Here is a 144,179-nt window from a genome sequence, read left to right as displayed (position 1 = left end):
AACAATGAACAATCCTCCCAACACTTGCACCCCCCCTTTCCTGGGAAATGTTGGATAAAAAGCCTCACCAATTTGCATAGGTGACCACAGACCCAAACCTTTGGATCTGAGAACAATGAAAAAGCATTCAGTTTTCTTACAAGAAGACTTTTAATAAAAATAGAAGTAAATAGAAATAAAGAAATCCCCCCTGTAAAATCAGGATGGTAGATATCTTACAGGGTAATTAGATTCAAAAACATAGAGAACCCCTCTAGGCAAAACCTTAAGTTACAAAAAAGATACACAGACAGAAATAGTTATTCTATTCAGCACAATTCTTTTCTCAGCCATTTAAAGAAATCATAATCTAACACATACCTAGCTAGATTACTTACTAAAAGTTCTAAGACTCCATTCCTGGTCTATCCCTGGCAAAGACCAGCATACAGACAGACACAGACCCTTTGTTTCTCTCCCTCCTCCCAGCTTTTGAAAGTATCTTGTCTCCTCATTGGTCATTTTGGTCAGGTGCCAGCGAGGTTACCTTTAGCTTCTTAACCCTTTACAGGTGAGAGGAGCTTTCCCCTGGCCAGGAGGGATTTCAAAGGGGTTTACCCTTCCCTTTATATTTATGACAGCATACATACAATTTTACTAATACAGAAACTACTCTTATAAATGGAATTTAAATGGATGAAACTAATAGGGTGCTATGGGTATTACTCTAATTACTTTTAGATTATAATAGAAAATTATGTGCTTCTCCATGGAACTTTTAAATCAAGCCTTGTAAGAGAACAGCATAGAGTCAGTCCACCCCAGAAGGAGCATAAAGGAAACTACTTCCCTGAAGCACAATCTCTGTCCTGGCACATGAGAGGTTTATGTTTTGCACCTGCCTCTGCTGTGTCCTTTCCTATCCACTTTCGTCTACATTGCTCCCAGCAGGAGAGCAGAAGCCAAATGTTTGTACGCTCTCCAGGGTGAAAAAATTCACTAGTGTGCAGAGAGCCAGCACCAGGCTTCTGTACCATGTCTTACATTAAAACTGATGAAGTCTAACAGTGTGAGATACCAGTACAACTCCCTGCTATTAAAGCTTTGCTGAGAAATGTGGGAAAGCTACTAGGTTTGCTTTGAGAATTATCAGATGTTTGGATTAGGAAAGTGAGAAATTAGGGCCTGATCCAATGTCCATTGAAGTCAATAGGTGTCTACCCATTGACTTCAATGGGCTTTCGAATAGACCCACAATCAGTTCCTACCGTAGTGTTAAATAAATCATAATTATGGTCATATGCAAATGTATTGACATGGGACCACACTCAGTTTTAGATATGCACATGCTGTTCCGATGAATGCCAATGGTTCTTGTGCACATAAATCCATCAAATGGCTCATATTCTCTAAGGTATTTAGGTGCCTAATTGACATTGATTTCAAACATGACTGGACTTGGGCACACAACTAATTACACTGGAAGTCCAATAGCATTTGCTATTGAAGATCTGTCCAGGCTTACCATGCATTCAATTCAGGTATTCAATAGTTTATTTGATACCAAGTACTACCTTTTGAAAATGTTAAAGTGCAGTCATGTACCCAATTGGACACATGATTGCTGATTCTATACATGCAACCCAAGTATATTGTCTTGACAGTTAGCCCTAGAGTTATTTCTGAGGACACGTTCTTGTTCATCACCCAAAGGTTAAAAATATCACACAAAAAATCCAATGAATTCCAAGTGGGTGAATTTTTTTTCATGCTACATATTTTTCAATATTTTTAAGTTTATAGGGGAAAACCTCTATGATTTAATAATGAAAGGTCATTTAACAAACGAACTCAAACTTAGATGTGTAAAGAACAAAAACAAACGTTTTACTCAGAAAAGTATGTTTTTCTTTTAAACACTTCATTTCTTCACGTATAATACTAACAAATTTAACTGATCTTTAAAGTTATTTTATTTTTTAAACAAAATGTTCTTTCCACTCCATCCCAGATGGCAAGATGTTGACTCAATAAAAGGAACTTGGGAAGTTATACAAACAAGAACCTAGTCTGACAATCCATTATAAGTTGGCTAATATCCCTCTGCTGCCAATAATCAAGGCTCTGCTAACATTTTAGTTTTTTCCTTTTTCTTTCTTCGTTTTTGCTGGGTATGTTTCATTCTGCTCAGCTAAATCAGCAGGTTTTCTTTTCTTTCTTTTATTTTTAATAGGGCCCTTTCTTCCCTGTCTTTTAAAGGAAAATGTTTCTTTTTCAAATAAAGAGCTTAGAGATTTTTTTTTTCTTGCAGGTGGATTTATAGACATGCTCATTATCAGGCTAGTTTCAATCACAATTTTCTCGCTCCTCCCCCAGTCCCAGTTTATAACTTCACCTCTCTTCTGAGTATGGTATATAACTATGGGCAGATAAATAATTAACACACATACAGATGTTTAAGCTTGTCCCCAGGTGACATTTGATCTAAAGTCCTAAACCCAGGTTTCATCTGAACAGAGATGCCAGAGTTCTGGAGTCTTCCACATTCAGAGTCCTTGACCCTAGTGGAAAACATCCAAATAAAACAGTTCTGCTAATTCAGACTTCCTTATCAACTTCTTTAGAGGGACCTGAAATTACACTATAAATATTAAAGGAGAAATTTTTTTGTAGAGGAGACCTCAGGCATCAATGTGTTGGCTCTGCCTCATCCGCCATCCTGAGGGGTCGGGTAGAATCCCAGAGGTCACTCTAAAAACCAAACCTCATGCAGGGCAGTGAAGAGGATTAACAGGTGAGCCATTGATGATGTTTAATTTGTGCCAGAGCTTGCCAGGGCTGAGCCCCAGGACCTCTAGGCTTGGCAGTTCATAGCCTCAGCATCTCTGGGCTTGCTACGTCATTTGTGTACGTAAAAAAATTGCTTGAGCTCCGGCACCTCTTTCATTACAAATTAAACACTGGCCATTGACTCGCTCAGTTATTTTAGTCTGCGAAGAAAACATCACTATATAATGCCATCTGTTTACTTACTGGTATGTCATTTGAAATAAATCTACTAAATTTAACTAATTACTGAGGTATTTCCATTACTGTCTGCTTCATCTCAGATCCAAAGGTAAATTACACATTAAGTTTATTCTCATCCTATGTGTTTATAACTTCTACTGAGATCTGTAGACAGGAGTTACATGTACATAGACGGTAGAATTCACTCATGTGCAGAAGGCCAGCATAGAGCCTGTGTAGCAATAATTCCCACTTCAACCCTCAACCTAGGCCTTAAGTGGGACTTGCGTACTGCATAGGCTTTCTGGGGGCCCTCTGCTGAGAGGTGGGTATCAGCCAGAGAGAGGAGAATTGGTAACCAGTGAAACCAGGCTCCCTGAACACCTTCAGAACAGACTTTTTAAATGTATTCCTGCTGTACAGAATCTCTGTCTAGCATTGTTAGGGAGTCGTCTGAATATTCCCCAAATATTTTTACTCCCTTCAGCATATTAGTGACTGTAGTTAATCATAGCTTACAGTAATTTGTACATTAGCATCAGACAGTTCGCACCTGTTCCTCTTCCTAACTGATTGTGAGAATTCCATGGTACACGTTTGCTTATATATACTTCAAATAGTGGTTCTTTAACACCACTGCCTGCACTTTTTGTGATCAATATGGTTGATGTATCATGAACCACATGCAGGGGGTCCTATTTCTGACAGCCAACACATTACCACAGCCAATCCAATAGTTGATTCCGACTGGTGCACATCAATGTAATGTGCTGCATACTGCCTATGGAATGTAGCGCATAGGAAGTTTTCACTTCCCTGCAGAGTGTAGCCACTGCACCAAGGAGTAAAATCAAAGTTATGCACAACACACGGAATTTGGCCCTTTGACATTGCCTCCTTGGAGCCAGTTTGCTTCATTAAAGTAGGACTGAATGAATAAACTTCCTCTATTCAGCAACCATGGCAATCAAAGAGTTTCAAAAGGTCTTGTAACATGAAGTTCTATAAAAGTGCTTACGTGACTTAGACGCCTAAGTCTCATTAAGTTTTAATGAGACTTAGGCTTCTAAATCACTTCGGGGTTAAATTTTCACCCACAATGAAAACAATGACATTTAACAGTGTTTAACCAACTGTTCAGTTAATCAATAATTTTTTTAAAATACAACAACAAAAAATTTATAACAGCTTTGAAACTTCCCATTTTTCAGCATTGTCTAACAGGAAAGGCAATCTTTCACTCTTACTTTACATTCAACTGTCAAGATTAATATATTTTAAAATAATACAACCATTCAGATTAGGTATTTTTAATTCCATAAGAATTCAATACTGTGAACAACTGAAGAATTATCCTTGAAATTAGATGAAAAGATAGTACTGAAAATGCAAACCTTTCATCTGGGTTCCAGAATCCAGGACAATGGAGGACAAAATTAGAGCTAGGATAATAAAATGGCTGGCTCAAATAGAACTAGATAAGTGGGGTAGCATGTGACAGGAAGATACCAGTAGAATTAAAAGGGAATGTCTTTAAAATGATGGCTCATCCAGTTTTAGTTTAGGGTGCTGAATGCTGGGCAACAAAAAAGAAGCAAAGGCAAAATGATCTGTTCCACAAAAATGTGACTGTTGAAATGCATGAGTGGTGTAAGCAAGAAAGACTGTGTGAGGAATGCAGACGCAGATGGTTTGGTCATGTAAAGTATTGTTCTGACAATTAAGTGGGTAAGAGTGCAACAGATCAAGATTGAAGGGAAAAGACTGATTGACCCAAGAAGTAGTGGTGGGATGTCCTAAAGGAAGTGGTGTGATAGAGGGCATGGCATTGACTACAGCACTTTGGAAGGAGAGGATCTGCAGAGCAGACCCTATTTATGGGATTAACATAAGGAAATAGAGATTAGGTATTTTTACCAGGCCAGACCATCCACTCTGTGCTATGGGGAAGGAGGGAGGACAGTTTATCAGGGGCTTCCCTCCTGGTCACTGTCCCTCTGGGGCAAAGAATGTCCAGAGGGGGTAAGGAGAAGGTGAGCATCTGGCCCCACCTCCCTCTGCACCACCTTGCGGAGCTGACCACCTACAGCAGGATGAGCAGGCTGCACTGTCCTATAAGGTGGTGCAGCCCAAGCTGCCCTTTGTGCAGTAAGTCTATCAGGGCATGTTTTTGCCTCCTTGTAATCCCCAGGGACAGGGAAGCTCCAAAAAAAACCCCAGCTTGGACCAGTGATATCACAATTTGACGCTGAGGCATTTTTTTGCATCCCTCACATCTCATATGCCACAGAGGCCCACTGCGGGTTCACAGCCACACCTTTCAGGCCTGACAGTCACACATTTCAGACCTGACAAACTCACTAAATCGGACACATTGCTGTCACAGTATTTAGCAAATAAAAGCTTATATCATATTGGTCATCATAAGGATTGTGAGATGTATATATCTGTGTCAGGCAAGAAGTTGAGTGTATGCACTAAAAATATGTTTAAACTATGCAACCAGACAGGGGTTGATAAACAAGTATTTCCCAGACAAAGGAATGTTGATTCTGCCTAGAGCTCTAAAGTAAAGTAAGCAGGACAAGTCAAACACAATGGGAGTTCATTTGCATCTGAAGTCAACAGGACAATCCAATTAACAAGAGGATGGTAAAACAATGTGGCACCAGCACTGCAGGGAACAAACAGCGGGAATGCATTTCAGAGACCTATCGGACTACAAGAAGGGGTGTCAAAAAGATATTTTTTATTATCCAGCAATGAGGGAGCAAAAAGGACAGCACTTTTTGTATCCAGGGAATCTGGATCCTGGCTCTGGAAGCTGGTGACGCTGAGAGGTTGCTGCAGGTGAGATGCTTATACTTTTGTTTTATTTGTATCCATATCTATTTCCACTATCCTTACTCAATATCACTTAAATCTCTACCTCTGTTAACAAACTTCTGTTTTATTATAAGTAGATCTCAGTGCTGTAATATTTAGTCAACTGTAAATTCTTAGTTGAATCAAATCACCAGTGTGTATGCTGTCTCATTGAAGATAGCAAAGTCTGTCATTTCTGTGAGTGTCCGGTGACAGTGGCTGAATACTCCAGGGGAACTCAAGTGCTCTTCTGGGGAGTACTAAGAATTATCTTCAAGGCAAATCCTGTGCCAGCAAATCTCTCTTACTCTGGCAGGAGTGTGACACAATGACCTATAGTTTGGGGGGCCCAAGAAAGTGTCACACCCTGCAACCCTGTACTAAAAATCCAATAGTGTGTCAATCAAAGTGCATTACAGAACTTTTAGTGGGTGCTGGCAGGGTCCACACAGCCAGGTGTTGCATGGCAGGCTAGAGTGACATAGATTTATACCCCAGCTTGCTGTACTAAATTGCCATGTAAACAAGTCCCCAATCAGACAGAGCAGGGACTTGAAACTGGGTCACCCACACATCCCAAACAAGTGTCCTAACCACCAGGCTCTAGAGTGTTTTTCTCACCAATTCTGATACGCCTCCTAGTGAAATGAAACAAAAATGTCCGTCAGTCCTAATTACAACCTTTTGAAAAACTATTTTTCCATATGCTATAATGTGCAGTGTAGCATGCTGCATGGAAAAAATATTTGTCCACCAAAGTCTGAATGTTTGTCTTTGCTTTCATGGTTTAAGAGTGACATTTCATTCATAACCCTCTATATAAGTCAGACATGTTGCCCAGGTTCTACAGCCATTGGGAGATCTTACATAAAGATCATGCATAATAAAATAGTACCAAGGCACAAGGGTGAGTAAAATATGGAGAGTTAGCCTTAAGTCTCGGTTTCTATTCTTTCATGCCTTAATGTTATTTGAACTATATAAACTTGAGATCTAATATGTAACAACATTTCTTCACCTGACCAAGACCTTCGTATTTATGCTTATAAATTATGCCTTATTATCTAATTAGTTTAGTTATTTTAGCTGAATTTATGTGCAGGTGATGTGGCCAATTTGTTACATAGTCATTAAACTATGCATGATTTTTATCGTTAGAGTTTTCCCAAGTATGCACTAATTCCATCCTTTTGAGACGTACTTTACCAAGTGAATGCTATGTTATTAAGCATTTGATTAGTATATTAAATGCTAGAGATGTGTGACTAGTGAATTACCTATTTGTGTGACCTATTTTAATATTTTTGCAGCATATGAGGTATTTGATTTTCAGTCTGGACATGGTTAAAGAAGTTAAATGAGTTCCTAAAGGTGCTCAGAGATCTGCCAAAAGTTTTTAGGCTGTTTAATTCTGACCAGGCTTTAAAATGTTGTGGCTAGCTACACTCAACAGTGCAAAGGCACAATACAGCATCTCAATGCACTAACACAGCTTCCACTTGGATGCACCACAACGATGTTCCAGCACTTTCACTGCATGGAGGATGCCATTTTGTTCTCCAGATGGAGTCCTTCACATAGCATGACCTCTCATGCACTGTGTGAAATTACAGTAGAATTGGTGTCCTCCCCACAGTGTGACTTTGCACACACCATGCGTGAGAGGTCTGGTCGTACCAGAAATGAAAGGGGTCCAGGACATTTAGTCAGATGCCAAAGGGGTCCTTGGAGAAAAAGAGTTTGTCTGAACTGTCTGAGGCATTTCAAATAAATCTGCTAATTAGTTTGCGAGTTCTAATTAATTAAAATGGGCCTTACATTTGTTTTGCATTCTGAGTCTCATGATTGTTTAGGCCCCTCTAACATCAAAAGTAGAAACTGTACAAAGACAAAAAGTGGACATAGTGAGAGTTTGGACCTCTAGGAAACAACGAGGAATCCAGTGGCACCTTAAAGACTAACAGATTTATTTGGGCATAAGCTTTCAGATGAAGTGGGTTTTTTACCCACGAAAGCTTATGCCCAAATAAATCTGTTAGTCTTTAAGGTGTCGCCGGACTCCTCGTTGTTTTTGTGGATACAGACTAACATGGCTACCCCTCTAATACTTGGACCTCTAGGATTATACAATTATTAATGAGAAAACATCTTAGCAATATTTGTAATAACTGAATCTTTATGTTCTGTAGTTAGCCAGCAAAGAGCATTATTTGTGCTGTCTACTTCCGTTCTTAGACACAATATGTGCAAACTTTTTTGAACAATTTGGAGAGGAATGCACACTGCTTTTTCATATGCCCCAGTAATGTTCCTTGCATCTGAAACTAAGGGCTTACATGGTGCATGGGGAATGGGTTTTGCTCATCTATTTGTGGTTTATGCAGGAAAAGGATCTTCAGTAAAAGAATGTAGACTTGTTGAAGACCAGGATCTTTGACACAGTAGCAGTTGTTCTGACACAGGATGGGATCTCCATAAAACTGTTCCACTTGCTCGGGAGTGGAAGTACTAAACTCACTGAACAATTACATAAAGAACAGGAGCTTCAGCAAAGTGCCCCATTACTTTGTCAAAAATAGTCATTAAACTATTTGGTGTAGCTGGGTCAAATAAGAACAAATTAAAAATGGGCCACCAAGTTCCCTCCTGGCCCAGGCTACCTGCATCCCTCCCCTCCCCCAAAGGCCACACAGGCAAACCAGAACCTGGATCAGTCACATGACAAACGACAGTGACAAACAAACACAAAGGCAATACTGAACTTGACAAAGCCCAAAAATGAAAATGAATCTTCTAATGCCAAACCAAGGAAATGAAAAGGACAGCCAAGAGGGCATACCTTCCACTCCTCCATCCAGACACACACACACCCTCTCCACAAGCATGCCCACACCATGCACCAAAGAGAACACACCATAACCCTAATTCTGCCCCAGTAGGGATGCCATCCTTCTAGCACCACTTTCCCCAAATTCCAATGCCCCCACCACCACAAACAGACCAGACTTCTCTCACCTCTTCTAGCCCTTGCACACAGTCCTGTGAAGCTACATGTGCTCACGTTAAGGAAGACTGGCATCGCTTCTGCCACATTCTCTCTGGTATATGGTGGGTTTGTGCTAGGTCTGTTATATTTAGGCCAACCTTAACGGACACTCAATGCAGTATAATTCTGAATTAATACCTAGAGTTATAGCCAGCGGCATTCTAGCATAGATAGCAAAGGTAGACTTCAACAACTAAAAATGACATATGCTGTGGTATACACAATTACAAACGACACAAAACCCTAATATAAATAAGGCCCTACTTGAATTGTGGAATGATTGACAGAAAATTGCAGCTGAGCTGCGGACAAGCATGGGAAATTGCAGAAAAGTAATAATGGACTGTATTATGTGCGGTAATAAAGTCGATTATTACTTTGCCGTGATTTTCCGCTGTTAGCCGCCTGGGGCTGACAGCAGGACCAAATGGGGCTGAGAGAGGGGGCTCATGCTGGCAGCCGCCTGGGGCTGAGAGCGGGGGCCCGAGGTTGACGGCAGCCACCCGGAGCTGACAGCAGCGGCTCCCACTCCCACTCCAAACCCTGTGCAGCCGCAGTGTCAGCCCCGCAGCCAAAGCCTAATATTGCAGACTCTGCACTTTCTTCAATATTGCAAGTTCAGTAGGGCCTTAATTATAAATGTCCCACATACATGGACATATTACTTGTGCACATTACATATTCCTCTGTGTGACAGCAGTTCAGCAATTGACCTTCAATGAGATCAAGAGCAAGTCCTTATTATACAGCTATATGCACTAAACCAAATAGGAGGCAGCACAGTCCAATGGCTAGGGTACTAGCCTAGGAGTCGAAAGACTTGAGACGTGGCTCTGCTACTGATCTGCTCTGCAACCTTGAACAAATCCCTTCACCGCTCTGTGCTTTAGTTTCCCCTTCAAGGATGGGGTCAACAATACCCATTTTCCTTTATAAACTGCTGTAAGTTCTATGGATCAATGTAAGAGCTAAGTATTAACATTATTAATGTTCAAATGCAAAATATTAATTATAATCATAACTCTAAATGGGATTTATATTGCAGATACATCTACATTAATAGTTATGCTTCTGTGAAATGGTTATCAAGGTTTAAGTGGGGAAGCAGTACAGCTTTATACTGTTTAACAAGAACCCCCAAAACAACCTGCTGCATAAGATATGGAAGGAGGATTTGATGGTGAACCAAGTGAACATTAATCCTTTACTTTTACTTCATGCAATTTATATCCTGCAACACTTGCCAATCTTTTCAGGGTGCTACCTTTCTCTAAGTGAAATCTAAACTGGAAGTGTTCTGATCAGGTGCAAATCTTTAGTAGGGTCTGTTTGTCTAAGAGAGTGAGTTATGACATCCTGCAATATATTCTGATTATTTATTTAACTCTACGTTAATGTTTTATGAATAAACAAAGATATTTCCATAGTATTTCAACATCAACTGACATGAATTATAACTGTACACTTTTCCCATCAGGCACAGTAATTCACAGATAAGTGTTTCTTCAGGCCAAGAGTAACGTAAGAAATCGCTCCTTTAGAAAGAGAGAAAAAACAGTGGGTAACCCATCCTTTCCTCTCCTTATAGAGGTTAATCCCTCCTTCTAGGTTAGGCCCCACAACCAGAACACTTCTTGGATGAAGTAAATTACAGGGTGAAGTGCAGAATACTTCTGGGAATTATTTAAGAGTGAAATAAAAGTGTATGTCTCTGATTTTCTATTGTTTTAGAATCTATTGTCTAAGTCAAATGTCTTAGAACCTGACACAAAACCCGCTGAAATCAATGGGAATCTTTCAATTTTTTCCAGTAGGTGTTGGATTCGATCCTTTGTGAGCTATCATATTGGTAACATGCACAGCACAAAATTCTGGATTCAGTGGATTAAATCCATATACCTAGCCATTTATGATAATGGACTAGAGATTGTACCAGACACTTTAAAAAGTTTTCTATGCTTTGTTTTACTGTGATTTAGTTATTCCTTCCTTTTTTGGAGAATGTGCAGAGGAAAGTGAAAAGCTGGTTCTCATGGTGAAGAGAACAATTCAAAATGAGCAGAGAATGAAGGGAGATGAGTTATTAAATGTAATGTATCTTCATAGCAGTGTATTTTCTGTCAATTGCATTGAATCTTCTGGTTCAACATATGCTCCTGTCATAACATTCTGATTCTTCAACAACCTAAAGACAGAATATCATCATTGCAGTAATTTTGGTTTATATTCCATAATTGTTTTCTGAATCTATGCTTCTGAAGATTTCGTGTATGACTCCATGTATGTTATTGAGTTATTACCTACCAATGACATTAATCACTGTGACAGACAAGCAGCAGCCCTGTTCACATGCTCTGAACTGGAACGTCAAATAGTCCCATTGCTAATGAGAATGATGACAGACAGAAATTAAATGTAAAAGCCTCTATTTATTCCCCTCTTTTTAAAATTCTTCTTCTTTGCCCTGTCTTTTCCTCGTCACCAAATGCGGTAGTTAAACATTAGGCAACTCCTCATGGAATTCTATTAAACAGTTTCTTGTTGACAGACATATTATAATGATGATAAATGATGGACACGAAAGCAGCCATTAAACTGTTATTACCCAACTGTAAGCCTTTAAAGTACGTGCAGGTTTTATCTAGGTTTAACTTATTTTCATAGGCCAGGAAAAAGCAGTGATACAGAACACAAAATGTAAATTATCGATGATGTAATACTGACCTGTGTGATGCCTTGGAAGTGCTAAGGGTGAATTAACTTTCTTCACAAAAAAAGCTTTGTTCTGACTTCACATCTGAAAGCCTGCTTACTTTCTCCATGTTTTTTCTGAATAAATTAACTCCCATATTACTTGATACCACAACACAACGTCCCTGTCTAAAAAGATGAACTCATATTTTCTTTAATTTGGCCAGGTAGCTTGATTTCATTAAAGGCCTAGTCCTACACTCTTGAAGTCAATGGTGGTTTTGACTCAATGGGAGGTAAGATCAAACCCTAAACACCCACTTTTAAATTACAGTTTTAAGCGCCACCTAGAATACTTAAACTGAATCCTATTTGGCTTGCTGGAAGAAGTGTTGGAATAAAAAGGAATTTCATACATGCATAACCCACACTTGCAGTCCATATACATAGATAGCTTTCATTTGTGGGAGAGGGGGAGTTCTGTGCACTTAGCAAGACCAGAAATGAAGACGTTCTTCTAAAATTCAAATTATACTGATAGGTGATTAGAGAATTTATTTTAAGAAATAGCAAACGGTGAACCTCTTAACAGAGGCAACCCTTTCCCTGTCCGATTCACTAGATTTATATGGTTTATAAGTAGAGCTGGTCTATTTTTAAAAGTTTGTGAAAAATATGAAATTTCAGGGTCTTTTCTGATTTGCAGGTTTTGAAATGAAACTATAGTTTTCTCCCTGCCCACACCCCATTACATGCTTTTTAATTAATATTTTTAATCAAAAACATCAGAACGTTTTGTTTACTAAAAATGTGGCATTTTATACTCATTTTGATAAGTTTTGATCACGTTTTCAATACAAATACAAAATATCATGAAAATTTTCACACAGTGCTGAAAGTCAAATTTTTCACAAACTTTTATTTAAAAAGGTCATTTTTCGCAATCAAAATGTTCTCTTAAAAAGTTCAAAGACATCACTGGTAATTTTTCAGGTTAATTCTTGTTTGAGGCAAGAGTTACTCTGGGTGATCTATGGAGAATTCATGGAGCTTCATCCACACAGAAATGGTTTGTTACAGTATAATATGGGACTTAATGGAAAATTTCATAGCAATGAAAGCGATTATAAAATAGAATATTCTTCTACCTGGACTCCTTGCTTAAAGTTTCATGGGAGGAATTCATAGCAGTGAAGACATCTGCACTGCCCTTTTTCCATTTTGAGACATTCCCTAAGGAAGCCACTAGGCTAGAGATATAGGGACTATCACCATGGATACTGTGTCATATTGTAACATGCAGGTTTCCCTCTCATCTGGTCATCTTATAACTCACATCCTGGCTCATTCCACAATAATCATTTCAACTGCATTTCAAAGACACTTCAGCGGCAGATATTTTATTTTAAATTTGTTATTTTTGCAAATGTTAACACTCAGATAAAACAAATTTAAAGACAGATAACAGAAGAAGAATTTCTCTACCTCAAATTAAGTCTGTATTCAACCACAGTAAATAGTGAGGGGGAAAAGTGTGTCTTATGGTAGCAAAAATATTTAAGTAATTATAGGTTTCAGAGTGGTAGCCGTGTTAGTCTGTATCAGCAAAAAGAACGAGGAGTACTTGTGGCACCTTAGAGACTAAGAAATTTATTTGAGCATAAGCTTTCATGGGCTAAAGCCCACTTCATCAGATGCATGCTGTGGAAAATACAGTAGGAATATAAATATATATATATTATACACACACACACAGAGAACATGAAAATATGGGGGTTGCCATACTAACTCTAACGAGACTAATTGATTAAGGTGGACTATTATCAGCAGAAGAAAAAAAATTTTGGAGTGATAATCAGGATGGCCCATTTCAAACAGTTGACAAGAAGGTGTGAGTAACAGTAGGGGGAAAATTAGCACGGGGAAATAGTTTTTAGTTTGTGTAATGACTCATCCACTCTCAGTCTTTATTCAAGCCTAATTTAATGGTGTCCAGTTTGCAAATTAATTCCAGTTCTGCAGTCTCTCATTGAAGTCTGTTTTTTTGTTGAATAATTGTGACTTTTAGGTCTGTAACTGAGTGTCCAGGGAGGTTGAAATGTTCTCCGACTGGTTTTTGAATGTTATAATTCTTGACGTCTGATTTGTGTCCATTTATTCTTTTGCGTAGACACTGTCCGGTTTGGCCAATGTACGTGGCAGAGGGGCATTGCTGGCCAATGATGGCATATATCACAATGGTAGATGTGCAGGTGAACGAGCCTCTGATAATGTGGCTGATGTGATTAGGTCCTATGATGGTGTCCCTTGAATAGATATGTGAACAGAATTGGCAATGGGCTTTGTTGCAAGGATAGGATCCTAGGTTAGTGTTTTTGTTGTGTGTTTGCTGGTGAGTATTTGCTTCAGGTTGGGGGGCTTCACTTCAGCAGGTGGGTATTGTAGTTGTAAGAACACTTGATAGAGATCACTACAAAAGTTTTTTTCTACTGCTGATAATAGCCCACCTTAATCGATTAGTCTCGTTGAAGTTGGTATGGCAACCCCCATTTTTTCATGTTCTCTCTCTCTCTCTCTCTCTCTCTCTATATATATATATCTTCCTACTGTATTTTCCACTGCATACATCTGATGAAGTGGGCTTTAGTCCATGAAAACTTATGCTCAAATACATTTGTTATCTTTAAGGTGCCACAAGTACTCCTCATTCTTTTTAAGTAATAATAGTAATTTTCACTCACATATCACTTTCCAAATGGCGGAGATAAAAGTGCTTTCCAGATATGGATTAGACGTATGCTATTTACCCCAAGCTAGGTAAGTGGGAGTCCCCTCTGCCAGGACACTAATAAGAAGACAGAGCAGTTTAAAAAGAACCTCAAGGAGAAAAAATGAACAGCTGTTGATGTCCCCCATACCCAGAAAACCTGCACTTGTATGGAAGATGAAAAAATAGAGAAAAACTAAGCTTAATTTTAATTTAAAAAATAAAGTCATCCAACTGTGTTGTGCGGTTATGGTGGACTGAAGTCTTTATGGTACCATATGTTCAGAATGTTAAAGTGTATGTGATGTTTTGACTGAATATTAACTATACAGAAACCCCTTGAAACAATGGGCAAAATAAGGAAATGTACTTAGGAGTTTGGCTAATCAATGTATTTACATTTAACTCTCCCTGCCAAGAGCCTAATTCAACACTTTAAGTCATTGAACATATTCCCATTGATTTTAATGGGCATTGGATCAGGCCCTAAATTTGGAAATAGAGAGGGGTTCGGATCTGAAGCCCATCTGCACTGTATACTTGTATGTGTGTGAATGCACGTGTGTGCACAAACATAGACTTTTTTGGTTAATTACCTCTTGTGTTGTATAATACTCTTCAGTTATTTAACAAAGAAGCTATGCAGTCATTTGTTTACAGGGAAAAGGAAGTGCATGACTCAGGAACATGCCAGCTCAAAAATATTTGGAAAAGTAAAAAAAAAAAACATTGTTTATAGGAACTGAGTAGCAAAGTGAAGTCTTAACTGGATAATCTCTTCCAAAAAATAACAATGTTATTTAACTAGAACAGAGCATTGTTGAGTCATTCAATCTTCTGCTCTGTTCGTCTGAAGAGCAATGCAGTGACTGCTAGGTAGATGTAGTTCAGAAGTTGTTCTTGAGCCCAGAGCAGTCCTGTTGAAACCAGAAACAAGCCCTTCATTTCACTCAAAATTCAGAAGTTTAATTATGGACAGCACAACGATGAGAATGAAAAGCAGAGGCACCCGCCAAACTGTTCATTGCATGAGATTTATAAACATGTCCTGCATTCAATTAACATTCTTGCCTTGAGCTTATGTGACAGGTCTGTTTGAATGTGAAGACAGACTGAAGTAATTCACAAGCATTACAGTGTGTGTGTGACTTATTCATTTTATTTTCTTGTTGAACTGAGGGAGTAATTAATTACATTATTGTACAACTTTTAACACATATTGGTGGTTTCTTTTTTTAAAAAAATGTTTTGTGTAAAAAAAAAAACCTCTCAAGTTTGAGATTACAGGGCCCTAAAGAAATATTTTTCCTGCTTCTAAGAAATCCTGTTCTCATTAAGTTGTTCATTTTTATGTCCAGCTACTAAGCTGGAAAGATTTTTTTCTTTAAGCAGAAGATTTGCCAAAAGTAATAGTTGTAATTTTTCTGAAAATGTTCAAAATCAAATCCATTGTAAGTCAATTCAATTGATTCATTATTGTAGCGCAGACTGTCCTCCATTCAGGTGATCAATGCTTATTTGATCATTTGCTAATGCTGAAGTGTTAAACTAAATACAAACAAAATGGCCATTGGTTTAAAAATATCCATGGGGCAAATCACCTATGATGATGCTAATGAGTTGCATTAGACTAGCACCCCACCTACTGGGTGCTGCCGACTGTATAGATGTGTCCCCCTTAGCTTCCATTCTCATATGTCTACACTACGAAATTAGGTCAAATTTATAGAAGTCGGTTTTGTAGAAAGCGTTTTTATACAGTTGATTGTGTGTCCCCCCACACAAGTGCTCTAAGTGCATGTAGTCAGCGGAGTGTGTCCACAGTACCGAGGCAACCGTCGACTTCCGGAGCGTTGCACTGTGTGTAGCTATCCCATAGTTTCCGCAGTCTCCGCCGCCCATTTGAATTCTGGGTAGAAATCCCAGTGCCTGATGGGACTAAAACATTATCGCGGGTGGTTCTGGGTGCATATTGTCAGGCCCCCGTTCCCTCCCTCTCTCCCTCCCTCCGTGAAAGCAAGGGCAGACAATCGTTTTGTGCCTTTTTTCTTGAGTTAACTGTGCAGATGCCATACCACGGCAAGCATGGAGCCCGCTCAGCTAACCTTCACCATATGTCTCCTGGGTGCTGGCAGACGAGGTACTGCATTGCTACACAACAGCAGTTTATTGCCTTTTGGCAGCAGACAGGGCAGTATGACTGGTAGCCGTCGTCGACGTAGTCCTGGGTGCTCTTTTATCTGGGCGCCTGGGCAAACACGGGAGTGACTCAGCCAGGTCATTTCCCTTTTAAGTTTCGTCTCATGGCAATTCAGTCCTACCGGCAGGGCACTGTCTTTTAATCTGCAGCTAGCAGAAGACGATGGCCAGCAGTCATGCTGCACCATCTTCTGCTGAGCACCCAGAAGATGACGATGGCTAGCGGTCGTACTGCATAGTCTGCTGCCAGCAAGATGTATAAAGATAGATGAAGTGGATCAAAACAAGAAATAGACCAGATTTGTTTTGTATTCATTTTCTCCTCCCTCCCTCCTTCCCTCTGTGAAATCAACGGCCTGCTAAACCCAGGTTTGAGTTCTATCCTTGAGGCTTTGAGTTCTATCCTTGAGGGGGCCATTCAGTTTCTCGCAAAGCCACCCCCTTTGTTGATTTTAATTCCCTGTAAGCCAACCCTGTAAGCCATGTCGTCAGTCGCCCCTCCCTCCATCAGGGCAAAGGCAGACAATCGTTTCGCGCCTTTTTTCTGTGCAGACGCCACACCACGGCAAGCATGGAGCCCACTCAGATCACTTTGGTAATTAGGAGCACATTAAACACCACGCGCATTATCCAGCACTATATGCAGCACCAGAACCTGGCAAAGAGAAACCGGGCGAGTAGGCGATGTCAGTGTGGTGACGTGAGTGATGAGGACATGGACACAGACTTCTCTCAAAGCACGGGCCCTGGCAATGTGGGCATCATGGTGCTAATGGGGCAGGCTCATGCGGTGGAACGCCGATTCTGGGCCCGGGAAACAAGCACAGACTGGTGGGACCGCATAGTGTTGCAGGTCTAGGACGATTCCCAGTGGCGTGAAACTTTTACATGTGTAAGGGCACTTTCATGGAATTTTTCGACTTGCTTTTCCCTGCCCTGAGGCACAAGAATACCAAGATGAGAGCAGCCCTCACAGTTGAGTAGTGAGTGGCAATAGCCCTGTGGAAGCTTGCAACACCAGACAGCTACTGGTCAGTCAGGAATCAATTTGGAGTGGGCAAATCTACTGTGGGGGCTGCTGTGATGCAAGTAGCCAATACAATCAAAGATCTGCTGATATCAAGGGTAGTGATCCTGGGAAATGTGCAGGTCATAGTGGATGGCTTTGCTGCAATGGGATTCCCTAACTGTGGTGGGGCCATAGACGGAACCCATATCCCTATCTTGCCACTAGAGCACCAAGCCAGCGAGTACATAAACCGCAAGGGGTACTTTTCAATAGTGCTGCAAGCACTGGTGGATCACAAGGGACGTTTCACCAACATCATTGTGGGATGACCGGGAAAAGTACATGACGCTCGCATCTTCAGGAACTCTGGTCTGTTTCAAAAGCTGCAGGAAGGAACTTTATTCCCAGCCCAGAAAATAACCGTTGGGGATGTTGAAATGCCTATAGTGATCCTTGGGGACCCAGCCTACCCCTTAATGCCATGGCTCATGAAGCCATACACAGGCACCCTGGACAGAAGTCAGGAGCTGTTCAAGTGCAGAATGGTGGTAGAATGTGCATTTGGACATTTAAAAGCACACTGGTGCAGTTTACTGACTCGGTTAGACCTCAGCGAAACCAATATTTCCACTGTTATTACTGCTTGCTGTGCGCTCCACAATCTCTGTGAGAGTAAGGGGGAGACGTTTATGGCGGGGTGGGAGGTTGAGGCAAATCGCCTGGTGGCTGGTTATGCACAGCCAGACACCAGGGTGGTTAGAAGATCACAGGAGGGCGCAGTGCGCATCAGAGAAGCTTTGAAAACCAGTTTCATGACTGGCCAGGCTACAGTGTGAAAGTTCTGTTTGTTTCTCCTTAATGAAACCCCGCGCCCCTTGGTTCACTCTACTTCCCTGTAAGCTAACCACCCTCCCCTCCTCCCTTCGATCACCACTTACAGAGGCAATAAAGTCATTGTTGCTTCACATTCATGCATTCTTTATTAATTCATCACACAAATAGGGGGATAACTACCAAGGTAGCCCAGGAGGGGTGGTGGAGGGGAGAAGCACCAGGAGGGGTGGTGGAGGAGGGAAGGACGAGGCCACACAGCACTTTAAAAGTTTAAAACTTTAAAACTTATTGAATGCCAGCCTTCTGTTGCTTGGGCAATCCTCTGGGGTGGAGTGGCTGGGTGGCCAGAGGCCCCCCCACCACATTCTTGGGCATCTGGGTGAGGAGGCTATGGAACTTGGGGAGGAGGGCGGTTCGTTACACAGGGGCTGTAGCGGCGGTCTGTGCTCCAGCTGCCTTTCCTGCAGCTCAACCATATGCTGGAGCATATTAGTTTGATCCTCCAGCAGCCTCAGTATTGAATCCTGCCTCCTCTCATCATGCTGCCGCCACCTTTCAGCTTCAGCCCTCTCTTCAGCCCGCCACTTACTCTCTTCAGCCCGCCACCTCTCCTCCCGGTCATTTTGTGCTTTCCTGCACTCTGACATTATTTGCCTCCACGCATTCGTCTGTGCTCTGTCAGTGTGGGAGGACAGCATGAGCTCAGAGAACATTTCATCGCGAGTGCGTTTTTTTCGCCTTCTAATCTTCGCTAGCCTCTGGGAAGGAGAAGATCCTGTGATCCTTGAAACACATGCAACTGGTGGAGAAAAAGAAAGGGACAGTGGTATTTAAAAAGACACATTTTATAGAACAATGGGTACACTCTCTCACAGTAAACCTTGCTGTTAACATTACATACATAGCACGTGTGCTTTCATTCCAAGGTCGCATTTTGCCTCCCCTCAGAGCGTGGCTAGCCCTTCCTCCCTCTCCCCTCCCCGTGGCTAACAGCGGGAAACATTTCTGTTCAGCCACAGGCAAACAGCCCAGCAGGAACAGGCACCTCTGAATGTCCCCTTAAGAAAAGCACCCTATTTCAACCAGGTGACCATGAATGATATCACTCTCCTGAGGATAATACAGAGATAAAGAATGGATGTTGTTTGAATGCCAGCAAACATACACTGCAATGCTTTGTTCTACAATGATTCCCAAGTACGTGCTACTGGCCTGCAGTGATAAAGTGTCCTACCATGGTGGATGGAATAAGGCTGCCCTCCCCAGAAACCTTTTGCAAAGACTTTGGGAGTATATCCAGGAGAGCCACAAATGCCAGCGCGAATTAATCATTAAACATGCTTGCTTTTAAACCATGTATAGTATTTTAAAAGGTACACTCACCAGAGGTCCCTTCTCTGCCTGGCGGGTCCGGGAGGCAGCCTTGGGTGGGTTCGGGGGGGACTGGTTCCAGGTACAGGGTGAGAAACAGTTCCTGGCTGTCAGGAAAACCGGTTTCTCTGCTTGCTTGCTGTGAGCTATCTTCCTCGTCCCCAAAACCTGCTTCCATGTTGCCTCCATCTCCATTGAAGGAGTCAAACAACACAGCTGGGGTAGTGGTGACTGAACCCCATAAAATGGCATGCAGCTCACCATAGAAGCAGCATGTTTTGGGCTCTGACCCAGAGCAGCCGTTCGCCTCTCTGGTTTTCTGGTAGGCTTGCCTCAGCTCCTTAAGTTTCACGTGGCACTGCTTCGGGTCCCTGTAATGGCCTCTCTCCTTCATGCTCTGGGAGATTTTGACAAATGTTTTGGCATTTCGAAAACTGGAATGGAGTTCTGATAACACGGATTCCTCTCCCCGTACAGTGATCAGATCACGAATCTCCCGTTTGGTCCATGCTGGAGCTCTTTTGCGATTCTGGGACTCCATCATACTCACCTCTGCTGATGAGCTCTGCATGGTCACCTGCAGCTTGCCATGCTGGCCAAACAGGAAATTGAAATTCAAAAGTTCGCAGGCCTTTTCCTGTCTACTTGGCCAGTGCATCTGAGTTGAGAGTGCTGTCCAGAGCGGTTACAATGGAGCACTCTGGGATAGCTCCCGGAGGCCAATACCGTCTAATTGTGTCCACAGTACCCCAAATTCGACCCAGCAAGGCCGATTTCAGCGCTAATACCCTTGTCGGGGGTGGAGTAAGGAAATCGATTTTAAGAGCCCTTTAAGTCAGAAAAAAGGGCTTTGTCATGTGGATGGGTGCAGGGTTAAATCGATTTAATGCTGCTAAATTCGACCTCAACTCCTAGTGTAGACCAGGGCTCAGAGATGACAACACATGCGAAAGGTGAGGGCAAAGGGAAACAACACACAAGCATAGTGTTCCATGTGTTTTTGGGGGGTTTTTTGTATTATATTACATGCATAAGAATACAACCACCACTAGCAGCTCATCTCCTCTTTGCTCTTTCAAAGTTCTGTCTAAATATTTGCTACTAATACCAAGATTTGCACATGCGCCTGCTCAACTTTTGCCCATGTCCGGGGCTTCACAGTCCATTGGACCAAGGTGCCCATCAAAGTGGATGGGCAGGACATGCTGTTCTAAGGAGTTGATTCAGCAAGGTACTTAAGCACATGAATAGTCCCACTGACTAATTACAGTAACTGATTACACTAATGGATTAGTTTTAAGAACAGTATTTTGTTTTATAGTAACAAGTGTTGTTATAGATCTAATGCAAATGACAAATAGTAATGATTAAACTTCGCAAGAACCCCAGGTCACCTCTTTACAGATGGATAAAACAAGTCAAAGAGAAATTAACTGCCTCACCCATAGAAAATTAGTAGCAGAGCCAGGAATACAACCTAAAGATTCTGATTCCTAGCACCTAATAGAACTATTTGACAACATGATTTTTTTTTAAAACATTTTACATCATTTGATTATTTTCAAGATGCAGGCAGCATAGATCACTTTTGCTTCAGGCAGGCATTTAAAGATAAATAGCTCATAAACCAAAACAGTCCAAAATTAGTAGGTAGGCACTTTTGTCCCAAATCTGAATCTTCATCATTAAAATGACCTAGTGGAATAATTTAAAGGTTTGAATTAATCAGATTGGCTGGTTCCACTCTTAAAGAGTGACTTGTATAGAAATTCACATATATACACACACACTATACAAGGCACTCAGAGTGTGAAACCAGGTAATCTGATTGATTAATTAATAAACAGAGTGAGAATTCTGTGTGGTGTTTTTGTTTATGCCTACATAATAATGTCAGTTAGCAAGAACATTTGAAAAAGTGGTTTAAATGTTAGAAAAAGAAAAAATATTTCTGAAACAGACACAAGTCATTTAAAAAATAGTTTTAGGATGATGAAAAAAATGTATAACAGAGTACACATTTCTTTAGACAATGGTTACCTTATTCTTTTATTATCTGTGCATGAAATATAAATGCATTTTTTGGGATCTGTTTAAAAATCTGTTTCTCATAAACATCTTGGCATTTAGCATTTACTAGCTACAACATTCACAGAGAAAATGCCATACTATCAAAAAGGATCATTATTACTTTAATTTTATTATATGTGGTGATTAAAGTTTAGATGATTAGAAGTTAACTTAAGAGGAACTAAAGGGAAAGTGGGCAGATAGTAAAGATAGTAAATTAGTGTGCATCAGTACTCAAAGCAGGAGCTCATGGGAGCGGAGTTCCAGAAGATTTTGTGACTATCTTAGAGCTTGGCTGTAGAGCAGTGGTTCTCAAAGCCGGTCCGCCACTTGTTCAGGGAAAGCCCCTGGTGCGCCGGACCAGTTTGTTTACCTGCCACATCCGCAAGTTCGGCCGATTGCAGCTCCCACTGGCCACGGTTCGCCACTCCAGGCCAATGGGGGCTGTGGGAAGCAGTGCGGTCCAAAGGAAGTCTTCATTGTTGCACCATGTAGATGAGATTGTATATACGTGATACCTCAGCTACTTGAAATGCCAGAAGAGAATCCATGCAGCACAGGGGAAGTGAGAAAATAAATAGCCCTGACCATGATATTGGGAGAGCAGTAGCTACATATTCAAAATTAGACAAAAAACTTTTCCCCACAAAATTGCCTGGTATGCATAGCACAATGCCAGTGCACTGAATGGCAAAAGTTTCCCATGTAGACCTGTCCTCTAGATGCATCTTCCTATGGTGTTAAAGAGGGTTTTCATATGCACAGACATTGATGTCCATGATTAATTGTGCATAATGGGATCAGTCCTAATCCCACTGAAGTCAATTGCAGAACTGCCATAGCCTTACATGGGAGCTTCCCAAATGTTACTAGAGTTAGTTTATTTAAGTGTCTTGTATTAACATTGAAATGTACAAGCTCAGGAAGTTATCTTCCTAGTCACCACCCAAAACTCTTTTCAGGTGATATTTTATTGTTGCCATCTTTCAGGTGGGACTTCAAGTTGTTTTGTGTGACAGACTTTAAGCAGTGCAGAAGCCAGTGACATTTTTTGGGAGGGGATAAAGCACTAAGAATATCAATCATGCCACTGAAAACAGAATACCTGACTATATTCAAGCATGTCTATTGTCTACCAGGGTCATTTGACTTTGCTGAATGCTTGACAAGCCTACAGAGAAAAAGAGATAGAGCAAGAGCTTCAAAGAAATGAACATGAATGTTAAACTATCTTAACTTTTGGCAGCTCCCTCATCTCTGTTTTCTTGCTTCCTGTTTAACAGGCCCTTTACAGAGATTTATTGCTGATGTGTGCAAGAAAATTACTTATATGCCTCATATCAGTGTAATAATATTTGCTCAGTAATGCTTTTTCATAAGGAATTTCTGGTTGCAATTATCCCTTGCAACTAATAAAATCAAAAGCTTAAGTAGAATTATACTATTGGTAGTGTCATTTTAAATTTAATTTAAGATGTCTGTTGTTGTCTGTTTCAGTTCTAAGAGCCATATACTGTATTTTGATAGCAATGGGAGTTCTGTGAACAGATCTAGGGCAATAAATAGTCCCCAAAATGAGATTGGCCCCAAAATCATGATTTTTTTTTTTTAAAAGGGGGTTGGGTCTGTCTTTTGATTTTTGAACTCCTTTCTACCCAGTGTGTGTGACAATTAGTATTGTCAAGTTGCTAATGGTAATTTTTCCTAGTAAGGATTTCAAAGATTTGTCCTTATATCATGCTTGCATGCTATACCAAGAGCTAATTACACCTATAGGAGAAGTGGAATAGGTCTGTGGTATGGATCTGAAGGTCATGGGTTCAATTGTAATGATAACACATCTGAGGGTGAAATGGCTATATATGTATAAGAGTTAGCATAAGGGCCTGGTATGATTGCATACGGCAAAACATTGTATTTAGCAGTAATTTGGGATTTGGGCTAATATTCTGTTGCAGTTTTATTCTTTGGTTAATGGGAGTTGTCCCTTTAAGACTAGGTGTGCCAGCCTGAGTGTGTTAGCTGAGAGCAAGTGTAGGAGGCTTTGACTGCGTATCCAGCAGGGAAAACCTGGCCTGTGTAAATACCAGACAGTTTAGAACCTGATTTAATAAATATTTCTTTCCAGAAAGCAGCCTCATTGTGAAAGATGTATCGTGAGCACTTATGGGTGACTGAATGCCTCTGGTCATTGATATAGAGTCTTCCACCTGTAGGTCACCAGTCTGAATTCTGCACAGATCTTCAACGATTAAAACTGTTCCCATATAAAGGAAGTTTGGTAGCCCTGAGATGAGAGAAGTTCAGAGAATCCCAACTCAGTCCCCACTCACTCATGCTTTGTGCTAGATTATGAGCTCTTTGGGGCATGGACTATCTCTTGGTATGTATTTGTACAGTGCCTAGCACAATGAGGCCTGATCTCAGCAGAGGACACTGCTGAGACACCCTGCAGCAAGGGCCAAAAATTGCCTTATTCATCATAGGTTTGAGAGACCTGGTGACACTTTGTCACACACATTAAGCATCGATAGGGGAAGTCAGATGAGACCAAAAAACATGATTTTTTAAAATCTCATTATTTTGGGAATCTGCCTCATGTTTTTTGAGTTTTTGGGGTTGGCAATATTGCACATGCAATTGACGTTGGCAGCAGTAGGAGTGGCTCACATTTGAGAACAGAATTTGACTCTCAGTTTCAAGAGATGAATACTGGGTAATAAAAATCTCACAGTGAAGTTTTCGGCTGAAGGCAGATTTTCATTTGCAAATTTTGGCCTAAATCCATTTGATCATTAGAAACATATATGTAAACATTACAGCAGAGGGGACAGTGGAAGGGAGAGAGAATATTTGATTTTGTATACTTACAATTCAAATGTTGCTCATTTTTAAAATATTTGTATTTTTAAAAATATATTTTATAGTCATGTCTTGCGAGAACCACACAGTCCAAGTGAAAGCTACCAGCAAACAAAACCAGAGCTTAAAGATTCAGGATCTGGTATTCAACCGTGGTGCACTTCCAATAGCTTCAGAGAAGACAAATCAAGGATGAATTTAGCTCCAGGTATTAAACTGATTTTCATAAGAAATCATTAGATGGTTAAGGCCTAATCCTTCAAGGTGCCACAACAGTGGGAATTGAGGATCCTCAGCATCAGTCAGGCAGTACTCAACATCTTCCATGATTGGTCTTTAGGCCCAGATCGTCAAAAGACATTTAGACACTTAACTCCTTGACAACAGAACAACCATCTCCTAAGCATCCCATCAGACACCCTGCTACAGTTTCCCTCTTCTTCAGCTCAAGACCCTCTAAATCAACCTGCCAGAACACTCATCTCTGGTTCAGCCACATCCTTCCTAAGGGCTAGATTTATTAAAACAACAAAATCAATCCCAAAATAAAGCTCTCAAATCTTCATAAGTTCTTACTCTCTCTCTTTCCCACTGGGGGTCTCCCAGACTCTCCCTCCCTGGGATCCTTTTCCCCTGAAAATTCAGGGTCTCCTCTTCATGGACTCTACTCACTGCCAGCAGTCTCCGTAGTTTTTCCCAATTCCCACCTGATATCTCAGGGTTTCCTGATGGAACTTTACCGCCGGAAGCCATTTCTCAGTTGGCCTCTGCTGGCTCTCATTCCATCCTCATTCTCGTGGCTTTCCCCTCTCTGTTGCTTCCTGCTGCTCTTTACAGGGGAATTAGTTCCTCCATACCCATCTGATTCTACTATCCCCTGCCCTATCCCAGGTATGGCAGACAGGGCTAATTGGACAAGGCTGGCCAGCTGCAGGCCACCCGCACTTAAAAGGACAGGTCACTCCATTGCACTCCCATTGAAATCAATGGGAGTTATGTGCCTAAATATCTTTGAGGATCTGGGCCTTAGTTCATAAAGTGGACTGATCATGTATTCCTGTCTCAGTTTCCATTAGACAGGGATCAACATTAATATAAAGTAATCCATCTATACTAAAACATAAAACAATTCGTTCCAAAATATCTATTTAAAACAGACACGTTTGTTTCATTAATATACTAGAGGGCTAGAATATTCTTCTCCAATGTTAGAAAAATATCCAGCCCAAATATAATTCAAACCTAAACCCAAATCAGAATAACCTCAAGATGAGGAGGAACTTGAATCCAGATCTTCCTGACTACCATTGAACCTTGTGGAAATTTCTGTTCAGATCCTGACACCAGTTTGCAAAATGGCTCTTGTCTTTAAAATTGGGTGGAGAAGCCCTCCAGATCTGAACACCTCAAACCGAGCGAAAATTCAAATCCAGACTGAAGTTGTGCAGCTGCTGCTACTCTTTAAATATAGGGAACCCTCGTCCAGTTAAGTCATTCTCTTTTTGGAAAGCACAACTTACTACAAATGGAGATTAAACCAGTGAAGTTGAAATCTGCACATTACAATGTATTGAAACAAATGGGTACTTTCATTTCGCTTCAGAAACAGCACCACCGCATCCATTGGCACCAGGTTCTCAGACACAGAAGAGCCATTCTAAATTATGTCTGAGAACTGTAATGACCGTCCATGGTTACTGCACCTTTCCAGTCTGAAATATTCTGAGTGGTAGAGTTCAAAAGACTTTTCAGATGGAAGGAAGCTGTTAGGAAGGAAGAGGACTGGCTGCAGTTTATAACTTGCAGTTTGTTTGTGAGATTTGTGCAAAAAATCCATGATCAGCTGTTTGCAGCCACACTGCTTCAAAGGGAAGCAATGGAGGCATTTTGCTTCAGGGAGGGGGCATGCTCTTGGAGTTTGCAGGTGTACAGAGGCTGTGTGCCTCTACCTACAGCCAGCTGTAGGATTCAACTGTTATCCCTTGGTTGGTCGGTACAAAGGTGGGTGGAGCCAGGACCTCACTTCCTCCTCTTTGATACATTGTGTGGCCTTAGGGGAGTAAGTCTCGCACAGCTCCTGTGCTGCTTGGAGCTCAGGGGCTGCAGTTCTGCTGGTCCTTTCCTACCCTACACACTCTGCATAATAGGGAAGGACCAGGCAAACTCTGACCCTTGATTGTTTTGTTGTTACTTCATTTTCTTGTCGTTGCTGTGATCCTATTGAAGTCGCTGTTGTCCAATCGAAAGACATGACTTGCAGATCTGATTTTGGGAGACATAATGGTTAGATCTGAAGATACATCTGAAGATCACCGATGGATTGTAGTTTCTTCAGGAAGTCAGTGGTGTCTCGAAGATAGCTGTGAGTGCTGGTAGCGTAGGGCCTGAGGAGGGAGTCTACATAGCCAGACAATCCTGCTGTCAGGGTGCCAATGCTTGAGATGATGGGGCGTCCAGGATTTCCAGGTTTATGGATCTTGGGTAGCAGATAGAATACCCCTGGTTGGGATTCTAGGGGTGTGTCTGTGCGGATTTGTTCTTGTGCTTTTTCAGGGAGTTTCTTGAGCAAATGCTGTAGTTTCTTTTGGTAACCCTCAGTGGGATCAGAGGGTAATGGCTTGTAGAAAGTGGTGTTGGAGAGCTGCCTAGCAGCCTCTTGTTCATATTCCGACCTATTCAAGTGTTCTTACAACTACAATACCCACCTGCTCAAGTGAAGAAACAGATGGACAGAGCCACAAGAATACCCAAAAGTTACCTACTACAGGACAGGCCCAACAAAGAAAATAACAGAATGCCACTAGCCATCACCTTCAGCCCCCAACTAAAACCTCTCCAGTGCATCATCAAGGATCTACAACCTATCCTGAAGGATGACCCATCACTCTCACAGATCTTGGGAGACAGGCCAGTCCTTGCTTGCAGACAGCTCCCCAACCTGAAGCAAATACTCACCAGCAACCACACACCACACAACAGAACCACTAACCCAGGAACCTATCCTTGCTACAAAGCCCATTGCCAACTGTGTCCACATATCTATTCAGAGGACACCATCATAGGGCCTAATCACATCAGCCACACTATCAGAGGCTCATTCACCTGCACATCCACCAATGTGATATATGCCATCATGTGCCAGCAATGCCGCTCTGCCATGTAGATTGGCCAAACTGGACAGTCTCTACGTAAAAGAATAAATGTACACAAATCAGACGTCAAGAATTATAACATTCAAAAACCAGTTGGAGAACACTTCAATCTCTTTGGTCACTCGATTACAGACCTAAAAGTGGCAATTCTTCCAAAAAAAACCTTCAAAAACAGATTCCAATGAGAGACTGCTGAATTGGGATTAATTTGCAAACTGGATACAGTTAACTTCGGCTTGAATAGAGACTGACAGTGGATGGGTCATTACACAAAGTAAAACTATTTCTCCATGTTTATTCTTCCCTCCCCCACCCTCCGCTGTTCCTCAGACGTTCTTGTCAACTGCTGGAAATGGCCCACCTTGATTATCACTACAAAAGGTTCCCCTCCCCCCCGCTCTCCTGCTGGTAATAGATCACCTTACCTGATCACTCTCGTTACCGTGTGTATGGTAACACCCATTGTTTCATGTTCTCTGTGTATATAAATCTCCCCACTGTATTTTCCACTGCATGCATCCGATGAAGTGAGCTGTAGCTCACGAAAGCTTATGCTCAAATAAATTGGTTAGTTTCTAAGGTGCCACAAGTCCTCCTTTTCTTTTTGCGGATACAGACTAACACAGCTGCTACTCTGAAACCTGTATGTCCAAGGTAATTCAATAAGAGAGAATACTCTTCCATCAGCTAACTATGGACTATAGTACTCATCATCAGCAGTAATGTCCATAAAAGCGGTCTTACATAAAATGTGCAAATAGAAGGTGTCTCCTAAATTTTAAGATATATTAATCCTGTGATTTGTTTTTTGGATGTGGTAAGCTTTAAATACTGCCTTTGGATGCAGCTGGCACAGCATCAGAAGTCTTCTCATCTGGGGCCCTCCTTTTCTTTCACCTAGCCTAGTCCTTACTGCATTGCCAATTTCCATAAAGCTGCCATGATCTTCCTTGATCGATGGAGAATCTTCCACTAAGTAGCCTGCATTTTTAACACTTGTTCTTCATTCAGTCCGTTTCCATATGGTACTTGTAGAGTCAGTCAGCTTATTTGATATCTTGCTTTCCAGACTGTCTTTGTCTGATGATGTATGTGAGTCAGTGATGGCTTCCCAGATCATTTCACTACTCAAGGACTCGCTGTTGTAAAGTGTCTAACATTAGCTCCGTATTTCCTAGACCTGCAGAAATGTACCCAACTCTACTCAATTTACCCTTCTCTGGAGTTCTATGCAATTTTATGCATTGTTTGGTGTGAAAATGTTTTCGTAAACCTGACAAGCTGTTCTTCATTTAAATAAGTGAGAGTGGACGCACTGTCTTGTTCTAGTAAGGAGAGCTCTCAGGAAGAGAAAGTGGAAGTGAGACACAATGTTAAGAAAGGGATGAAAGCCCCCAGGGAGAAAGGATGGAGTGAACCCTCTGGGAAAAAGGCTCAATAAGAAAAAAACGATATCAATCTCCATCAGAAGAAGAGAACAGAGAGCGGACAAGCCCACAAAGGGAGGGTTGAGTGGGAGATGGGGGCAACGAGCAAGAGATGGAGGCATATGTGAGGGTGGTGGAGGAAGAAAAAGCAGCTACCAGGAAAAGGGGGAAGTGAGCATTGCGGTGTCTAATCTGTACCTGTGGTTGAGGTGTGGGTACAATTTGAATTTTTGTGTCGGGGTTCAATAATCAGTTATACCCTTGTTTTTTTATTGTAAAGATTTATTAGGAGCTCATCACCATGGTACTTGGGTGTAATTTAGCCCATTAAAATGCCATGGAAAGCCCACTAATGTCACCCCTGCAGAAGAAATGGATTGGTATTGCTTGAACCTATCCCCCTCCACACAGAAACCCCGACAAACAAAAAGTAAAGCCCTCCCTCAGGGAAAGCCAAATAAAAGTGATGTTTCTTGCACTGCACCCAAGAGGTGGCCAGACACAGGCTCAGTGAGGCTCCCAGAAAATGTGAGTTCCATAGTCCAGGATTTTCCACTGAAAACACCCTGCTACCAACCTTCATAGATTCAGTCCTGAGGACTGACAGACCTTCCAAGCCCATTCTAACTGCTGTAACATTTGCAATAAGATCTCCCATTACAAGGACATATTTGACAGCTTTGCCAGGAGCACTTAACAATATGCCAAAGATGCATGGTATTGAAAAAGCAGACCTGCTCAGGAGTCTCACTTGAAATTCAATTCTTAGCAAACCTGAACTGGTAGGTTCCCAGTCCAACATAGATTTGGATTGTTCAGAGGAGAAGGTAAGATCTGCTCCTTTGTTGTTCTTGTCATCACTGCTTTCTAATAAGATCACATGGTTTTCCATCATTAAATCTGGACTCAGCAGTATCTGGGCATCTGCTGTCAGTAATGTTCAAGACAGCTGTGTTGTAAATGGTCATTTCTTTTGGTGCTTGGACCACTTTGAAGACAGTTTCTTCCCTGACTATTATATAAATGAGTATTCTATTTTTGTCTTGTCTCAATTAACAGCATGCCAGAAAGTCAGCTCACAACATGGGGCTTTTTCCAGGTCTTATCATTACTAAAATGAAGGGCCAAATTCTGCTTCTGTGGTGAGGTGCCCAAAAGAGAGGTGCAGTCTCTCTGGGCTCTGCAGCCATGGAATTTCACAGACCCCAAATAGAAACACACACCTTCCATCATCAGACAAATGCATAACTCCTTCCCAGGGGAGGAGAGATGTGGCATTTGGTCACTGTAGAATGACATCAAGGAAAGTATTCAGATTTCTCCCTAGCTAAACAACAGTCCCCAATGGAAACCATAAAGGGTCTGTATGAGTCCAAATCAGCAGTCGGCCAGGGATAGTAGAAGCACCAATAGTGTGAAAGAAGACAAGGACAAGGGGATAGCGGGAAAGAGGCCTCCCCTTGCAAAATAATCATGTGTTTTTAGGTATAAAGAAAGAGAGACATGCCCCAGTCCTTCCCTGGATGGTGGAGAGACCCTCCAGGAGAGTTAATGCAATTACAGAACTGGAGCAACTCACACAGCCACAAGAAGAAAGTACCTTCCAGAAAGAAGTCAGGACTGGATGCCTTTCAGGAAGATATATTTTAGTCAGACACAAGTTTCGGGCCTCAGTACAGGAGTAACTGAATGAAATTCTTTGGTCTGAGTTATACAGCATGACTAGATGATCTAATGGTTCCTTTTGGGCTTAAACTCTACGAATGGGAAGAGAAGGGACCAGGATTTGCATAAATGTATTTAGGGCTCAGAGAGCTCATCTATATGAGCTCTGCAACTTCTGCTCATAGGGAAGATTCTATTCCAGTCTGCATCTTCCTAACCGTCGGGCCAGCCACCCCCCGGACAGAGCAGTCCTGGGCACAGGCAGTTTACATGGCAATCACTGGGTATGGCACCCTACACAGCCACTTAATCTGGCCCCAGAATTTGGGGCTAACATACTGCATGTTCTTTTAACAGGACTCATTTCTACAATTAGATTTGTGCTTTTCATGGTGAGGAAACTTAGCATTGTGAAAGGACTGTTTTGTCCCTTAAAAGTTATACTTCATTTAATTGTTTTTCTTGTTGGTTTTACCTCCCAATTTTGGCTTAGCATTTACATAATCTGAGTTTGAGGCTCAGGTTCATGTTGTTGTTGGACAGTCAAAATATTTTGTTATGTAGGATCAGTTTTTTTTATGTTGCCATCATCCTGAGAATCTATTTTCAGTATTGTATCCTTTATCCAACTTACCTTTTTCTGGCTAAAAGAGCTTCTGATGAACATACTGAATTGATCTAATGAATCATCTAACTTCCAAGTCTATATCTTGCAAGATACTTTTGATTAATAGCTTGAAATAATCTTGCATTTGTATTGCCCACTCTTCTGAGCCAACTGAATAACTTGTGTCTGGCTAAAACTTCTCCCTTTGATATTGCACAGAGATCAGCATGCTGAAGAGCTATTCTTCCCTGACTTTTATATTCATATTCCTTTCTTGAAACACATTGTGTTTTTGTTTAATGCAGGGCTCCATGTCCAGAGCTTTGCAGATGGAATGCATAATTGAACTTTACATTCAACTCGTGAGAAACACACCATAAAATTAATATTTAAGCCATATTCCTATACAAATATACAAAGAAAGGGAGCAAAATAACACAAAGAACATTTTTTCCAAAGCAATTTCTGGCCTACCTATATAATACTCTCCAGCCATTACAGCAGAAAGATGGAAGACTTAATATTAGTAAAAAGTGACTTTTAATTCACAGACAATACTGTCCTGCACTGATCTGCCTGGGTCAGTCTTGTAGACTAGAGACCAGACAGAATGGGGGTAGAGGGAGAGACAGAAAGAGAAACAGTGTGCAGTAATACCAGAAATCCTGTAATGCCTCCTGCCCCAGGTATGCACCACTGGAATAATGGGTAATATTCCCTTTCTAAGCAGAACAAATGACTCTTAGATATGAAACCACATTGCAAGTGAGACCACAGTGGGGCCATAGGTTCCCCACATGGTAGTAGCCATACAGTCCCGCATACATGTGAAATGCCCAGGACTGAAGATTAAGGGTAACACCCGGAGCAGCGCTATCCTGCACTGAACTTGCAGATGCTAAAACAAAAGAATGGTTGCAAGTCGTATTCAAGAGAGACTCAATCAAAGGGAAAACAACAAGAAGTTTAGCAACTAACAATCAACAGCTTTGGTCAGGTATACACGGTCTTGCCCCTGTGTGAGGGGAGTGAACTAGAATGAACTCTCAAGGTCCCTTTTAGTCCTATATTTCTATGATCCCTTGGATTTTATAGCCATGATATTGAGAACTGAATTTGAATCTAAACCTTACTTGTCTTAAGAAGTTTGAGCCTTAAAGTTTGGAGCTGGACCAAATCCATATTTTCCCAAGTTTTTCAGTTGTTTAGATCTGGTGGTTTCCATTTGTACCCATATCTACTCATCTGTGCATGTTAGATCTTTAGAAACATTTCATCAAATGACATCTGGTGGCTCATCTTGACACCTAACACTGTCGAAAAATGTCTCAAACTGTATTGCACAAATCATGTCCTGTGGGCTGCATATGACCAGTTTCTGCAAAATTTAAGTTTTCAGTTTTTTTAAATTAGGCTTCTAGTATTTATGATTGCAAAGAAACAAACCCAAACCTGATATTCATCATTTGAACAGATGCAGTGCTGTCTTCCTGAGTCTACAGATGTACAGGCTGAAATGGCAGATTTGAGAAAAATTTCCATTGCCTCCATTCATCTAAATATGATGTTAGTGCTGACGTCCAACGATGGTGATTTAAATAACATGGTAAGTTATTTTACTGCTAATAATTTTAGCATAAATGTCCAACTAATGTGCAGAAACATCATCTCTAGGTATCATAGTGGTTAGCAATGGGAAAGACCTTGGCAACAGATAAATCTATGATTATTGCATCCAAAGCTCATATGCTTATTTTTCATGATTTGATATGTATAAAGAGCTCATGAAGGGCAGTGATTTAGCCCACGTGAGCCCAGGAAGTTTGTAGTAGTAAGAACAACAGCCACAACATTGCTGAGGCATAAATCTTTCCCACACATAGTATATTATTCAATGGTACTCACTTCGTTTTGCATTATCACCAGGTGGAGCAATCATTAAGACACCTTACCATTCTTAACTCTGACCACTGTAGAAGTGCCATCTGTTGTGATGCAGTAAGTTTACACAAACACAAATCCATAAAGCCACATGTGCCAATAGACCTTTTTTGTTTAACCTTGAATTGAAGACACACACCCAAGATGTACTACTCACTATCCTCCTATTTAAATCCCTTCTAAAGAACCTCAGTGCCAAAAATAAAAGAGTCTGCTATTTTATCACTATTTTGATGGTATTTGGTACTGAAAAAATACACCATGCACTCGTATCTTTAACTAAGAGCTGGTCTTCACTGAAGCTGTAAGTCGACCTAAGTTATGCTACTTCAGTCATGTAAGTTCGACTTACAGCGCTGTCTACACTGCGCTGTCTTGATCGGAGATGCTCTCCCATTGACTTACCTTATGCTTCGCAGGGAGCTGGAGTACAGAGCGCTCTCCCAGCGACTTAGCAGGTCTTCATCAGACCCACTAGATCGATACCGCTGCATCAATTGCTGCAGTGCCGATTTAGCCATAAGTATAGACAAAGCCTAAGTAAAAGCAAAAGCATATTGCTGTTACCCTTGTTTTATTTTTTATTGTTGTTCTCCTAGTCCCTGCTGGCTGCTGGTCACCATTACTTTTAAACTTGGGCCCTTAGCCTGTTATCGAATCCATGAGGTTGGATCCTTGCACTTATACAGAATCTCATTGAAGTCCCTGGAGCTTCTCCCCACAAACACAAGGGTCCACCTGTACAGATCCAGCTGGAGGATTAGGGATGCAGACTGTAATTTCTTTAGGCCAGAGCATGTGTCTTTTCTATGTCTCTGGTGAAGTTCCTGGCATGCATTTTGGCATTATAAAATAAACAATAAATAATTTTCTAACATAATTGAGGAGTGGGTAATTGTATGTGTGGAATTACCTACAACTATGTTTCAAAATCTGGCTTCACCACGAGCACATGAGTGAAAACAGTGAGCTAAGAAGTGATATATATTTGCCAAGGTTGAGAAAGGAAAAGAAGACTCAAACCAATGGTGACCTGATCCTGTCCCCACTGAGGTAATGGCAAAACTCCTACTGACTTCAGTGGAAGCGGAATTGGGACCCAAATGAGCTACCGAGGATTAATGAGAGGAAATCTTAGCTATTATTTCTAAAGGCCCAGGCTCTTACAGCTATGTAAAATTTATTTCAAGAAATGGAAGATAGGCAAAGGGAGGGGCACCAGATTTTATACCACCCATAATGATCACTGAACTGCCCTCAGATGCAGGGTTGCTTCACTCAAGCCTGTTGAGACTTTACTTAAGGAATTTCATTGCTTTTAGGGAAGAGGTATATAAAAATGGTACTTCACCCTGAAATCAGATTTTACTTCTGTATTGGCAGATATTGGTATCGGGAGCATATATGTGCAGTAGCCAGGCTCTACTTCAGCTTGTAAAGTCTTTGTGTGTGGGGTAGTGAATTGTCCAGTATTATTCATGTTGGAATAAATTAACTTAAGTATGCATGGAAGATAGGGGTACATATGACTCAAATGAAAAGTAAGGCTAAAAATAGCACTACACCAATTGCTTTGTTCATAGTCAGGAAAAGGAAACCTGGTTGGGGGGGGCTGGAAGGGACGAAATATATTTAACAGCTGTCTCAACATAATGTCAGATTTATGCAAGATTTCTAAAATAGTCTTTGACAAGACTTGACTTAGTGTGTAGGGCTGGAAATGGTATGAGAGTGAACTATTTCTCATGATTTATAAGAGACCACTGTGACTAGTTTGAAAAACCTGCATACGAGTGCAATAAATTAAAACAGAAGCCTACATAAGACATTTGCCTTGTAGACAAAAGGTTTACAGCATTCTTCTGTCTGAATCCCCAGTGTGGTTTGCAAAGGGAAATCAGATTCATGATATTTTGTTAGCAAAATACGAATGGCCTAATATTGTAGTAGCTGAGGTAAATTTTAAAGCGTTTAGCACATTTTTTTAAATTAAAAGCTACATACATGCAGCCATGTCATAATGTTTCCAATGGCATTTGATTTGGACTCTGTGTGTCAAAAGTTGTATTTTGTGTTTTCATTGATTCGTCAAAAATAGATGATTTCTTTATTTTATTTATTGAAAAACTTGGGCCCCTAAAGCAACGTCTAAGCCATTACAACTTTGAAAGCACAGAGCATGCACGTGCAGAAGAGTGGAAAATGAGATCATGTGTATTTGATCAAAGGTGGACAGGCTGGCCTTTCTTTTAGCTTTAGAAGATAATTACACAAATTTTCATGTAAAATTTTCACATTACCTAATTCATCAACAGACCAGAATTCGTCAGCCATAATGTACCACAAAGAAAACATTCCAGCCATCATCAGTGAAAGCAACTGGAAAGTGAAAACCCTGCAGCAAGAGATACATTTATTTTGCAGGGTATTACTTATATAGATAGCAGAGAAGTCAGATACTGATCTTCCTTCATCTATAATTTTCCATTTCCTTTCATAAGGATATTTTCTCACATTCCATGGTAGAATCCAACAAATGACTGAATCTAGATTAACTCACAATCCCTCAGAGAGTCACAAACTGGAGAGGAAGTTGCGGGACTCCAGCCCCTGAAACCACCTTCCGTGGATTTAAGACAAATTTGCAAAGACAATCCACACCAAGAAGACTGCTTCTAGGCCATTGAGTGAAAAAAGAATGTTTACATTATTGAATAATTTGATTATTCATAAAGTTATTATTGCTAGTGTATATTCTTCAGAGTACACACATTCTAAACTTCCTCTCCCAAACACACCCACAAAACACACCCACATTAAATCTTATGGAGAGGAAGATTCCTGTTCAGAACCTAAATTAATTCTGTCCTGCTGTTTTTAGTTTACATAATTAATTTTTTATTGTTTGGTAACAAATTATCCATTACTTCTATCCATAATAAATTATCCATAACAAAATATCAGACCAGTGTTGGAGAACACGTAATTCTTTAGGTATTGCACGTTTCCGAGAATTGTTATAGCAGCAGAATGGTGAAACTCAGATTTAGAGCAACTGAACAGATGGATTACAGAAGTCTGGGATGGCCTTGCAATGGAAAAGCTGATGAATTACAAGAGAAACACATGCCAGTTACTTAACCTACTGGTTGCCTTTCATTAATTACTAGAACAAGGAACAAAAAGTAAAAAGAAAAGAAAACCCAAACAAACAGAAATGTGGTCATCTTTTATATACCATACTAACTGTAGAACTTCCTTTAGCAATTTTGATGACATGTGCTTCATCAGTATTCAAAACGATATATCATTGTTTGTGATTATATTGTCAAAATGGCTTTTATGTTTTCTGTCCCAGACGTCCCCTGTCCTCTGGTCTTTCTGATCTTATATTTGTCTGTATGCCTTTGCATTCAGAATTAAAACAAATATAATTAAAAAATAAAACAGTCACACTGATATGAGATCTCCCTACTGTGATAAGCAGTGTATTTTTTCCTGTAGTTGTCTAAACCCAGGGCAAAAAATAAGGCCTTCATAAATTCCTATATTTAACCTTTCTTCTGTATACATCTGCCTGCACACACACACACGCACACTTTGCCGTGAATTTCAAGGAAAACTCCAGTGATTCATTGTAGCGACTCAGGCCCCAATTCATCAAAGCACGTAAGCGTATACTTATCTTTAAACCAATGGCAGCATATCTCCAAAGGACACCATGCTCTGAGAGAGGGGAGGGAGTGGGCTGGGGATCATGCATATGAATAGGCACGCCACATGGATGTCCCAAGATCTACAAGGTTGGGGACTGGATTCAGCACAGCTGGAAGGTTTCATCTCCTCTGAAGCCCCAATATACCTCATCCCTCGAGTGGGTGAAACTGCAGGATTTTCCTATGGTTTAAAAGCCATTTTTTTCATTAGAGGAATCAAATTTCTGAAAACAGTGGTATCCTCCCAATATTTTCAGGGTCAAATTCTGCTCTAACATATACTGGTATAAATCTAGAATAACGCTATTCATTTCATTTTATTTTTATTATTACCCTGTTCTCCTGTGTAATAACAGTAGATAAACATAATCAGAGGCATCTACAGTTTACAGTTCTAAGATGCACAATAGGTATAAAAGGTGAGTCTGATATTGGTTATCCTCCTGGAAATCATCCTTGCCTTTCCGCTATGTTTCCTTTGAAGTATTTGCAACTCAATTCATTCTGAAGAAAATATCTCATAATATTTATAGCACATTTTCTATTTTGAGGGTTCAGAATTCCTCCTTTGGGTTTATACATCACTTTTGTATCAAACCCTGACCTCTTTCTATTTGCAGAGGCTTTTTGATTATAGAATGGCAAAGTGACTCATAGAAAATTGGAATTCCAATGAAAAGACCATTTCATATTTCATCGTGTTATTGTTTTGAGACAGGCATTTAAGTGTGATTGTTTTATTGTTACCAGAGGATGCTCAGTGCTACATTTTGTGTGCCCTCTGAGTCAGACTCCATGTAATTCATTATATTCAAAAACCTCAAAAACCACAGTACATGATGTTACTCAAGAATGGTGACACTAGATATTTCTGATACCCAGTTTCTCCTGAGATACTGTTGGCTCTATCTGTGTCATGCACCCATCTTCCACAAAGATCTTTGTGGCCTTAGAAGCTTAACCCTAGAACACTTTTATTTACTTCATCCCTCTTTGTCATATTTCAGTTAACATTTCTGGGCTGACAGCTTTTGCCAATAAAATGAGAGAGAGGTATTCTAGGAAATACATTACACTCTACCCATATATGCATATACCCAAGCTTGATTCCTTTTGTCCACGTACTTTCATATTTGGAACTAGCAGCTTCAGGAGGATCAAATGATAGTTTAGCACCAGCAATTAAGAATGTATAATGCTGAAGCCATTCTCTAAAGAATCATATTTCAGGATGCCCAGACATACATTTTCAAGAGTGGCAACTGATTAAGGGTGCCCAACTTGAGATGCCTTGAGCTTGATTTTAAGAGATATCTGCAACTCCCATTGACTGCAGTGGAGCTGTGGGTTCTGAGCTGCTCTGAGAAATCAGGTCCATGTAGCTGGTCATCCAAAACACTGAAGCACCCAAAATCATTGGCCACTTTGGAAAATTTTGCTATTTGGGCTCCCTTGGAATCAGCCTTGTCTAGTCTTGCAGAAGGACTGCTCCAAACTAGTGCAGCTGCTAGTACTAGCTCTCCCAGATGGGAGAAGCAATTTAAATGATTTACTTTTTTAAACTAAAATACCACAAAAACAAAACATAACTGTGATTTTTCTAACTCCATCAGAAAGGTATCACCTTTGTGGTGAACTCAAGAGTGAGCAGAATGGTAATATTCAGAGGCTGCAAAGGAAACAATGGATACATTACTCTTCTCACTGACTACAGTACTAATGTTATCAGTGTTACCAATGGCTCCCAAGGGTCTCAACATGAAGTATATCAAATTCTCAGTCTGATGCAAACATACATCATTACTCCTAAAGTGTCAACTGCTGTGGGGCCGTTTGTTACGGCCTCAAGATCCATCCATTGCTTGTGAACTATCAAAAGAAAGGAAAGACAAAAGCACATTTAGAAGGAAAGAACCAGACATAATCAGGATTTAAAGTGCACTCCTGTATTGATGCCACCGGGTATTTAAATTGCATGCTCTGGGTTTTCCTGCTAGTTCCCTGAATATTGAGAGGGTTCCTTATGTTTCCTACTCACCCATCAGAAGCTCATGAAATCCACCTTCTATTTTGTAGCAAAAGGGGCAAACATAATCAGAAGAGGTGCCAAACATGCTCAGAAGTTCTATCCCTTCCTGCCTATATTCACATCACCAAAACAATCTGATCTGGCTCAGGCTGACAGCAGGATTTGAAATCCAGGCTTTCAGTACTAAAAGCAAAGGAGTACTTGTGGCACCTTAGAGACTAACCAATTTATTTGAGCATGAGCTTTCGTGAGCTACAGCTCACTTCATCAGATGCATACCGTGGAAACTGCAGCAGACTTGTCAGTACTAAAAGCATAAGTGTCACAGCTTGTGCTAAATAACTAAGGGGCTTGTTACATGGTGGGGTTATATGCACTACGGGATTGTGATTTCTTAAGAGCATGAACGAGTTGCACATTAATTGGTCCTTGCAGACACTGTTGGAGTTCATGAAATCATCCCTAATGCACTTCAGTGCAGTGCTCTTTGAAACTAGGGAACCTTTAGGGTAAGTCTCCACAGGGATAAAAGACTCATGGCACAGCCGTGGCTGTCCTGGAGCAGCTGACTTGGACTTGTGGGCCCAGGCTGCGGGGCTAAAAATTGTGCTGGAATCTGAGCTCTGGGACTCTCTACCCTCACAAGATCCCAGAACTAGGGCTCCAGCCCAAGCCGGAACGTCTACATGGCAAATTTTCAGTCTTGGAACCCAAGCCCCATGAGCCCAAGTCAACTGACTTGAGCCAGCTGTGGGGGGGTTTTATCCCTGTGTAGACATATCCTTAGTGAGCACTGGTAGGGTCTACATGGACAAATTAATGTGCAACACATTAGTCCCACATTCATAATGTGCATTACTCCACTGTGTAGACAAGTCCCAAGACCCTCAGCTGAAAACCTTAGCAAATTCATAAATCTTGTATGTGGATCAACTACTAAATGGACACAAAGATCAACCCTCTCCTAGTTTGATTTACATGAAAAAGACCGAAGATCTCACATGATCAACCACTTGGGGAGGAGCAACTGAATTCCCGGATTTTGCACAAAGCGGTTTATGGGCCAGATCCTCAACCAAAGGTGAACTGGCATCACTCCACTGACTCCAGTGGAGCTACACCAGATTTATACTAGTTGAGGATCCAGTCTCTGTATTCATAACAATGCATTACACATAGATAGTGTCCATCCAAACATCTCAAAGTGCTTGACAAATATTAGTGAATTTAGCCTAAGAACATCCCACGGAGATAAGCATGTAAGGGTATCTTTTAATAAATAAGGAAACTGGTATACAGAGAGCGAAAGAGATTTGTTCAGAGTCACACAAGAAGCCTATAGTAGAGATGGGAATAGAAGCCAGATTTCTTGACTCCCAGTCCTGTGTCTTAATCACAAAGCCATCCTTCCCCTTTCTCAGAACAAAGCAAGAGAAAGGAAATCTACACAAGCATTAAGCCACCAAGGAAAAATAACTGGCTTTCTATAGAATCAAGTCAGTGAGGTTTTTTTGCTTAAAGCACAGTAGGACCGTGCTAGAAAGGTAACTTCAGAAATTAGTCAACACAGTTCCTTCTTCTTGATCAGGTAGTCAAGGAGGATTGTCCTAATAACCATAGCATTAGTATGCATGTTCATATTGTAAGTTAAATATTATCTACCAATAGGTCAAAGGTTTCTTATCTGGTTTCACATCTCCTTAGAGGAGCAGAGAAAAAAAAATCTCATACAAGCACCCCACAATTAAACAAGAGGGATTTTGAAAATAGGGGTACAGTACTGCCATGTCAAATACTGCACAGTATCATGGAATTAAAACTGGTACCTGGTGCATACATTCTAAATGCACAGCCAGCATGTAATGATGCAGGCCATCTAGGAAGGATTAAGGATTAGTTATCATTTCAATCCAATGAAAGAATATCTATATTTTTCTTTTAGACATGTAATTCTCAGGAGAATAGTGCTTGCCAACATTCTGAAAAAATAATCTTTCAGAATTCCTGCAAGCCCATTGTGTTATGATTTCATCTCATGAAATACGACACCTTTACATTAAACCTCATAAAACTAAATCCTACTGGATCTCTTCCAGGTTCAGAGAATAAGCAGATATATTGGTGATCCTTAGAACAGTAAAACTTGGCCTGTTACGTGCTATCTTCCCATTTACAGGGGTCCACAGGTCTGCAAGCAGCTAATTCACTTTGTTATTACAAAATATTTACATATAATGAATTTCTCACATAATTGATCTCACAAATACTTCAAGAAATAAGAACACTTCCCAAGACTGTAGTGGAGATCTATTTCTATTGATATTCCACCCTCCCCCTAAATGAAATACGTGCAGACCTGACCTGCTTCTTAGTTTGCAGGAATGAATTTGGTTGTGCCTGGATTTCAGGTAATCAGGAGGGATGATACAAAAGGTTATTAAGCTAACCATTTAGAACTACTGCTAGCTACATTCAGTGAGACTGTACATTTTTTAAAAATCTGATTACTTCTGCTATACAGTCTGAAAAGTAAGACAGATTACATTCAGTCTTGTCATTTTTGTCCAGGGTGAATGATGAGGGTATCATGGTACCCACTATAAGCACAAGCACATTGTGCAACACAAACATGATGCAAAAGCCATCTTCAAGTCATCCAATGGGAAATTATTAGTAGTGCTCACTGCATGCGGCACATAGCCTAAGTGTAAATAATATTTTATTAGAAATACACACACACACACATACACACACATATATTTTTATATATATATATATATAACTGTATTGTAGCACTAGAATCTGGACCAGCTCTGGCACATCTTAGTGTGAGATACACAGTTATAGATACAGAAGTGCACACATTGCACGTTCCTGAATTCTTTCAGATCAGTTAGTAAGCTAATTCTATCTCAGACAAACCACAAGATAACAGAGACAACGTGGGTGAGAATATCTTTTAGTGGCCCAGCTTCTGTTGGTGAGAGAGACAAGCTTTCAAGCTTACGCTGAGCTCTTCTTCAGCTCCGTGTAAGCTCGAAAGCTTGTCTCTCTCACCAACAGAAGTTGGGCCATTAAAAATTGGGCCATTACCTCACCCACCTTGTCTCTCTAATATCCTGGGACCAATGTGGAGACAAAATTGTATACACAAGATAATCTTCAATTTTGAGGCACAATCTGTTCAAGCACATGAGACAACACTAATGTTAATAGATACGGCGCTTTATCATATTCAGAAGTCTCTTAAGATTCCTTTCCAATGTTTCTACTTTGATCAGAGCAGACCATGAAAAAAGGAAAAAGTCTTGAATTTTGCTTCTTATTACCTGGTGGGGGGCAATAGCTTTGTAAAATGTACATTGCTCTTGGCAGAACACACCCACAAAAATCCTAAAGAGCAGACATGTATGATACAAGAGGCAACAGTTAAGGCACACAGTGGGCAATCAATGCAAAAAGGGAAAGGGGGTTCTTCAGAGCCATGAATAAGGGCAACTTCATTGGAATAGACATAAAGAGAAAACTCCCTCGTAGTGAGATCAGTTAGATAATGGGACTGCAGGACCAAGAGAAACAAAACAGCCAAACAAACTGATCTTCAGCCCACCTTCTGAGCTCAGTCCTCAGACCCTTCTGAGCTACTGTTAAGTCCTTCCCTGCTCTGTCAGAGCATTGACTCCCAGGCTGCTTCCATAGAGTCCCTCACAGAGTCTACCTCTCGCTGAAGTCTCTTGCTCTGCACCCCTACTCCCAGGCTCTGCAGAGTTCTTTCTTTTAGGTAAGCACTGCCTCCCAGGGCTTTCTTCTTGGAGGCCCTTCTTCCTAGCAGGTTCCCACTGTCTCTGCTCGCTGGAGACTGTGGCAGCTTCTCCCAGGAACTTCTTTGCTTCTTGCAGACCCTATCTCATGGGCCTCACACAGGGGCCTAACCTGCTTCTTGAAGTTCTTCCCATAACTGGTAGTTAATTATGGCACACTGGGGATCCATTAACAGGACTGGCAGGTCCAAGACTCCTGGCTGCTAGAGGAGCAGGCTGCCCTGTTGTACTTATGTTTCAGTGTTGTCTATCTTTTCAACCTGCGCACCTTCATTTCATGTAAGTGTATAATTTATTAATCAGCAAAAACTACACGTGTGCGTAAACCAAGGTACCAATGTTTTCAATCTGTTTATGTCACAAAGCTAAACAATATAATTCCCCAATTCACTTGTTAAAGTAAATATTAATCCTAATCCAACAATAACACTAGTTGATACAACTTTACTCAGTGGGAAGACAGTGATTTACAATCCTATGTAAACCTCATGTGCCCTGAAACTGTGGTTTGCAAAGTGTTATGCATCTGAGGAGCGTGAGCAAAGTGGAGAATTACATAGTCACCATCTTTTACACATAAATACATTTCATTTTTCAGTGAGAGCCCATGAAGACTGCACCGTGCATTGACTGGGGATGTGGGTTATTGAACAGCAATGAACCACATTCCCTGCCCAGGAAAGCAAGTGTAATTTAGACGTTAAACATGATGGTATAAATCACTTTCATGTTTCACCCTGAAGCATTTTCATATGACAAACAACTGTATTTAAACTTCAGAATAAAGGATAACAACAAATTCTTAACTCTAGCAGTGTGCTGCCATTCCAGCATATTACAAGTTGATCTTGCAAGAAATAAACTAAAGTGGAGACAGGAGAAAAACATATGATGCTTGCACTTTTTATAGATTACATCTGGGAAATACATAGGTCATCAGAGTCTAAGTTAGGTCAGCTCCCCAGCTGTGAATGTCTGTGGATATGTACTCATGCTCCCAGAGCAAGGGCTCCCAAAGTAATCGTTCCACTCTCTGAAATTTGTACATGCTGGCTTGACATGTCAGACGTACAAGGGAAACATTTAAAATAAAATAGAGAAAAAGTCACATTGGAAAGTTCATGACAACTACCTTGGAAACTAAAGAGTTTCTGGAAGCACAAGTTTATCTTTTCACAGTACATCTGTCGGGATCACCTTCTCGAAACCTTGTCAAGGTTTATTGATCTTATTAGCTTTTGCAAGTCTTTCCCCCTTTCCTAGGCCCTGATACTACATGCATTTATGTATTTGAATAATTTAGACATATGAGCTAACACACCCTCCATTAGTAGAGAGCTCATTAGTGAAATCTTGGCCCTACTTAGGTCAATAGGAGTCTTTCTTATTGACTTCAGTGGGGCCAGGATTTCACCCAGTTTTTCTAGCAGGGCTGTAACATATAGGATGTTACAGCTGTGTCACTTTTATGAAGAGAAAAGCTGACACTGCTGCAGGATTAAGAATTGCACACATTCTATTATTTTGTTACACTATCTCATCCATCCCACACCCCAACCTGCTTGTTTGTTTTAACCATTGTGTCTTATCTTTCAGACTGTAAACTCTCCGGGACAAGGCTGTCATTTTCAGTGTCTGTAGAGTGCCTAGCACAACTGGGCCACAATCTGATTGGCCTTTAGGCACCACTACAATATAATTGTTAAATAATTTTTTATAGTAACTGTCCATCTTGAAAGACAATGGTTTAAGTACCAAAGTAGTTCAGTTACTGTGTGTCACCCTCAATTCTCAAGTGACAGTCCTTGCCACAAATGGGCATAAGGTGCAGGGCCAGAAGATTAAGCCTGGCTACACTAGTGTTTGATGCCGACTTGAATTTGGATTAACTATCAGACTAAAGAAGACATCACAAGCTAACACAAAGCTGTTGCAAAGCTCCTATGGGCACTGCACCACGGGCAAAAATAAGTTATCTGAGCAGGTGTTTGACTTTGCTTTTTGCTCTTAGACATGCATCTGATCTTGTATGGGATATGTACACCATTGGCGCTAGCTGAGAAAGCATGACGAAACAACAGAGAGAAGAATATACCAGAGTGCTGGTGCCAGAACATTTCCTTGTTTGACACTACTGTGGGTTTCAAAGTGGTCAGATTCATCACCATCACACTGGACTGTAACCTTCATGCCATCATGGAAGGATCAAATCAAACTGAGAAGGATTGATGGGCAACCATTCTCTCTTTTGCTACTGTAAAAGGCCCTTTCTGCTGACCAGGTCAAAAGCCTTTGTAAGCTTTATGGAAGTCATGTAGAGAGGTTTCCCTTTTCTTTTCTTGCAATTGCTTTAATGCGAAGACCATCTCAATAGTTTACCTACCAGCATGGAAGCCACATTGACTCGGGATATACATGTTCAGTAAGGACTTGCAGTCTGTTGAGAAAGACCCATGCAAATGTCTTGCCAGCAACACTAAGAAGAGAGATTCTTCTGTAGTTGTTGCAATCCCTTCCACCACCTTTACTTTTATACAACATTATGAAGATGGCATCCTTCATGTCTTGCGATGCCCCTCACTCCACCAGGCAAGCAAAACATTGTACAGATGTTTCTGTGCTCCTTGTTTCAGTACTTCAGCTGGAATTCCATCTTTTCCTGTGCCTTTCCTTGTTGTATGGAGGGGACTGCCTTTTCAAATTCATTTTTAGATGGTTCTATACATGAGGGAGGTTGTGGAATCTCCATCATCGGGGGGTTTTAAGATCAGGTTAGACCATTCCTGACAGGTGTTTCTCTATGTTGTCCTGCCTTGAGTACAGGGGACTGGACTAGATGACCTAGTGAAGTCCTTTGTATCAAGCTCTTTAGTATTCAGGAGCCTGGGAATCATATTTATGGCTGCTTCAGAAAGAGTGGTTTTGCATGAACAGAGTTTGTGTCAGTGTTCCACCCAGCATTGTATCTCTTTGCTTCTGTCAGTGATGATATCTCCATTAAGAGATTTGACTGGGGCAGTCTTTACTGAAGGGTCTATTGCCTTCTTGAGTCCATGATACATACCTCTTAGATCTCCATGTCCAAAGGACATTTATATCATCTTGCACAGATTGAGCTACTATAATTGAGTACATTGCCTTGCTGTTCGTTGCAACATGTTCTTGGCTACTCTGAGGCCCAGGAGAGGGGTTCATATTGTACTGGAGGTGTTGTCACTTTAGTAACTGGAAGCATTTCTTCAGAGTATGCTCTAAACCAGTCTTTACCTCATACAGTCTTTTACTAAAAGCAAAGGTTGATGCTATATGGATATTCATTCTGAGTGTTCCATGCTGCATCAGCATTCAAGGGAAGTTGCAATCGATGACATAGCCCTCCCCCACCCCGCCCAATATTTATAGTGAATTGGAGACATCTTCCTTGGTCTTTTGTGCTGTTGATGTCAATGTGTGAGTAAGAGCTTTGTTTGGTATGATGGCATTTATGTGGTAAAAGCTTTATTTTGCACCACACAAGCATGTAGTCTGTGTCACAGTCTGCGCTGTTGAAAACTTGAAGCATGGAGACTCTCTTATAGGTGCTTTTTATCCAGTTGGTGCCACTGTCCAGATATGGGATGTTTCCATGAGCACCTTACAAGTAGTTGTTGATAATCCACAGTCGTTGGTGGGTGCAGAGCTCTATTAGTCTTTGCCCACTGTCATTCATTTTTTTCTCACTTCATGGTGGCTAATGCTTAGCAGCCACATCTCGTGATCTCTAGCATTGGAGTCCCCCAGTAGATACAATAACTGTCCAAATGTTCACTTACAGATGAGACTGTCAGGTTGCTGATAGAACAAGTCCTTCTCTGAAGAGAGGAAAGTGTTGGGGTACATGTACTGATGATGTTGGCAAATCTACCTGTGACAGATATTCTTAGTAATATAGAATCATAGAAATGCAGGACTGTAATGGACCTCTGTTGCCTGCACTGTGGCAGGACTAAGTATTACCTAGCCCATCCCTGAAAGGTGTTCCTCTAACTTGTTCTTAAAAACCTCCAGTGATGGAGATTTCACAACCTCCCTAGGTAATTTGTTCCAGTGCTTGACTACCCTGACAGTTACAAAGTGTTTCCTGACGTCTAACCTAAATCTCCCTTGCCACCCATTACTTCTTGTCCTATCCTCAATGGATAAGGAGAACAATTTATCACACTCCTCTTTATAACAATCTTTTACATACTTGAATACCATTATGATGTCCTGCCTCATTCTTCTCTTCTCAAGACTAAACAAACCCAATTTTTTCAATCTTTCTTCATAGGTCATGTTTTATAGACCTTAAATTATTTTTGTTGCTCTCCTCTGGACTGTCTCAAATTTGTCCACATCTTTCCTGGTACGGTGCCCAGAACTGAACACAGTATTCCAGTTAAGGCCTTATCAGTGCTGAGTAGTGTAGAAGAATTACTTCTTGTGTCTTGATTACAACACTCTTGCTAATACATCCCAGAATTATGTTCACTTTTTTGCAAAAATATTACACTGTTGAATCATATTTTGTTTGTAATTTACTATAACCCCCAGATTCTTTCTGCAGTACTCCTTCCCAGGCAGTCATTTCCCATATTTTATTTGTGTAATTGATTATTCCTTTTTAAGTGGAGTACTTTACATTTGTCCCTCTTGAATATTATCCTATTTATTTCAGACCATTTCTCCAGTTTGTCAAGATCATTTTGAATTCTAATTCTGTCCTCCAAACTTGCGACCCTCCCAGCTTGGTATTGTCCACAAACTTTATCAGTGTACTTTCTATGCCATTATCCAAACCATTTATGAAGATATTGAATAGAAGTGGACCCAGGACAGATTCCTGCAGGACCCAGTTTGATGCGTCCTTCCAGCTTCACAGTGAGCCACTGATAACTACTGTTTTCCAACCAGTTGTGCACCCACCTTATATGTACACTCTGATGTTACAGTGGGACATTTGATCTTGGATGCTAATGAATTTTTGACTGCATAACCCACTCTGTGTTTATGGCAGTCTTGTTTTCTTCTTCCGTGTCAGAAAAACATATAATGCCTCTTGTATAGAGAGTCTGTGTCGTTAGTCTGTTTCAGAGGGAGCAGCTACATTGATTTCAGAGTTTTCCAGCTCTCTGTCAATGATGGCAGCTTTCTAGGATCACTGACTTTCTGTAGATCATTTGACACAGCAGTGCACATTGTCCTCACATTCCAACAAGCAGGTTTGAAAAGGGTGACCATTATACCCAAATCTTTGACATGTACACATAGGCAGAAAAAATAAGGAAGGACAGGCTTGCCTTAAGACCAAATTCCCCCTCTCGGTGGTACTGACTTGGACCAAAGGGTTGGAGATCAAGACATTTGGAAGCCAGCACAGTTGCAGGACATGCTGGAGGGCAGAACTGAGTTGCAATGCCAATTGCTTGACATTTTGTCTGCAGCAGATTTGGTTCAACCAAACCTTTGTTCAGCCAAGAACTAGCTGCCAGGCATCTGCGCCAGATGGAGTTACTCACTGTGGATATTGTTTTTTATTCCAGTGAATATCTGGCAGGTTGTACTGGGTTATGTGGTACCAGTAGCAAGCCTTTCATGCCTGACCTGACTTGAATGTTAAATAATAAAGACTGAATTTGCCAGAAATAGGCTTTAGGTTAGGTAATGTTGAGAGAAGTTCTCCATTTGGGGTGGGGAGAGGAAATTTTCTGTGTGACTGATGTACAGAAGCACTTTGAAGCTGCTTAGGATTTGAGAATGTTAAAATGAATCCCAGGAGTGAGAGATTAGCAGGCAAAGGTAAGTGAGGCAATCAAAAGTTTCATGATAAATAAATGTATCACATGACACTGAAATTAACCACATGGCTATGTCCTCCATATGTTGTGCGTGCGCGCGCACACACACACACACACACACACACGTACATGTTGTGAGAATAGCTTATATGGAAAAACATTATATTTCAAAGCAGTTTCATCTTGAGATGCTGTAAAGTAGCTCTTCTCTATCAAGATGAAGATTCTAGAATGTTATGTTCATGGCATAGACACAGAGAAGTTAGGTAAAAAATAGCTAATATTTTTGCTGGAAGGTTGCAACATAACACCACTGTTATTCTTAGAATCCATAACCACACACAATAATCAAAAACAGAGAGAGAGAGAGAGAGAGAGAATATGCAGGTTGCTCTCGTAGACCGAGAGACACAACTCACCCGAAGCTGTTCTAGGCTGGTTCTTTGCAGACTTACTGCTGCTACATCGCACACTTTACTACTGAGGCCACTAGCCTACAAACAGGCCCAGGAAATCTTCCAACTCTTAAAGTGATAGCATGAAATTCCAACACAGACCTCAATATACCACATAGAAGAGAAGCTTATAACTTAGTTCCGGAATAGGAAGGAATAAGGAAATGGAGATAATGAAACTGCTCAGACATTTGAACTTATTCTTCTTTCTGCTGATGAATAAATGTTGAGTGACCGGTTTTGTTGCCAGGCTTATTTTTTTTCAATCAGTGATTTTTAAAAGATTGTTTTATTGAACTTTCCATAGGCTGGTGATATGATGTCATCCTAAAACCTTTCACCCAGATAAGGCCATGCCAGCTTCCTCAAAAGAGGTTGCATTCTCTGGATTGTTTATATATATGGGGAGGTGTCACAGATTTACAGTCTCTGTGGTATGGAAAACACAAAATATTTTTAATTGCTGATTAAACCACTGTTTTTCCAAACTGATGCTTGCTAAAGGTGACCTAAATGAAACATGGCTGGACCAAGTTGCCTGTCTACAATGTAGGCCTTGCACCTGATTTGTCTGAAGACCTTGGAGGGAAGTGCAACAAAGTAGAGTAAGTGAAGTTCACAAACCATAAGAATCAAAGGTAAGGTTGAGAAGCCTCACCTTTTATCAGCAATCCACCTGAGGGAAGACTGATGTTCCAGAATCTCAAAGACCTTGCCACCTTGAGGACAGGAAGCCTTTGACCAGTCCCCCTGCACCAAATGAAGGTCTGCTAGTGAGAAGTGGTTTGCCAGCAGAACATCACCATCTGTCTCCTTGTCTGCGTTTCCAGCTCCTACTCTGTGAAAGAGCAGAGAATGAGAGAGCTAAAGAGTTTGTGAGCCCCTGTTATCTTAAGTATCTTATTTTTCCTTTTTTCCATTTTTATTAGTTGGAAGATGACCCAGTTCTTTTTATATTCTTTAATTTTAGTGTATGAAAGGTAAAGCATGGTTGCATGCAAGTATTGTGTATGGGCACCCATAAAGTCCACACAGGGAAGGCACCAGAAAGATAGGTCCCCGGGTTTCACAGCCCCAAATATTGTCTAATAAAACTATTCAGTAGAGTGTGTTCTGTGCTTTATATTTAAAAGTCTTGAGAGATTTGAGATGGTCATCTGAAGTTTCTGGTAAATAAGAGTTGTCAAACTTCTGCTTATCAAGACTGTTCTGTAGAAGTCTATATTTTAATATCTCTGTTTGAGAAAAGTAGAAGGAGGGGTCAGCCACCACAGAGAAATTGAAATCTAAGAAGGAAAGCTTTATAAGTGGCTCTAAGGCTCTGGTCCAGACATTAGATAATAGTTTGGTTTTATTATTAAGATCCTTAACAATTCAATTCAAGTTATAGATATGATTCACTTTAGTAAGATTCAAAGATTGGAATTTATATTTAAATGGACAGCCACCTTTTTAGACTTCTTGGAATTTATAAGGACTGATTCTTTTTGACATAAATTTGGTGATTTAATGCATTTGATTATTTAATTCTAATCCAATATTGAGACTGAGTTGTTTATTTGACCTTGATGTGATATTAATTTTATAGTTGCTTTATTTTGAGTTTAGTTTAGTAACTTAGCTTTGGTGGTATGTTTTCTTCATTTTATGTTTTGTTTGTTTACGTGTTTTAATGAAATTTATAAAAAGATACAGGGTTGCATTTCTTTCAACAAGCCACCTGGGTCCAGAACCATTAAGGACCTAAGAGGATAACAGCCAGTCAACCTGAAAGCCTGATCAGCTCCCTCTAATTAGTCTTTGGCTCTCACAATATATTTATAGATCTCACATACACATAGTGCATATACTAGACAATTCAAGGGCAGAGGAATTTTCTTTCTTTAGAATTCAGTGCTCTTGAAATGTGCAGACTGACACCTTTGGAAATCAGAGTTCTCTGTTTATCCACAGAACAGGCACAACCCTTGGCCACCTCTACAGATGAGAGAGAAGCATAATCATCCTGGCCACTTAATCTTTGCCCTCTCTGTAAGGCTGCTAACCATGCTGGTGCCAGCTAATGGAAATCATCTTGATATTTTTTGTGATGTGATGGCATCCATCCATTAATTTGGAACACCAGTTCATTTGAGACAGGACAGCAAAAGGAAGAAATAATAACATCTGTATGTAATTTCAATGGCTTCAGATTGAGAACTAATGAAATTCTCTTTTCTTGAAGATTTGGGATCAAGTCCTGGTCCCGCTGAAGTCAATGGAAGTATTGTCATTATTGACCTGAATGGGAGCAAGGTTGGGCCATAAAGCGAGGAATCATAGAATCATAGAACTGGAAGGGACCTCAAGAGGTCATCTAGTCCTGCAGTCGAGGCAGGATTAAGTATTCTATACCATCCCTGACAGGTGTTTGTCCAATCTGCTCTTAAAAATCCCTAATGATGGAGATTCCACAATATAGAAAACAATGTATATTAGCGCGCTGGATGCATAAAGCTTTTTGGCAATTTTAAAAAAAAATCTACAAACCTTGAGATTAACAATAAAGCCATAAAAATCAGAAAGTCAGATTAAAAAAACACAGAAGCAAATGGAAAGAAAGAAAACATGATCTACCAAGACAGCGGGATACTGCATCTAGCCTGGCCCAGGATAAGACTCCTCAGAAGAGGAGGCAAATCTTTGTCTGTATGATGCCCTCTGCTATAGAACAACTTGCCACAGGAGATTACAGTGAGCATGTTCAGGCTGAATGTAAAGTCAACCTTTTCTCTATACAGTCTTCCCCTATAGCAGGAGTGGCAGCAGGCCACAGGACCAACCCATAATCATGAACAAGTAAAAGGCGAGAAGAGAAGAAGGATGATCTTGTGGTGAGGGAACTAGACTGGGCCTCAGGAGATCTGGGATCTGTTTCCAGTTCTGCCATAGTCTTTTCATATGACTTTGGGCAAGACGTTTAATTTCTTGGAATCAAATTCCATCTGCAAGTTAAATCAATGGCAAAACTCCCCTGAAGTTCAATGGGCCAGGATTTCATCCTTTGTACCTCCATTCCCCATCCACAAAATGGGGACAACAATATTTCCTTTCTCCCACTCTTTGTCAATCTTCTCTACTTAGACTATAAAGTCTTCAGGACAGAGACTACCTCTTACTATGTGTTTGTACAGCACCCATTATAATGGGGCCCCAATCCAGGTTCTGGCCTCTAACTGCAACCATCATAAATATAAGAAATAATAAGGAAAAATAAACACTATATGAAGGAGGAAGAAAGGAAGGGTACATTAAATCATTAATAAAATAAAATATAGTAGGAACTGGGATGGGGAGGCGGGAATGTAAGATGATAGCCTTTTCAAGCATGCTCTGTGCTAACTTTAATTGTTTTCCAGCACTTAGATTAGACAGCGAAATGGGAGTACTAATCACAAACAGGAATACTGCATTAGGCAGAAATCCACACCATGCAGCCAAATATAGATAAACCGCAGATAAATGAAAAAGATCACAACTGACAAAAACACTGAAGTGAAAATAAATGTAGATTTTATAAAAAAAATCTATGTCCAGCTGTTTTCATGTATCATTAAATATAGAATGTGGAAAAATCATAAAGTGTAATGTGACATTAAATATAAATTACCTGAAATAAAACAATGATAATCCTGACAGTAATAAACAAAACTAGTACAATTTGTTTAAAGGTAACAAATAAAGAGAAATTGTTGAACCAATGTGAATGACCACATTGGAGACAATAAAAATCTTATTTTGTGCCATTTGAAAATGATCAAAGTTCTTCTCAGCCTATGCAGCACAAAATGTTCCTGAGCACAAAAATGCTTCTGTTATGTTGAAAACCAATCAAACTAGTCCTAAGGATTCAATCCCAAAAGCTTGTCTTCCTAGAGAAGATAAGGAATGCCAAAGTAATCTGAACAGCAGTAAACTACACTGAAAATCAATAGCTGATCTCACTGGCTATAGCAAAAAATTACATTATGTGCACAAGCGCCACCAAGAGGTTCTGCCTTTATATTTCATTTATCACTTTTTTCCATTTCCACAGCACATTGGTACTAACTGAGGGCACTGTTTAGCACTCCACACCCAAATATCACTACAGTATTCAATTAACAGCACTGTAAATATACAACAAAAATAGAAATTAGAATATTTTCATTTAAAGCAAAACATTATTTCAATGTGACTTTTAATTTTTCAAAACTGGACTGTAAAATATTGTCACACACACACACCCCTCATTGTCCAGCTTTAATCTTGATTAAATTCTCCTCTTATTAGCAACCAAAGCCCAGCCAGCAATAATCTTACAATTAGAAAACAAAATTCTGCCTTCAGTTAGAACCTGGGCAATCCCCTTTTCTTCAGTGGGCTAGAGATTTTTATCAGAAGCTATACTATAAACAAAGCATGAGTGTGAGTTTCACATTTTAATACATGCAACACTCTTCCATTGATATTCCTGTCAGTGCTGGATGTAATTTTTAATGGTAAAGCAGCATTTTCTGTCACCGGGAGAGGGCCATTTTTGAGGCCTATCAGCCTCAACATAGCCACATTATAGGTTGTATTCAATTAACTTGTTAAATGTGCTTAACATATGGAAAGTTACCACTTTTTTAACCTTGTGCAATGGCAGCTGACCAACCCGTATTTTTCTTTCTATTCAGGTAGCTGATCTGGAGACATAGGTGGTTCTTGAAAGGCCTACCTCACTTTTCCCAGGTTCTATCAGCCCAACCACCTTTACCAGAGGGTTAGGAACACTGGACCTAATTTTCATATCATTTATGCTAGTATAAATCTGGAATCATTCCACTGTAGTCAATGGAGTTAAAGTGTTTAAGGGATCTCAAAATCAGTCCCATTATGTTTATTTTTTGACGAGCACAACTTTCCATTTCTGCGGTCTTCTTATTGTTTGGTGAGATTCGCATTTATTAGGTATGGCTGTGTTTCCCTGGGTGCTATTGTTTATGCAGATTGATCTGTCTCCTGCAGTATTTTTCTCTTGATGGAAGGATACTTTTCCTCTTCAAGCGCTATGGCTCTCTCAAGCCTTAAGAAAAAACACATTGAATAAGCCAATAAAATAGTTTAAAAGATGTATGCCTGCCTTTGCATACGTTATATATTCCAGAGTTTTGCAGGATTAAAGAAAAATGTATGTGCATAATTTAAATACTTTTCTTTCAGAATTTAAAATGAAAAGGTATGGAATTCAAACTAAGGTAATGAATGTGAATCAAACTACGTTTCAGACCCCATAATTACATCTTAGTGAGATGATTCAATTCTGCAGATAAGTAGAGCAAAGTAGTATTTATTTTTCCCCATTGGAACATAACCTTAAAATCCAGCAAACTATCCAAAAGAGTCCAATGCCTTTATGGCCATTAAATCAAAAAGAGGACAATCAAGTAAGCATAATTTTCACTGAAGCAAAGCTTATTCCCCGAAGATTCATCAAGGCATTGCTGCTTACCTACACACAGTATCTCTTGTAGCCACTGGTATTGCAGTTTTGACTGTAGCTTTTGTTTAGATTTGAGACTATTATTAAATATTATTTATTTTCAAAGTGAACCATCACATTTAAATCTATTCGGTTTCAAAAATGAGTTAGATGCAGTTTGAAAAACTACACCTGCCAATAGGGGTTTCCTAATTTTACAAAGGGTTTTCTCTTGCCTGTTGCTGTGTGAAAGAGCCACACAAACAAAAAGGCAAACTGACTGATTGACTATATGAGGGAATAATGGAACAGACTACACTACAAGCACAGTCAAATGAATAAAGTAGGCTTGGCAAGATGGTTGATTGATTGGTCAAATAATCTCAATTGATCCTATTATTTGACCACATATTGACAAATATTCCAGCAAGAACGTCCTGACGTAAGTGATGGTCTGTCTTTCTGATTGCATTATGCAGGCCCAGATTAAAGAACTGTGGGACCCTGTGTGCTATGGAAATTGGGGTTCCCCACCTTCCTTAAAGTGCCTCCACCCCATATATACCCCACCCCAGAATGCCTCTCTCTCCCCAACCGACACACAAATACCGGAATGCCCCTCCCACCTACATATATCCCTACAACCCTCTACCAGCCCCACTTATCCTGGCAGCTCCCAGCTGCCCTGACATCCATCCTGCTCACCACAGCACCCAACACATCAACCCCCAGCAACCATAATTCACATGCAATTCCTCACCCTACAGCCCCCACAGCAACTCACCCTCAGTATCTTGCCCACTGCCCCAGCACTTTCCTGTGCACTTACTGGCACTCTCCCTGCCCCTGGTTCAGTGCTCCACTGCCATCCTGGGCTAGGGCAGTTCCTCCCAATCCTGGCCATCCAGATCTGGTCTCTCCCATTGACTGTCCCACACTCACCCAGCCCTGCACCGCTCAGATTTGGCCTGGCCACCCCTCTGTCAGGATGGGGAGGTGACCAGGACAAATTTGAGTAAGTAGTGTTGTGATCTGACAAACAGGGTCACGGTGGCACTCAGTTTTGGTTTTCTTTTGGTTTCCAAAGGTCAACCCTCCTACCCCCATGACAGGAGCCTTGTGCAAGTGCACCATTGTGTATTGGTTAATCTGGGAATGGCATTATTCTTTCAATATTTAGAAATTCATTTAATTGTTTCACATTTTTAAGTTAAAATAACTCAGTTAAGTAACTGCCTTTTTGTAATTAGGCATAAGTCTCTATCTAAAGCTGAGCCAAGTGGAGACCATAAAGCAGCGGTTCCCAAACTGTGGGTTGCAACCCTAAGTGGGGTCATGCCATCAGCAGATGGGGTCACAGCAATCCCTAGTGTGAAGAATGCCATTTTTGTTCTGCACAGCATAACCTAGTAACCTTGCTGTTCAAAACTGGCATCTTCCATGCTGTCTGGGTCCTGGGAGGAAATTATTAATTAAAATAGGGTCATGTGGGAAAAAAGTTTGGGAAATGCTGCCATGGAGTCTTACTGTTCTTTGTTACTGTAGTTACTATTCTAATAAACTATTGCTTTAAAATATTTGACCATATTTGACCAGTCAAATGCCTAATCCTGATACAAAGTTAAAAAAACCTGGCAATTATTTGTTTTTTCTTTACTCTCTTTTCGTTATTTTAATTTTCGGTGCTACTTGTAACAATAATAGGGACAGCATTCTCCGACAGAAGTGTGGGTTTTAATTTGACTGTGTTCCTTTAATGTATTTGAGACTGTCCTAATTGCTTAAACCACTCTTCCTTCTGATTTCAGTCTCTTCAGACAGACTTTTAATTTTCCCTCTTGTTACATGTTGATCAGTTCTTTTCCATTTCTTTGACCCCTGTGTTCGGGACTAGGTTACTGGATAGCTCCTTACGTCAAGACACTGAGACTCTATATTGAGGTACCACCCATAAATGTGAGTTTTATTGACCCTGGCTACACTATGCACATATCCTTAGCCCTCAATGCCCAGCCCAACTAGCTGGACCCGGCACTGGGCAAATGCACTGGGAAAAGAGACCAAGCATCTTGACCCCACTGGAAAAAGAGAACATGCATCCAGCTGCTTCAGAGACAATTTCAGTCAAAAGCAGATGCAAACCTGGGCTTCCAACATAGCTCAAATGAAAATCATTGAAAGACCTATTTTTATAATCAGAAATTAACAATTTTACAGTGATGGCCTAACGAAAAAATAGAGTTTGATGTATTGTGGCCATTTAAGGAATAATTTAGTGTTAAAAGGAGAAATAAATATTTTTCCCAGCAGCACTGACTAAAGAAAATCTCCCTAAAATACATAACAGTCATCTAGGCATTGAAAAAATGTAAGCAAAAGACAAGGCATATTTTGTTCTGGCATGATATGGCTGCTCAGATGAAAGACATTATAGCTCATTGTGATCTCTGTGATCACTTCTGAAAAGCATAAACAAACAGACCTAAGGCAGGATTATGAAATCCTAGAGAGACCATGGCAAAGACTAGGAGAGGATTTATTTAATTTCTCAAGCCCTGAGAATAGCTATGTAACAGATGTTACACACATACAGTGGCAAAATGCAATAAATAGCTAATTAATACCCAAATTCAGATGGTATTCGAATGCAAAATCTCAGCTCAGTTCAGGTCAGCGGTTGATCTGACAATAGCTCACAATGAATTATGAGTAGGATTTTTAAAAGTTCTCAGCCTTGGCCTCACTCTGCTCCCATGTAAATGAATGGGCGTTTCCGTGGGAACAGACTTAGGCCAATACTGAGTGCATTTGAAAATCACACCCTATATTTCTCCATGAGCAAGATCCTTCAATGACGGGAGGAAAAATGGAAAAGACTCATTTCCCCTCAGCTTTTGAATCTTCAGAGAGAGACTCCTCCTGAACATAAGGAGCCTTTTACTAAACCTTCTCCATGCTTAACTGAACTGAAAGCAATACTAGGAGTCATTGTTTTTTATTATTTGCTATAGAGTGGTGCCTAGATTTCTCAATCAAGTATGGAGCCCCTTTGTGGTAGGCCTTGTACGAGCCATAGTGGGGGACTGTCATTGTGCCTCTGACCTTAGAGATGATTCACCAAGTGAGATGGACAAATGAGATGTGGGAACAATGGTGGGAAATTCATGCAGTTACTGAGGTAGCTCCTGAACAACTTGATGGTTCCTGAAGAATGACAATAAAATAGTAGGACTGGGCGTACAATAGCTATGAATATTTCCTATACCTACTACAGAAGACCCATCAAACAAACAAACAAACCACATTGCTAGGCAGGGAGGATGAGTAGTGTTATGAGTTCCTCACTCTTTATGTCATCATGTATTAAGCGTATTCAAGACAGTAAATTTGTATTAATAAAAATGTGCAAAAAAGTAAATGAATATAGTTGATCTTATTTAATACAGCATGTTTCAGCAAACTGCTACCCATTTTTTGGCTATCAGTACACATAACGCACACACTAGTATAGCCTTCAGTCCTCCTTTCCTTGTTCATTCCTCAACCCACAGATGTGTCCCTGAAAAAGTTAGTGGTGGTGTTTCTTTGACAATCTGAAATTATATAAAATTTGGGTAAGGTGGGATAGGGAGAGAAATGGTTTTATAAAGACCGATAATACATAGACACACTATAATAGTCACGGTGTTCTATTGCTGTCTCTTAATCTGGACCTCTGTACCCGGAGATCAATTTTTCAGTCCCCTTATTCTCACTCTCCACCCTCAAGTTTTAAGGTGATTTAAACACTTTACTGCCTTAAGGATTTAAGACATTTTAACAGCATACATTGCCTTAGGATCTAAAGTGGCTTAAATGCTTATGCAACTTTAAGGATTTCATGTGGCTTAACTGTTTATGCCACTTTATGAATTTATGGAAGCTTAAAAGCTTATGCTTCATTTTTAAAACAATAATAAAATGGCTTAAAAGCTTATGACATTTTAAGGATGTTTTCTTCTTTTTCTTCCTGCTTGTCTTTAAAAAAAATCTAGGAAATGAAATGAAAAAAAAATGCTAATGGAACAGTTAAGTTATACATTTAAAATAAAAATCACTAAAGTGCAAAAGCTAAGAATTCTAAAACAGCATGAATTTATCCACACTGTTTCTATAGAGGATTTTTCTATTCCTCGTTTTGTTTGATAAATAATAATAATGTGACATTTTTATCCATTACTATTTATTTCATAAAATATTCAGGATATACTGCAAAACTGGCCATGCTACTGTAGGAGGCCATTTCCTGATTATTTTTGTTTGAAACATGCAACCTTTGAATTATATCATCATACTAGACTGATCAATCCATCGATCGATAAATAGATCGATCGATCTGGGTTTACTTTGACAAAATACTTTCAAAGTAACTAATTTCATTTTGTGAGCCAGAGCAGCACAGTGGGCCCACTTTTTATGATGAGCATGTCCTCGGGATTTACACTCAAAAGATTTTCCTTGGAGAAACTCAAATTCCATCTGTTGCCTCTACCACAAATCGCCTTTATTATATTGACTTTACTCTCTTGACGCTCTTATCTGATGGCAATAAATTCCCACTAGAGTGGAACACCACCTTAGCCAGTGACCTCAGACAGACAATAGAGCAGGTCCTTGCAGACACTGTCAACTGATTTCTGAGCTGCTCACTTGCTCTCTCTTTCTCGATTGCCTGGTTTGTGCCAGGTTTTATTCAGGAGTTCCGACTGTGTGCAATTAGGAGATTCTTCGTTTAAAGGGACCTCATGGGGGCTGCAACAGATCAGTGGAGCAATAAATTACTGGGGCTTCAGAAACAGAAGGAGACTGGAAGAAATTTGGGGGGGGGGGAGGTGAAAGGGTAAATGCAATCGCCTGGAATCTCAGAATCTGACTCCAAGGTAAAGATATTACCAGCCTTGTAAATCTCCGCACTTGGGTAATGATGGGTATAACAGAAGCTGCAAAATATACAAATTAACTGTAGGATGCTGGAACAATCGGCATCCTCATAAAAACAATAGGAAAAGAAACGCCAGCCATTTGCTCCCATTATGTTTGAGTTTGAGCAGTAAAAACCAAACGACCCGCATTTTTACAAAGCAGTTGTTCTAATGTCCCTGGGCGGACTTCGTCGTCCCTTTGACTGCGCACTTTTACAAATCAGAGCAGCCAATATAGGCGAGCCCAGGAAGCTGGAAGGAGCCTATGCTTTGAGCAAAGTCTATGAGATGCTGAACTGGTGCTGGCGTTAACAAAGGTAAAAGATCAAATCCTGGAGAAGACGAAAATAAGCCTAAGCCAAAGCCTGCAAAATGGACACGCGAAGAGGTTCCACTCTTTCGTTTCTGGCTTCTGTAGTAAATTAGAGTGTTATCCCCTTTTAAAGGAACATGATGTGAAATGGGGTTTAAACAGAGTTCAAGCGAATTGATATACATCTGAACCTTTTAACGAGGAACCAAGCTGCCACATAAATACACTAGCATAATATCACCAATCAATGATAAGCTAATTGGTCGCTACGTGCACTTTTTCAGGGCTATCTTGTCCTGGGGATGGATAGTCGCCAAGGCTCGTTGTTTGCACATGGAGATCGTCCTTTAGCTTTGTTCACGCTCAGGATTGTTGCAGGCTCTAGACAACTAACTGCCTCTCGTTGAGAACACAAAGGACCCACCCTTTGTGTAAGGCTGCTCTACTTCCAGGCAGCGTTAGAAGAGAGAAATTCCTCCCCCTGTAATAAAGGGTTAAATCAAAGCATGCTTGGCGAGTCAAAGAAGGACTTAGATTTACTCGAGTATGAAGTGGGGTCTAACGTGTTAAGTACGTGGGAAAATGCAGCCAAGGACCATAAATATCTCATTAGTTTCATTTCCAATTAACCGTGAAACAGCAGCTGTTTACTGGAGTGAACGCGTGCAGCAGGGGGATCCTAGTGCTGAGTCCCCTCGGGCCATGGATGAGACTGGAGAGCAGGAAGAGTCTGTCTGACACAGACACCACTGGCTGTAGCTGTAGCCCTGTTACTTTACTTCCCCTTCTACCACCTTGTTCCCTTCCTCTTGATGCCCTCTCCGCTCTCCCCCTCCACTTCAGAATCACTTCCCGTTCACTGCACCAGCCCCCTCTCTCCTTCCTTCACGCTGGACCCTCAGTCATTAACTCCTCACTGCATTTCCCCCGCCTCTCAGTCTCATCCAAATATCGCACTCCTGAGAAAGCAAACCAAGGCAGGGAGCTGGTGGCAAGAGGATGTGAGGCTTTTGAAAGATTCTGACAGCAGCCTTTCCACCCCTTCTGCCAATAGATGCTTCTGGTGTAAATGAACCAAAGGAGGATTTTTCTTTATGGATTTTTAATACAAAGCGTTTATGTGGTTAATAAATTATCTGGAACGTGGGTGAAATTGATGCCTCCCCCTCAAAAAAGCTGTACTCAAAAGCGTGTGTAACTTTTGCCTTTTCCTTCTCTACAAATCCAGTAAACTCAGCCTCTCTGGAATAGGCAAACATGACTCCGTTAATCTTCTGTTCCACAGTTTGGAAAGGTGAGTTTTGCCTTTGACTTCACAGGCAAACTAATCTTCCACTCTAGGGACAACAAATCCAGCTTTTAAAATAGAATGAAGTCTCAAACAACACACTCAAGATCTCTTCACAAATCTGGACTTGGCCCCTTTCTGTACAGTTTGACATGTGGCAAATTCACATTCCTTTTATGGGCATGCAGCTCTTTTACAGCTCTTCCTTGAGCTTTTGAATTTCTTTACAGAGATATTCAGAAATTCTGTTTTTCTTAGGGAAAAAATACTATTAACATTGGGACAAATTTATTGCATCAAGGCTGCAGCCATTTGGCTTCACTCCAAATTACCTTAAGTGCAATTTTGGTAACACCTCCTTACCAAACATACCTTGCAAGCAGTTTAGTCACACAATTGCAGTGACACATTTATAGCCACAGACCTAATTTTTTTTAAAGTGACTAAGAATTTGGGGTGCCCAAATTGAGACCCCTTAAAGGGGCCTGATTTTCAGAAAGTGCTAAATACCTGCCTTCTGAAAATCAGGCCCCTTTAATAGGTCTCAGGGCACTCAAGATCACTAGTCACTTTTGCAGATGTAGGCCTCCGTGTTTTATTTGAAGGTATTCGCTTTATTTAAACAAATGCATTGCCAAAGCTCTGGTGTGAACTGTGTAGATAAAATTTAACACAATAATGTGTTGTTAATTTCTTTGTACTCTACAAAGTAATAAGTACAAAGACACAACCAACTAGAACACTAGTTGGAAAGTTATATCACTACTATTGTTTTTCACAAACCTGTAATGCCTTCCAGAGCTATGCTAAAGTCTTGCATGCTAATCCAGGTGGTGTATGTCAGTAGTGTGTTTAAGCTATAAAATGTATGCACTGATAGTCCTGGAACATAACTTCACTTAGGAAAGGTTGAAACACAATACCAATTTTAAACAGTTAGAGTCTCCTTCCAAATCCAATCCTGTTCTCAACCCAAATCATTTCATGAAAATCAACCAGAGCCAGACCGATTAAGAAGAGGTTGAGAAGTCTCTTTACCAGAAGCTGTAATTCAATAAGTCAAACTTCCTAGGTATCTCTGCAAAAAGGACAAGCATCTCAGAGAGCAGGCCCCCCCGACTTAACCCCTAGTCAGTCTGTTTCTAAACAAAGTTCTCATTCTCCTAAACTATTTTAAACAGCAACCTCTTTCTCTTTGTGTGTGTGTGTGTCTCTCTCTCTCTCTCACACACACACACACACACACACACCCCTGTAAAATTGATCTTGCACTTTGTGTGCCACTCAGAGAGAATATTTCATATCAAAATATCTTGACCCAGAGCTAATTCACCAGTTTCCAGTTTCAGCAAAGCTTTCTGATGCGCAAGAGTAATGATAGAGAATACAGGCATTCAAGCCTGCAGTTTAGGAAAGTAATACCAGAGTTTACAATCACAAGGACCAACCTCAACCTTTCAATCTAAAGCACTCCAACATTTTCCATTAAAAGGATCAGAATGAGAATCGTAAATATTGCTTGATGCTGGGGGTTTTAAAATGTGCTCAGGTCATCTCACATTTACAGGAGACTGGTTCTCCAAGTCTGGTTTTACAATGCTATTCTGTTATCAAGTCTCATCTAAAGTCAAGGCTCTAATCCTTGAAAAGCACAGTATGGTCCCCATCCTTCCCCTATTGAAGCGAATGGCAAAAATCTCATTGACTTCAATGATTAGAAGATCTTCTCCTACAATTTTATCCTCTTTGTTAGGAAATAGCTCCTCCTCTTGACCCACAGACAGTCTCTGAGCTTCATTCCCCACTGTCTTGCAAATGACTGACTACACAGCCTGCACCTATGAAAAGAGGGCATATGAAAGGAGAATTGTGGTTTGGTCATGTTTCAGATCCACTTTGCACAAGTGTAAATGACAACCCAAGATGGAAGGCAGTGGCAAATGAAGCCCTCTAAATTATAAAACTACACAAAGTAATCAGAGAAAAGTAAAAGCTAATCAAATGTAAAGCTAGTCAAATGTAGTCACTACTCTCCCAGTGAACTAACTATGAGTTTTGCTATTGACTCCAGTGGGAGCAGGACACAGCTCTGAAATCACATAACTTGTGGAAACAAAAGAATCTGAAATATCTTATACTGCTCTCTCAGAGACTAGACAAAAAGCCTTCAATCCAGATACCACAATTAGTCTGCAGAACTCATTGCCACACAGAATGCTATTGAGGCCAAAAGCTTAGTAGATTTCAAAAAAGGATAGACATTAATATCAATAACAAGAATATCTAGAGTTATAGAATAGCTTTTTTAAAGAAAGCATTTCAGAAGGGATATAAACCTTCATGTTGCAGGATATAAACCAAGAAGGGGTGAGGAAGAAACTTTCCCTGTTATTATTCCATAACTTCCTATTGGAGGTTTCTTGCACCTTCCTCTGATAGGACTGGTGTGGCCACATTCAGAGACTGGCCACTGGACTAGATGATCCAGTATGGCAACTCCCATCTTCTGCGGGGGGAATATAATAGTGAGACACTGTAGGTATATGACCCAGCCTGCAGTCCCTGAGCACCCAGAACTCCCAGTGACTTCTACAAATGCATTGGAAAATCTATTTTATCAAATACCTGGTCAGATAATGTATACAAAAGGTGCCCTCTTGCTTCATGTTCAGTTACATGGTGACTAATGCACAATGGTATAATGCATCTTTACAGATATGCTACTTGCACTCTGCTTAACAAAACACGAACAAAGAAAATGACCCCCAAGATTTCCGAAACCTCACTCATCTAACTAAATGTATCTGGATTACAGGATATATTGGTAATTTGCCACAATCATGATTTCCAAGTCAAGTGTCTAGTACCACATCTATAAGGAGATATTTAATGGTACCTTCAAATAGCAATGTTGTCATAAATAATTTTACTAAATCTCAGAGATTTGCAATTGCAAATGACAAAGATGCTGTGTTGTGAATGGGATCCCAATGCCTCCTCCATTAGTTTTTGCGCTTGTAAATCAATGCAATGTCCAATCCTTTAAATATGTTTCTAGATGAAGACGGATGGTTAGAAAGCGATATACATGTTTTTTGTTCTCCCTATAGAACAATTCGTAGTTTACTCTCAGCAAAGTTTTTAGAAATACTATTTCAAAGACAATCTAATTCTTGCAACTGGGCAAAAGATTGAGGTTCCAGTTTTTCATTGATGAAATACAACAGTGAGGTGGGGACAGCACAAAAGAGGGTGAACCTCCAGGCTTGATTCTGAAGTCAATGGCAAAATTCTCACTAATTGTAATGTGCCCTTCCTCTGCTGAAAGGGGAAGTAGGGTATTCTCTCCCAGCGCCCTTTACTGGTCGCAAGTGAGTGCAAACAGAACAGCCTGATTAGAGGGCAGGGGGTTGAAAGGAAGTCTGAAATTATAGCATTCTCTCCCACTTTTGAACTATGTATTTCCAGACTCAGATTGCTCCTTCTGCGTTAATTAAAAGAAAGATTCAGTAACAAAAAACCTTCTTTAGGAGTATGGATCAGTTATAGACATGTGACAGCCTAGTGGGGGCAAGTGGCTCAGATTCAAAGAGGCCTCCCTATGTATAACCGCAGCTGTGGGAAGGTAAAAGACCTGTTATCATAAACCTCAGACTAGGATGTAAAGTGGGGGAAGAGAGCCTTCTTTGTCAAGGTCTCCCTGCTGTAAAAGACAGGCACTAAACCTCAACCTGGCTTAATCTCTAAAGGACATTTTGTGTGGCACCAGGTCACCCCACCTTCTTCCCACTCACCACTTCAATCTGCATTTCATGTAATGAACAGAACTGACCTCCCGTGCTTGGAGGCAAGAAGGCAAGGGGAGCTCATGAAGTAACAGAATCAGCAGCAAAGATTTCCTATGGTTTCACCTGGGCGAGAAGAAAAGGATGCAACTAAAACAGAAAGAAACAGGTTTCAGAAACCTTGAGAGGGTGTAACCACTAGCCATGCAGTACTTTATCACACCACCAGGGGCACTGCTCCTGGTGCCTAGCTCAGAACCGAGCTGCCCTATTACATCCATTTTTAGGGGAACACCGCATTGTACAGTTATTTCCCCAGTTTGATCACTAAGTATTCACAGATTCCCTTCGTTCATCTCATTTGTTTTCTTCTGTACTTTCTCTTGAAAAGGGGCTGAATTTTCTTACTATATGGTGGGAACGGGTACAAATTAATTTAACTTTGTCTTTTTCCCCCTGAATCCTGGCAACTATTGAGCCACATTTTATATTAATTGGGTAATATTTGCGCATTAGATTGGACGGGGTAGAGAGGCTTTTGGCGCTTATAAATGCCTAAGTATGAGCAATAATAATTACTATAAGGCAAAAAAAATTAGCATGCAAAAGTCTTTTCTGTAATACTAATGAGTAAAGATTGATCCCTGCGCTTAAAATTGAAGATTGAAATCCTGTGGAGCCACTTAATGCAGTACAGGCAAAAGCGGCAGTTTTTAACCAGTTCGCTATGAGAATTGGGACCGGTTAACCATTAGTTTAGTCTTTGAGCTAATATTTTTCATTGTGATTTTTATGCTCCATATACACAATTAAAGCGGATTTTTTCTTTATTGAAACAAGCATCGGGGGGGGGGGAGGGGAATCCTTAAGATTTGTGTGTGTGCTAATCACCAAACGGACCTCTTAAAATAAGATCCATGGGAAGTAAAGACTGTGAAAGAGCTACACTTCGGTGCAGTGCTGCGAATCCAGTCCAAATGCCAGTTTAAAAAAAAATACACCTCTTGCCCCACATTCGAATGAATTCGAAACAGGTCAGAGGTGAAGAGACTCAGCTGGGGTCAAACTCACGGAAACCAAACAAGTCTCTCCTGATGCGTTCCGCTAGAGAAGGAAGCACCAGCCCAGCATGGTAACTGAGCAAAGGAGACTAGTAGGAAACGGACCGGCATCTTCAATTGAAGGGGAAGAGGAAGAGTTCTATTTACAATAGCTTTATGAACTGCAAAGCTCACCTCTAAAACTAAGCCACAACCTTAAAGCATCTCTCTCTGTTTGCCTGAGCAATGAGCTCTTACGTCTTTTGTGCTCTTTGTTCAGAGAGGTTTTTTTTTTTAAACATGCATTGTAACATTTCTTTTAAGGATTGCCTGCCAAAAGAGAATCCCCTAAGGAAAACCAGACCAAGAAAGTAGTGACCAATCCTTTTCGGATTATTGTCAGAAAGCTCCTCCCAGCCCCTACAATTTGCATAAAAAAATCCAGAAAACTCTTGTTTGCCCAGCATCTTGATCAGTTTGTCCACCCCTGTCTAACAGTCAGAGCCTGAGCCTCCTGGAAAGCTGCATGTAGCCTCAGGGGAGCTGAGAGTTTCTCTCTCTGGGCTAGAGCCTGTTTTCTGCCTTTGTAAGAAACTGGAAGCCTCGCTGGGGCGTTTTTTTCACCCCCGTTTTAGAGCGTGAGTCACCAACCATGTACCAGGGATACTGGTCTCTGTTCCTGATCTTTATCGCCTCCCACTGCGTAGGGTCCGTCAAAGGGCTCTTTCTTTTTGGACAGCCCGAGTTCTCATACAAGAGGTCCAACTGCAAACCTATCCCCGCCTCCCTCTTGTTGTGCCGCGGGATCGAGTACCCGAACATGAGGCTGCCCAATCTGCTGGGGCATGAAACGATCCAGGAGGTCCTGGAGCAGGCTGGAGCCTGGATCCCTCTAGTTCAGAAGCAGTGCCACCCGGACACCAGAAAGTTCCTGTGCTCGCTCTTTGCGCCCGTCTGCATCGATGACCTGGATGAGACCATTCAGCCTTGCCATTCGCTCTGTGAGCAGGTGAAGGACAGTTGCGCCCCAGTTATGTCTGCCTTCGGCTTCCCCTGGCCTGAGATGCTGGACTGCAGCCGCTTCCCCCAGGACAACGACCTATGCATCCCCCCGGCAAGCAGCGACCACGTCCTCCCTACCCCCAGAGAAGGTAAGAATGATCCTGCTGCAGCCTCCTTCGAGCTTGGGCATTATTATTTCAGTGAGGGGTTCACAGGTTTCCCTGCATATTGTAATGCCTCAAGAACCAGAACATCCCCTATACTCTGCAACACATGCCAGGGGCTGTGGAGTCATCTCGGTTGCAGTTGTAGGTCTATGGGAGAGTGAATACTAGCTTTTAAAGCCGCCGAAAATGAATTGTTTCCTGCCGTGAACAGGTTTTAAACAATGACCAAAGTTAAGAACTACAGGAGGTTGTTTTACACCTGTATTTACCATGACAGTTTGTTGTAGGGTTGCTAAAGAGAGAGCGCAAGAGAGTGGAACTGAAAAAATGCCAAGATTTTTGATTGACCAGCAAACCAATTTCACACGTGAAAAGTCCATGAATCGACAGTTATTACGAATGAAGGAAGCCTCTTCCACTGGTACCCGCTTTTTATTTGGGGGCTGGTTTTAATTAGGTGGAGAAGATCATGCAAAAGGAGAATTTCCCTAGTTATAAAAGGGGTGGGCGGGTGAGAGGGAGTAGCTTTGGGAAGGGAACCTCGGGCGCTCGATACCCTTTCACAAAACCCCACGGTGTGCCTGACTTGATTTTTGTTCCTCGTGGGAGGGGAAGGGGGCTCCTTAATCCTTTTCAGGGGATTCAACAGGAACTTCTTTTCAAGCCCCTGCTTCCTTCTAGGCAGATCTTAAATCAATTGCAAAGTTGCTTAGCAATCTTTTCTGACATGATGCAGCGTGACTTTCCAATCCTCTTGAGGTTAGGTGGGTAATTCACTGGAAATGTTTTGCATTTTTCGAACATTTTCCCAACCCAAGCGATAAACAAATCAATGCTTTTATTCCTATCGCTTTCAGTGGGAACTTTGGTGGTTTTGTGATTTTACTTGGAGTCCCTGGCTCTTTGCTGCTGTGCATTTCACAAATCTTCCTCTCCTTTTTGAAAAAGGAAGGATTTTGACCGGAACGTGATCTATATTATTTCCATAGCTGAAAGAATATGCACACTTCACAGCTCAAAGTTCATTCCTGTTTTAATGAAAATCCCTCTATTCTTAGAATTTAAAAAAAAAACCAACAGTTCGTTTAGAGAGGTTATGTTAACGAAACAATCTCTGTGCGATCAGTTCTGGTGTCATCTAGGAAATGAAAGGTAAATCAGAAGTTATAAAGGCAGCTGTGAGCATTCTATAAAGGGCACATACCAGTTGGTAGAAAATCTCAATTCGCTTCAATGTTCCCGAACGCCACCTGCTGTTCTTTTTTAACCAAACCTGCTTCTTACATTTCCAGCACCAAAGGTCTGTGATGCCTGCAAAAACAAGAACGAAGATGACAACGACATCGTGGAAAACCTTTGCAAAAATGACTTTGGTAAGTGGAAAAAGAGCCCTCTGGTTAGAATTCCAGGACTGGGGTCCACTCCTGTAATGATCAGGTTAAACTCCCACAGCAGGCAATGGGATTTCTGCCAGAGTAAGGATACAGTCAGGATTTAGCCTTCTCTGCAAATCAAACTAAACTCAATCCTTCTAAGATACTGTGTCAGAAGGCTTCAACCATGCAAATCCTAGTCAGAGTGAAAAAAAAAGTGTTTTTAAATCCTAGCAAAGTCAGATTTCTGTTTGCAATTTCCTCCTCATCTCAAAAACCAACAAAATTACCAACAATAAAGCTGTTTAATATTCATTTATATAGTGGACTCTGGCAAGTGGAGTAGTACAATGAACAAGAGCAATCTGTAATCTAAAATACTGTCTAGGGGAAAAAGTGGAGGAAGGATTTCATATAGGGGTGCAGGGGAAGAGATCCAAATTCCCAGTCTCAAACATTTGTAAAGACTTTCTTTGCAGATTATAAATGAGCTTCTACATTCGATTTAACAGAGAAGGTGATGTGTGGAGACTTAAGTATATATACAAAACATGAAGATTCTGGGTTAGAAGAGGACAGGAAAGCCCTTTTAACAGGGAGAATTGGGAAATGTACAAACTGGAGTATGCCTATTTCAAGAGACTATTATAATAGATCAATATTTATAATTGCAGGTGGACCTGTACTGTAAACATCTAGTAATTCAAATGTGTCCTCAGAAACAAAGCCATTATGAGGACAATGTATTAATATAGCCTGTATTTATCCTGGCTTTGGACTGGCAAACAATGCCTGAGGTATTCAGATAAAACCTTTTAGAGCTAAACACGTTGTGCAAGTCCTTAAAGAGCCTTGTATTTCCCTCTCCTTAGTTATTTTATCAAATCAAATGCAGCTGTTAGGTCAGTTCTCCTTCCACGTGATCTATTCTTTTAAACGGCAATACATGTGAAATATCATTTCCTTACAAGTTTACCTAAAAATTCTCTCCAGACTAATAAATTAAGTTTAACGTTTTCAACCACAGAAAAGATCAGATTTCAAATTAGATTTAGATTCTTCCCCCTCCCTCCTTTTCAAATTCTAGGGTTTCAGTAAGAATAAATATGTGCTAGGTTTTAACCCAGCATTAGACAATGTACAAAATGTGCCCTCTCTGTGTTTGCAAACATTAGGAAAACTAAAGAAAAGATGCATTTAGAAAAGAAGGAAAAAAAATCTTAAGGTTGATTCAAACTGAGATGACTTGCATGCACTTAGTGGCTTTAGAAAATGAGCCACCTGCTGCCCATTCTGTCAGCCCCTGACAGTTTAATTAGCAATAGAAGACCTCCCTCCCCAGGTCCCCTTTATGTGCACTAATGGGAAAAAAAAAATCTCTCAATCTCTCTCATCCCACTTCTCCCTCCCCCCTACTCCACTCTCTCTATTAGCCCTGAAGATAAAAGTGAAGGAGATCACATACATCAATGGGGACACCAAGATCACCCCTGAAACAAAGAGCAAAACCATCTACAAGCTGAATGGGGTGACAGAGAGGGATCTGAGGAAGACAGTGCTCTGGCTCAAAGGTGGCCTGCAGTGTACCTGTGATGAGATGAATGACATAAATGCACCCTATTTAGTGATGGGACAAAGGCAGGCTGGGGAGCTGGTGATCACCTCCGTGAAGCGGTGGCAGAAAGGGCAGCGGGCGTTCAAACGATTCTCCCGCAGCATCCGCAAACTGCAATGCTAATCACTTCTACTCTAGTCACTTTCACCCCAGTCACTTACACCAGCTGCCCCAGTTCTGAGCTCTTCAAGCCTCTTGCACCTTCTTGTTTCAGCCTTTCTGAACCACAGGATATAGCAGGCATGGGAGACGATGGCTGTTTGTTTAAAATGAAGAGGAGGGGAAAACCCGCCCCTTCAAATTTTGTAAATATATTAAAACTGTAATAAAAATCATGAATATTTTTGTGAAGTATTAAAATATCTTGCTTAAAGCTAGTTTGTTTGGTTTGATTTTTGAATAAGTGCAAATGTGACATTGGTCTGAATTTTTCTTTTTTCCTTCATGTTGGGAAAGCTGCTCAATTGATATCACCACCTTTCTCTATACACACATTTGTGTTTGTGTGTATTTCTCTCTGACACACTCAGAGATGGCAACAAACATTTCCCCCTTTTGTTGACCTTGTACATGGAGTCTGATTTTTGTCCATGTATGAAATGGCATGACATCTATTTTAACACTATAGAGGAGACCATTACAACTGCTGCATGAGGTACATATGCATCAATACAAGTAAGTTAACCATGTGTACATTTTGTTTTCTGACCCTGCCCCCCGAAACAAAAAAAAACATTTTGTACACTGATCTGAATACACCTTTAAACTTTTTTAAACTTGCAAATTAAACCATTTGTAGCCTAACTGTAATATACCTAAGGATTAACCTGAAAGAGTTGTAAAATATTGTTTTAACCAACCTTGTAAATATTCCAGATAAACGTTATATCCTTGTATATAAACTTTACATCGCAGTTTACCAATTGTCTTCCTTTTGGGGGGGGGGTGGAGTTATGTCAACGAGTTTTGAAAATGAGAGAATTGAGAATCACCACCACAAACAGGTTTTTGTCATAATATAGCAAAACTTGCACCAAAGTCCCCAACTCCAATAGTCAATAAATAACCACTTTAGAGAGCCCAGTCCCATGATTGGATCCATGAGGGTTGGGCTCTCTAAAGTGGTTATTTATTGAATTAATAGGACTCCACACAAACCTAAAGATCCGCCCATAGCGGTTCTAAGATGTCTCTGTAACTCTTAAACACCATTTTAAGATTAGCAGGTTTTTTTGCTGCTCCTTTGGGTGGCCAATTATGGTTTCACCATGTCTCCTAGGAAGACTTTGCTGTCTCGCTCTTTTTTTAAAAAAATTGTATTTTTTTATTTCCCCTCCAAAAAATAAGAAGAGAACAAAGAAAAAGGACAAAAAGAACAGAAAAGGAAAGGAAAGAGGGTAGGGAGGGGAAAGGAAAGTAGCATCTCAGGTCTGGTCTACACTACAGACCTATACTGATATAACTAGATCCTTCAGGGTTGTGAAAAATCCACACCCAGAGCAACGTAGTTATACTGACTTGCCTCCTCCCACCCCATAGACAGCACTATGTTACCGGGACAGCTTCTTCCACTGACATAGCTATCACCTCTTGGGGAGGTGGATTAACTAAGCCAATGGGAGAGAGCTCTCCCGTCAGTGTAGAGTGTCTTCATTACAATGCTACAGCAACATTTTAAGTGTTGACTTGCCTCAGATTCCTCCTAATTTAGGAATTAGTCAAAGATTTCCAAAAATTCAAACCAACTCTTTTTAAATTTGTCTAAGGGGAAGACTTTGCTCTTTATCGATGTAGAGTTACAATGGCTTATCTATTTTAAAATGATCAGAATAAGGTTAATTTTCATACACATACAATTGATAGTAGTATAAAAGGAACCGGAAGTCCTACGTGAAAATCCCTGTTAGAACAATTTAATAGTGCAGAATAATTAAGGCCCTTTGTTTTGGGGTTTTATTTTATTTAACATTTCCTAGGAATTTGTCAGTGTTTATTACTAACATTTAAAAAAATGGGTGAAAATTGGTGCAAAAAATTAACTTCATGGTTTTCTAGGTAAATATCAGGATTAATACTGGGGGCTTTGTCCAGCAGGAGAAGCAGACGGAGCTCTGTGACCTGGGTCTTCTCTCGGGGTGCATGTTGTAACCCTCCCTCAGGCAGCGCTGAAGGGCCCAGCTATTCACAGGGGCTATCACTGGAGCCAGTACTCAAAAGGGCAGCAATAGGTGGGGGCTAGGAAATACCCGGTGTGGTAGGGTGCTTGATACTTGCGGGGCAGAGTGAAGGGGTTCCTGGTGGGGCAGGAGGCTAGTACTCACTGGACAGGGGGGTGATGGGTGCCCATACTTACAGGGTGCAACTTTTGCTGTGCTGATTGGCAATGGTCTTGATGTCGCCATTCTGCATCACCATGGTGTAGCAGCTGAGGAAGTTCAGGTCCATGCCAACCACCAACATGGCAGTTTCTGGTGCCTTCTGCTCCCTGCAGACCTGTCGTAGCAGCAGTTGAGCAGTCTTGACTTCTGGGACCTGGCACCCTGCCAGTCTCACTGCCCCACTGCAGAGCAACAGCCACCCGCCAGCAGTTACTCTGTTCGGTGCAGCCACACTGTGCTGTCTGTCAGGGACCCTATATGGAGGAACCGTCTCCCCACCAGAGTCTGGACTAGTACCTTGCTCCGGAAGGAGAGATAACCACTTGGTATGTGCCATCTTTCATTTCAGGGCAGGGAGTCAGGTAGGGAGGGGGGCAAAAACTAAAAAAATTAGTAAAAACAAATAATGGGTTTTGTAAAACCTAAGCCATTTTCAGTAAAAATCAGTAAAAACCAAAACCAAAGGGCCTTAGAAATAATTAAAATGGTAAAATAACAAACAAAAAGCTAGTACTTCTATTTCATATATATTTTTATATATTAATACTTTTACTTAGGCAAGAAATATCAACAAACATAATAGGATTTTTAAAAACAAAACATCACTGGGGTCAGCTAAGAGCTTAACTAGGAGACTATCTTAGCACCCGTTCTTCTAAACTGTTACAGAGGAATGTGATTACACGGTCATATTTTATCATATATCTTTAAATAATATAAATATGAATGGGCCTATTCCTCAAAGCTCCTGAACACCCAGTACTCCTATTGAATGCAGTGAGAATATTAGACTCTCAGGATCAGTCCCTGTCTTTTATTACTGACACAGAATAACATGCATATACCACACAATAATCAGTTTTTCAATGTGAAAACTAGAAAAGCAGCCCCATTATTTTTCATGCATTCAGAATGATTTTTATCTTGTAGCATACAAGGTTAAACCTTTTACTGTCTATTGCACAGAGCTTGTTTTGAACAGGATAAGATCCTGGGGCCCCATCCTGCATTCGTTGCATACTCAATATTTCCATTGAAGTCAACAATGCAGGACTGGCCCTTCACAGGAATATTTGCAGACAAACTTAAAAAGTAAGTGGCTCATACATTGCAGATATTTTCTTATGGTGTTTCCTCTGAAAGTGTAGGGCTTCTCATGAAATAGGTCGTATCCCTTCTGTGCCCTGACATTATTACTTGAATACCAACAGTGGACTCAGCATTGTACAAACCCAACAATAAGCAGATGCCACACAGCTCTATCTATCCTTCACAACACGATAGGACCACTGTCACTAACATGATCCAGTGCTTAGACCAGATCAGCTCATGGATGAAGAACAGCTGGCTGAAGCGGATCAAGGTGGAAATTATGCTGATTGGCAGAGGAAAGCACTTAGAAAAGTTTGCAGCCATGGTTCAGTCTCCATTGAGTGAAGATACACAACCACACCTAACCAATTCAGTCCACAGTTTAGGCGTACTCCTGGTTTTCTCACTGATACTAAGCTCTCACGTAATAGCCATAAGACTGTCCCCATCATGTTTCCCCTTTGAAAACAACAACTTTGACTTCAATGGGAGCACATGCGAGCACCAAGTCACTTGTCCAGGGTCACACTGAGTCAGTCGGACTGTTTGCTCAGGGTCACATTGACATCAGTGGGATTACTGTCATGAGTAAAGTATGTAGGATTTAGACCAGTGTCAAGAATAGCACTCAGATAATTTAATTCCTATTTATTTCCCTGATTTAACTATGTGTCTTGCCATTTTAATGTTATCCTAACAATAATAATTCACTTCACCAAAAAAGGAAAGGTTTACTCAGTGTTTGTATTATAAAACCTATTATCAGGGGTGTACAACCCAGCTATTGAAAATCCAGCTCAGTTGAAAATTAGCATTATAAGGTCTCAACTTGGAAACAATCTTCTCCAGATGTTACCAAAAAAATCAATTTAATCTATTTCATCATTTTTACATTTTAGAAAATCATTTTGTCTGACTATAACTGGACATCTTTGGTTATGTCAGGTAAAAAGAAATTCAAGTAAGTAGCTAAAGGCCATGCATATCTATAACTTCTGATCAGCATTGAATCACATACATTTGTTTAGAATTAGCTTTCTCACCTGATTTGTTAGGTTTCTAACTTAGATAATAGGATTATTTGCAAACAAAATAAAATAGGGATTCACTTTCATATGCTTTAAGGGAAAAAGTAATTTTCTAGACACTTGTTCTCTTCTAATTAAAAAGAATATTGTTTGGTAGTCAAGTATAGAGGTCTCATTGTTATTGCTCCCATAAAATATTTTAAAATACCAGTTGACTGCAATGAACTAATTTATGGAAAATAATAATACTTAACGTTTATTAAACAGGTTTCAGAGTAACAGCCGTGTTAGTCTGTATTCGCAAAAAGAAAAGGAGTACTTGTGGCACCTTAGAGACTAACCAATTTATTTGAGCATGAGCTTTCGTGAGCTACAGCTCACTTCATCAGATGCATACCGTGGAAACTGCAGCAGACTTTATATATACACAGAGAATATGAAACAATACCTCCTCCCACCCCACTGTTCTGCTGGTAATAGCTTATCTAAAGTAATCGTCAGGTTAGGCCATTTCCAGCACAAATCCAGGTTTTCTCACCCTCCACCCCCCCACACAAATTCACTCACCTGGGCTATCACCAGCAGGAGAGTGAATTTGTGTGGGGGGGTGGAGGGTGAGAAAACCTGGATTTGTGCTGGAAATGGCCTAACCTGACGATTACTTTAGATAAGCTATTACCAGCAGAACAGTGGGGTGGGAGGAGGTATTGTTTCATATTCTCTGTGTATATATAAAGTCTGCTGCAGTTTCCACGGTATGCATCTGATGAAGTGAGCTGTAGCTCACGAAAGCTCATGCTCAAATAAATTGGTTAGTCTCTAAGGTGCCACAAGTACTCATTTTCTTTTTGTTTATTAAACAGTTTTCATTCAAGTTTCTCAAAGTGTTTTATAATCACCCTAATTTTATTGATCGGGAAAATCAGGTCCAGATGGGTTAAATAACTTGCTCAAAGTCACACAGCAGCCATATACAGAGTTCTGAAAAGAATCAAATCTTTTGCCTCCAGTTGCTGTGCTCTAACCACTAGACCACAGCAATCTGAATGGCTCATGGTAGTACATCAATGTTGCAATTATATCATTGGGAAGCATAATAGTGACTAATGTTCCCTCTAGATTATTTTTCCCTATTTGTGAAAAAGTGAGTGCCCAAACTCAAGTTTAAAACTTATCAGCAAAGTCTCTTACACTCTTGTTCTCTTCCTTTCTTATTGTATATCCTCTAATTCCACCTACTCTTTCCATTTCACTCATTCCTGCTCCTTTTTCCCCCATTCCTCATTTATTCCATGCCCCTATATTCACTATTGCCTCCTCTCCACCACTCACTCTCACTTGTTCCTTCCCCCTCACCACATATCCTCTCCCTCATTTTCATTGTCTTTGTACGAAAAAGAAAGAGAACATACACAACAATCCTACACGTTCCAAAAAAACAAAGATACTTGAACAATTCAAAACTACCTAAACAGCATCCGACGAAGTGGGTATTCACCCACGAAAGCTCATGCTCCAATACGTCCGTTAGTCTATACGGTGCCACAGGACTCTTTGCCGCTTTTACAGATCCAGACTAACACGGCTACCCCTCTGAAGCCCGCTCTCTCAGTTTTCTCTTGTACTGTCTATCATCAGAAAGTAACGGGCTTCTCCTCTGCAAGTGGCTGGGCTGCAGGTGGGTATGGTTAGAGAGAGATGGGGGCTGGGGGAATGGGAAATTGAAACTGAGCCCTTTTGTCTACTCTGGGTTTACCAGTACAGCGATAATGGTATAAACTGCCCCATCGGAAGTACAGCTTATACTAGCAAAAGAAAGTGCTTTTGCCAGTATAGAGTATACTGGTTCCCCAATACACTTTTACAGGTATACGTGCCATAGAAATGTTGTAAAAATAAAATAAAGTAATCACATCCCTAACCAACAGAGTTATACTTGCAAAAGTTTCCTGTTTAGACCTGCCCTAAGTGTTCTTAAGGTGGGCAGGGCCACCTGTTGCCAGAGCTCCAGGAGAGGCAGACCCTGCTCTGTGAGGCTCTGACAGCATTAATATGGGCTGGATTTTTTCCTTCTGATATCTCTGATGTTACAATATTACATAAGCACACCCAAACTGCAACCTTTTCATATTGAACAGAATAATCCCATTTGCCCCTAAGCAGACAAATATTCTGAGTAACAATGCTACTGCATTTCACTCTAGGTTATAAGTATGTGTGTGTTACAGTAAAGCAGGAATATGAATACGGTAATGAATCGCTAAACTTGATGGCAGAAAAAAAAGTAGTATATTCGGTTATCTAAATCTGTAGCATTAAGAAAACATTCCAATTTCCCTCAAAGCCAAAGGAAAGGTAACAGAGAATTTCAAAGGAAGTTTGGATCAGCACCTAAAAAAATCAACATAAATCCAGGGGCAGAGTTAAGGTTGGCTGGGTGCTCGTCTGGTCATGGAGAATGTTTCCATTTAATAATCCATGGCTCAGAACTGTGTTTTAAAATGAAAGATTGGAAAACGCAACCAGTTTTTACAGTGTTTTATTTTGTTCTCACAGATGTGCCTAATGGTGCATTTTCTCTTGAATTCCATGAACAGCTTTAACTCACAAGTTCCAGAGACCACGGGGCCAAAGGGCCATTGTCGCCCAGTTTTTAAAACCTGAACATGTTCATGGCTGGGAGGGAGCATGACGCAGCCTGGCTGGTACCGGCGACCCACTCTGCATCGTGCCACATGCCGGGCCCTCACCTGCTAGCTGCCAAATTCACAGAGGCAGCTTCTCTTGGTGCCAGTGGGGCTGGGAAGCAGGACAGTCGGCTTGCCAGGAGGGAGAGTAAAGTAAGGAGCAGGGTGGAGGCAGGGGGTCTGGGAAGATCAGTCTGGTGTAGGAGGTGCTCCCTCTATGGCTCTGGGAGCGAGACGTTTTGGTTGCTTGGCCCTCCCTCTTTTGCAGTCCTTCTGGTGCCCACACTTTAACAATGTTTTGTTTTTGCAATATCACAATAAAGATGCATTTGAAACCTTTAATTTGCATGGAAAGTACATTGTGTGTTTTAGAATCCTAAATATATCCCTAACTATTCAGGGGAAAGTAATTACATTAACAAAGTATTTCAAATATCAAGGTACATATAGCATACTGAATGACCAAGGCCAGTTCCACAAGTTGTGCTACCCTAGACAAACCCGCAAAACGTTACTCTAACCAGCTTACAGTCATCCACACGAAGAGTTACTGAACATTTTGCTGTTCTAGCTGCCTGCATGATACAGCCAACCCATTTGATAACATTCAGAAGTACATGAGACTTCCATATCCAAACAGGTTTGGTTAAGAATAGCTTGGCTGTGTGACAAACTTGGAATCCTTTCGCAATGGAAAAAATTGACCCAATGGGGCCCTCAGTAGTGGAACAAACAACAGAAAGGTTTATTGCAACATCATATGAAAAAAAAAAAATTTGGCTCTCAGTGAAGTACAATGGTTGGCTACCATTCCTGACCTATTTGTATAACAAATTGAATAAGAAATTCCTCTCCATCCCCAGCAAAAAACCACAGAACAACCCCCCCAACCCATGTATATAACGAATAACCCAACAGAAAAACAAAACAAAAAACCATCACTGCACAAGACCTGAAGATGAGCGCTTTGTAAGCTTGTTTCTCTCACCAACAGAAGTTGGTCCAATAAAAGATATTACCTCACCCACCTTGTCTCTCTAATATCCTGGGACTAACACTACAATATCAACACTGCAAACAAGACAAAAAAGGCAAAGGGAATTTAATTTAATTTTTCTGTAGGGGCGAAAAAGAGGAGCTAGGTTTATATGAAATACACACACAAACACACATACTGGACCCTATCCTGCACAACCACCATGCATCCTCTGCAACATACACAGACAATTACAGTGTAACACCCCCCACGCACTTACACACTTTGTTTTATACCTCCCTCAGCCCCACTGTTGCACCCCTTTCTGCACCCACCAAGTCCATGCTGCATCCAGTCACCCTAAAGCCCTACACCGCAAACCTTCAGCTGTCCTGCTCATTTCTTTAATTTCTGGGGTAACAGGATAGCAGCGAGGCACAACTCACTTGAAAATTCTGGGGCATGGAAGGAGCTGTTTGTTGTCCCATTGAGGCCTCCAGGCATGGCAGCACAATCCCTTTCTGCATTCTTACAGAGTAGAAGCAAACAGCATGGTAAGCCCTTGTTCCTGTTGCTTGTTTCTGCCACCTGGTAGCATCACATTGACTATACTAGCTTTGTGAGTGTGAGTGATGTTGCCCTCTACTGGCAACTCCACAGAAAGGATAAGAGACCTATTGCTAGCAGAGCAACAGGAGTTCTCGCCTAGCTCAAGTGGTAGAGACTTCTGTTCTTAGAGCTGAATGATTATATTCTGCCAAAGGAAGAGTGAGAATGTTGCCACAGCCCAGGGGTTATGGCACTCAGCTACGATGGGGGTATCCAACTTCAAGTCCCTGTTCCAATAGCTAGTGGAACAGCTTCAATAGGAGAGATTGAAAGAAACTCACCTGAGGCCAGTGCAGGAGCCAGGGTACTCTCCAAGGAAATGGGAGACCTAGGTACAAATCCCTGCTCCACATCCGGCGGGGGGAAACTGAACCCTGGTCTCCTGCATCCTGGCTGAGTGCTCTAACTACTGGGTAAAAGAGGGGCACCTACTCCTCAGTATGGGAAAGGGCTAGGCACTCTAGGGGTTGGGGGGAAGTTCATGGCTGTGAATTTCAAGCAGAGGGAGACACCTACCTCCAGTCCAGAGTTAGGCACTTAAGAGTCTTTGAGGTCATGACTTAGGCCAAACATCCCTCCTTGGTATTACCTATTGGCTAGCATAGGCGGCTCCCGGCTCAGCATGCTCGTGTTTGTGGATCCCATTCTTAGGCTTCTAACTCTCCTCATGCATTGTATAGGGAGCCTTGGTGCCTAACTTCCACTAGGAAGCAGGGTGCCAAAATATTAGGCATTGCAACACTGAGACTAAGTCTCCTTTGCGGATCTAGCCCCAGGAGCCTAAGTCCCATTTTCAAAAGTGACTTTGGCCACATTTTACCCCTTATCCCCAGTTTACAGACTGACTAACAAAGGCACAGAGTAGTTAAGTACTTGATTAAGGTCAGAAAGCAAATCTGTCACAGAGCCTGGAAGAAACTCTGAACAATTGGACAAACAATTCTAACCACTAGACAAACTTATTAATAAAAACAAAAGTTGGAAGAAGAGAAGCTCCTCATACAATAAACTCTAAAAAACAATTATTGTACACATAAAAGCTGTCCCATAAGAAGTTATAATGCACAACTGCACATCCAAAAGCCTTACTATATTAATAACACTTTTTAAAAACTGAGGTATCAAAAAACAACATTAATCTTTTTGGGTCATGTACAACCCACGTTTTTGGTTCAAAAAAACATTGGAGTATGTTCTGGTTGTAGTTAATGGCAGCATCACGCACACAGCAAAATACACATACTATGGCTCATCAGTGCAGAACGAGGGTAAGGTAGAAACAACATATCTAAAATCCAACACAATTCTTTGGCTATGTAGGGGTTAAATTCTGAAACCAAAACACAAAAGCCAGAAAAACGCATGGTTAAGCATTAAGCCTCCCATACTGAGCCACTATGGGGTGCCACTTTAATGTTCTCCAACACCTGTTATACTCAGGTAGGAGAAGATTAATCCTTCACTAACAATTTCCTTGCTTTTGTGAGTTTGCTTCAGATACTTAACATTATCTAAAAGGCTTTTTTGTTATGTGAATTTTGAACCATATGCGAGGATAAACCACACTTGGCTATATGGTTATGTAGGTGCTCTGTTGGATGTAGAACTTGCATCACAAGGCACACACCATGTTAACAGAACTATCAATCACTTCAATTTACTTTGAGGCACAAAAGTGAATTTACTTAATGAAGTTAGTCCTGACAAATAGTGTTTCTCTATGTAAGACAAAACTTGTTTAAACCATATTGCTCAAAAAGTTTTGATCTGTAGATCTTCATGGATCTAGAGGAACCAGACATTCAGACAAAGCATGAAGATAAAAGATCATTTAAAAGCTAGGGATGTTTTTTAAAGGACGACCACAATTTTGATAAAACTTGGCAGCCCTGCTCAGCATGTCTGTTCCCTTCACATACTGAATATCCTAATGTAGGGTCAGTTTCCAATACCTTAGCGCACTCTGAGTTGTCCTTTATCCTGCAATTGTCCCAGTGAAATCAATGGAGCTTTTTAAAGTAAGGGCAAAATTTTTTAGAGCAGGTATATGACACAGGAGCCTAAGTCTCACTTTCAAGAGACCTGGGTTCAAAGTTTTAAAAGGTATTTAGGCATTCTTCTATCAAATGTTGCAACGCCGAAGGGCCACATTTAAAAAAAAAAAAAAAAAGATATTTAGGTGCCTAAAGATGCAGATAGGTACTTGGGATTTTTAAGAAAATCTAACTTTATCATTGGAATTAGGCACATAGGTGATTTTGAAAATCCCACAAGGCACCTGTCTGCATCTTTAAGTGCCTAAATACTCTTAAAAATCTGGACCTAGTCATCTAAATCACTTTTGAAAATAAGACTTAGGCTCCTAATTCAATTAGAATATTTAGAAAATGTTATCCTAAAGATATTAATCAAGTTGAATAACAGAATCTGTCTCATAGACTTGATTTTTTTAGGTCATTTGCTAATCATCTCATTAAGATTCACACACGCAATAGTCTTTGTGAGATGCAAAATAAACTATCCTGTTTATATCTTTTTTGTGGACACTTGTCAGGCAACTTTGATAATTTTTTAATTATGTTTTAATTTTTAAATTATTATTGTCCCTTTTCGATCTGACCAGCTAGTCAAAGTTTGGGGCCCTGAGGATGTTCCAGCTGGTAGAGGAAATTGATAGAGTCTGGTATTTTCTTTGATGCAATCTTGGTTGGGTTTTTGTTTGTTTGTTTGTTCGTTTTTTATGAGGAATGTACAAAGTGCTGTGTCTCTGAATGCAGGCGGAACCAAGAACAAAAGGAGCAGTTTCTTAGCTTACTGTCCCCAAGCCTCTTAAGCCAACACCAGATGCAAAAGGCTTCTCTCTAGCTTTTTCCAGGCCTATACTGTGCTCACAGGCTATTGCTTGGCATTCTTGCCTGTCCTTCTCTCTCTGATTTTGTCTGTTCTCAGTTTCTGTGTTATCCTCTTCCCATACTCACAAGCCCCTCCCAAAACAACACTCAGACAAAAGTTTCTGGGCAGTTTCACACGTACCTTGTTTTAGGTGAGGGCTTATGCTAAACCATAATCTCAGTAGGGTTTTAACTCAACCCATAACAAGGTTTCACCCAGCTCATAACATTATGGACCCAATTCCATTACACTTGTGCAAGAAAATCTCCCATTAAAGTCAACCCTAGCTATTGAATTGAGCTTCCAGAAATCTTTCAGGCTTCCACAATTTTTTTTGGTCCTAACGCTTAATTATTACATGTACCTCTGTCTAGATGATTCCTATCACAATGTCTGCTATATAGGGTCAAAGAGTTAACCTAGTGCCGGAGGATTATCCATCTGCAGGAAGGCAGACAATAATTGTAGATAGTGTAGTCACTTGATACGTAGCCAGTAATACAGGTGTCCAAACCTGTTATTTTTTTGTCCAAGCCCAAGGCAGGCACAACCAGCATAGGACAGAGCCAGGGTCCTAGCAGGACAATGGAGATTACCAGACAAAGGCTATTGATGTGCTAATGACTCTGATCCACTATAACAAACACAGAGGACTGGAGAATAGAAAAATCTCAGGGGAAGGACACGAAGAGACAAAGGATTTAGAATCTACTGTTAAAAGGGAGATTCTCTCTAGCAAGGAGTGACCAGACTGGACCAGAACCAGATGATAAGACTGAGCAAGAAAAGAGAAGGTGCAGAAGGATTCTGAACTTGTTGGAAGGATACAGACTAAGACCCAAAGGGCTCTCTTGACAGATAAAGAAACTGAGGCATGGTCTTGTGTTCAAGTATTTGACAGTTTTTCATAGACCTGTAACTCTTGTGCTTTGTCTATAAGTAAAGGGTGTGTGGTTTAGAAATTCTTTGCAAAATGTGCGTGTCCCTTGCTTTAACTGCCATGTAGTCCTTGAAGAATTAAATGATAAACAGAGAACTCACAAGGATGAACCTCTGGAGAGGATATGTGTGAGCTACCGGAGAATCTTGGAGGGTCAGTGCTGGTCTTGGCGCTTAGGACCCTACCTCCCAGGAAGGGGTACCAGCATTGATGTCTGTATCCCAGGAGTATATCTGAAAGGCCAGATATAGAGATAGTGTCTGGACCCTGCTCAGACCCAGTAAGTTTAGAAAGCATGTGGGATCCAAAGGCAGGGTCCCATACAGGTAGCTCAGAGAGGGCTGTAACACATTTTAAATTACTGAGATTTATATTTTTCATATATTAAAGTCCTCTTGGCTGGATCCCCTGCTGACGATATTTGAGCTGGAACTCCTGATTGCTATTCTCAGGAAAAAGAGACAAGAGAATGAGTGTAAGAGAAAGAGACACGCAGGCAATCTAGAAGATCTAGAACTGCTGCATTCCGTTTTTAACACCTCGTTCCAAGACAGCCATTGGAGACTCAGAAAACATCAAGAAAAAGACACCACCATTTACTGGAGTCTTTGCTAAGGAGCAGGATGCTTTCCATGTCTGTAGAGATTTAGCATGGGATTTTCAAGTGCTCACTGCTGACCTAAATTTTCTCCTATTGAAATCAGCAGTAAAACTCCATTGACTTCAATGAGAGCAGAGGTAGACCAAAACTGAGCACCTTCAAAAATCTGACCTTTGAACACTAGGATTATTTAATTTGGAACTGTCATAAGAGAGGTACTGTATATAAAATAATTAATGTCACAGGTAGGTCAAGTTGGCCTCTCCTGCTTGCCCTACCCCATCATACAACCAGTAAGCATTCCGTGAAATTAGCAGGCAAACATTTACAATAGATGCATAAAAATGATTTAATGTAACATATTACTGAACTACTGAAATTACCGCTGTAAGATATTATTGATGCAACTATTTGTTTAAATAATTAAAAATAAATTAATAAGATTAAATAAAGCAAAAGGCACTTGTCTGTGAATAAGAATAGCATCCGAGGTTCACTAGCTAGAAAAACAATGACTGCTACTGTTTCAAGGCATAAGAGGAGGATAATCAACTGATGTCAGGAAGAGATCCCCAGAGTACAGTGCTGCACAACCAGTTAGGTGCAGAGCTGGCCTAGGTTTTGTGAAGCCTTGTGCAAAGCACAGCATTCAGATCACTGGCAGCACATTTGGGGGGAGGTGATGAAGGTTTGGCAGCTGGATGTGTTGGAGGTACTTTAGGGGGTGACAGGATGTTTGTGTCAGGTGGGAAAGAATCTGGGTATTATTTGATCGGGAGCCACAGGGGGTTTTGACAGCTAGCGGTGGTGGCGGGTGATGCCCGACAGGTAAGAGTGCTGATCACTGGAAAAGCAGAGAAGGGTTGGCCATTGAAGATAATCTTTCAAGGCGAGGATGGTGAGTCACGCAGACAGGGCCGGCTCTACAGCTTTTGCCACCCCAAGCAGTGAAAAGAACTGCCACCGCGGACAGCAAAAGGGAGAAGCTGCTGCTGATAGCGGAACTGAGAAGCTGCCACCAAATTGCCGCCATGGCCGGCAGGACAGAGGAGCTGCTGCCGCCGAATTGCCACCGACGCGGAGACACTGTCCCCCCTTTCTAACTGCCGCCCCAAGCACGGCTTGGAACGCTGGTGCCTTGAGCCGGCCCTGCATGCAGACCATCAGGTGTGGAAAGCTGTGGGCATGTATAGGTCATGTCAGGCTTGCCTACCAAATCTGGAGTGGCAGCCAGTTCCACCCCACCAGAGACAGTCTTAAATGCCAGTTTGACATCTACTGCTCATTCTCTAATGTCATAAGTTTAGAGTATGAGCCTTGCAGCAGGCAGTGGGATTGCAACTGGGGGTTGGGGCAGAGGTGCAAATAAGCCGGTATGCCCCGGTACGGTGTACTGGCAAGAGCCAGTGCGCCGTACCGGGGCGGACCGGCTTCCCCAGGTGGCAATTTAAAGGTCTAGGGCTCCCAGCAGCAGCTGGAGCCCCGGGCCCTTTAAATTTCCACCAGAGCCCCGCTGCTGGAGCCCTGGGGTGGCGGCGGTGGGGCTCCAGCAGCTATTTAAAGGGCCCACGCTCGGAAGGGGCCCTGGCCATTCTTCTCCACCCCCCGCTCTCTCCTATGGGGACAGAAGCTTAAATCCTGATTTAAAGTGCCTGGGGATTTAAAGGCCCCGCCTCTTCCAGTTGAGGCCATGCCCCCTTATCAGGACTCCGGAGTACCGGTAAGTCCTTTAAGTTACTTTCACCTCTGGGTGGGGGGGGACAAAAAATACCACCACATAACCTTGGTAGAGGGGCCCAAATTTGCTTTAACTGGCACTGCGGAACCATGTGATCACACCCTTGGCACATGCTTAGGGCTAGCTTTGGCCAGGTGCATTATGGGAGTTTTTCACTTTCATCTCAAGCATCCAGTGTAAGCCAACAGAAAAAACAAGATATTATACTAGACATCTCTTTAAATCAATTCTTTTTTGGACTGGCTGGTCCTGAAAGAAATAAAGGAAATAGAAGTTACTTGTCTAAACTTTGCAGTACATCAAGGAACAGGGGGGTTACCTGAGGACTGGGAAAATACTACAGTTTTCAGATAGAATATAAGAGCTGACTCCACTACCAGCCTGTTAGTTTTACTTTGATGCCAGTAAATCTCCCTACTGTATTTTCCACTGAATGCATCCGATGAAGTGAGCTGTAGCTCACGAAAGCTTATGCTCAAATAAATGTGTTAGTCTCTAAGGTGCCACGAGTACTCCTTTTCTTTTTGCGAATACAGACTAACATGGCTGTTACTCTGAAACCTGTCAGTAAAGATACTAGAAGTCATTAAGGAATAGATGGGAGAACACTTTTCATTTTTTAAAGGTCTTCCTCAAATATACAATCCTTCCCTCTTTAGGAAATCTCTTGGAAAAAAAGATGTGTTAAAAAGGTAAAAAGACTATGGGTACTCATACTGATTTTGGACAGTTAGAGGGGAGCATTGAGGGTGCTGGTATGTGAAATTTCACTCTGTCAGAAATTCTTTTGTCCTAAAAAATAAAGGTTTTGTAATTGAAATAGTAACAAACTCAAACTACAGAAATATCAATGCTACAGCATATTATTTTAATAAGGAACAGGTTCCCCTAACTACAGTACATGTCTTCAAAATTTAGATTGCAGATCACATAAATGCAACGTATATCAACAACAGAAGCTATGATGAGGCTAAAGAGGTTAGTCTACAATATATAAAAGTAATCAATGAATTTACTTGGTTATCATGGAATAAGATACCGTATTAAAACAGAACAAAAATTGTTGCTTGCATTGTTTGCATTGTGCTAGCCCATTAATTAGTTCTAAAAAGTTAGAAATCATGAAATTGAGATACGAATATGCCAATTATTGAATTTCAATTTGGATAAAGATTCTAACACAGCAGTTACTGAATTTGATACATATAGACACATGATTGGATTAAGATTCTATAAAAGTAATAGAGCTATCAAGTTAACATTAACTCATCTCTTTTACTAACTCACAAATATTAGACAATCATCATAGGATTATAATAGCAATCAGAGGACACTAATCTTGTGAAAACTGAGTTCACAGCAACACACAGGAATCCAAACAACAATTTAACCAATATATTAGATAATCTGCAAAGCAATTAATCTGCATAAGGATAATACTACCAAGTAATAAATCAAATTGCAGCTTTAAATCTGAACCTCAAATCAGCTATTTAGTTATTAAGCCTCTGATATGGGGTAGCAGCCAGATGATTATAAACTCTTTTCAGGTTACAATTTAGTTACGGTTACAGGGTTAAACAATGTACTCTCATTTAGTGCTCCAACTGGCCAGATTAACCATTATTTGTCGCTACACTAGGCATATGCACCCTGCTGGTTGCTACTCTCCAGTACCAAGTCATCTATTTCCCTGCTACTGCTAGGCAGCGGCTGCTCCATTCACACTCCAGACAGCATCCTTTCAAGTGAGCATTACAAGCTCAACAACAGACCTCATTGTTGGAATTTCTATTTACACCACTGTTTTTTGTTACTGAGACTGTGAAAGGAAACAACAAAAGATGGAGAGTAGGTGGACTGCTAACACACTAGACTAGAAGTCATCAACTCACAGCTCTTTGAAGTTATCTGCATGTAAACGTGGAAAATATACAAATATGTGAAATAACTTGGTGGTCTTAGTTCAGTTCCCAGTGGACACGTGTGTCTATACCACAAAAATCATCATCACAAGCTGCAGTAACTGGCAAACTTGCCCTACGCTTACAAAGACTTGCAGTGTATTTATTCGCCCAATTCCTATTGATTCTAATGGGATTTGGCTGGATAAATCCCCATGTAATGCTGAAAATGCAAGGACTTGTGGGCAGTCTCAGCACAAAGGTGAAAAATTAAACAAACTTTAAGATGGAATGTGATCCCTTCAGGCCAAAGGTAAAATATATTGGCAGGTCATTGTAAGGGAAGCTCACACTACTGCTGCTGTGTTAGACCTATTTCTAGGGTTGAAATTCACTTCTATGCAGAAGGTCAGTGCCAGGCTTACACACCCTATGGATACAGACCCCAATTCAGCAAAGCACTTAAGCACGTTTAATTTTGAGCAAGAGTTTAAATCCCATTGATTTCAATGGCATTCAAGCATGTGCTTGTGTGCTTTGTTGCACAGGGATGAAGTTAAGCACATATTTAAATGTTTTGCTGGACTGGGGCCTTAAATGGGATATAGGTGGCTCATAGACCTTTACAGGGGTAAATCAGAGGACTTCAGCTTCCAGATTTTAGCTCAGCCCCTTACACTATACACTTAAGTAATTTACAAAATAAACTGTATTTATTATTAACCTTTGACTCGGACATGCCATTTTAATGCCAAGCCATGGGATTATTCACATGAGTAAAATTACACGTGTAAGTCTGAGCAGGAGTGAGGCTGTATATACTGAAGTGATAGGCACTATCTAAAACCCTAAGCTAAACAGAGATGTACAGCTCAGCCTCAGTGAACCCTGCCCCACAAATGTATCTACTACTTTATACTGCAGCTCCACCAAAGGCACACACTCCTATCTTCGCTGCTACTCTTCCACTTGAACCCATATCCCTAGTGCTCCGCACCTTTCCTTTCCAGTGCCTTCCTGCTGTGTTCCTCATTCTACCCGATTCCCACATCTCCAGGCTCCCACGACCTCTTGTTCTAATGACCATTTCCCATGAGTTACTGCTCCACATCTCAGCCCATCCCCTGCTCCACCTATCCTATCTTCTTCACTCCATCTATAGTTGATATGGGGCATTCACAGATTCTCATGATCTCCTACCTGTATGCAGCATTCTCACAAACTTTTGGTATTATTCAAAATGGCTCCCCATCTCCCAATACCTTCCACAGAGTGAAGCTATATTGCCTCAGATCAAACAGACATCAGTTCCCTAAGGCCTTGCTGGTGGAAGTAAAGTTGCCCGTAAAGAAGATGCCTATTTCCCATCATTTTCAGTGGGACAGAAGCCATGGGACTGCCGTCAGGTATGGCACTGTACAAAACTAGGACAAAAAGATGGTCCCTGCCCCAGTTAATTAGTTATTTGTCAAGTGCTTTGAGATCCTTGGACAAGTATATGTGCAGATTATTTCTGAATGTATTTATTACTGTACCAGACGGTATGTCAGTTCAGCCATTCAGCTTGTTACCCAGTCCGCACCCCCGTCATTTTCCCCCATTTGTTTAAAAAAGTTGTAGAAGAGGAAATGGTTAGGGCAAAAGATAGTTTTTGCCTTGTACATTTCTGCTTTATTTAGGGGTAAATCCTGCAGTCCCCCAAGTCTGATATGGGACGTTGCGTTGAACAGCCAGTGTGATATTTGTACTGGAGAAGTACATCCAGTTGTCAATAAAAGTAAATCACCAGTACTTAAAAAAAGTTACCAGTACTACCGAAGAAGCAGGAAACTGGCCTGGGGACAAGGCAGAGCACTGTGTAACTAGAAAGCTTGTCTCTCTCACCATTTTCGTGGAAAACCAAAAGCTAGCAGTAGCAACACCAATATCTTTGTTTGAAAATACAGTGTGTTTGTCTCTTGTATAACTATTTTGCTACCCTAAAAACATAACCATAACAAACAAACTGGAGGTGGAGGGGAGATGATAACCTTCTCCAGTGGAAAAGGAGGACTTGTTGCACCTTGGCAGATACAGACTAACACGTCTGCTACTCTGAAACTTCTCCAATGGGTCGTTTTTCAGTTAACGTATATATTTGCACCAACAATTGTTACAGCACATACCTGTTTGCAGGCACTCAACTGGCCTTTCCATGCCAAAGAGAACATCTGTGGTCAAACTGCATTCTGAAAGGGCCTTTCCCCAATATGAATATGCAGACTGCACTGCAACACATGCTGTCAGTCACCGGGCTTGTGGATGCAGGTTGTGCTACTAAGTTAGCTGTTACCCGACTGCACGCTATGGGGCCCTCTCTTGTCCCCGCAAATTGGGGGGGGAGGGGGAGGGGGGGAAATCAAGGCCAAAGTTAGGCCCTGATTCAAACTAAGAGGGGGCTCAACCAAGGCTCAAGGCCTTCCAGCCATTTCTGAAAACGGGACCCCCAATGCAGCTGCCACTTTCCTTGAGCCTCAGCCCTGCCCTCCCACAGCTGCCAGAGCCCCTCTCTCAATGCCACCGGGCCCCAAGTCAGCGCTGGCACCCAATCCCCTGCCTGGCACCCAGCCCGCCCAGCCGCTCCGACCACGGGGGGGTGCTGCCGTTGGGAGCTGCCGGTGCAGCTGCTCAGGCGGTCGTGGCTCCACACTAGCATGCCGGGGAGAGCTGGCCGATGGGCCTGGCTGCGGCACAGATCCGGGGGCTCCAGGCCTGGCACGAACAGGTAATGGCGGTGCGGGAGCAGCCGTGCCAGGAGCCCCAATCCTGCCCCCTCCCCGAAGGCAATGCGGGGTGGCGTCCGGAGGGCTGGACCCCGAGCTGCCCCCATAGAAGTCAATGGGACAGCTCAGAGCCAGGTTTTCCAACGGGGTCGTTGATTGTGGGGCCGGGAGGACGTTGTACACATGGGGGTGGAGTGGGCGGAAGGTGACTTATTGGGAGCAGGGTTTGTATCAGCTGGGGGTGGGGGTTGTGTAGAGTGGAGGGGTTGCTGTTTTAGCATGTTTGGGCCGGGGGGGGGGTCATTTGAGGGGGATCATAGCACGGGGAAGTTGTATGAATATGGGGGAAGATCTTGGTTCTTAGGGGTCTGTATCAATTCACTGTAATTTCGTTATTATTATTAATCCCACTTTATTAACATTTCAAAGTTGGGTAAAGAGAAACCGAACTCTGCCAGAGAGATTTGACTCGGTGTCTTTTTGCTGTAGCGATTATTTGTCAGTTTCCCCTGCCTGACCTTAAATGTAAGCCAGATCTGCAACCCGTTCTTACCTTGAGTAGCACTTACTCGCCCAAGTATTAGTGCAGGCCTTACACTGTCGCTTCTACTTACATCGGGGACCCAAATCACAACCCTTTTCTAAACACAAATCAGAAGCAAGAAGCAAAAACTACAGCGTAAGAAGAAAACTCATGAATAATTCCTTATGTTCCAGGGGTATCACAAACTGATGAGCTGAGTGAAGGCGATTTTAGCAACTGCATGTTACCGGTTTGATCCTGAAAACCTTTACTAACATGTAAAAAGGTTTGCCAGATCAAGCCTGTTCTTTCCACTAGTAGCTTCCATCCCAACATCTCAAAAGTTCTTTACAAAACAGTAATTAATTAATGGGGTACTAAATGCCTCATTTAAGCACCTACACCCAGGGGAGAGACTTAAAATGTGCTCAAAACAAATCCCAAATATAGGAATTTCCCTTGGCGCTGCTTGAGGGGAGACTTAGCTTTTGGGTTTGCGGACTGCCAGCCCATGCAGCAGGACTTTCCGCCCCCCACCCCACCCCCGCAAAGAGTATGTACATACATATGTACGTACGTACACACACTGTAAAAAATTTGCAGAGGACCTTACAACAGTGGTATTAGGTCTCCATACATGACAACTGTTATATTAATTATAAGTATTATTAATTTGTATCTTGTAACATCCAAAGACCCCAGTCAGGAGCAAGGATCTTTTGTGCTGTGTGCTGTACAAGTGGGTGCCTGCCCCAAAGGCCTTACAGTCTAATGTAAAACAAGATACGCAATAAATAGGTGCTGAAAAATGGAACAAAATTGTATAGTGTAAACTTAGACCAATATGATAATTATCACAGAAGGTGCAGATAGCCATGTCTTTATTGAAGAGTGTGATAAAGAGAAAACACAAACCTGTCAGTCACCCAAACAAAAGATGAATCCAGGAAATAAGAATTGTACACCACAGTATCTACTTGTCTACACCCATATTTCCAGTCTGTATATTTTCCACAATGTAATTAGCCTGTCAAAAAACAAGAATGGGATTTACCTCTGGTTGTATTTCATAGTCACGTAAAATTACAGATTGGAAATACCTCTTAGGTAATCTAGTCCATCCCTCTGTCAACAAAGCATTTTTTCCTGCAGTCTGTTTTCCAGTGCTGTACATTTTTATAATGGAGGATATTGCTTTACATTTCATTAGGGAGCACTTTTCACCTGACAGACCCTCTGAACTTGAGTTTTTTGCTGCTTAAATAAATTCTAGTCTTTACCCTATCTGTCAAAGCTGCTGATGGCAAACAGCAACTTTTGAAAGATAATCTATACAGTAAGGATTTTACATACAGAGCAGATTTTTTTGTTTTTCTCTCTCATCATTCTTCATTTCTAAGAAAATATGCATGAAAAGAGGTGAATTTGACGAATTCCAGTGGCAGAGCTCTTTCTACAATGTTATGCTGAGCATGCTTTCTATATTGATATTAAAGTCTACAGCCATCTAAAAACAGACAAGTTTTGTTTTTTTTTTTTTAATCTTGACCTACTGGCTTGGGTTAAAAGTGTCCCAATATTACTCCCAAATTTCTTCCTCTTCCACCTGTTGGTGCACACATACATACAGAAAGCATGGTTCAATACCATCAAATGGGTTACTATTTTTCAAGTTTAAATTAATTTATTTTTAATTCAAGCACTTTTCTGTCTAAATAGATCGGTCCAACACACACAGGATGTGTAAGTATTTGTGATCTTGAGGAAAATGACATCTGAATAAAGGACCTGGTGACTCCTGATTACATTATCAAGCTTTTGATAGAGCAGGGGTGGCCAACCTGTGGCTCTGGAGCCACATGCAGCTCTTTGGAAGTTAATATGCGGCTCCTTGTATAGGCACCAACTCTGGGGCTGGAGCTACAGGTGCCAACTTTCCAATGTACAGGGCGCTGCTCTCTGCTCAGCCCCACTCCACCCCTTTCCGCCCCCTCCCCTGAGCCTGCAGTGCCCTCGCTCGTTCCCCATTCCCGTCCCCCCCAGCTGAAACAGCTTATCAGGAGGTATGAGGAGGGAGGGGGAGGTGCTGATCTGGCGAGCTGCCAGTGGGCGGGAGGCGCTGGGAGTGGAGTGGGGGAGCTGATAAGGAGCTGCTGACGTATTACTGTGGCTCTTTGGCAATGTGCATTGGTAAATTCTGGCTCCTTCTCAGGCTCAGGTTGGCCACCCCTGTGGTAGAGTGACAGCAAAACCAAGACTGACTAGTTTACAGAAAATGTTTTAACATGGTTGAAAAGTTACCAATTCTGGAAGATGATTGGGTACATTAGTAGCTAGGTAACGACATTATAGACGTGAATAAACAGTGTAGTGCCATTTCCAGTTCCAGCTCTTCAGCATAACTGTGGCCTTTCTAACTTGTTTTCAACTGACTTCTAGAGCAGTGGTTCCCAAACTTTAACGTCCTGTGAACCCCTTTCACTAAAATGTCAAATCTCACAAACCCCCTCCTAAAAATGAATATTTCCAGGGATTTTCTCCTTTACCTGAGTATAAATTATAAAAGCAGCGATATTGGAAATATAAAATTTGTTTTATGACATGCTTATTACACACTATTTATTATTAATTATTTATCATTACAGTATTTTTATTACATTATGAAAACGGCAACATTCTTCCAAGATCTCACTTTTGTAGCTTGTATCCCTTTGTTATAAGACAAGGCTCCTGTGTTTCATCAGGGAGTATCAGATATGAAACAGCATGAAGGTATTTAAGAAGCCAACTCAGGAGTTCCTCCTACACAAGCATTCAGGTCTTGAGCAGTCCAGGCAAACAACACACGTTACAACAAATCTTAAACTCGTTTTTAAAATTATTAAGAACAATACTAGCTGCCAATTTTAAAAAACAGCAAAATATATCCACCTCCCTTTCCATTTCTTATAAGGAGTCATGAAGTTTAAATCTCCTCAGTGTGATAGATATGCTTACTTTGATCTGCTTAGCTCTTGGAAGTCCAGGGGCTCCAGGCTGCTGGCCCCGTACTGCCCAGTGTCCCTAGGGACAGCTCTGTCCGTCATTAGGGATTTTTCCCCCCAAGAACCCCATGTAACATTTCATGAACCCCAGTCTGGGAGCCACTGTTCTAGAGAGAAGTTTGCAAATGAGCAGTTTCAGAATTCAGTATTTTTATAAAGTCACCTTAGTGTGTGCACATGCACGCACGAACACACAGAGTAAAATAAAGTTTGTGTTTTGTAACCCTTTGCTGATTAGACTCAGACTCAATGGCTCAGCAGTCCAGAGGAGTACTTTTCTAGGATGACCAGATGTCCCGATAAAATTGGGACTGTCCCGATATTGAACTCTGTCCCATGTTCTGACCGATGTACGATCAGGACGCCATTTGTCCCAATATTGTAAGGTTGCCAGGCCTCCGGTTGGCACAGGGCTGGCAGGCTCCCTATCCGGCCGGCTCTGCACAGCTCCCCAGAAGTGGCGACATATCCCTCTGGGTCCTAGGCACAGGGATGGTCAGCGGGGCTCTGCATGCTGCCCCCGCCATGAGCACCGGCTCTGCAGCTCCCTTTGGCCAGGAACCACGGCCCATGGGAGCTGTGGAGGTGGCACCCGCAGGCGAGGCAGCACGCAGGGCCGCATTGCCGCATCTCCACCTAGGACCCTAGGAGGGAAATATTGCCAGTTCCGGGGAGCTGCCTGAGGTAAGCGCCCCCCGGAGCCCGCACCCCCTTCTGCACACTAAGTCCCTGCCCCAGCCCTGAGCCCCTCCTGCACCCAAACTCCCTCCAGGAGTCAGCACCCCAAACCCCTCTCCTGTGCCCCATCTCACTGCCCCAGCCCAGAGAACCTCCCCTTGCGATGGGGGCCGGAGCCAGGGCCATGCAACCCCGACCTGCGGCTTGCAGCTGTGGCTGGAGCTGGGCCGTGTGTCCCCATGGCTTGTAGAGGGGGCTAGAGCCGGGCTGTGCGCCCCCCTTGCAGCTTCCTAGGGCTATGCACCTCCCCCCCATGATTCAGGTGGGGGCTGTGAGCCTGTGGCTGTTCCCCGCCACCAACTTTCACAATATTTTACTCTTGCGATCTGGTCACCCTAAGTACTTCCCTTCCCACGCCTCCCCTTACTCCACTGTAGCTCCAGCCACAGAGAAGAGAGCAGGAGCTACTTGCTTGATACTCCCTCCTGCAAACAAGTGGTGGTCAGGGGATGGAATGGGGCAGAGAGTGGGAAGAGCTTTGGCTCCATGGCAATTAGATGTCCAAGGGGACTGAGAGTTGCAATTCCTCCTGTGGGTTGGTACTGCTATATGCCACCCCTTTATTCAGGGCAGATTAAAAAGTCACAATCTAGCCCTAGATGCTCCCTTGTGCTGGCATTTTGCTTTAAGTCCTAGTGTTAGGATTCCTATAGCAAACAGCACCTCAGAAATACCTCTAAATAAATAAAGTGAATGTATGACTTATGCACATGAGTAGTCCCACTGTAGTCAATATGTTCTCAGGATTTGGTCCAAATGTATTAACAGGATTTTAAATATATATAAATGGTTGGGAAATGGCAAGAACGTTTTGTCAACATATTCAAAAAATAATTTTCTGGAATTTGTTTGCAAAAATGTTTTAAAATTGTGGGTTTTAATGACAAACCAGAAAAATAGAAACCCATTTTTAGTATTTCTCTTTTCCTTCTCTACATCCCCCTTTTTTCACTTGCCACTGAAAAAGGGGGATGCATTTGGGCAGTTTTGATTTAAAAAAAAAAAGAAGAAGAAATATTGCAGTTTTTCATTTGTTTCAAATTTTAAAATTCAGAATATTTTGAAGAAAAATAAATTCTCATGTACAAATTTCATCTTCAAAACTAACCTACTTTAAATTTTAAACAGTTTTGAATTAAATATTTTAACCAGTTCTAATATGTAATATCTAGACACTTCATTCTCTGGACTTGATCCTTCATCCCTTACTTATGTGAGCAATGCTATGGCTTTATGGGACTTCAATAGGACAAATCATACCAGCAGCAACTGCAGAATTAGGCTTTATATTTGTAAGTCTAGAGCAGGGGTGGGCAAACTTTTTGGCCCAAGGGCCACATCAGGGTTGTGAAACTGTATGGAGGGCCGGGTAGGGAAGACTGTGCCTCCTCAAACAACCCGGCCCCCACCCCTATCTGCCCCATCCCACTTTCCGTTCCCTGACTGCCCCCCTCAGAACCCCCGCTCCATCCAACCCGCTCTGCTCCTTGTTCCCTGACCGCCCCCTGCCGGGACCCCCCCTCCCATCCCACCCCCGCTCCCTGTCCCCTGATCCCTATCCACACCCCTGCCCCCTGACTCCCACGTGTATCCAACCACCCCCTGCTCCCCGTCCCCTGACCGCTCGCCCCAAACCTCTGCCCCATCCAACCACCCCCTGTCCCCTGACTGGCCCCTGGGACCTCCTGCCCCTTATTAACACCCACCCCCTCACCATGCCACTCAGAGCAGCAGTACTGGCTTATTGGAAAGCCTGGGAGGTGGGCGAGCGCTGCCCGTGCGTCAGTGTAGCTGCGGGGGAGGGAGGACAGTGCGGGAGGGGCCGGGGGCTAGCCTCCCCAGCTGGAAGCTCACGTGCCAGGCAGGACGGTCCCGCAGGCCAGATGTGGCCAGCAGGCCATAGTTGCCCACCTCTGGTCTAGAGTATACTTAGCTTTAAACTCAACCTGATAATTTTTTATGCAATTGCTATATTTTATCCCCAAGGATTTAAGGAGAAAGTTAGAGGACATTATATTTTATGATAAATTCAGCATCTTAATGTACCATCCTAGAACAAGCATAACAAAAATTCCAACAGATATAAATTTTGCTACTCGGTCTTTCATTCAGTTTTGGGACCTTGATCCTGCTCACACTGAAATTACTGGCAGAATTCCCCACCTATTTCTGGGGGAATGAGATGGAGTCCATAGTTTACTTGAGGGAAACCGTGGCATGTGTATCTGAATTAAATATGTCTTACCATTGATACAGGGGGAAGGGGACTTTGAGAAGGAAACTTCTTGACTATTGTGCGTTGTCTAGCTATAATATTAGTTTTATGTCTGTTTCAGGGTGATGCGTTAAGATGATCAACAGGGGACCAATGGAAGTAAGTAAGTTTGCATATTAGCAGCAGATTTTATACATTAGTTTTCATTATAGCAGTTCTAGAAATTGGCAGAGCTGTTATCCCAAATATTTGTTTTTAGATTTAGAAAGTCTAGTCTTTTTTTCCTTAATTTTCTATATTAAGCATAAAGATCACTTACATTTCCTCTAACATTTATGCATGGCAGAAAAGTTAGAAAATACTGCTCAAGAACTTTTTATTCTACACATTAAATCAGCTCAACAGCAAAACAAAATAATTAGTATCTCTATTACTAATTAAAGTACACTATAGCAGTATAGTATTCTACTTGATAAGTCAAAGATGATCTATATAATAAATTTAGTGCTTCCTATCTCTTTCCACAAGTCAAATAAAATATAAAGAAATGTCTATTTATATTTTTTTTAACCAATTAAAAAAAAACAGACCCAGCAGGGCTAAGATACAGAGAGTGGGATAATGTTACGTGACCATTTCACCTTTTTCCCTCCATCACAGTAGATTTTAATTTACCCTCATATATAAGCTGTATGCATCCCTACTCCAGCTATTTTCAGAAGGCCATCATTCCAGCATGCTCCACGTGAAACAGAATGAGCATCTTTCTCTGTCAGTATATCATGTAAATTATCCAGCAGGCGGCACTCTATGAGCAGTGCACTTTATTTCTGGGAGGAAGATGCGAAGTGCATCACATTCACTGGCCACTTTAAAATATTTATAGTGAGTGTGGTGTCAATAAAATAGCAGAAGTAATTATTTTATTATACCAGAACAAACACATTTCATGTGTGTCAGAAACATTCTCCCCATCTGCAATTCAAAGTGTGGTCTAACTATGACTCATTCAGCTAAATTCTTCAATGCTGTTTGACAAGTACTTCTTATATCTCTTCTATAGCTCTCATATAATCTTTGTTAAAGTGATATACTGCATTCTATATTGAAGTCTAGAAGGGTGTTTTGATTTTGGAGATTGCCAGAAAAATCTCTCAGGTAGGTTTATATGATTAGATAGCCTTTTAACTTTGTAGAAAACAATGTTATTAAGGAATATATTTCAAATGTGCATTTGGGGGTATTGTGTAGAATAAGCTTAACAGGGACACATTGATAAAGCTGCATTTCTAAGAAGGAAGAAGTGCCTAAGATGGGTAGACATACAGCACTCACCTGTGATCCTGGCACAGGCCAAATAGTCATTGCTTTTTGAACGGAAGAGTCAGTATGACCAGTAGTAGGGGAGAAGTGGTACATCCTGATCCTTTCCCTTCCAACCACTACTTCTGTTTTAAGCTAGGAAAGAGGCAGCTAGCATCTCTTTTCTGAGAAGCAGAGCCACAACATTAAGATCTAGATCCAAACTTCCTCAACATTCAAAGTTTTGTTGAGTCCAGGGCTTTGGTCTGACACATTACAGAGAAGTACTAGCAGTGAAGAGTAGATTTCCATCCAATTCAGGGTTCATATAGGGATCCAGATGAGGCTAACACTGGGGTTCAAGCTGGAGATCAGAGCAGGGCTAGAGTTCAGGTTCAGTCTTGACATCCCCAAAATTTCACAAAATATTGGTCCCAAATTTATGGTAGGATCATTTTTTATTTGTCAAGACTTCCACCTTTGGGCTTTAATCATGAGAGTGACTGGTTTGGGATCCAAAACAGAAAATAGGTCCTTTCTGCCTTCCAGGCTCTGTGATTCAGCCTTTAGCATTTGTTATATAGCACTTTCTAGCTTCACAAATGTTTACAAGCATTAACTAGTTAACCCTCACAGTGACCTTGCAAGGAAGATAAATAACTAAGCTCATCCTCATTTTACAGACAGGGAAACAGAGGCAGAGAATTTAAGGCTCCTTCCAGTTTTGTATCTGACCTGGAACCAAAATGCCAGGGTGAGTTCAGATGTGACGACTGGAATTTTACCCTCTTGCAAACACATCAAAAATTGAAAGAGAATTTGTCTTTGTGGCTTCAGTTGTGACCTCTCTGTGTTTAGAATGGGGTCAACAGAAATTAGAGAGGAGAAGGACCTATTAGAGCATCTATGTCAGTGCAGGATGGTTTCTCTCTTGCTTTAGTCAGTCTAGTTGTAAACAACCCAAGCACTGGGGCTTCTATCATTTACCTAGGAAGAATTTAATTGATATTAGTGTCCTGAAGTTTTTCCTGGTAATCATGCTAAGTTTTCTATTTTTTAATTTTATCCCACTATGCTCCCAGGTACCATTCCTCTCCCTCTCTGATGTGCGTAAGGGACAAGTTGATTGTTATGACATTTCCTCCTCTCCCCTCACCGCCATTAGCCATTAGCATAGGTAAACTGAACAGCTTTTGGCTCGTACTTAAAGTCAGTCCAACTCCCTAATAATCTGCATGCATCCGATGAAGTGAGCTGTAGCTCACAAAAGCTTATGCTCAGATAAATTTGTTAGTCTCTAAGGTGCCGCAAGTCCTCCTGTTCTTTTTGCTAATAATCTGTGTTCCTTTACTCTGAACGCCTTTCAATTTGCCAATATTTTTCTGTTATTGAGGCATCCAGATAGAAACCTGTATTCCAGGTAGAGCTGCACTACAGTTATACACATGGTGTAATTCCCTTCCAGCTCTGTGATTTGATAGTTTCATATGTAGTGACCAAAACTGCAGTGGCATATTGCATTGCGAACACACACCTAATTTGCTAGCTCACTATCTTCTGCAGGTCTGTCTCGGCATTTCCAGCTCTCCTCCTCCCAGCTTCTCATTGTCAAAAAAGTATGGATCTAGTGTGCACATTTTAATTCTATGCGTTTTCTTTTAAGACTTCATCATCAGAAGATGCATACAAAGCACCATGGCCACGAATCTATGCATATGGAGATGATTCTTATTCTCATTGCAGCCTTGGTAGTGGCACAGATTGTACTCGTTCAATGGAAGCAAACGCACTGCAGATCATACAATGTAAGTAATCAGTCAAAAGATTGCTGTTATAGAGCCGTAGCATCTCAAGACATCAGTTCTTTCTCAAACAGATTGTAAGTCAAGACTTTTCTTGAGGACTTAAGTTCAGAATGGCACTGCTGTGAATGGATGGAGAAAATGAGCCATCATTCTTTTTCTCAAGAAAAGTAGTTTTTACCATTTCACGAGGAAAAAAAGCAACTCTAATTTGATTTCCTCTATATACGAATTGGTGCTGAACTCAGTCCTTGGTGGGTTTAAAAAAACAAAACACAAAACAGTAGGAAAAAATTTACAGCATGGCCCTTGTAAACTCAAACATCTGATTGGGAATCTGGGAGTTGGTTATGAATTTCTCACAGGGTATGTTACATCTCTTTCTCTTCCCCTTCCACAAAGTCACCATCCACACCTAACTGAAGGGATGATGTAGAGAAGGATCCACTGAGAGTTTGGAGCCTTGATTGAGCAAGGTACTTCTTCACATGACTAACTATGAAGGAAGGATGGTCCAGTTAGGGCACTGGACCTGGGACTCAGGATACCTGGGCTCCACCACAGATTGCTCTGTGTCCTTGGGCAATTCACTTAGGCCCGGATCCTCAATCAGTGGAAGTTAGGAGCCTAAATATCTTTGAGGATCTGGACCTTAGGCTCTCTGTGCTTCAGTTCCCCAACTGTGAAAAGAGACAGTACCCTACCTCACGGGGGTATGTGAATGTAACTGCATTAAAGATTGTGAAGTGCTCACGTACTATGGAAATGGGAGCCCTATAAGTACCTTAGACAGAACTTTAAGCATGTGAGCAAGTCCACTGAAGCCAATGAATCTCTTGTAAGTAGCTCTTTCCCACTGGGAATTTGTCCATAGAAATGAATGATCCAGGCCAAAGTCCCGATTAGTTTGTATACTGATATCTTGAGTTCTGGTGCCAGGGAGTTAGTGCACACTGACATCAGTAACCACTTCCTAAATCTTCCTTGACTTCTTTCCAACAACTTACCAGTTTTGGAGAGATTTTAAATTTAGTATGTTGAAAATCCCCTAGTTTTCCCTCTCTTCTTGTATTGGTTGAGGGAGGATAGAATCACAGTTTAATATGATTTACAGTCATCGTGTTTTGACAGAAAAATATAGAAAGAGGCTGATTCACCACTGCCTTACTTCAGCCTCATACTGGAGTAATTCTGTTGATTTCAGTGGAATTACAATGGCAAAAACTGGAAGAGTGAAGTGGTGAATTAGTCCCTAAAAGTACACTTTACAAAATAAGGAACTGTAATAAACTTTTAATAATGGAAGGGGCTGTCAAAATGAAAAGCCTTTAATGGATTGCAATGGGTGTAAGCCAGTGATGAATTTGGCTCCATGTCAATAAGAACTCCACAGCTCTGAGCATTCATACCAATACTGTCTGTTGAAATCAGTTTCTCAGAGGTAGAGAAACTGCTGTCCCACCACCAGTAGAAACACACAACTGAGTACTAAATATATACTGAGTTGCTGAGCTTTTATAATGGCCCCTCTTGGCCTGTACAAATCTCTCATAGTTCTAAGGAACATGCATTTTGAGTTATCCTTTCATTACTCTCCCTTACAATACTGTAAAGCTGTTCATTGGTGCTGGATCACTCTGTCAGTGTCCAAAAATGCCAGTAGTATGCTAGCTCTTGTCCTATGTCTTGTGTTGCTTACTAGGATCTACTTTTTGAAGTTTTAGCCTCAACCAATAGTTAATCACATTTAAAACTCTATCTGGTAGGTAGGTGATGATTTTAGTGGACCTAATACTCATTCATATGATCTATCTTATATTCACCTTATAGAGGACCCACTTCAGCTACAAGCATTAATCAGGTTTTAATATGGGGGGGTTGATTTTTTTAAATATACTACAACAGCGGTGGGCAAACTAGGGCCTGCAGACTGGATCCAGCCCATCAGGGCTTTGGATCCGGCCTGCGGGATTGCCAGCCCTGTAGCGCAGCAAGGGTAAGGCAGGCGCCCTGCCTACCCTGGCCCCGTGCCGCTCCCAGAAGCAGCCAGCACCACGTCCCTGCGGCCTCTGGGGTAGGAGGGGAGCAGAGGGCTCCGCGTGCTGCCCTCGCTTACAGGCACTGCCCCCCGCAGCTCCCCCTGCAGGGAACCGTTGCCAATGGGAGCGTTGCGGGGAGGTACCTGAAGGCGAGGACAGCACGCAGAGCCCTCTGTCCCCCGCCACTTCCCCAGAGGCCACAGGGATGTGGTGCCGGCCACTTCTGGGAGCAGCCTGGGAGTCTGCCTTAGCCCCATTACGCTCTGCTGCCACCCTGGAGCTGCTCAAGGTAAGCGGTGCTGGGCCAGAGTTCGCACCCCACATTCCTCCTGCACCCCCCACCCCAACCCACTGCCCTGAGCCCGCTGCCATACCCCAAGCCCCTCCTGCACCCCTCACCCCTTCCTGCACCCCAACCCCCTGCCTTGAGCCCCCTGTGGCACCCCTCTGCACCCCCAACCCCCTGCCCTGAGCCCCCTCCTGCACTCCAGCCCTTTGCCCCAAGCCCCTTCCTTCACACCACACCCCCTCCCATGCCCCGCACTCCCTCCCACACCGCAACCCTCTAACCTAGCCCTACATTCATGGACCTGCATGCAATTTCCCCACCCAGATATGGCCCTCGGGCTAAAAAGTTTGCCCACCCCTGTACTACAACCTCAATCTCTAGCTTAGCAAAATGTGGGTATTTTTTTAAGTGATGAATCATAGTCCTGTGGCAATGGCCAGATCTTCAACTCCAATAATAACAGAAACACAGTGAAAAGCAGCTGAATCTGCTTCTACATAAACAGTCACACCAGAAGTTGAAGCTAATTTTGGACTTGTCTGTGGCAGTTCTGCTTTATGCTCTGCTTAGTTGAGAAAATAATTTAGTTTCACATCCATGTGCATCTATTTTTGCAAGGCTGCTAATGTTACTTGTACTGAGTCTCAAACAGTGGATAGTGCAGAGCATTAATTCCACATTAGATAACTTCAGAGAATTTTTCATTAATGTATCTTGTAGCTTGTGAAAAAGAATAGCTCTACACCCATATGGCAAGTCCGGGCACATATTACCTAATTTTTAAATTGGCCTCTTCAGTGGCACAGTTGCCAACTTTCACGTGGTAAGTAAGCACCCCGACTTTCACAGTAAGCCAAAAATCAAGCTAATCCCATTTCAAAACAAGCCCAAAACAAGCCAATCCCTAAGAACCCCAACACCCCCCAAGCATGGAGTCTGGCACAGTGATGGGCCCACTGTGCACCCTTGATTCTCTCCCCTCTTCCCCAGCTGGCCATCCCTTGCCCCTGCTTGCCGGGAGCCGATCAAAAAAAAGAAGCAAACTACAACAAGCTACAAGCAAAACAAGCTACAAGCCACAAACTAGCCAACAAACAACCCACAAGCCAATTAAGCCAAAAACAAGCCCAATTTCTGCATTTTTTTCACGGGTTTGGCATGTCTGATCACTGGCCACATAAACATCCTTTTTAGGATATTTCTGCGAATCACCGAAAATCTGTGAGCTAATTTAAACACAACATTTTAAAATGCTTGTGTATTAGACTAGTGGACTCCAAAGTGGGGTGCACGCAACCCAGGGGGTGCACAAGACCATTGACTGGGGGGCGTAGCAGGAGGAGCTCCACCGGAGCAAAAGGGCAGCCCGGCAGGAGGAGCACCGCCAGTTTAAAAAAAAGAAAAAAGAGAGAGAGAGAGGCGGCCCTGAGTCCTCCGGCCCATGGAGGAGCAGGGGCAGCCGCGCAGCCAGCGGCCGGAAAGAAGCGGCACTTTCCCCTTCAAAGCCGGCCAGAGAGAAGCGGCGCTTTGAAGGGGAAAGCGCCGCTTCCCTCCGGCCACTGGCTGCCCCTGCTCCTCCTGAATCCTCCGGCCCGTGCTCGCAGGGCCGCATTCCGAAAAGGGCTTTAGTGCTGTAGGCCAGGGCCCTGAAGCCCCTAAAGCCCCTGCGTTCCGGGTGGCCCTGCCTGCCGGGGGGGGGGCGGTAGCTCCCAGAATCGCGGCTCCCAGAATCGGGGCCATGGGGGTGGTGCTGCACTGTGCAGAACCACCTGCACACCCCCTGCACCAAACGGGAGCTGCCCCAGGTAAGTGCTCTGCACCTCCTGCCTGCCCCAGCCCTGAGCCTTCTCCCGCACCCCCACCCTGAGCACCCTCCCACACCCTAACTCCCTCCCAGACCCTGCACCCCACCCTGAGCACAGGCTGTAGCACAAAGTGTTAAACCAAGATTTTAAAAAATAATAAAGCATATTCGATCACATTACCATTTTAAAAATATTGTTTATTTCATCTTTATCTCATCATTTTGTAATTTCTATTTTTTGTGTATGTTTTATAATTTACGCAGTATATTAGTACAGTAGTACAGTTGTACATGTATATAATATATTGGAGGTGCGTGCTCAAAAATTTTTTACTGACGGGGTACGCGATCAAAAAGTTTGGAGACCACTGTATTAGACAACTACAGAAAGAAAGGGGAGACGTCATTCACACCACTGGTAAACCCTTTAAGTCTCATCAATTTAAAGAATTCACTTCCTCTTTAACTATGACTTTGCAAGAATATTGAAATCCATTTAATCACTCTAAATTTGTATGAGTGTAATGGATAACAGAATCTGAGCCACTTTATGAAGCACAATAATATCCGGGACAAAGATCAGGACATAAAAGTTTACTGACTAGCTGGATTCTTACACAAAATAATCTGAATGTAGCATCTGAAACCAATCAACACATTGATTTATTAGCTTGGATCAGAAAACTTTCATTGAGAAGCAGAGGCTGTGAATGCACTTGAATTACGTGATTAACTTGACTAACACACTCAGGGAACTTCACATTTAGAGTTAAAAACAAAACAAAACCTATCACAAAACTAAATACAGGCAGGTATAGGCCTTTGCATCACCACCAGATATAGATACCGTCAGGTGCTAGTTATTATGGTTATAGGTTGTGCTCATACTGATATCACTGTAATCTCACCAAATCAGTGAGATTTAACTAAATCCTAGTTTAAAAAAAACAACAAACAACCCCAAAACCAACACATTAAAAAGAGAAAACTGCTCTCTACTCTTGTTGCTCATGTATTTCTCTTGCTTGCTACCCAGCTTTTGATCATCCAACTTGTATCTGAGTAGTTTATTCATACTTTGTGTGTGTCAGATTCTATGTACAGATGTGAGAGAATTAAATATTTTTGTTCCTGATGCTGCTTACAAAATGCTAACCTCGTAGGGAGTACTAGCAATGGGGAGGGGGTCAGATAAAGAAGCAGGCCACACAACCCTCCACCAATAGAATAACTGTATAGTTGAGGCTTGGAATTTTAGTCTGATGACAAAAAGAAGGTGGTTGTAAACAGGGGGGCAGGGAAGAGTGGAAACTGCCTTCTTCTGTGTTCCCTTTCCTAGGAGATTAGGGAACAAGATTATCATCACATATGGTTTGGTTTGGCATAACCATTTGGCACCAGGGTGCCTCTGGTACAAAGGCACTCTTATTCCTAGTGGTATGAAGGCACTCTGATGAAAGGCTGTCCTAAATCTTCTTATTCCCTCCAAGGTGCCTCTAAATGCTTTCTGTCTCCTTTATTCTGAGCTGGATGTGTATGTCCTCTGTGGGGTGCGTGTTTGACTGACTCATTAATGAGATCTTTGCATGACTGTAGTAGGTAGGAGTCAGACAAAGAGTTGGGGGGGGACTGACAATCTACCAGTTGTTTGGTAAACCTGGGGGGAAATAGGCTAAAGGGAGCATAAAAATCAAACCTGGAAGGAAAGGGCATCAGTGTGTCTAAAAAGAACAAAGAGAAAAATACCCAAATACTTACCGAATTCACGGGACGTAGTTACAGCCTGCAGCTTCTAAAATGGGTTTTGTAGGTTTATTCAGAATTTACAAGACCAGTAACTGAAAAAGGAGCATGCTGGGAAAAGCTCCTCTGTCAAAGCAGTGAGAGCATTTGTTGTAACAAACCAGCCAAAATTTAGCTGTGGATAATTCTGGCATGAGGGGAAGAAATTGCCAGCCACCAGATGGTCAAATGTAAAATAGCGTGGGTGTGAGCCTGGAAAAAAATAAAAGTGGTTTTGCTGATGCTGGAATAAATCTTAGTCGTCCTCTCTGGTGACTGCAGTACTTCTTGTAGATGCTAGTTGGCCGATAAGAATTAGCTGCCAAATTATGGAGGTGCAGATTGAAGGAAACTATAAGAGTTCATGAAATCCTGATTAGTTTTCTTGACAAATTAAATTTGTTGTCCAAGATTTTCAAAGTTGAGTAATGATTCTGGATCCCTCCATTTTTTTCATATCCAAGCTGAAAAATATCTTGAGTCTGATTTTCAGAAAGTGATCAGTTCAGTGTGCAAGTAGCAGGCCTGTTTCCATTCCATTACACTAGTTTTACACTGACTTGACTCCGCCGAAGTCAATGTCAAACTGATGTGACAGAACAGAGAGTCAGGTCTGGAATCTTCAACTGAAAAAAAGACTATAGTAAGAAAGCTTGTCAAATGTTTTGACCCTCTGTCTTTTCCCAAGGGAAAATCTGACTAGCAGACACTGAGCTGCTTCTTATCATAGAATTTGCTTATTTTTGGAAGCTATCCACTGATTAATATTTAATATATATGAGCTGTGTAGAGAAAAATGCTTTCTTCTGGCATAATACAAAGTTTTAAAATATGTAGGACAGAAAAGGAATATTTGTCTTCAAATCATTTCAGATGCTTCTGATCGTATATGACTATATAAATATAAATTGTCTATTCTACTAGTCATAAATCTTCTGTGGCAAGATTGCCATGTAATGAGTACTTTGGAATACAGTTGACAAATGAAGTAGCATATTTAACAAATAATTGATTTCTTCCAATAAGTAATGCCTCTAAACTTGAAAATATTGTTGTTTTGGTTTGGTTAATATAGAAATCTCTACCAATTTCTGGCGTACAATTGAATGTAAGCATATTACATTAAAATTTAAATGCCATATAGCTGATTTATTACTGCTTTCATGCACATGTTTTAAGTATCTGAATATGTCTGCATCAAAGGAAACTAGACATTTAGAAAGCCCATTGGCTTCTGTTGCCAAGTTAACAAGTTCTGATGAGGTCATTCTGTCACAATAAATCTAATTATTAACAGTTATTTTCTTTAAAAATGCATTTTTCACCACTTGCTTTAAGACAAAAGGAATAGCACAATAATGCTTTTTTTGCTGAATTTGTTTGTAGTATAAGTTCTTGTTTACTCATAACAGAAAAAAATGATAATTTGAGGCAGAGTACAAATATAATCTTTAAAAAAATCATTGTGTGTTTGTGTGAGTTGTTGTTCCATCTGTATAATTAGAAAATGGGAATGCTGTCTAGGACGCCAATGCTGACTTCACTTCCAGGTCTTTTTGAGCTCATTTAAAGTACAATAAAGAGAAAAACATTTTACTTTTTGGCAGCTGTCTGATTTGTCAGGAAATTCCTCTTGCTATGATATGTGGATGAGGAAAATTTGTAATAATATGATCCAGATGCTAGAGTTGCCATTTACCAGCAATTGCACATGTGGTATTATATGAAGTTGTCCAGATGGTGACCCTCCAGCATTATTAATATATTGCAGATACTAGGCCTTGTAGCTTTATGACATGATTTCATATTTTTATACTCCTATTTACTTGATAGAACTTTCCTACATTTCATATGTGGCAATTACTATAAAATTAACAGTTTGATTTGTGTAGAACACAATGAATAGTATCTTTAATAGCTTTGAAGAGATGATTTCTTTTTAGATTGAATTTTGGTGAAGATATTACATTAAAATACTATATTCTAATCAATCTCCTTATAGAATTAGCAAAGAAAATCTCAAGGTACAATTTTAAAATTGGTTAAGATATGAATGTTTATAACTAACCAATTAGGTAACAATGCTAATCTTTGTTCAAATGTTGTGAAAGTCGCAGCTCCTCTGTAGCTGAGGGTCTGATCATTTAAGAGGCTGAACTATAGTTTTAGGTTCCACTTTCAGCAGTCAAAAAATAACATGTGACCATGTTAGGACTTTAGGATCATGTTCTTCCTGGCCCTTACACAGGTGCACAATAGGAAGGGGAGGCAGCAAGAAGCCTCTTCCAACTGGCATGGCTTAGGTGAGGGCCAGTCAGAATTTCAGTCCCTGCAGTCAAAGAAAGCCAGGGACTGCTCCCCCATCTCTCGTGAGGGTGAACAGTGCCCTACAAGGGGCAAGAAGGGGGTGGGCAGAATGCAGAGTTATGGCTGTGCCTTCTCACATGCCAGCCACTAAAGAGGAGAATGTGCTGAACTCCACAAAGGAGTACATGTATCAGTGTGTATGCTTGCTCCCCCTGAACATTCGAAGGCATTCTGTAGTTCTTTTGCCTTCTTTTGAAGTATCAGGTATTGGCTACTACAGATCACATGCCAATCCTACATTACATTGTGTGACATGCAGAGGTTGCATTCACCCTCTCTGGTGTTCATAGAAGCATCAGAGATGCTGACAGAATAGATCGGATGCTCCAAACCTGTAGAAGTCTCCACATAGCACACTCATGCAAAGGGCGAGGCATAGATACTAGCGAGGACCCCAGTTCCTGAAGTCATGCAAAAATCTGCTGCTCTGGAGGTGAGGAGCTGCCAGCATCACCCCAACAGAGGATTCTCTGAGCTTGCCTAGACTAGAGTAAAAGGTATATTTTTAACACACATTTTTTAATTCTAGTTAGATAGGGCAAGAGATGAATGCTAAGGTTTGTCTAGATTAGGGAAAAAAAGTTGGGTTTAAGTAACCCTGACTTTATCTTGATCTTCATTCCTAATCTAAAAAGAAAAGGAGTACTTGTGGCACCTTAAAAACTAACCAATTTATTTGAGCATAAGCTTTCGTGAGCTACAGCTCACTTCATTGGATGCATACTGTGGAAAGTGTAGAAGATCTTTTTATACACACAAAGCATGAAAAAATACCTCCCCCCACCCCACTCTCCTGCTGGTAATAGCTTATCTAAAGTGACCACTCTCCTTACAATGTGTATGATAATCAAGGTGGGCCATTTCCAGCACAAATCAAGGGTTTAACAAGAACGTCTGAGGAAGGAGGATCTACAACCTATCCTGAAGGATGACCCAACACTCTCACAAATCTTGGGAGACAGGCCAGTCCTTGCCTACAGACAGCCCCCCAACCTGAAGCAAATACTCACCAGCAACCACATACCACACAACAGAACCACTAATCCAGGAACCTATCCTTGCAACAAAGCCCGTTGCCAGCTGTGCCCACATATCTATTCAGGGGACACCATCACAGGGCCTAATAACATCAGCCACACTATCAGAGGCTCGTTCACCTGCACATCCACCAATGTGATATATGCCATCATGTGCCAGCAATGCCCCTCTGCCATGTACATTGGTCAAACTGGACAGTCTCTACGTAAAAGAATAAATGGACACAAATCAGATGTCAAGAATTATAACATTCATAAACCAGTCGGAGAACACTTCAATCTCTCTGGTCACGGGATTGCAGACATGAAAGTTGCGATATTACAACAGAAAAACTTCAAATCCAGACTCCAGCGAGAGACTGCTGAATTGGAATTCATTTGCAAATTGGATACAATTAGCTTAGGCTTGAATAGAGACTGGGAGTGGCTAAGTCATTATGCAAGGTAACCTATTTCCCCTTGTTTTTTCCTACCCGCCACCCCCCTCTCCTTCCTCAGACGTTCTTGTTAAACCCTTGATTTGTGCTGGAAATGGCCCACCTTGATTATCATACACATTGTAAGGAGAGTGATCACTTTAGATAAGCTATTACCAGCAGGAGAGTGGGGTGGGGGGAGGTATTTTTTCATGCTTTGTGTGTATAAAAAGATCTTCTACACTTTCCACAGTATGCATCCGATGAAGTGAGCTGTAGCTCACGAAAGCTTATGCTCAAATAAATTGGTTAGTCTCTAAGGTACCACAAGTACTCCTTTTCTTTTTGCGAATACAGACTAACATGGCTGTTACTGTGATTCCTAATCTAGACATACTTGAAGACGAATGGTGGTGGCTCCCGTAGACAGCTCTGGTGTTGGTGACCTTTGTCACCATCACCTAACCATGGTCAGAGACGTAGTGCATGGTGTAGGCCATTACACAGGGGCCTGTGAGATAGCCCAGACAGAATGCAAGATTAAGGCAGACATACCTCAGGCAAAATGGAACAATTGTGTGTCAGAGCATGACAGTGGACAGAGGCAGGCTAACTTTTGTCCTATTCTGGTCTCATCTACTCATGAATGGAGTAGTCATGGGGCAGAAAACTTATTCCTGATCCACTTAGGAGTAATTTAAATGACCCACCAGAAGCAACTGGAAGTACATGGGATGGGAGGAGCAATATTGTTTTGATAGTTGAGAAGCCGACTTTCCCACACCTTGTATAAGGCCTTGATCTCTGCAAGTGCAGGGCTTAGGCCCAGCTGAATCAATGTCTGATCCAAATTGCTGTGTTCCAATCTTTTACATCTATTTATTTTAAATGACTTAATCTTTTATCAAGACCTTGATAATTAAATGCTAATTTTTACAAAATATTGGTTCACATTAAAGTTTTTTTCGGGGAAAGTTTGTATTTCCCTTTTTTAAAAAAAAAAGTCGCTAATTTTTCTTATAACAGAGGAAAGGCTCAGTTCTGCTTCCATTGGAGTCTATGGCAAAACACCAGTAGATGTCAGCTGGAATAAGATTGGGCACTACATTATTTCATTTTCGGTTTAAGAGATGAGATTCCTATCCTTCCCTTCCCTCCCTCCAATAAGGAAATTATGAACCTGTTATAGGTAACATTTGGGGGAGGGGGTTGATGTTTTTTAATTTATCCACATTCCAAATGAGTCTCTTCACAGTTTCTTTTATTCTCAGCAACCTTATATAAATCCTACCAGTACAGGATTAGGAGCTAAAACTCTTAAACTTTATAAACACACACTAAAGTCATTATAGCTTTATCTCTATCACCATCAAGTTTTCCCAATACCAAATTCATGATCAATGAGTAGGAGTCCTGGAGAGTGCTAACATCAGAGGGCTGACTATTCAGTGGGTTTAAAATGTTTACATATTGTAAAGGATCTGGAATAGAATATTTGATTACCATAGGCAAATTAAAAAGCAGAGATGAGCAAGTATAAATTATTAAGTTTGCCAGCATTAATTGACAAAAAGATGAAAAAGTTTAATCCATTTTGTTTGTGCTGTTGAGTGAGATTTTTAGAAAGTCATTGTCAGTTGTTTATGGCTGATTTATCTAGGACTGAATTCAATGCCATGACTTTCAGTAGAGGCTTTTAAGAGTGACCCTAAAGCTTATCGGCCAAATTCTTAACTGATGTAACTCCATTGATTTCAGAGATTTTGGCTCAAGAACTTTAGTATTAGTTACTTTTAAATGTAAATTGATTTTTTTAAAAATCAGTTGATTTCAATGGCATGACATCAACAGAGGATATGGCCTTTTGATTATGGGCCTGATTTCTGATTTTATTTACCCCAGTTTTATAACCGTGTAGCTGTTCACTGAATTGGAATTATTCCTGAGCTACAGTGCTGTAATTGAGAACAAAATCATCATCGCTATACATTAGTTATAATGCAGTAGTGCCCAAATCAGTATCTAGGCCCCATTGTGCTCAGTGCTGTACAAATGATCCAATATAGATTTTGTAGTGGTTTGTCACTATTCTGGTTTGTCAATATACTTTAAGTAATGATGTAACACAGATTTCTAGGCTCTCAGTAGTTTAAAGTGACTTTCTGTATTTCCCTGACAGCTGGTAACCCTCCTGCAGATGTGGGTTGTTCCTTTGTATTTCACCATCAGATTTTACTGGTGGCAATTTCTGTCCATGTGGGGAATGTTCACAAAGTTTAATAAATGGCACAAAGGCCATTTAATAGTTGTAGATTAAGACATTGTATTAATCACGTTGCTACATTTGAATAACACCTAGAAAAAAATCAAGCCCCTTTTATTTAGGTGCCTAAATATGCTTTTGGTTGGTGAACTTTATCAAACTTCAAATGTAAATGAGTAAGGATGAAAGTTAAAGTTAGCACCATATATGTAAAAAGAAAAGGAGTACTTGTGGCACCTTAGAGACTAACCAATTTATTTGAGCATGAGCTTTCGTGAGCTACAGCTCACTTCTTCGGATGCATACCGTGGAAACTGCAGGAGACATTATATACACACAGAGACCATGAAACAATACCCCCTCCCACCCCACTGTCCTGCTGGTAATAGCTTATCTAAAGTGATCATCAAGTTGGGCCATTTCCAGCACAAATCCAGGTTTTCTCACCCTCCGGCCCCCACACACAAACTCACTCTCCTGCTGGTAATAGCCCATCCAAAGTGACCACTCTCTTCACAATGTGTATGATAATCAAGGTGGGTCATTTCCAGCACAAATCGAGGTTCTCTCACTCCCTCACCCCAGGAAACTTCAATCCATCGGCGATCTTCCTGATAACACTATCCTGGCCACTATGGATGTAGAAGCCCTCTACACCAACATTCCACACAAAGATGGACTACAAGCCGTCAAGAACACTATCCCCGATAATGTCACGGCTAACCTGGTGGCTGAACTTTGTGACTTTGTCCTTACCCCTAACTATTTTACATTTGGGGACAATGTATACCTTCAGATCAGCGGCACTGCTATGGGTACCCGCATGGCCCCACAGTATGCCAACATTTTTATGGCTGATTTAGAACAACGCTTCCTCAGCTCTCGTCCCCTAAAGCCCCTACCCTACTTGCGCTATATTGATGACATCTTCATCATCTGGACCCATGGAAAAGAAGCCCTTGAGGAATTCCACCATGATTTCAACAATTTCCATCCCGCCATCAACCTCAGCCTGGTCCAGTCCACACAAGAGATCCACTTCCTGGACACTACAGTGCTAATAAACAATGGTCACATAAACACCACCCTATACCGGAAACCTACTGACCGCTATTCCTATCTACATGCCTCCAGCTTTCACCCTGACCACACCACACGATCCATCGTCTACAGCCAAGCTCTGCGATACAACCGCATTTGCTCCAACCCCTCAGACAGAGACAAACACCTACAAGATCTCTATCAAGCTTTCTTACAACTACAGTACCCACCTGCGGAAGTGAAGAAACAGATTGATAGAGCCAGAAGAGTTCCCAGAAGTCACCTACTACAGGACAGGCCTAACAAAGAAAATAACAGAACGCCACTAGCCGTCACCTTCAGCCCCGAACTAAAACCCCTCCAACGCATTATTAAGGATCTACAACCTATCCTGAAGGATGACCCAACACTCTCACAAATCTTGGGAGACAGGCCAGTCCTTGCCTACAGACAGCCCCGCAACCTGAAGCAAATACTCACCAACAACCACATACCACACAACAGAACCACAAGCCCAGGAACCTATCCCTGCAACAAAGCCTGTTGCCAACTGTGCCCACATATCTATCCCATAGGTGACACCATCACAGGGCATAATAACATCAGCCACACTATCAGAGGCTCGTTCACCTGCACATCCACCAATGTGATATATGCCATCATGTGCCAGCAATGCCCCTCTGCCATTTACATTGGTCAAACTGGACAGTCTCTACGTAAAAGAATAAATGGACACAAATCAGATGTCAAGAATTATAACATTCATAAACCAGTCGGAGAACACTTCAATCTCTCTGGTCACGCAATCACCGACATGAAGGTCACTATCTTACAACAAAAAAACTTCAAATCCAGACTCCAGCGAGAAACTGCTGAATTGGAATTCATTTGCAAATTGGATACTATTAATTTAGGCTTAAATAGAGACTGGGAGTGGCTAAGTCATTATGCAAGGTAGCCTATTTCCCCTTGCTTTTTCCTACCCCCCCCCCCAGACGTTCTGGTTAAACTTGGATTTAAACTTGGAGAGTGGTCAGTTTGGATGAGCTATTGTCAGCAGGAGAGTGAGTTTATGTGTGCGTGTATGTTCCCGGGGGCGGGGGTGGGGGAGGGTGAGAAAGCCTGGATCTGTGCTGGAAATGACCTAACTTGATTACCATGCACATTGTAGGGAGAGTGGTCACTTTGGATGAGCTATTACCAGCAGGAGAGTGAGTTTGTGTGTGTATGGGGGTGTGGGGGTGAGAAAACCTGGATTTATGCTGGAAATGGCCCACCTTGATTATCATGCACATTGTAGGGAGAGTGGTCACTTTGGATAAGCTATTACCAGCAGGAGATTGAGTTTGTGTGTGTGGTTTTTGGAGGGGGGTGAGGGTGTGAGAGAACCTGGATTTGTGCAGGAAATGGCCCACCTTGATTATCATACACATTGTGAAGAGAGTGGTCACTTTGGATGGGCTATTACCAGCAGGAGAGTGAGTTTGGGGGTGGGGAGCGGAGGGTGAGAAAACCTGGATTTGTGCTGGAAATGGCCCAACTTAATGATCACTTTAGATAAGCTATTACCAGCAGGAGAGTGAGTTTGTGTGTGTATGGGGGTGGGGGGGTGAGAAAACCCTGGATTTGTGCTGGAAATGGCCCACCTTGATTATCATGCACATTGTAGGGAGAGTGGTCACTTTTGATAAGCTATTACCAGCAGCAGAGTGAGTTTGTGTGTGTGGTTTTTTGGAGGGGGGTGAGGGAGTGAGAGAACCTGGATTTGTGCTGGAAATGACCCACCTTGATTATCATACACATTGTGAAGAGAGTGGTCACTTTGGATGGGCTATTACCAGCAGGAGAGTGAGTTTGTGGGGGGGGCGGAGGGTGAGAAAACCTGGATTTGTGCTGGAAATGGCCCAACTTGATGATCACTTTGGATAAGCTATTACCAGCAGGACAGTGGGGTGGGAGGGGGTATTGTTTCATGGTCTCTGTGTGTATATAATGTCTACTGCAGTTTCCACGGTATGCATCCGATGAAGTGAGCTGTAGCTCACGAAAGCTCATGCTCAAATAAATTGGTTAGTCTCTAAGGTGCCACAAGTACTCCTTTTCTTTTTGCAAAGACAGACTAACACGACTGTTACTCTGAAACCACCATATATGTGTATCTTAACTCCTATATTCAGCTATGGGCCTCACCCTACAAACACTACAGCGTGGTTCTTACTGCAGTGAGTAGCTCCATTTGAGCACTATCATTTACTTCAAAAGCGACTACTCACAGCAGTAAATCCTAATGATCACTAGTCGTCTTTTGGTGGAGCATTACCAGGGTACCTTCTCGGTAATGTCATTTTGCTAAATATGCCTGTGTGGTGATACACCAATTTCTTGTGATAAGAAAGGAGGTTCCGTCCAAATGGATATTAATCCCAGTTTCATTTTGAATATAGACAAAGGACATTTTTAAACTTGCTTTTGCTGGAAGCTGAATTTGTAAAAAGATGTAGCAGTCTAAGATACGATACTGTATGAGATTTTGGAGATCTTCAGTATGTTTCCTTTTCTCTGATCCACAGGTTGGTCTACAAGTGGTTTCTTCTTCTCTATAAACTGAGTTATGCAGTTGGAATTGTGGGTTATTTAGATATAATGTTTACCATGTTTGGATTTAATTTCATCTTTCAGTAAGTATCTTCAGGTAATCTTCAAATTGTGTGTCTCTTATTACTTTCAAAATATGCCTTTTATGTAGAATTTTTATAAACTTTGATGGTTGCAATGAAAACTTTCACCTGAAATCTAATCTTTTCCCCGCGTCAAACAAATAACTATAGCTTAGGACACAGGTTTACATTTTCTCTTGTTTCTTGATTTTTTTTTTGCACAATTAATCTGAGACTTGATACTTAAACTGCTTTAGTGGCTTCATATATTGTATTCCTGGATTAGAAGGGGAAAAAATAAAATTACATACCACCACAGTGTTTGCACTTCTAACCACTTATTTTAACTGTTAAGTAAGGCCCTGCTCTGCAATGGGATTCGCACAGCAGATGATGCATTCACAGGCTAAGGGACAGAAATAAAATATATAAACATGGTGATCAGAGTGATGTTTAGCACACATCTTGTAGTTCCTCTTTATATATGGCTATGTCCAATTGCCTCTCTACTCATCTATTGTATTGTTTAGTTTTTTCTTTTTTGATTTTGACTCTTACCCCTAGCTTCAGTTCTGTTCTCATTAACCCAACTCATTCCACACACTATTACACATCTCCCTACTGATTAATTGTTTTAAGGATATTTACAAAATTTCCTTTCCTGTGCCAAAATCCAATCAAGGTTTTAACCAAACCCACCACTCCACCCCCAAATTCATGGAAACAACCACTGCACTCATTTTAAAGGCTCTCCTTGTCTCCCCTCCTCTCAGGAAAAATTAGCAGTGCATTCTTATGCCTCATGGGAGGCTCCCAGGTCTGTGAGAGCGTACTCCTGGGGGAAGTTTCTGGCCTCCCAGAGAGTCCTGGCCTATATGGCTGCTCTTGGATTGAAAGGCTGAATTTTGCTACCTCCACAGCCCATCATCAATGCCAATGCAGAAGCAACTATACAAATTTCTATGGAGGAATATTAGGAGTTACCTTCGCCCAAGTTCATGCCAGCCCCCACAGCACTTGCAGCCACTAATGGCTAGGGAACAAAAGACCCTTATTTGGGTCTCCTTCAGGGCAGTTATTGCATTATACCCCCCAATCTGTGTATGCAAATAAGTAAAGAAACAGAGTGGCTTGTTCGTCTACAGTTGCTGATAAGAAAACAGTGTTTGTAATACTGATTTTTAGAAGGAAACATGAAATGAAATGTTTTGGAAAACTGCCTAAAATATTACATGTACTTCCCAGACGGGAGTGACTGGATAACCTTGAAAGTACCCATTTAATGTTTACAGGCAGCATTGGTTTGGAGCTATGGGAGCACTGGAGATGAGGCAAAGAAAAGCCTGGGGAGTTTGTAAAGTTTATATATCATCTGTTGTTCTTTTATGCGTGTGTACAGTATGTATGATTAGATTGTACATAAGAACGGCCATACTGGGTGAGACCAAAGGTCCATCCAGCCCAGTATCCTGTCTACCGACAGTGGTCAATGCCAGGTGCCCCAGGGGGAGTGAACCTAACAGGTAATGATCAAGTGATCTCTCCCCTGCCATCCATCTCCACCCTCTGACAAACAGAGGCTAGGGACACCATTCCTTACCCATCCTGGCTAATAGCCATTAATGGACTTAACGTCCATGAATATCCAGTTCTCTTTTAAACCCTGTTATAGTCTTAGCCTTCGCAACTCCTCAGGCAAGGAGTTTCACAGGTTGACTGTGTGTTGTGTGAAGAAGAACTTCCTTTTATTTGTTTTAAACCTGCTGCCCATTAATTTCATTTGGTGGCCCCTAGTTCTTATAGTATGGGAACCAGTAAATAACTTTTCCTTATTCACTTTCTCCACACCACTCATGATTTTATATACCCTCTACCATATCCCCCCCTTAGTCTCCTCTTTTCCAAGCTGAAAAGTCCTAGCCTCTTTAATCTCTCCTCATATAGGCCCCTTTCCAAACCCCTAATCATTTTAGTTGCTCTTTTCTGAATCTTTTCTAATGCCAGTATATCTTTTTTGAGATGAGGGGACCACATCTGTACACAGTATTCAAGATGTGGGCATACCATGGATTTATATAAGGGCAATAAGATATTCTCTGTCTTGTTCTCTATCCCTTTAATGATTCCTAACATCTTGTTTGCTTTTTGACTGCCGCTGCACACTGCATGGACATCTTCAGAGAACTATCCACAATGACTCCAAGATCTTTTTCCTGATTAGTTGTAGCTAAATTAGCCATCATTATATTGTATGTATAGTCGGGGTTATTTTTTCCAGTGTGCATTACTTTACATTTATCCACATTAAATTTAATTTGCCATTTTGTTGCCCAATCCCTTAGTTTTGTGAGATCTTTTTGAAGTTCTGCACAGTCTGCTTTGGTCTTAACTATCTTGAGCAGTTCAGTATCATCTGCAAACTTGGCCACCTCACTGTTTACCCCTTTCTCCGGATCATTTATGAATAAGTTGAATAGGATTGGTCCTTGGACTGACTCTTGGGGAACACCACTAGTTAGCCCTCTCCATTCTGAAAATGTACCATTTATTCCTACCTTTGTTCCCGGTCTTTTAACCAGTTCTCAATCCATGAAAGGATCTTCCCTCTTATCCCATGACAGCTTAATTTACGTAAGAGCCTTTGGTGAGGGACCTTGTCAAAGGCTTTCTGGAAATCTAAGTACACTATGTCCACTGGGATCCCCCTTGTCCACGTTTGTTGACCCCTTCAAAGAACTCTAATAGATTAGTAAGACATGATTTCCCTTTACAGAAATCATGTTGACTTTTGCCCAACAATTTAAGTTCTTCTAAGTGTCTGACAATTTTATTCTTTACTATTGTTTCAACTAATTTGCCCGGTACTGACGTTAGACTTACCAGTCTGTAATTGCCAGGATCACCTCTAGAGCCCTTTTTAAATATTGGCATTACATTAGCTATCTTCCAGTCATTGGGTACAGAAGCTGATTTAAAAGACAGGTTACAAACCAGAGGTAATTGTTCCGCAATTTCACATTTGAGTTCTTTCAGAATTCTTGGGTGAATGCCATATTGTCCTGGTGACTTGTTACTGTTAAGTTTCTCAATTAATTCCCAAACCTCCTCTAGTGACACTTCAATCTGTGACAATTCCTCAGATTTGTCACCTACAAAAGACGGCTCAGGTTTGGGAATCTCCCTAACATCCTCAGCCGTGGAGACTGAAGCAAAGAATTCATTTAGTTTCTCTGCAATGACTTTATCGTCCTTAAGTGCTCCTTTTGTATCTCGATCATCCCGGGGCCCCACTGGTTGTTTAACAGGCTTCCTGCTTCTGATGTACTTAAAAATCATTTTGTTATTACCTTTTGAGTTTTTGGCTAGCTGTTCTTCAAACTCCTTTTTGGCTTTTTTTAATTACATTTTTACACTTAATTTGGCAGTGTTTATGCTCCTTTCTATTTACCTCACTAGGTTTGTAAACTCAGCAGGACAGGGACCTGATCTATAAAGAACTGGAATGAGTTAGGAAGGAGATTCCACCATCTCCCTAGGTTAGAGGTTTTCAGTCAGGCTTGACAAAGCCCTAGCTGGGATGATTTAGTTGGGGATTGGTCCTGCTTTGATCAGGAGTTTGGACTAGACGACCTCCTGAGGTCCCTTCCAACCCTGATATTCTATGATACCTAGTAATCTTCTGGGTGCTATAAGTAACTAATATTGTATAACGTAAACTACTGTAGAAGGTGACTTAACAATAAGCCTTATTAACATCATAGTTAACCTTTTTATTTAGATCACAGTATCTTCACAATTCCTGACTGTTATTTTTGTGTAGTGCTTCGACTTCTAAACTTCATTTACTGCAGTATAGTGAACTTTACTGTTGAGCATTTTTTCCAGGATGAATTATTTCAGCTAAAATAATTTAGCATTTATTTGAAAGGCATCTTACATTTTTACTAAGTATTGGGTGATTTTGTTGCTTCCTCAAAACAATAAAAGGTCTACCTAATTCATTTGTAGTTTAACAATTTTTCCCGTGGAAAAAAATGCAATTTTGCACTTTCTATAATATTTAGATAGAGTTAAGTTCTATAAGATAACAGAAATTGTTAGAGCATACTTTTATGAGATTAATGTTGTGTTTCTTATTACACCACAAATATGAAGTTGGCTTCGAAGGAAATTAAAAACTGAGTTGTAATGAGGAAAAACAAAAGCCAGAGCTATTAGGAGTAAAAAATCAGTTTGATACTTTCTCCTTATAATTCTGTACACGAGCAAACACACCCATATGCTGTTTTTTATCTGTTTTTATACAGAATCAAGACTGAAGATTCCATGGATTTTGGTGTGATTTTGCTGTTTTATTGACTCTACTATGGAGTGATGGGAAGAGACTTTGCAGAGATTTGTTCTGATTACATGGCTTCCACTATGGGGTAAGTGCTGGTTTCATTACTTTGAATGAAAGTCAGATTGACTGGGAATGAGCTTTTGAGTCTAGTTGTACTCCTACTCTAGAAGAAAGGCCCCCCCATACTCTTTCCAGAAATTTAACTAATCTTTCCTTAAAGACAACGTTTATTGTGCCATAGGCAAACTCTCCTACTTTCTTACTGATCTTAGTTTCAAAAGGAATTTCTTAATACAGTATTACAAACCAGTGAGTATGCAATGGTCTGAGCTAGGAGACAATCCTTATATAGCAATATAGAGGGCTGTTCCAAACAAAAACAAAACAAAAAAAGGCAAAAATAGCATTTCTCTCAACCTGAGTCCATATAAACAAGAGACTAAAAAAAGACTCCTCATTTCCATAGGTGGGGTCTGCTTCTTAGTTCTCCAAAACCCAGTGAAAGAGTCTTTAAATCTTTCCCTTTTTGAAATTCTTGACTTTTCTTCTTAATGAGGCAATTAGCCTTCACTAAGGACACCTGCATTCCCTAAGTCTGGGGTGTTTGGCAGGCTTTGCAAGAGAGATACTTATTGAAATTCTCTTCTCAGCAAGAAGGTTTTAATTTTCTCCATACCACCTACATGGCAGGATCTATACATTCTGTCACTAGTATCTAAAACAGTTTTAGCTTCTTTCATTCCTTTCCTTAACGCTTGTGTCCATTGTGGACTTATACTGAGTTATTTGTATCTCCTTGGCCCTAATGGAAAATGTTGTTTCTCTCACCCCCACTATAAATATGCAGCAGTTTTATAATGTCAGTGGGATGCCTACAAGAAATTTGTCCAACAACATCTGTGCAGTCTGTAGACAGAAAATCTTTGTGGACATAAATGAGGAAGGGATCATTGAAAATACCTACCAGCTGTCATGCAATCATGTGTATCCTTTCAATTCAATTATGAAATAATGGTTTCCTCTTTTCTTGCTGTTGCATCAAAAATAAAACAAATTAGCAACAAACAGTGTGTGTGGTGGGGGGGAAAGAAATAAATGAACACAATCAAAGAAACCACAGCACAAAAGGTAAAAATAGGAATATGGAATAAGTAGCCTGTCTGCTCACGTGAGGTTTAGTGGAAGACTTAAGTTTAAGTGCTACCATGCAATGCTTGCTTCCCAAGCTACTGAAACTCAGGTGCATCAAGCAGCTAACCCAATGGTGGGCAACCTGCGGCCTATCAGGATAAGCAGGCCATGAGACATTTTGCAAGCACCGGCCTCCTGCAGCTCCCAGTGACCACAGAGGCAGCAGGCCCCAGGGACAAACCTGAGATTACAAGCCTGATTGATAAAGATAACAGCGTTTTATGTAATGTACATAGACCTTTGTAAGGCATTTGACTTGGTATTGCACAACAGTTTGATTAAAAACTAGAATGATATAAAATTAATATGGCACATATTAAATGAATTAAAAGTTGGCTAACGTAACATGCCTCAAAATGTAATTGTAAATGGGGAATCATCATTGAATGGGTGTGTTTGTAGTGGGATCCCATACGGCTCTGTTCTTGGCCCCACACTATTTAACACTTATCAAAGACCTGGGAGAAAACATGAAATTATCCCTGATGAAGTTTGCAGATGACACACAAATCGTGGGAGTGGAAAATAATTCAGAGAACAGGCCACTGATATGGAGTGATCTGGATTGCTTGGTAACTTGGGCGCAAGCAAGCAAATATGCATTTTTAACATGGCTAAAATGTAAATATATACCTCTAGGAACAAAGAAGGCAAGCCATACTTACAGGATGGGGGACTATCCTGCAAAACTGTGACTCTGAAAAAGATTTGGGGATCATGGTGGATAATCAGCTGACTATGAGCTCCCACTGCAAGGCTGTGGCCTAAAGGGCTAATCTGATCTTTGGATGCATAAACAGGTGAATCTCAAGGCATAGAGAGGTTATTTTACTTCTGTATTTGGCACTGGTGAGACTGCTACTGGAATACTATGTCCAGTTCTGCTGACCACAATTCAAGAACAACGTTGAAAAATTGGAGAGGGTTCAGAGATAAGCCAAGAGAACAGAAAACTTGCCTTACAGTGACAGACTCAAGGGTCTATCTGTTTAGCTTAACAAAGCAAAGGTTAAGGGGTGACTTGATTACTGTTTATATGAACTGGAAATAAAGGTGTATATTTTTAACAGTGAGAGTAATTGACCCTAGGTAAATTGTTCCAATGGTTATGGTGGATACTCTGTCACTGACCATTTTAAAAATCAATATTGGCTTTTTTTCTAAAAGAATTAATTTTGGGCATTTCTATGGCCTGTGGTATAGAGGTCAGACTAGATGATCATAATGGTCCCTTCTGGCTTTAGAATCTATGACCATTGCCCACTTTCTATGTAGCAGTCCATATCTACAGTTCAATAATAGCTTGACTGCGTAGCAGCAGCATTTGCATATCCTTCTCCAGAAAAATCAGTGCCATAGAACAGAGGAGCTGCAAGTTGAATTTCACTGAGTGAGAGACGCAGTTTCACTGAGCCAATGAGCCATCTGATGTACCATAGGTTAAGACAGAAGGGCCTGATCCACAAGGGATTTAGTCATTGCATTGCTGAGCATCACAGTGTCTAACTTGTAGGCTCCTAGAAAAAAAAAAGAAAGAAAAAAACAATCACAGGAAGACCACTATGATCCACAAAGCCTGAGTTAGGCACCTAGACTCCCTATACAATGAATGGGGAGATCGGAATGTGATCCACAAAAGCCAGCACATTAGAGAGATCAACAAAAGAGGTGTGTGATAATCCCTGCCCCACTCTCAGAGGTAGGCTACTGCCTCTGGGCTGCAGGGAGATGCCCGTCTTTGCTTAGCGGTCCACAAATGAAAACACATCTCTTGAAGTAAGGCAGCTTAGACACCTAAGAAGTTTCCTGCAGGAATGAGTTAGGCACCTGTCTCACACATAAAATGGAGCTGCTGCTCACCCCATAACTTTTAGCCTCATGGTTAATGCACTCACGTGGGATGTGGGTAGGATGACTAGGCATCCCGTTTTTAAAGGGACAGTCCCATACTTAAGCCCTCCTGCAGGTGTCCTGACTTTTTCTTTAAAATGGGCAAATTGTCCATCTCCCCCTTCTCTCCCCCCATTAGTACTGGCAGGTCTTGCTGCTGGTCAGATCCCTGCTTGCCAGCTGCCCGCCTACCAGTGGTAGTGGAGGGCCCAGTGGGTATGCAAGGCTGGTGGCGGGGCTGGCCCCTCCCCCTGCTGGTCTGTCCGCAGAGCCCCCACTGCGTGCCAGCTATCGTCTAGCAGGGCTCTGCCCCCAGTCACGTTTCTGGATGCATGCTGTGGTGGCTGGTGAGTGCGGGCAAGCGCCAGGCGATGGCCATTACGTTTCACCTCTGCTGCCCACCCATCGGCCTTTTACGTGCTTCCCCTCTTGCTGTCCTCCCTGCTTTGCCCCTTCGCCCCCTGCAGCTCCTCCATATCCCCTCAGCACTGTGCAGAGAACCAGCCCCCAGTCAGAGCGCTAAGCTCACTAACAGCCTGGCTGGCAGGCTCCTTCCTTCCCCCACTGCCTCTGGCTGGGCTGGCACCCCAGGAAAGCCCAAGACCCTCCATCCCGGGGCGCTGTCCAGGAGGAGCTGAGCCCTGCATGCGCCAAAGCTCCACACACAGCACAGGGAATCCTCTCTGCCCCTCAGCTAAGCTCTGGAGTGGTGAGGGAAAGTGATTTCCAGCCTGTTTGCGCCCTGACCCTGCAGGGTTAACATCAGCCCCCTGGGCAGGGGTTTAGCACCCTCTTCACCCGCCCCTAGTTGTCCTCCCCCACTGAGCCACCTCTCTGGCCTGGTTTGCTGAAGCCCCTGCAATCAGGGTCTCTGGGCCCTGCTGCACAATGCATCCTTAGGACTTAACCCCTTCCTGCCCATACTGTAGCCTGGGGACAGGAGGTGGCTGAGTTATATGTTGGTAGCCAGCAGCAGCCTGGAGGTGTTAGCTGCCTTTCAACACTGTGCGGGCAGGAAGGGACAAACTGCTTCCAGCCGTGGAGGGGGGGTGGGGCAGGGAGAGGAGGAAAAAAAAGAGATGAGCTCTGCAAAGACACTGGCCAGGTCATCCCTCCCCGGCACTGTGCAGCTGGAGGCAGGTCCTGCTCCTTCCCTTCCGCACAGTGCAAAAAGGCTGCTGCTGGCCACATTCTGGTGTGAATCCTCACAGAAATCTGGGGTAGGGGGGATGTGACCCTGCATTTCCCCCTCCACATGGTGCCTTGGGTGGACGCAACACCAGGTAAGGTGGGTCCATCCCAGGGGCCCAGCCAGGCATGGAGGGCAGAGAGCGCTGGGCAGGGAGGGTCAGTCACTCCCAATATCAGACAGGTGGGGGGGGGGTCCTCTCACCGTGTGAGCCCTAAAGCCTTAAAAATAATAAGGTAAATAAAAATAATCCAACTCTGCAGTATTTCTTTTTAACAAGGGCTCAGTCAACTTGATGTTAATTTGAATATTTGTACTGCGTAGTTTGGAATGATTACCATTGAAATCGCTTGAATAAGAGTAATTTTACCAAGTGTCCCATATTCAGCACAGGGAAATATGGCCACCATGGATGTGAGCGATCTAGGTTTGGTTCCCCCTCAGGCAGAGGTATGGGGGGTGGGGATTTAAACAGGGGTCTCCCATCACTCCAGAGGTCTGGGGCTGATGCGGGGCTCCTTTAATCTCTCCTGATGATACTGTCCCACTGTAGATAAAAACTTAAATAGTCATTCGGTGGATGCAGGGACAAGGAGAATAACTGTAGCCTGATGGTTAAGACACCCACCCTAACCAGGATCCAGTCCCCCGCTCTAGTCACTAATTGTTTATACAAAGGAGAAGAGCTTCAGCAGGGGAGATTAAGGAAGCCATAGGTCTAGGAGTAGAGCAGGGGTGGCTAACCTGTGGCTCCAGAGCCACATGTGGCTCTTCAGAAGTTAATATGCGGCTCCTTGTATAGGCACTGACTCTGGGGCTGAAGATACAGGCACCAACTTTCCAATGTGCTGGGGGTTGCCCTCTGCTCAACCCCTGGCTCTGCCACAGGCCCTGCCCCCACTCCACCCCTTCCCACCCCCTTGCTCCTCTCCCCCAGAGCCTCCTGCACTCCATGAAACAGCTGATCGGGAGGTGTGGGGAGGAAGTGGGAGGTGCTGATTGGCGGGGCTGCCGATGGGCGGAAGGCGCTGGGAGTGGTGGGGGAACTAATGGGAGGCTGCTGACATATTACTGTGGCTCTTTGGCAATGTACATTGGTAAATTCTGGCTCCTTCTCAGGTTCAGGTTGGCCACCCCCAAGTAGAGCATGCTCATGAGAGATGGGAGATCCCTGTTTAAAATTATTTCACCCCTTCTGCCTGAGGGGTAAATTGAACCTGGGTCTCCCACATCCTAGGTGAGTGTGTTAACCACTGAGCTAAAAGTTAAGGTGGGCGCCTCCTGCTGCCAGGTTTTGAATGGGACCCGATCCGGTAGGTAGTGTCTCAGCACTCTACCCAATTGGGCGCTGCGTGCAAATTAGAAAGACAAATGTTCATCTTCCCCCGGTTCATGAATTGCTCTGGGCTTAGGCAGGAGATAGGCATCAGTGCACAGGCTCAGAGGCAGAAACTTAGGCATTGAGTTAGTTTAGGAGCCTACAGGGTTTTGTGGAACTGGGACTTAGGCATCTAAACCCTAAACTTAAGGCACCTAAGTACCTTTGTGGATCTCACCCAAGGGCCTAATTCTTCACTCACCTAGCCTAGTTACACTGGTGTGACTGACTTCAGGTAAGGTTACCCCCAAATTTGCATGAGTGAAAGTGGGATCAGAATCAGAATCAGGCTCAATATATGAAAGCATGACAAGGACAGGAGACCTTTAAAGCTGTAATAAGGTAACAGATATAACTTTTTAATAGCTTAATTTAAGTAAGTTTACAACTAATTACACATTTAATCCCCTCTCCCCGAAATTAAAAAAGAAATTATAACCTACTTTGCAACAACTTCACAAGGTTCCTGACTTTCCATGCATTTCAAATGCTCAACTGTACTTTTTTCTTTAACAGTGTCCTTAGACTCTCAAGAGAATAGTTATAGACCCAAGCTGTGAAATTCAAGAGAATTTTGATCTGAGGTTGTGCTTCAGCCCATTCAAGAATAGGGCCAGGTATTACTAAATTTGGCTCTGGATTCCAGTTATTCCAAAACTCAAGGATGTCCACATCCAGAATTTTGCCTTGGGCCCATATCTAATAATAAAATTAATAATAATAAATATAATATGAACTTGTGTGGCATGCTTTGTATCCAAGTTGGGTAAATATCATTATCCCCATTTTTAGTTGAGGAAACTGATGCAGAGAGGTTAAGTGACTTGTGTAAGTGCCTGAGATAAATAGCAGTGCAGTGTGCACAATCAATAATAATTCAAATCTGTAGATAAGTTCACAGAAGCATGTATTGTTCCTTGTTTATATTTGAAAGAATCCTTACCGGATGCAAGATTTCATGAATTTTGCATCCGAGGTTGGTGCATTGTTGGCAAAAAGCAGACTTGCCCATACTGCAGCGAGAAAGTTGATTTAAAGAGAAAGTTAAGTAACCCGTCTCCTTTTCTTAAAAGGTGTGTTTTTTACTTGAATTTTTTAATTCTTTTGACTTTGCTAGTTTGTTATAATCCAGTGGAGAGAGGTGGGAGTAAAATAAAGAAAAGGAAAAAAAAAGCCAGTTAAAATAGCAGCAGATTTCTTTACTTCCTTCTTACTAGTTAGTAAACAAAAGTTCTCTCTCCTAGTTTCTCCAGAAGGAAGGACAGTAGCTCAAGTTCTGCTGCTGCATTTGTGAAACCCCATTCAAGTTGGAGCAGAGTTTGTCCTACTGACTTTTTCAACCCATTTCAATTCCCCTTGGGGAAGCTGTTTAAAATTTACTTTAAACATTTTTATGAGAATATCGTTCAAAATACAATAATCTAGAGCAGTGATACTCAGACCTCAGTGGTTCAGGAGCCAAATTAGCAATCAACATTACCCAAAAGAGCCTCAGTAGTGAATGCATTATTTCATTTACTTTAGTACTATTCATATTTCCCCTATTGAACAGTTATATATAAAAATAAAATTATTCTCACAGCAAATAAGTTAATAACTTCATGCAAGTTGATAACTTAATTGGTTAATAACTTAGATTGGTGAATAATTAAGTCACTCAGTATTTTAATATCACATGCCGCAAAGAGCTGCAGGAGACATATTAAAGAGCCACTTGCGGGTCATGAGCAACAATCCGAGTATCACTACTTTAGAGGAACCAGAGAGCACTATGTTTGAGAACATGAAACAAGTACTTTTCTTCACTTATTGATGAAGGAACTAATGTCATACCAAATCTCTTTTCACCTTTAAACAATCTTGGCAGCAGGTTTTCTTAACAGTAGCTTAGGTGGGAGCGTACACCTGTTTTGTATGGGCAACTGTTGGATTGGCTCCACTATCTGGTGGCCTGGCAACCAGTTGTTATAGGAATAGTCCAAGTCATTAACTATTCGTTGGGCTTAGAATAGGATTTGAGATTATACCCAGAATGCAAAATGTTGGATATTTCAATATGCAAAATACTATGTATAGTCTATAAATTATATTTTTACAATATTATAAAGACCTTAGGAGACTGACCTCTGGTATTCTTGTTGCACTGCTCTACAAGAGCCCAATACTACATTACTTGAACAGCATGAAATTAAAACATTTCTGATTTTCTCAAAGTGTGCATGGAAAGGGACATTTATGACAGGACAATGTTAGTAAAAGAAATGGCTATTTTTCTCATTATGACTATTTCTGAATTTTTTTTTTATATTTGCTGCACTAGTAAGTATGTCAATAGCACCGACTGTTTGATGTTCAAGTCAGATTACTGAAAGATAGGTAGTGTAAATAGGTAGCCACCTTCTGAGCGCATTCTCCTGGCCGGGGTGGTTCTGCAGCACACTGCCTCAGTTTCCCTTTCTCCCAGGGCTCCTCAAAAATGCCACCAATTCCACGTAATTTGAAACATCTCCCCTCTGGAGGGAGTTCCACTTTAGCCTATAGAGACATCAGTACTTCATATCAGCTTCACCAGCAGGCCCCAAGTTCCACAGTTTGAACAGTTCTCTCTCCTGGAATCAGGCGTCCCCCATCCCTCCTTTTCAGAGCTGAGTTCAGTCTCTCTCATTGAATCAGGAGTTCCCAGCCTGACTTCCTGAAGCTGGGTTATAATCCAAACAGTCCCTTTATTCCCTACAGCACTCACCTGCAACAGCTTCTCCAAGCCAGCTGCTTCTGTTCTGCCTGACACTCCCAGCTCTATGTAGCTCCAGTGGGAGGCAGTAATACTCCAGCTCCTCGCTCTCCCTCAGGCTTCTCCCTTATATCCCTAGGCCTGGCCTCAGTTAGTCATGATCTCATTCATTAGTACTCAATGGTAAATGGGACAAAATACAACATGGTTTTACAAAAGGTAGATCGTGCCAAACCAACCTGATCTCCTTCTTTGAGAAAGTAACAGATTTTTTAGACAAAGGAAACACAGTGGATCTAATTTACCTAGATTTCAGTAAGGCATTTGATACCGTGCCACATGGGGAATTATTAGTTAAATTGGATGAGATAGGGATCAATAGGAAAATTGAAAGGTGGATAAGGAATTGGTTAAAGGAGAGACTACAGTGGGTCCTACTGAAAGGTGAACTGTCAGGCTGGAGGGAGGTTACCAGTGGAGTTCCTCAAGGATCGGTTTGGGGCCAATCTTATTTAATCTTTTTATTACTGACCTCGGCACAAAAAAAAAAAAAAGTTTGCGGATGATACAAAGCTGGGAGGTATTGCCAATTTTGAGAAGGCAGGGATATCCTACAGGAGGATCTGGATGACCTTGTAAACTGGAGTAATAGTAATAGGATGAAATTTAATAGTGAGAAGTGTAAGGTCATGCATTTAGGGATTAATAACAAGAATTTTAGTTATAAGCTGGGGACGCATCAATTAGAAGTAACGGAGGAGGAAAAGGACCTTGGAGTATTGGTTGATCATAGGATGACTATGAGCTGCCAATCTGATATGGCCGTGAAAAAAGCTAATGCGGTCTTGGGATGCATCAGGGATAAGGAGGTTTTAGTACCGTTATACAAGGCACTGGTGAGACCTTACCTGGAATACTGTGTGCAGTTCTGATCTCCCATGTTTAAGAAGGATGAATTCAAACTGGAACAGGTACAGAGAAGGGCTACTAGGATGATCCGAGGAATGGAAAACTTGTCTTATGAAAGGAGACTCAAGGAGCTTGGCTTGTTCAGCCTAACTAAAAGAAGGTTGAGGGGAGATATGATTGCTCTCTATAAATATATCAGAGGGATAAATACCGGAGAGGGAGAGGAATTATTTAAGCTCAGTACCAATGTGGACACAAGAACAAATGGATATAAACTGGCCACCAGGAAATTTAGACTAGAAATTAGATGAAGGTTTCTAACCATCAGAGGAGTGAGGTTTTGGAATAGCCTTCCAAGGGAAGCAGTGGGGGCAAAAGACCTATCTGGCTTTAAGATTAAACTCGATAAGTTTATGGAGGAGATGGTATGATGGGATAACATGGTTTGGTAATTAAATATTCATGATAAATAGGCCCAATGGCCTGTGAGGGGATATCAGATGGGGTGGAATCTGAGTTACCCAGGAAAGAATTTTCTGTAGTATCTGGCTGATGAATCTTGCCCATATGCTCAGGGTTTAGCTGATCGCCATATTTGGGGTTGGGAAGGAATTTTCCTCCAGGGCAGATTGGAAGAGGCCCTGGAGGTTTTTCGCCTTCCTTTGTAGCATGGGGCACAGGTCACTTGCTGGAGGATTCTCTGCTCCTTTAAGTCTTTAAACTACGATTTGAGGACCTCAGTAGCACAGATATAGGTGTGAGGTTTTTTGCAGGAGTGGTGGGTGAAATTCTGTGGCCTGCATTGTGCAGGAGGTCAGACTAGATGATCATAATGGTCCCTTCTAACATAAATATCTATCTATGAATCTATGAATCTACTCATCCTCCCCATCTGGGGAGATGAGCTAAGCTTGTCCCAGGTAGGGCTGTGGCCTACTGCTCCTTTAGGAGCCCAGCCACTCTATGACAGATAGCATTGGCTGATGAAATTTAGGATTGGCTCATAAGACTTAAATGAATCACTACAGCTTGGCAAAATTTTACATACAAAAACCTTTTTTTGGTGAAAACAAATGCAGATTCAGCTCAATTGAAACAGTTCGCGAATGTGGGTCAATTTTGGCTCATTGTTTAGATCCGAAAAAAGAAAAAACATTTGGAAATGTCAAAATGTTTTATTTGGTATTTCCAAAACAAAATATTTATATTTTTTCATTGCAGAAAGATTTTGAAATTTCCCCGAGTTTTATTTAAAGTTTCTTTTTAAATGTTGAAAAAAAAACTTTGAAATTAAACTGAAACTTTTTTCAACATTTCAGGTCACTGAAAATTGTGAAACAGTTTACTTTTGGGTTGACCCAATGTGATTCTCTTTATTTTTCAGACCTGCACCTGACCCAAATAGTCAGTTATTCAGCCAGTGTTAAACAGCACCCTTTAATGTGATTATTTGGAGGACCATCCACAGCTGTGAGGACTAACTCAAGATCACTTTTTCCCAAATGCAGCAAATATTAATCTGAGGCTATGTCTACACTATCCCACAGTTCAGGTTACAGGAGTGTGAACAACAGTGTGTACCATAATGCTGTGCTGTCACTCCCCTGACTGGATGCTGTTGGCACAAACTAAAAGGCTTCTGTTTTGCATTAAGGTAGCCCTGTTTGGAGAGGACTAAGTTAATATGAACTAGGAACTTTTAAATTCGTGTCTGCAGCACCCACACCAGGAAGTAACAGTGCAGCACTTTGGTGCATGCTACTATTCACACCCCGGTAGTCCTGCAGAGAAGTGTAAACAAGCCCTATCTTTACCACTAATCTCTGTGAGCACCTCTCTCTCCATTGTTTTTGCTGTATCAGTGCTCCCCTCTTTAAAGAACTGCTTGTACTAATCGTAACTTCACTGAAGTCCATCATAAAATCTGCAAAATAGTCTCTTCACATGCACCCCTCTCTTGATACAAGGGTGTCAGAAGTCACCAATAAACTTTTGAATTAGGGTGCAAGATCAGTGAAGCTGAGGTACGTAGTGCTTTTTGGGATCTGTTGCAGATGGAAGTGAAAGACACGGCAGGGGATGTGAAAGCAGTAAGGACTACAGGCAATTCTTCCCTTAACTTTTTATTTCCATGCTTTTCAAGTTTTTGAGTTGGTGGGGTGTGTCTTCGTTCAACCTTTACTGTTAGAAACTAAAATGTTTATGTCTATTGTATTATGTATTTTTTCATATTATAATTTTCCTACCCTCAAACAGTCAAACAGGAAATGTATCGTGTAGGAAGGGAGTGATGGTCATGCACACGGGTGGACCTTACATTTTGGTATGGCAAATTGACTTTGCTACAAGTATGTTCCACTGTAGTTAAAGACACTGCTGCCCTTTTACTTCTAAGGGCTGGTCTACCCTGGGAACATACAGGGGCATAGCTACACCTCTTGGGAGTGTGAAAAATCCACACCCCATGAGAGACGTAGCTATGCCAACCTACCCCCATTGTTCACAGTGCTAGCTCAACAGACATCAATTTAACTACCGCTTCTCAGGGAGGTGGATTACCAACAGTGACAGAACCCCTCCTGTTGGCATTGGTAGTCTCTACACTGAAGCACTATGACAGCTGTGCCACTGTAACCATTTAAGAGTAGACATACCCTAATAGTTAAATATTTTTTACACTAAAAATGCTACACTGCCACAGCTGTGCCACTGTGGCGGAGACACCTACTGCAACAAGAAAGGGGTTCTTCCATCACTGTCATAAATCCACGTCTCCCAGAGGCGGTAGTTAGTTTGACAGAAAAATTCTTTCGTCAACCTAGTGGTGTCTACACGGGGCTTAGGTCAGCTTAATTACATTGCACAGGATGGTGTTGCGGTTCAAATACAAGACAGCACAAAGCTTTAAGCAAGCAAACAGGCTGGTCTGCCAACGGACTGGTCCTGTCAGCTTTCCACCCTCTCCTTTATTCTTTCTCTCCCCCCATGCATTACATTCTCCAACACATAAAAGGAATACACTGGCTTTGTTTAACATTCTTATTTACCAATTTCTATCTACCGCATTCCTTGCTCTCGGGCCTTGAGCCCAGTCCTGGGAGGCTTCCCACGGTTCATGTCATCTGGGCAAGATTCCAAGGTTCATGCCCTTGAGAAGAGCTGTGTGTGCACAGCTCCTACACAACGCTCCGGGTGTGCCCTGAATGTTGCTGAGTGCCTGAACCTTGTATGAATGCTACAGGATGGGAAATTTTTCACAGTTCTGTGGGATGCAGTTAAACCAGAGGTGGGCAAACTATGGCCTGCGGGCCATATCCAGCCCACGGGACCACCCTGCCTGGCCCCTGAGCTCCTGGCCCTGAAGGCTAACCCCCAGCCCCTCCCCTGTTGTCCCCCCTCCCCCGCAGCCACACCGCCACGCGGCGCAATGCTCTGGGCAGCAGGGCTGCAGAACCCAACCTGACCCGTGCTCTGCGCTGCGCGGCACGGCTGCCTGAACTGGTGCAGCCGTGCTGCCAGCCACCGGTGCTCCAGGCAGTGCGGTAGGTAAGGGAGCCAGGGGTTGGATAGAGGCAGAGGAGTTCGGGGGGTGGTCAGGGGCGTGGATAGGGGTCGGGGCAGTCAGAGGGCAGGGAACAGGGGGTTGAATGGGGGCAGGAGTCCCGGGTGGGGGCTGTCAGGAAGGAGAAGAGGGGTTGGATGGGATGGTGGAGGGTAGTTAGGTGTGGGGGGCAGTTAAGGGCAAGGGGTCTGAGGTCAGTCAAGGAGAAGGGGTGGTTGGATGGGGCAGGGGTCCTGGGGGGGCAGTCAGGAAAGAGAGAGGGAGTTGGATGGGGCAGCGGGGGGGAGTTAGGGGTGGTGGGTCCGGGGGCAGTCAGGGGACCAAGAGCAGGGGGGGTTGGATGGGGCAGGAATCCCCAGGGGGCCATATGGGGGCGAGAAGCAAGGGGGGGTTGGAAAGGGGGTAGGGGCCAGGCCATGCCTGGCTGTTTGGGGAGGCACAGTCTCCCCTAACCGGCCTGCCATACAATTTCAGAAACCCGATGCAGCCATCAGGCCAAAAAGTTTGCCCACCCCTGAGTTAAACCAACCTAATTTTGTGACGTAGAGCAGCCCTTAATAAGTGAGTTGTCCAGAATTAAAACAAGTGCCACTCTGTGGTATGAACAACCTGAAATGCTTTCTCCCATTTAATTTCTGGATTTATGAACTTCTACAGAGATAGGCCACTGCAGGTGACTGCCTCCCACCAATTCCCCAGTAAAGAAGAATGGATTTTTTCCAGAGAGGTCGCTCCCCTTTATTCCCCCCCACTATACTCTAAGAGGGCATCTCTTAGCAACAATCTCTCCAACCGAAGAGGGGTGAAGGTAGGATCCCTAACCACAATTCTATGTGTTAGCTATAAAAGAGGTATTATTCAAAAAATATGTGAGATTCTCCCTCCTCAGGGACTGTCTAACATACTGCCTCTGCAGCGTCAGACTCTCAGCCCAGAAAGGAGGTGCTAGAACACAGATTGTGCATGTCAGAGTGTATTCTGCGGCTCATGAGTCAGTGAAGCTGACCCCTGGAAGGGTAATTTCTCCAGGGTACGTATAACAGTTGCTGTATTCAGACTAACCATCACCTATTCTTCAAAAGTATTTATACTGAGGTCTCGCATGAAAAATATAATGAACTTCACTTAAATGGATCCTATTCCAGGATCAATTTGAGGTTACATGGAGCCAACTAAGGACAACTTTAAGGTTTAGATATATAACATAAGAAATGGAAGAAGAATAACCCATAAAATTTCAGCAAATAGGAAGAGCAGAGAGGGTGGAAGTTTTGCCTTTAAGAAGGAGTGGTGACACTAATAATCCAAAATTCCAGTTTTGGGTGCAGTAGGGTAGAAGTAATCAGAGCAGCTCTTATTTCCACAGGCAGTTCCGTAACTATGAGCAGCTCAATGTATTGTGTTCATTAGCATAAATTTCTGTTTAGTGTGTACTATTCTTTGCCTCCATAATGTTTTTATGGCTATGTTCACATGTGCAAATATGCGTGTAAATAAATCTTCCTTTTTATGTTGCACTGTCTGAGAATTGCTTAATTGGGAGGTGTTAGGGAAGCAGATTTAGTTACAGCATGCTACAGGATTAGTGAGACGTGCAAGAGAACTTCCCTCACTGACCTGAATAATTATATAACAGTGAATCAACTAAACATCTTCCAAAAGAATGTGTTAAAGACCCATAATACTAAAAAGAACTATGAGAATGAGCCCAATCCTTCTGCCATTGAAATCAATTACAGAACTTTTATTGACTGCAGTGGGAGTGAGGTTTGGGTACCTAAACAACCTAAGAGCCTGAATCCCATTTTCAGAAGTGATTTAGGAGCCTACGATGCAGTGGGATGTTGGCTATAGCTTTCAGAAGAAGGATTGGAGAACTCAGAGAAGCAGGATAGTGGATTTTTTTCAGAGCAACTCTTATCTCATTAGGTAGTTAGGACTTAGGACCTAAGTTTCTAAATCACTTTTGAAAACAGGACTGAGGCTCCTAAGTCACTTTTGGATATGCTTCTATTGCATAGTATATCCAACCTCTGACACATGTAATCCCAGGTACGATTGCAGCTCAGGTAGAGAGACTGGAGCTAGCTTTAATCTAGTTAACTTGAGTCCTAGGAGCACGTGCTTCAGCATAGGATAGCCCTGCGAATAGTTATCCAGAGTTTGAGGCGAGTTTGCATAGCCTGCGCTGAAGTGCACGCTCCCATGGCTTCAGGATTGCAGGATCAGATCTAGCTAGATTCAAACTAGCTTGGGTATATGTACAGAACCTGCAGATGCACTCTGTGATTGCAGTATAAACATAGGTATAGGGACTTTTGACATTTTTATCCTGGATACAGACCAATTCCAATGGAAGTCAAATGGGAAGTTTCCCAATTGATTTAAATGAGAGCTAGATCAGGCCTTGAAAGAATTAACAACAAATCTGAGCAACAGCCAAATGTTTCCTTGGGTTACATGTTTTATAACTCTGGATTTATTTTCTTTACATTAGTTTACTTTACAAAAAGTAACTAGACTACCATTCTCAACCCCGCCCCTACCCTAAAAGAACTACACCTGAGGCAAGGCCCCATAACCAGGGAAGAGTGAAGAGTAGAAGACTCAATGGAGTCCATCAATGACCTTGCATTGCCAGTCTAATAACATGGCAGGCACTTAGGCTCAGGTTGTCAAAGGTATTCAGGTGCCCAATTCCAATTGATTTCAAAAGGAGTTGGGTGCCTTAATACCTCTGAGGAGCGGGTGCTAGTAAAAAATAATCTTAAGTATATAAATAAATAGGATGACTACATTTGATTTTAAATGGTTTATATAAAGAATACAGAATTGCACGAGATTTTGCATGTTCTTGCACTACAGCCTTTTTACAGACATGTATGCAGAGGCGACATGTGCAAATCTCTAAACAATTTTATGTCCTCAATGCGTATATTTCCTTAACACAAAGTCCATGACTGTAGATTAAATGCGGAGACAATAAATGGCCAAAACAAAATGTAAAAAGATTAAAAACTGTTTTCACAACGCCACATAGAAACTCCAGTGTTTTCAGCTTTCTGGGAAAGTTAGGAGCCTAATCCTGCAAATGTAATGGGATCAGACTGTTATAGTGGGCCCATTACTGGCTCAGTCTTGACAGACCTTTTCTAGCATTTTAATGCTGTTTTCAAATTAAACCAAAATATCAGTTGCTGATTTTCGTCGAGAGGCCATTCAAGGTAGGTCTTTGTGTTCATTATTTTCCTCAGTTTACAGAATCTTTTGGGAATTGTTTGCTCCTGAATGGGCTCCAAAAGGATCAAAATTGCTGAATCATTATTCTCATCAAAGAGACGGAAGTGCGAGAACTCCAGCTCATACTTGCACCACTCGCTCTGCACAAAGTGCTCTGACAGCACAAACAGAGTTTTATGACTTTTTTCAATGGAGTCAATGATGTTGTCAATGATCCACTTCCCAGGCACAAAGTCCCGTTTATGAAGGCACAGTTTAAATGGGGGGATAGCGTTCTCAAGTTCCTGTACCATTAAGTTTTCAACCCATTCTGAGTCTCTTTCACTGTAGGAAACAAAAGCATCATAGCAGAAGTCCTGATTGTATGCTCTCTTGGGTTTCCTTTTTGCTTGAAGCCAAGCCCAGGTCATTTTTATGTACCAGATCACATGAAGTTTGTAGCCCAGGATCACAATAAGCAGGTTTACCAAGATCACCAGAATGCAAATTAAGGACACGGCCAAAGTTCTGTGACATTCAAACAGCGAAAGCCGAGCAGCTTTTACCTGCTGTCCTCTCACAGAAGATGGAGAGTCACAGATGTAGTTTTCGGGCCAGTTAGCCAAGACATTAGCTATTCCCTCCTGGTATTGAATGAAGGAGAGAAATTCACAAGAACAGATGAAATTATTGTCACCAGCATCCAGTGTCTCCATTTTGCTAAATGATCCAAATTCTTCCTTAGAAAAACTGGTTAATTTGTTTCTGCTGATTCTCAGGGCTACTATGTTAGGAATAAATGGAGCATCTGGTAAGGTCTTTAATTTGTTTTTTGCAATGTAGAGTTCTTTAAGATGTGGTAGCTTTAATCTAAAATCATTGAGGTTATTACTACTAACATCCAAAACTTCAAGAGTTTGAGGAATGCAGGTTGTTACTTTGGGTATTTGAGTGCCTGAGATATTTAAATATTTCAGGTTTTCTGGCCATTGACACGATTCTGGAATCTCACCAAAATTGTTTTGGCTAATATCTAGGTGAGTAAGGTGTTTTAGATGAGATAGACTTCGTCCTGTCATTTCTAAATCACCCAATGAATTTTGACTTAAATTGAAAGTTTGCAACAAGGGCCATGCACCCTCACAGGATGAATGTCCTAAATTTGGATCTGCAAGCAGATTTTCACTGAGATCAAGATAAAGGAGTGAGACAAAATGTCTTGAAATGCTGCAAGGCACCAAGAACACATTGGTATTTACAACTGTGATTTTGGTAATGTTACCTATAAGATTTTTCAAACTGCTAAGATCTGAAAACAAATAAAATTTTTCTATAGTTAATCTCCGTATTGTCACGACTTCCATGGGGCTTTTTCTCTTTATTTTAATTGGGTCTTGCCAGTGTCCCGTTCCCTGCAGTACACAATTGTCCAGCTCCAGCTCCAACAATTGCTCAGCATACACCAAGATGTTTAATATTTTGTCAGTGCTTGCATCTGTAAACAAAACATTTTTAAACACAAGTTTCTCCATGACAGAACGACTCATTGGCTCCAGTAATGAAGATTCAGAAGCTGTATTGAAGGCTATTTGTCTCAGTTCTACACATATTGCAGAATTTGTAAGATCCTCTACCATCCCTGATAACACCTGAACATCATTTATGTTTATGATGATATGATTTATGCTATTAACTGTTGTCAAACTCCCTGACTCGTATTGCTTGAGCCTTTGACCGTCAATCTCAAGTTGCTCAAGAACTGTAATTCCATCAAAGTCTTGCTTCCGTATAGCAGAAAAGGAATGGTTATTCCCCAGGCACAGATATCTCAAATTTTTGAGATTAGAAAACAACGGATTCTCCCCCAATGTTGTATATAAATTACCCCATATGTTTAGCTTTTGTAAGGAAAAAAGATGTCGAAACCAAATGGGTGACAAGTGAGTCAACTTATTATTTGATAAATCCAAATGCTCCAATTTTCCAAGGAAAATAAATGATTCCTTATCTATTGTCCAAATTTGATTGGATTGCAGCAGCAGCATTCTCAGATTCACACCCAGCAGCAGATCAGTTTCTCTGATATATTTTATGCTGTTGTAGGACAGATTTAGCCCCGTGATATCGTTTGTTAGCCCTGAAGGAATGGTGCTTAAATTCATTGAAGAACAGTCACAGAAAGGAGAGCCGTCACATGAAAGACACGCCTGAGTCGTGGCTTTTTCTTCAGAAAGATTTGCCATTATGACCAGGTAGATGATCCACCCTTTCCAGAGTTGGTTAGGCATGATTTTACCTAAAATTTAAGAGAGACAGAATAAGCATAACATGAATGATTAGTGTTAAAAAAGCCAAACGTGAAAAATAGTCTCTACTGGCCTATCTTCAATAAGGTGTTATGGATAGTTATTGTTTGTAAAGCCCTTGGAACATGAAAAATATATCAAGTGTTTAAAATATTACATCAAGAAAATCAGATTGTACATAAATGTGCTAGAATGATTTTCTGTTTGGCTTTCAGTTCCTTTTTCTGTTCCTGCTGTGTTTAACTTTGGAATGAAAAACGTCAAATTAATTACCACCTGAACCAGTCTTTCACAGATCAGTGAATACTTCAGTCAAACATTCATAAACCTAATAATAATGTAATATTTACTGGCCTTGTCCTTTTTATGCTCAATAAATAGCTCAACAAATTGCTTTTTAAAAAAACACCCTCTATTCCCCCCCACCACCACAAATCTGCAGATTTCATTTTGTGTACACATTTTGAGCTGTAGGGTGCTTACACTTTCTGTGCACTTCAGCTCCCATTGAAGTCAATGAGAGCTGGGGACAATCAATATCTTGTAGAAATATCTTATTGAATAGTAAAATTATTTTCAAGATATGTCACTATTTCTGCATAATGTTTCTTTGAAAATGAAGAAAAGGCATTGTGTGTGTTGTTATCCTTTCCCTCAGCCTTCAGCTGGCTTTTGACTTTTTAGCTTGTGAAGTCTTGGGCACAGGGACTGCCTTTTCCTAGGTGTCTGTGCAGGGCCTTCATTACCATATTGAATATGGACAGTGATGACAAACCAATATTTGTAAATATTGACAATAAATCCCTTAGAGGAGGGTTCAGCACAGATGCAACACTGGTTCCTACAGATCCTCAGCAGAGAGAAAGCTATGGTGACTTTATCCTGCCAGCGCCTTTTCCTCCGGTGGATGTTCTGGTTAGCACCGCTGACAGCCGCTCTTCCTTGTTCATTGTCTGCCCCACTTAGCCTCTTATTTTTCAGCTTTTTTACAGGAAATGACCAGCATTGCAAAATGAGAGTGTTTGTGGGCCAGGAGTGGCATGGCTTTGTGGGGCAGCTAATGTACTGCTAGCCCAGCCTACTGTAGGCCCTGTCTGAGCAGGTAGAAAGAACACTGGTAAATTCTTCGCCGTCAGCGGAGTCCTTTGTTCTGCCTTCCCCAGCCCCACAGTGCAGATGGCTTTGGCCCCCATTCTTCTTTCCTTCTCCCCCATCTGAGGCTTGTCAGTGGCTACGTAGCAGAACACCAGCCATAGACCAAAAAGAAACTAGGATAGGGTGCTTGGAAAGAGGCTGCCTCCACGTTTTCCCATAGCCCTTGTGAGTACAACAAGAGCAGAGAAAAGGTTACCAGGGGATTAAGAAAGCAGCTGCCTAAACCTTCACCTGTGCTGTTCCTAAATAGTGCTACTCTTATGGTTATTTAAATAGAATCATCAGTGTTTGTGCATTTATTTTATATATTGGGGGAGGGTACATTTCTTCAAACCCTCCCTTCAACCACCACATCCTGGCCCCACACTAGGACACTCTCCCCACCCACGAGGCCCCCCCCCACCACTCTCACCTATCCCTCCTTTTTTCCTATTATTGCTGCTTGCTAGAACTTTGGCAACAGAGTGGAAATCGTGGGGGGAGAGTCCCAAAATATGACCAGTGGTGAGCTGGAGCCGGTTCTCACCGGTTCACGCGAACCGGTTGTTAAATTTTGAAGCCGGTTTAGAACCGGTTGTTAAAGGGGTAGGGAAACTCAGGCAGGACGGACAGGATGTGGCCTGCGGGACCGTCCTGTCCGTCCCACCTGAGCTTTCAGCTGGGGAGGCTCCCATGTGAATTTTTACTGACCCGGCGGCGCTCCGAGCCTTTGGCGGCACTTCAACAGCGGGTCCTTCACTCGCTCCGGATCTTCAGCGGCATTTCAGCGGCGGGTCCTTCAGTGCCACCAAAGACCCGGAGGAACTGAAGGACGTGCCACCGAAGTGCCGCCAAAGACCCGGAGCGAGTGAAGGAACCGGTTCTTGAGCTTCTGGAGCTCATCACTGGATATGACTACATCATTCACACTTCTCTAGGCTCAGCTATGCTCCTGATACAGCAATGGAAGTCACAACAGCAAAGAATACATAGGGCCAACAAGCTGGGGGGTATCACAGAAGCCGCTTTCCCCTTTAACTTTTCCCCTGTTCTCAGCCCAGTTGTCTAGTACTTCTGGAAAAGGAGCAGGTCAGCACTGGGGCTTCCAGCTTTCCCTACCCTCTGCTGTGACTATGGGCTTATCTCAATGATATTAGGTTGCTCAGTCACTACAGTGATGGGGAAGGGGCATAAAATTAAAAAGCTGGATTACAATCAGACCCTCAATTTCATGAACCCCAAATGTACCCAGTTTATAAAATGCAGAAAGAACCCTCTTTGCCTCTTAAATGGCTGAGGAAATTCAAAAGAAAACACTGAGTAATGTGGCAAATATGGGCAGTTATTTACAGGTAGAAAATTCTGGACAAAAAGCGAGGAAATGGCTAGCTACTAAGTGGTAATCTCTAGTTGACTCAACTACAGACACCATGCTCCACAGTCACCAGCACTTCTTTGGTCAGTAGCCTAAACTGAAACTTCACTTGGATGCACTGTGGAGCAAATTGCATGGAGGGGAAAAAATTATTATAGAATGAGTTACTTCTCATGTATTTGAAACAATCAAGCTTTTCTTTATCATGCATTACGCTGGGCACTTTTCCCAGTCTTCTGCTCTCGGCTGTGTTATTGTGTGAAATGCCAGGGGAAATCCCATTCTCATTTGTGTTCAATTTTTGCCACTACCCTCACTTTCATATTTCTGGCTAGTAATTAAATTTAAGATCTTGACCATATTCATGGCTTTTTTTAATGGTTTTTCCCGGTCAAGGTAACAATGTTATCTTGCCCCTACACAGCATCATTGTTTTGGAAAGAAATCCATGCCATTAAAAAGAATTGTCAGGTAGAAATTCAGAAACAACTAGCATCAATCAAATATTTGCAGGGAGAGACACATTAATGTCTGTACTGTAAACTTGGTATGAACTAACTTTGCAATTTGCAAGCTGTTGTACAGATTCAAGACCTGATTCTGCAGACACAATTATCTTCACTCACTCAGTCTAACTGTAATTATTGTGTGATTCTTCTTTCATATGGCAACTTGTGTGAATAAAGTTAAGCAAGTGCATGAGTGTTTACAGGTTTGAATATCAATGACATCACAGCAGAATTTTCAGAAGCCTGCACAATCCATCACTAACTTAGGACACTCAGCAGATGACCACCCACTGATTGCCACACACCATCCATGCATCTCCTTAGTGGTCGTCCCCTACTATGAACACCACCACTATTCCTTCCTTAATAACTATCTCAAGATGATTTCCATCTCTACACCTAATGTGACCAATGTGCATACATTTGCATCTGCCGATTTCCAACATCAGGGTCTGCTTCTCTCCACCCATACTTCTAACACAGGACGGACATTCATCTTTTTTTTTCCATCCAGGAGATGTGCAAGAGTCTTCACCAGCACCCACATTTCAAAAGCTTCAGTTTTTTCTTATCAGGAGTATTAATTTCACATCCATAAAGGGCTAAAAAAAAATTAGGCTTTTCACCATTTGCACCTTCCTACATTTCAAGATGCTATAGCTTTTCCATAGTTTCGAAGGGGGCCATAGCTAAGCACACGATCTCTACTCTTCTTCTTGTTTCTTTGGAACAGCCTCCTTTGCTGGCTATGTAGGATCCCCTATAATTCAACTCCCTCTACAGCTGTCCGTTAGTCGCAATGTCTGCTTACATCCTGGTTTTGTTAGCTGTGTCAAGATACATTCTTTATGTTTTCACCACATACAGGAATAGTCCATACCCCTCACTAACCATGTCTTCGGGGCCCTATATGTGCTCATATCAATTAATAACTATTACAATAAAAATGAAATGTGCCCACATTCCACAAACTAAATATGGTACAGGAAACTATTATTAACCTAAACGTTTAAAAATAAATGTTAACCGTTCTATTAGGGACCCTGAAGCCCTGAGGTCAATGGAAATTTTGACATTGATTTCACAGACACAGGATCAGGTCCTAAAAGGGCTAGTATAAATTGTTACTATTCAACTAGAGCATCTACACTAAAGTTGTATGGAGGAGAACTGCTAACATACTTAATACCCTTACATTCATCAGATACAAACATGCAAAGGCCTGAACCAGTTGGGTCTGACCACGATGGGCACGGCAGGAAAAACCTCAGATAAATAAAGAGATGCCCCAGGGCCCAACCCGAGAGAGATTATTATTTCTACCTTACCTAGCCAGGTGTGTGATTCACGGGCTTACCTAGGCAGGTGTGTCCTCAACTCCGGGCTCCTCCGGGCGGTGATCAGAGGTCTAATAAACCAATATCCCGGAGAACAACGAGCTCCTACAAACCAGGTGCCCATCAACCAATAAGCCAGGGCTGTAAACTGTCCAACATGGCCCGCGGTGAGCCCGTTTTGTGGGACCCAGCAAGGCCGGGACCAGACTCAACCCCAGGGCAGAAGCTGCTTTACTCTTTCCCCCTCTGTCCCCGCTCGCCCCAGCGCTGCGCGGAGCCGCTCCTCCCGCCTGGGGGCTGCAAGCCCTGGGGACCCGGGACCCGCCTGCGGCCGCACTGGGTGGGTAGCGGGGGCGAGGTTGTCGCGCTGGCTCCCACCTCGCCCTCAGCCTCCTGCGCGCCGGCCGGCCGCGAGCTCCCCAGGCGGCGCCCGCTCTCGCTCTGGCTTGTCCCCGCGGGAGGGCAGGTGCAGCGGCGGGGCCGCTCGGGCGCCGCAGGGCTCCGGGGAAGCCCCACCCGCTAGCAGAGAAGCCGCCTGCCCGGTCGGAGGGCCCCGAGCGGCCGGGGCTGGCGGGGTTGGTTCGGCAGCGAGCCCGGGGACATTCGTTAGGAGGGCAGAGGAGACAGGCATGGCCACCAGCACCTCCCCCGCTCGCTGCCTGCATCTTCCCTCCCCGTTCCGGGCATCTCCTCCCGCCTTCGCTCGCCCCCTCTCCCTTTTCTGACAGCCTGCCAGGCGAAGTCAACTGTGGCCAGGCACTGGTTGTCCCACCCAGCCCGTCATCACTCTGCTTCCCGTGTAGGTGGCCCCGAACCCTGCTTTTCACTGGGGCTGCACTCAGGGGAAAGGCTCCGCTGTAGCTATTCCTGTCTCTCCCCTTTCGCTCGCTGCATGCTCTTCTTTACCTCCCGCAAGCAGCCATGGGCTAAGAGGGAAGGTGCTCTCAGGGGTCCAGTAACTGTAAAGATAGGAAACAAAGCGGAGGAATAAATGGTCAGTTTTCAGAATGACAAGAGGTAAAGAGTGGGGTTCCCCCAAGGATCTGTGCTGTGAATAGTGCTGTTCAGTTCAACATATTCATAAATGAGCTGGGGAAAGGGATAAACGGTGAGGTAGCAGAGTTTACAGACAATACAAAATTTCTCCAGCTAGTTAAGTCCAAAGCTGACTGCAAAAAGCTACAAAGGGGTCTCACAAAGCTGGGTGACTGAGCAACAAAATGGCAGATGAGATTCAATGTTAATAAATGCAGAGTAATTCAGAGTAATGCACATTGGAAAACAACCCCAACTGTACATATAAAATGGTGGGATCTAAATTAGCTGTTATCACTCAACAAAGAGATCTTGGAGTCATTGTGGATAGTTCTCTGAAAAGATCTGCTCAATGTGCAGCAGCAGTCAAAAAGCTAACAACATTAGGACCCACCAGGAAAGGGATAGATAATTAGACAGTAAATATGATAATACCATTATATAAATCCAGGGTACACGCACACCTTGAATACTGGATGCAGTTCTGGTCACCCCATCTAAAAAAAAAAATATATTATAATTGGAAAAGGTACAGAGAAGGGCAACAGAAATGATTAAGGGCATGGAACAGCTTCCATATGAGGAGAGATTAAAAAGACTGGGACTGTTCATCTAGGAAAAGAGACGACTAAGGGGGAATATGATTGAGGGCTATAAAATCATGATTGGTGTGGAGAAAGTGAATAAGTGTTATTTACTCCTTCACACAACACAAGAACCAAGGGTCACCCAATGAAATTAATAGGTAGTAGGTTTTAAACAAACAAAGGGAAGTATGTCGTCACA

The 144,179-nt window shown here is 41.8% G+C and overlaps 3 protein-coding genes across 3 annotated transcripts; 2 read left to right on the top strand and 1 right to left on the bottom strand.

Annotated features, from left to right (window-relative positions):
• Nucleotides 1–66,855: 66,855 nt before the first annotated feature.
• SFRP2 (secreted frizzled related protein 2) lies at nt 66,856–70,483 on the top strand. The gene is made up of 3 exons (XM_077814465.1): nt 66,856–67,354; nt 68,665–68,745; nt 70,179–70,483. The coding sequence occupies exons 1-3, from the start codon at nt 66,856–66,858 to the stop codon at nt 70,481–70,483; spliced, it is 885 nt and encodes a 294-aa protein (XP_077670591.1).
• A 13,975-nt stretch (nt 70,484–84,458) lies between these two features.
• On the top strand, nt 84,459–127,288 carry RNF175 (ring finger protein 175). Its single transcript, XM_077816153.1, is given in 9 exon segments — nt 84,459–84,730; nt 99,453–99,594; nt 111,505–111,599; nt 114,944–114,953; nt 115,174–115,307; nt 119,594–119,717; nt 120,479–120,612; nt 126,230–126,331; nt 127,168–127,288. Coding segments are annotated over 9 exon segments (1,134 nt in total).
• Nucleotides 127,289–135,281: 7,993 nt separating this feature from the next.
• LOC144264080 (toll-like receptor 2 type-2) lies at nt 135,282–142,951 on the bottom strand. Its single transcript, XM_077815406.1, has 2 exons — nt 142,379–142,951; nt 135,282–137,993 (listed from the first exon to the last, which is right to left on the bottom strand). Exon 2 carries the CDS (start codon nt 137,983–137,985, stop codon nt 135,631–135,633), a length of 2,355 nt encoding a protein of 784 aa, XP_077671532.1. The 5' UTR covers nt 137,986–137,993; nt 142,379–142,951; the 3' UTR covers nt 135,282–135,630.
• Between the last annotated feature and the right edge of the window lie 1,228 nt (nt 142,952–144,179).

The sequence above is a fragment of the Eretmochelys imbricata genome, chromosome 4 (genome assembly GCF_965152235.1).
Source record: "Eretmochelys imbricata isolate rEreImb1 chromosome 4, rEreImb1.hap1, whole genome shotgun sequence".
Taxonomy (NCBI): domain Eukaryota; kingdom Metazoa; phylum Chordata; order Testudines; family Cheloniidae; genus Eretmochelys; species Eretmochelys imbricata.
This window is presented reverse-complemented; position numbering and strand designations above follow the sequence as displayed.

Bases quoted from the DNA above. Each gene is read 5' to 3' on its own strand.
- LOC144264080 (XM_077815406.1), bottom strand. From the start codon at position 137,985: ATGCCTAACCAACTCTGGAAAGGGTGGATCATCTACCTGGTCATAATG.
- SFRP2 (XM_077814465.1), top strand. From the start codon at position 66,856: ATGTACCAGGGATACTGGTCTCTGTTCCTGATCTTTATCGCCTCCCAC. The intron at 67,355-68,664 runs GTAAGAATGATC...TTACATTTCCAG, and splicing joins CCTCCCTACCCCCAGAGAAG to CACCAAAGGTCTGTGATGCC. The intron at 68,746-70,178 runs GTAAGTGGAAAA...TCTCTCTATTAG, and splicing joins CCTTTGCAAAAATGACTTTG to CCCTGAAGATAAAAGTGAAG.